Raw genomic sequence first — 144,179 nt, 5'->3', positions numbered from 1 at the left:
AATCCCTGTTGAATTGACTGCCATGAGCGGAAAAGCTGCATATGGAGAACATAAAGTCGTAAGCCTAGTAGGACCTTTTATTGATCTGCTGTTGAACTTTGTGATGCGCGTTGCGGCCCCGCCCGCTACCACTTACCAATACTTGCCAAAGCTGGCTTCATTCGCTCGCTATCGACAGGAGTCCGCTGTTCACCCCCGTCGGTACCCGTCACCTCTCACTAGAGAGTTGTAGCAGAGCGGTGAACCCGTCCCGTTAAGGCACGTGCACTCTAGCGTCGAACTTGCAGTGCCGCCCAGCCGACGGCCGCCAGCGGTGTCTCCCGCGCTGCGGGTGAAGGCTGCCGTGTGACGCCGCTGGAGGCCGTCGGCAGGGCGGCACGGCTAGTTTTACGCTATATTGCACGTAGCTTTACGGCGCCCAGTAGCCGACCGGCGCCCTGCGCGTGCGCAGAGGAGGCGAGACGTGTTCTGCGCATGCGCAAGGGCACGACCATGCACCCATCGTCGTACCGTGATCGGTTCTTCATTTTGCTACAGCTCTTTAATGCGGCTCGCATGGCACATACGGCAGCAGCCTACCCTCCTCCGAAACTGCTGGTTCCCTTTCCGGGAGGCGTATTTCCAAACGCTCTGCTGCACAGAGCACCCACGTAATGTCTGTTCACGCGATGCAGAACGGAAATTAAACGTCGTCATTAGCTGGACCCCAAACCTAAAGCCACCTAAAACCTACCAAATCCCTATTGTTAACAAAACAACGCGTAGATTTGAGTTTAGAAAAATGCAATTTAGATAAAAAAGTTAGGCAATGAAAACAAACTACGGGATAGACCTGCTGGGACTCGAAGCCTAACCATCAGCACCAGTCCACATTACTCTACATCAAAGCTACACAGATCGAACGGTGGCCACCTTTTAGCAGGCGCTCAAAAGAATAGCGCACGCACTGGGTGCTCTGTGCAGCGAAGCGTTTGGAAACACACTTTCCGGAGCGCGTTCCACGGCTGGTGCTCTGATTTTATGTGCGGCTCTGTGTACTTTACGCGTTCCTTTAAACATGGACAGCTAAGGCTTTTGCCTTAAAATGTCGCAATCGAGACAAGCGGCGCAAGAACGTTGCACAATAGACAATTCTCTAAATATCAGCAGGGTTTTACAACGCGTTTGTTCTTACTTTGTAAGTACCTTCCGAATAAAGCGCAAGTTTGATGCGTTAACAACAATGAATGCAGAACGACAAAGTGGCCGCACAGAGATGCTTTTTGCGCTACAGAAAAATGAAAGCTATCATTCTGCGGAAACGGTAACGGAACAACTAATGCGGACCCATCCGTCGCTTTCAAACTTCGGACGTGTGGGCACCGGCCACCCATTCCTTTTGCATCCACTACTCTCGTTTATAAGTTTGTCGGCTCTTTCCTGCGCGCAGCGACTGCTGGGATATCTGGCCGCTTTGCGGGGCAAGCAATACAATTTACCATCCCTACCGAAAAAAAAAAAAGTTGAGAGATCGCGAAAGCTAAAAGTGCGTCCAATCGATCGTCAAACCTTCAGAAACCGAAATGCGAACGAAGAAGAAACCCATAAGACAATTTTTCGCAAACTAAGTAAATGCATCTACGAACGATCTAGATGTATACCGACACGTGGTTTATGAGATAAAAGTATTCTATTGCATTCTTTCTATATGATCGATACGTGTATTATCTTATTTAGAACCATCGTTTTTCTCAATTTTAATTAACCGTTTTGACACAATGGAATTTCGGTTTGACGCCCGCGCCATGTGTCTAGAGATCTTATCACAGCTTTTCGGTCGACCAGCCGGTCTATGGAGCAAAGCATCAGTTTTTTTTTAAGAAATCCATCTGTTACACTAAAAATGCTTTCGCTTTAATAATACTACTTTAATGAGCGCTTTGTGCGCATGATAGAAAAGAATAAGTTCATTTTGCTAGTGACTACCAAGGAAGTCACCCCTTACCTTTAGGCGGTCGTCGTATACAAAGCGAAACGCTTCCACCGACAAGCCACCATGCTCACCTTCCCTAATTTTCAATTCACAAGAAAGTCATTTGCAACGCCCTCAGAACCATAGTCTGCTACTTGCGAGTACTGGTCAGAACTAATGCTTCTGTATTTCCGCCAGGACCATCGCGCAAAGGGGGCGAATAAGTCCACATAGGCATTAATTTTTCTTCTCCCAGAGCCTTTGTGACAAAAGGAAAAATCCCGGGCCATCTTTACTAACGTGAAACCTGGGGAGGGGCGAAGCATGCAGTGGGTAAGTGGCGATTTGGCGTTTTTGTCCACGGAGATCAAACCGTTGGGGGCTCGAGGTATACAGCTTTCGTTGAAGCACGAAGCAGTCTTGCTAGGCGTTCGAAAACGGGAGTCCCAGTGTTTTAGTACCGTGACGACGGCGACGGCGAACGACGACGACGACGGGAGACGCCGACAGCCGGAGCCCTTCAGGGGTTTCGCCCCTAAAAGGAAGGTAACCCTTTGGGAGTAAATTATCCCTGGCTACGCAATAACACAGCAAAGACGCCCAGGGTTCTTTGCAATGCTTGGTTTCGTACGTTGCAGATACATTGTTTACAGCGCGTTAGGTACGCGGTAAGCCCACTTGGAAGCGTGGGACGAAAACTTGGGCATGAAAATGTGACCGCACTTACCAACGTCCGCCTGCTTGTGAACGCACGTACAAAGGAACACGTATTTGCATGCCGCTGTGACGTGTACGGGTCGTGGAAAGGGTAAAACAACAAGCACCAGCGTCTACAATATATTTGCCGCATTTTTAAAAAGGCACATCATAGGCGACAACACTTCGTTCGCGAAAGACATTTTATTGTGAGTACTACCGTGAATTCTAAACGTCCCAACTACGATAGGTTGCGTAGAATCACCAGCGATGATGTGGAAACACGTAAAAGTGTCTACAAATGCCCATAACTGCAAGAATATGATCAGAGGCTATAAGCAGCTTTAAGCCATGAGCATTACCATCCGCGTTTCAAGAATTTTAGGGCAGGGGCTCGCGTACACTTTGTAACAAAATGATGAAGTCGTGCTGTGGAAGCAGATGCCCGCTTCATAGGAACAACAAAAAGATTGCGGGTTAAACAAGTTACTAATCGCTCAAACAAGACTCCCTATGGAGTTCGGAAGAAGTAGACACCAAATAGAGTCACCCGTTTAGTTCAGGGCAATGTCACTACGCAAAACTGCCAGCATTACGAAGACAACCTTAGGGGCGAACTCACTTCCATTGGCGTGCGGGACCATTGCGCTTCAGCCTGCTTATCAGCAATTTGGTATAGCTACCTGAGTAGACCGAACATAGAGCCACACTGTTTAGTCTAAATCCTCGCTAATGTGAAGAAGGCCATGAAGGGCGTCATCATAATTCCTCATAGAAAACGTGTTGTTGGGCAAGCACGAACTAACGTTGCAGAGGCAGAGAGTTAATGAAAATGGTGCAAGCACTCTCCCATTCCTGTCTAATTCTATTCTCGTGCTGGTATGTAATCAGCGCTTTTTATAAACTCCTCGTTATGGTAGAAAGCGCTGCTTTGTGATTTCTTTGGCGTGAACGGCAGCAATTGAAGAAAATTATTTTTCCCACTAAGGTCCCGACCGAAACAAGTAGTGAGGTAATATTGCCCCTCACCACGCCGAGTATATAGGCGCACGGGACACACATGCGGATAAAAAATTCTTCAACATTGCTACAGTAAATATGACCACCTTTAAAAAACGAGCAGCCAACAACCACACAATATTTCTCGTTGAAATTCGACCCATCATGAATCCACTGCGTTTCTGCACGTTATATTTTTATTTTAGAAAGGCTACATATCCTTCAAGGTTACTGCTAATTAACAATGGGGCTCTCTTGCAAATTGATGGCTGCTTTTAGGGTATTTAGGTAAGCAACTTGGCCTAAATCCATTCGCTTGGCTTGCTTTTTGCGGATGAAGAAAACCATCCTCACCAAACGCAAACCGTAGTGCACTCCCGTTAGGGCTCCATAGAGGCATGAAACTGAACTTGTAACGTACTTCCCGCCCCGATTCTCCCCTCACCCAATCGCCCTGCATCGACACCATCGCTCATCTCCTATAGAACTGCCCTAAAGACCCTTTCCTATAATACCCACTCGCGAGCGCTGGGAGGATGGCTGGACTGCTCAGCCCTACATATTCATTTGAACCTCACGGAACGAAGGCTAGAGCTTGCCGGTAAGCTGTCGCTCCAAAGACTCTCCAAAATACCTTTCTCTCTCTCTCTCTCTCTGGACGTTTGCACGTCATCACTACTTCACAAAACACACCAGTGGCGTATTCTACGTATTATACGTGGGAAGACAATGAAGGTTCCAGAGGCGAGAATTTCTAACAAAAGCACAACGCACGCGATAACGGTGCAATGCATATAAAGTGCGAACAGCTCTTGTGGGACCAACTGAATGCGTGCTGAAAAATGATTCGGTGGTGTATAACACATTTTTCTAAAGAGATACGGCGTACACGTATAATGCCTCCACCCAGTCTCAAACGTTCGGCTTGTCAGGTACTCGAACTCTGCCTTAAAGGGGCTTTCTTTTGACACTGGGAAAGTTACAACCCTCATGCCGAAGTTTTCGTCCGCAAGCGCGTACTTCTCGTCCATAGTTGGACTGCAAGCAATGTCCGATTGTGTCAAGAAGACATGTGTCCCCTTATCCACTTTTTCCAGGCACACGTCCATTTCATCATCCTTGCGAGAAGATGGTGCAAGATCGGTAACATCCAGGGCCGATCGCATTTCCCGTGCAAACTCGGATTCACCGTGCCCACCGGATACAAGTGTAGACGAGTAGGTCCCGGAGATAGCACAAACCCGTATTTCCTGCGACTTCAATTTGGGACTCAGTTTTTCCCGGGTGTCATCTAAATCAAGACTCATCCCAGCGCTGACGCTAGTTGTGAGGAGAGCCTGTATGTAGTGTGATAAAAACATCATTGAGAGCGCCCAAAACGCAAGGACAAGTCGTCCTGTTTGCCGAGATATGAATGAGATCGGGAATGACGCAGGAAAACTCACTATAGATGCGAAGAGAGCGAAGCCGACGCATGCGATGTCTCTGAGTGGATTTTTTGCTACGGACAAAATAAGTAAGCAGAAGAACACGAGTACCGTCCACGCTGATGCTGCAGTCACTAAAAGGGTGGTATTCCCTGCTTTCCATGATGCTACATTGACAGACCATTTGAATTTCTTCTTGACGTAGAGTACAGTGTGAGAAATATCGGCAGTTCCCGTGTAGTCCAAATGGCGGGACCGAGGCAAGTCATAGGCTACCAAAGCATCGAAGGCTTCCATTCTGTGCTTAATAAAAGTAGAGATCCAGTCCGGGTAGTTGATGGGAACATACTGGACGGAGGCATTAAGGACTGACAGAGATTGTGCAAACGGCGATGTGCACGTGGCGTCGTTGAAAACCTCATCTGCGAACCTGCCTATTTTATGGTGAGCACGGCGAAATCTCTTCGAAAGCAGCCTGTTTGCGGTCGAACCAACTATTGGCCGCATGCCCAGAGTTTGATTTGCTCTCTCGGGTGGCTGGCAGTGAAGCGTCGCACCTGGCGCGACTTTCCAGCCGTCGCTATCGTGTTCCCTCTCAATAGTACACAGCCGTGTTTCTCGCCTTACATTCTCCTTGTGGTCGGAAATCACTAGCCACAACACACCTGGAAAATTCCCGATGCTGCCTTCTATAAGACCCAAGAAATCCCTCTGGTGGAAGAGTGACGTTGGTAGCAGCACTACAGTTTGGGTTCCACGCAGAATGCTGTCTTCGAGGAGATGAAAGTAGCGCGGCCAATTTCCGCACCAAGAGAGTACCGGAGTGTTCTTCCAAATGCGGCTGTCATTTTTGGTCATCGGGACCAAGCACAGAAGATCCACGTGGAAGTTCTTTCCAGGTATCTCCCATACTGATTTAGAGGCGCTAGGGTAAGAAAGTGAAGTAATAAAGCAGAATAATGGTAGAACAACCTGGAACAGCATTTTGATGCATGGGCGTGCGTACATTGGTTCAATTCATCCAATCTTGCCAAACAGTTGTGGAGAGACGCTTCCAGTCCCATCCACGAGTCACAAAACGTTCTGACGTGGACATGCAAACACGGTTGCGAGAAGTTCAATGGTTATCCTTTCTGTTCGGTTCTCTAGATGCGTTTCTACACCATCGTAAACAAAGTAAGCCTGGTTGTCTCTGAAACAAATAATACGGTGACATCAACGAAGGTTTCAGGATACCTCCATCTCTTTCATTTATTCATCACAACTCCAGTGAGAAATCGATTGAGAACATGAGTGCACGCTCGTCTTTTTTTGTTATTGTTCTTATTTGCTTAGCCAATGTGAAACATTGATGATGTTGGGGCCCTTACAAAGATCTTGATTGTTTGCACTGACGGCTTTCGTTGTTTGCACAAAGAAAAGGTGATAATTAATTCTACTACCATGAGCCAGTTGCTCCTTCATGCCTGTAGGGAAGGAACACTGATGACGCCGTAAGACTGACGTCAACCCCATTGTTTGTTGGCAGTTCTAGTGACACTCGCTGCGAGTATATTGCTGTTGCTATTCGCACCGAGATCGTCCTGTAGGTGACGACAGCATCGCGCTGCTAGTATGGATGCTTGGCTAGCGGTTGCGGGCGAATGCACGCTGCGGACCCACGTCGTGTCTACTTTGCGGCGTATGTGCGCATGAAACGTGTATGCAAAAGTGGTACGCTGTAGTTTGGTTCCTCAGAGTCCAATTTATTTCATGGATGCGGCAATAAACTTGCATTACTACGTCAAAAAAACAGCTGAAATTATGACGCGGAATCTATATGTCGTGGTTTGTAGCAAGCTCTTTTCCGAGTATGACTTTGAACACTCAATATAAACAGAAATATGGAGGCAACAGGAAGCCCTAATCTCGAGAATTCAGTAGACGACAGCAGTTTTAGTCGCTTTCATGGGTAACATTACGTATAATTGAATGGGACGCCCTGAATGGCTAATAACACTTCACTGACCCCAATTTTTTAAATGCAGAGCTTTTCAGTAACTCACGATGTCACCCGCGTTGATGTCCGTAGTCGTAGTCCGCACCCCTCCCCCTACAGTATATAAAAAAAATACTATCCGGCGCCAGGTTTCGATCCCTCGACCCTGCAGGCGGAACGCAATGTACATGGTGCTCTACCCACTGCGCCACAAAGCCGACACAGATTGGAAGGCTACGAACGCGCCTTACATCTTTGACTCATTCAAACTACGTCAAGAAGCTGCTGATACAACGCATTCACTACCACCAACTCCCCAAACACTAAACGTTAACGCAATACACCCACCCCCTATGCGACGCATTTACTCGAGTCCCCCTCGCGGGGAGATGGGCCCAATTTTTTTAAGAGCGAATCTCTTTATAAGCGACCCCAAACCATCCACCGCCGGCGGCGTCGGCGTCCGCAGTGCTCCTCTAAAGAAAGAAACAGCATCCGGCGCCAGGTTTCGATCCGAGGACTTTGCGGGCCGCAGCCCGACGCTCTACCGAATAAGCCACGGACGCGACGCTGATATCGGTGTCAGAACGCGCCTTATATCTTTAACGCATTCAAACTACGTCGTCAGCGGCGTGCGTTGGCGACTCAGCGGCGTTATAGCGGCTTGATAACTGCGTGGTGTACACGTGATACTACAAACCCGATGGAAGAGATGGAAGAGAAGGCGGCGAGGCGGTGGGCTGCGGGGGCCGAGCGCAAGCGCCGCAAGCGGGCCGACAACCGTGCATTCGCACTTTCACATTCTCCCCCTCGGGGAAATGCGGGGGAATTCTTTTTATAAGTGCTTGCGATATGTTTTTTTTTTTTTTTGCAATCGGAAGGCAATACAGGGTTTCTGAATTTCAACCAGCACGGAGATATAAATACAAGCGTTCAAATGGGTATTTTACGTGCAGCTTTATTTTAGAGACGTTAAACACAGGTTTGTGTTCTCTGTCCCTAGGGGAACATCTTGTTTGCTTTCTCTATTATAACTGAAACGTTTTGCGGTGATAGAAGTTCATGTTCCCAGCGGGAAACAAAACAAGTGCGAAAGTGTCCGAGCAGTTTGTCCTAAAGCAAAGAAGAAAAGAGGTGCAGGGAAGTTGTGCGTTATCAAAGCTTTTAATTTCCCAAGCACATTCATGGTCGCAGCCACAGCCCACCACCAACTGCGGTAGTAGCTTCTCAATTCCACTTGGATATCTGTTGACTTACAGGTGAAGCTTCCGGCTTATCGCAATTCATTCAGCAGTAATTATTCTAGAGTTCTTTGCGTGATTTAAAGAAGTTTGGAACTGCTAATATTGATGGGAAAAGCTTGCATTGCGCGGAGTTTCAAGTTTTTCACCTAACTTTACAACCTGCCAGAGCCAAAGGATTTATCTCACTGAAAATTATGGGCAGTAACTTTTTGTTGGTGAATAACGCCAAAACTACTTATAGATCTGTAAAATTTCTTTACAGCGTTCATGGCCAAGTCGACTTCCTGGTTCATGCGAAATATTTCTTTCCAACAGTGGTTCCACTCGGTTCCTTAGAATTCGAACATTTTAGTAAGGAAGCTGGGATTGGTATCATAAAAAGTTGATGCTTCATGAGTTGCGCTTGAAACGGGCCGACAGGAGAGAAGACACACACGACGGCGCTCACGATAGCGCCGTCGTGTGTGTCTTCTCTTCTGTCGTCCCGTTTCAAGCACTGCTTACTATGCATCAACACCAACTAGCCCAACTGTCAATTTTACTGAAATTTCATAAAAAGTTACCGCGAGCTTTGAGGTTGTTGCTTACTCCCTTCATCCAAGATTGTCATTAGGTAACGGTAGAGCTGTCTGCTACCAGTTCATTTTGAGTTTCTGTAGACCTTTAGAAAGACGTCTACATATTCCCACAGGAATCTATTCAGACCTCATTCCTAGTATCTCCAGCCGTTGTTCCGCCCTCTCGGTTGGCCTTTACACTGGTTTCACACATTCCGCTTCCCTCTTTTTTCAAAATCTATTGCCGTTCTTTGTGAATACCTAGTGTTTTTTTTTTCAGGATTTCTTTCTATGCAAAACCCATGCTTTTTACTGTGCATCGGAATGACTGTGTTGGAAAATATAAAAGAAGGCAGCCATCACTTTTCAGAAGATCAATAAAAATATATTTAAAATGCTCTGGTGAATAGCTGTACCGATGAGCGGGGTTTATGGAAATGTGCAAGTTCATTACGAAATCTTCGAACGAGCTATTACATAACGCCGATACGGGTATTGGCATAAAATGAATCTGTCCGTTTAACGGGCAGGGATCATAGGATTATACTGCCAGTTACATATCCATTTTACCCGAGTTCATGATCAATTTGGCATTATAAAAGCATAGGTGCTGTCGTTTAGCTTGGTGGGTATGTGTTTAGCTTACGCACTGCACGATGTTCACACGTCCAGTTTAATTGCTCTTCCTTATTGCATCCCGAGATTGTGGTGTAAAATCAGGCTCAGAGGCAAAATTTAAAAAATACGCGCAAACCTTGATATTTGGACCCCTACTACACCAAGTGATTTCATTAAAGGTCCAAAAGTCCTTTAGGACGCCTCCTGTATTTGCTGGACTAAATCTCAGAGGCACATCAAACTGTTTTGTATTTAAAGGGACACTAACACACTTTTTTGAATTTTGTTCGAAATCCTAAATGCTTGCAGAACATTGTACAACAACACATCCAATACTTAGATTAAGGTTTCGCAAAGTACCTCAGCCAAGAAATTAACGATCTATGCCCATCAGATGACTAAAAACTTTCTCAAAAAGTTTTTGTCTCTTTACCGGTCTTGGCGTTCTATGACTGCTGGAATTACGTCGTTACAGCGGTGCAACGGCTATTGGCCGGCTTTCCTTCAGTTGCAGCAATGAACGCTTTCGATAACCACTTAAAAATCATCCCCTCCGGCTCACGACGATAGGCTGAATGAGAAGGTTCCTCGTGATCGATCCTTTGGTTGGCCAATCCAACACTGCGAGTATATGCTACTCTGGAGGTACGCACTAATTTTCTAGAATACAAACAGCAAATCCTGGTTGTGCACTCCGTAGGCCTAACGATTGGGTTTTCGGTGTACGGCGCGAATCGGTACCTGCTGCTTGGCGTTCGTTTCGACCATGTTGAACAGGAGCAATCGGATAGACGCCGGCTTCATAATAATGCCAGGGACCCAGGTTCGATTCCGTCCACTGGAAGCGTTTCTTTCTTCCACTTCACCCACGATCATTCATCGTCAACGTCAGAGAAAGTTGGCTTTCCTGCAGGGTGTATTGGTGTGCGACGTATCATCAGTGGGGACACGAAAGCTTAGCTTTAAAAGAAAACTGCAATAGCAAACAATAAACGGGAGGCGTATGTCCTGCGACGAGTCAATCACGCAGTGCCGCTCCGTGCTGTCAATAACTATAGCTTTTGCAGAGCTTCCAGACACGAAAGAAAGAGTGAAAGCGTTTGTCAAAAGTGTTGCAAAGTCCCTTTAAGGCAATGCGATCCTCTACACTCTAAAAAGTGCTCTTCGGGACTCTTCACCCCAACGCTTCAGAAGGACCAATCGAAGGGGCCTAGTGTGCAAATTAGGCAAATGATGGGGCCGCGGTTTCAACCTGAGTGAGAAAGGGCTTTCACACTGGGACATTGCCCAAAGTAAAACGCCCTTCACGCCTTGCGTGTTGTGCCTGTGCACATGCACTTGTTTTATTCAAATTATATGTTGGACTCCGTCATTCGCCGAATTCGCACACTAGGCCACTTCGATTGGTCGTTCTGAAGCGTAGTGGTGAAGAAGCCCTACGGAGACTTTTTAAAGGGTATGTAAAGGGTATGTCAAAAAAAGGTCAAAAAAAGGTCTGTCTTCATTGTGTCATCTTCTCTTATGACAAAGTCTTCGATATCCAAGAAATAAATCTATGGCGTGTAATCTCTGAGTCGTACCGGTTGCGCTGGTGCAGCTTGGTGGTGGTTTTAGCTGCGGCGAGTTGCTCTTTGTTCGCAGTGCTGCAAATCTGTGTTCCCTTGCATCTTCTTTTGCGGATTACTTTCATGGGTGACCATGTTTTGCAGCTGCGATTAAGGCAGACGCCTCACAGTGCATCACAGTAGAGAGAGCACCAACAACAGAAGCATGCCCTTTGGTGCAATTGTGTCTTCCCATTACCATCATCATTATCCTTTTGCCATTGCGTTGTTTCCTTTTTCTGTTACTCAGACTCATAAGCCTGGCCAACCGTTGTTATTTTCCTACACATCCGATATTAGTGCTACTTTGTACTTGTTCTCTTCAATTACTCCTGTAGACATGCAGTCGCGCGACTGTGTTCCCTTGTCACCAAGGTCATCATCATGTTCCGTTTGCATCGAATTTCTGCCGTTTTTTTTGTCGACCTTTTTAGCCCTGCATACGCCCTACTGGCGTAAACGTTCTTTGCTATTTTGTAATAAGCATGCTCAGATTACTCATCTGTATGTCCGTAACACACTTTTAAAAGTCGAAAGTCACAATGCCCTCACCAGTCTTATCTTCAAATAAGCTAGAACCAATGGTAGGCCTTCTCTTACTTGTATACACGCTTTTAACCAAGGTAATAGTTAACCGCATAAAAGACAGCCTCTATTTCGATATCGATATCGATAGATGCTGACAGGTGGTATCGATAGATGCTGACAGGAGTGTTCGTTTCAGCTACCATAGCATTAGCAAAGGTCGTAATAGTACTCCTTGGAATGCTTAGCTGGTTCATGGAACGTAGCCCTCTAAGAGACATCATGAAGGCGAGTTCTGTACTGTTCGCCTCCGTGGTCGGCTGCCCCGCGTTATCTCATTTATTATTCCTACAATCAGGACTCCTCACTTTTGCGTTCTCGGCTATATGAATAGTTCGCCTGCCCATCAACATAGAGGCTCTTTGACGACTATCACCAACACGGTTATAAAACTATATTCGAATGACACGCGAGGGAAACTGAGCCCCAAATTCATAGCGTACTATCTCGGGAGTCTTGAAGACTTTGCACGCTACGCGCCCACTTCTTGCCCGTGATCAACGAAAGTCGGCAATTTTGCGGGACATGCGATGAGCCCTCGATGTGACATCTGCTGGACTGCCTTCTACGCACGGCGATAAGATGAACATGCGCCCGCAGGACGCGCACCTTATCCAAGGGACTCTCACTGCAGTCCAGCTGTAACTGATAGGTACGTGATTGCGAAACAAACAGTGAACATGCGAATCAAGACCATAGTGGGGTAAAAAGAATGCACTTCTAAAGAAGAGTTTGAGTCCCTGGTGGGCCGAACTTTCGTAATTCGGCGGCAGCTTTCTTCACCTACCAACATTCATAGATATGTGGCCCAGCGCAGGAAAGGGTCCTGCTGAAACTTCAGCTGGTCTCGCGACAACTATTCTCACAACCACCCGTGTTGTGCTGATGGTAGAAATTATCGCCCCCTATATACGCCACGCCTGTATGTGTGCAAATCCACATTTTCGCACTTGAGCGGTGTGGTGATGTATCTTCTTATGCACGCAGAGCTACTCCTTCATCCACCTCCCATAAGTTCAGTTGTGCACATTGGACTTCCTGGGCACATTGTAATCATTGAAGCGCCATACAAAGGCCAATTCACACCAAGCTAAACTCACGTTACCCATCTTAATCCACTTCAGTCTACCTTAATCAACCTTATTTCGGTCTACTAACCCTTACTGTCAGTAAATAATCATTAGTTCATCCTAATTCACATTATTCATGGTCATCTTATTTTCGTGTGAATCCCGCCGTACTGCTTATTGCTATAAATAACTGATTAATCGTAATCTCTGGTAATAAATATTCACCTCTTATACACTGCTGGTATGCTTTGGTTCGCTTGCGGGCCTCCTTGAGTCACGTGGGTCATTCTACCATTCATGTCGACGTCGGGGTCACTCAAGGTCACCTTCAAGTAAGACATAAATAAGGCTTCGGGCTTAATTTTTCTTAAACTGTCCCGCTCTAAACCCGGCTCCCACCTTAACCCTGTAAGACGGGCCCGAACGCTCAACTACATCCAGGGATTCTCAAGGGTGCACACTGGTCCACCTCCCGACACGGAGTCGGATTCCATGGGCTGCAATGAAAACTTATACAAGTCAAATCACTCAAGGCTACTTCTTGGGCATCATTGTAGTGGACGGGCTCGCCGGGAACGGCAGTAGCCCAGGTAAAACGTGGGCACGTGAAACACGTGGACAAACGACAAGGTACAAAGCCTTTACACAATTGAGTCCGTGTCAAGGGGCGTAAAACGACGCAGGCAATGCACTTGCTGGTCACTATGTGAGTCTATTGTAGTATCTTCACGGTGAAGTTAAGAGAAATGTGTCAAACTATTTTACATACAATTTACGACTATCTGTACCTGAGCAGGAGGAGGAATAAACATTATTTTTCTCTTAATTCTGGAGTCATGGCAATGGAGGGTCTTCGCAGTCCAGCAGTTGGCATTTGCATATGAAATACATTTTGGGTGCTCCAAGATAAACGGGGAAATTTCTTGCTCGGACCTGAATACGTTAAAAGAAAAATACTCCTCAGGGCACTTAGGTCTGCTTACGTGCTTTGAAAGGGAAGCCTGCCGATACTTATTAAGAACTCGATTAGTTCTACTTCGTACTTCCGTCTCTTTTTTTTTTTTTTGCTTTCCTTATTTTCTCTTTTAGCGCAAATTACTTCGATCGACTCTTTTTCTTCTACTCCCGTGGCGTCACGTTCTGGTGTAACGCGGCACGCACTGTTCCACAACTTTGACGTTTCCAATCGATAGGTTCCTGAATTTTGGTAAGCTAGAACATTAGCCTCTCGAAGCTCCGGATTACCGACCAGTCCCTAGTGCGGGCGAAGAAGAAAGAAACAATAACAAAGACAACATTTGTTTTTCAACACCTCGCAGCGCACAGGTAACCCGTGTATCACTACGCACCGTCAGCCATACTTGAACGTTAGGTATGACACTGTTTGACCGCGTGTCAAACATACCCTCATTCAGCCGGCTGTGAAGACACTGTGAAGACACTCAATGACATACGTCAAACCTTCCTGTTGGAAGGAGGCTACATTCAAAAGAATTTTAAAGACGACAGTCTTTCTTGGGCTACTTAAACCCAGAAATTTTTGTCTATCTGTATGTCTGTCTGTCTGCCTGTCTCTCTGTCTGTAACGCGATTCAGCCACCCGGCCAAAGTAAAATGCTTACGGCGCAATAGTCTTATATACTCACAGCCAAATGTAAACGTCAAAGCCCGGTTCATATATTCATACTTGTCAACTTTGTTGAACAAGAACAAGACATATTACGCAAATATAAGACGGGAAATTAGTACATAAGGGATATTTACAGTGTTCCTTTATTAAAAAATTCATGGATGCTTGGTTTTTTGATAGCAAATGATATTCTACATCCACTGCAGAAAACCGCCGCCTCCTGGCGGCATATGAAAAATCACGCGGCAACAGCAACGAAAGGTTCCACTAGCTAGGTTCTACGTTTTGCTTGGAACGCACGCGGAGCACGGCCACGTGGTTCAATAAACCTTGTAGTCGGCCGCCTCTATTCACGCCGCGTCTCCGCCGTACTGCAGCGCTGGCATAGAGAAACCCGGCCTGTAGCAGTGGAACGCGGTAAATTCAAATCGCCTTGCACAAACCTTTAGTGTGTTTACCTTGGGATGAGCCCGACGGAACAGGAACAGCATTAGAGGTGAGCGGGAAAACGAAGGGAGTCATTTCCTTGGCAAATGTCTACAAAGACTATCGTCTTTTCACCACATTTGCAACGAAAGGAGCAGATGCGCGGCCAATTTTTTTGTACCATGTTCAGTGAACCGCAGATTGTGTGATCAACCCAAAAATGTGGACCATTGTTTTGTGCTGTTTAAAGACGCAGTGTTGTCCTGGGACATTATACAACAGACACAAAAAAGACGTAAACATCACCCCGTATGTTATTCGATTTCTTCCGGTGGACAGAGATAGTGCAGTTTAATATGGTCTGTTCCCGCTTATGATGCTCCTTAGTTTCTGGAAATAACGCATGGTCTATCGTCATGCGGAACCTCTGAATTCAACGAAATCGTTCTTTCGCGAGCAATGTGCGTGAATACGGAGCGTGTAAGCTTCCCAATGAGAGCCCCCACAATAGTTCTACCTTCGCCATGCGTGGGTGTACCTTAGCGTACTTTATCCCGAATTTTTTTTTAATTGTGAATGTTTTTAGATTGCTTAAGAGTGCGCCATGTAAGCGAACAAAATTTTTTTTGTGATTACCACGCAGTAAAAACAGTGCAGAAATAGCGCAGCGGTAGCGCATTGGAGTGGTTATATTGCCGCGAACCATGTATGGGTTTGCTTATTTATTGTTTGTTTTTACTGCTTGGCCACGCCCGGCTATGTTATATGCGGCCCAAGCGAAGCTCGTCTTCCATTCTTTATTTTTATGCCGCACGGTCTATCTCATTCAGATAAGCAGACTGTTTCGTTTTAACGTCACTAGACGAGAATAATCTTCTGTGATCTACAATGTTCTGGATGTAAATCTACGGTTCCAGAAACACTCGCGCCGAAAGGTAAAAGCCTGCAGAGCAGACGCCGCGGCATTTGAATCGCCGACGCTCGCCTTCGCAAGTCACTTTGTTGACTGCTGCTCCGCCGCCTGTATTCTTTGAGTTGTTAGGGGAGCACAAGTTCGCTCCAATAAACTTGTTTTCCTTGAAGACAACTGCGTTGTCTTTGGCCACGTGACAATATCGAGACCGGAGTTAAAATCCCGTCGGATCACGCATGTGTTTTAATGTGTTCACTCTTTACTGCGGCCGCCTTTTTCTTGACCGGACAACTACAACAAGATAGACGACGACAGCTTTTCGCAGCATGGGGCACTTAAATCTTTCGCCTTTGAAACCCTCCTTGATGCTGCATGAGCTTTTAGGCGACACAAATGCACCAGGAGGAAGGGTTTCTGTCTTATGAACAAATATTTAGCGCAGGAGATTTGGAGTTACGGCTTCAAGTATACGTTCAGTTGCAACGTTGTACACGGGATACTTCTGTAGCGTGTACGACACTTCGATAAGAGCCTGTTCAAGAACAGAGGATCCTGTTCAAGAAACAGGATCGAATAAAACGGATAATATATGTTCCCAGGCTTCGTACAGAATATGGAAATGATCTACTCCATTTTCTAAGGGATGCAGTTAACAAAGACGCACAAATGAGAATAGCTGTACAAAAATTACGCTGTAACTATGGCCCGCTGGGTATTGTCACGAGGTGAAGTGAAAACGATAATGAAGAAGCGCTCTACGGGATATGCTCCAAACGCCCCGAACATCATCATCGGCGTCTCCAACATCATCATTGTCGTCTTGCCAAGCATCCAATGAGAAGATGTCAGCAACTACGGAGGGGATGCGGTGACGGGGAAGAAGAAGAAGATGGGTGTGGGATGCTGCGGAGCCTGCTGTCGATGTCATTGAGACAACGCCTTTATTAGCCGCCGTAAGATTCCGCAGATTGTTGAAGCTGCAAGGGCAGCACGAATCAGTCTTATTGTCATTGCAAGATTTCTCTCATCTAAAATTCTCCTGGAATCCGAATTGGTGCCCCTCACGCGACCTGGAGGCGATTGTAACGAGCCTTCGATGTCGTGTGCCCCAGTTGAAAAGATACCTCCACAGGTCTCGTCTGGCGCAGTCTGCCATGTGCAGTTACTGCAATGAAGAAGAGTCTGTCGACCATTTCCTTTTGTCATGTCGACGTTTTTCAAGCCTCAGACGTCAGTTCCATGAAGTGCCGCTTCATCGCCTGGGGTTGGCATTATCCGTGCCGGCTCTCTTATCATTTGGGGCTTCACAAACGGGATATTGCCGCCGGGATGTTTGTTCTGCTCTTCTGCGCTTCATTGAAAATTCCAAAAGATTTACAACCTAATTCGCATCTTATTCTGGCTCCTCACCTGAGCCCTCCAAAAGCACCCATTTCTGATTTTTTTTTATTTATTTATTTATTTATATTTTTCTCCTCCTCTCCCTTTCTTCTTCTTCTTCTTCTCCTTGTTCTACTTATTTCTCTTTATTTATTTATTTATTTATTTATTTATTTATTTATTTATTTATTTATTTCCTTTTTTTGTTTCAATATTGACCAAATTCCAAACTCAATTACTCCATCACAAGTAAAAAAAGCTTCCAAATTTTTCTCATTTTCTTTTAATCATCCACCTAGGCAGTAATCTCATTCGAATTAACGACTGATGTTTGGCCGATCCCCTGATTGGGTATGCGCCAATATCAAGGAACAACAACAACAACAACAACAATGCTGCGGAGATACATGGCTGTCGGGCGTTCGGACCCGAGCGTGTAGCGGCGAGCATCGACGAGTGACATCCGCACCTACCATCCGCCTGTCATCAACTCCAGCATCAGGAGGGGTCAACCGTGCGTCCACGAGGGCCGCGTTCTCTTCAACCGCGATAGCCTGGAACACGGTGCACCACAGGGGACGTCCATACGTGATCGGGCCCCCACCTACAACCCATGCCGCGACTGGCCCACACCGACGCCGCCACGCCTTACCCGGACTGACCATGCGATGGGACTCATGAAACTGTAAGCCGTGCGCTGTGTTCGAACTTTCGTATAGTCTCTTCCGGATGGTTAAGCTGTCCTCTTTTTGGTGATACGTGTCTTTGTTCCGTGTGTCTGTCGTCGGTTGACCGGTACATAAACGCAGTTATTCCTGGTCCTTTTCTCTATTACTTCGCTTCGACTAAGAACCTGACAGTATTATTGCGCGATTACGTTTCTGTTGTTTTACTTGCACGCCTAGTTGCATTGCTTGGTTGATGTCAAGACCTTTCACCTAAATTACCAGCAAAACAATCACGAACCAAAAAAAACTACAATATACACATACAAATTTCAGCAAAGCACGTGACGTTCTTTTTTTTTACTTTTTAGTTCCGCCTTTTGGCCGTCGCTCGATTCCTGCAGAAGGAAGATCTGCCAACTATATTCAATCTGTCCGTCAAAGTCAAAGCGTTGCTCGAGTTAATGGCAGACCAAGTTCTGAGAAATTATAATCTGGCAAAAAAGTTCACGGAAAAAAAATCATATTTCTTTCTACGAAGGTGAATGACCAGCGAAGCTTTTCGGCGCATGACGTAGAGTAGCACAGAATTTGGGTATAAGGTATGAGCAGATTTTATTTCTCTTCAGTATTGACGGCGGTCACCTCGGTATCTGTAGCACGAGCTGGGGCGGTATTCTCTTAACTGTCCCTTTTGAAAACGTCCCTTTTGCGTCCCTTTCATCGTGACGTACTTCCGGTTAAGAAGTGGACGTAGGAAGCATGAAGTAAGGTTGGCAGTAGGTTTGCCGCGCTTGGGTTACGTCACTTCCGGTTGTTTGCTTTTAGCCAATCAGGGCTCGCCAAAAGGGACACTTTTGAAAGGGACGCAAAAGGAACACAACTCGAGAATACCGCCCCTGTTCTGTTCTGCCACCTTCAGGCACGAACCCACATGAACTGGCGCGCCGAAGGGCACGCGAGAGATCACGCCATGAACGCTGGGCAGAGACTTCTCGAAGGTGGAGCTGGACGTCGCCAGGCGCTTCTCACGAGGCGCATCCTCGCGTGCACTCAGTATTTTTTCTTTGTATTTTTTGCGAGCTCCTCACATAACGCAAGCCCACCCGCAAGCCAAGATGACGTCGGGTGCTCCTCACGAGGCGCACGCTCACGTGCACTCGGATTTTTTTTTGTTTTGCGAATGCCACTGAACTACGCTCACGCTTAAGCAGATCTCCTGTAAAAAACGCGCGGAAGCCTTGCTTTTGTCTGTCCTGCAGTCCGAACCCTTCAGTTAAGCGACATCGATTTAGTGTTGGTTACTTCTTCAGAAGGAAATGAGAAGGGAAGGGTGCACTGGAGATATAATTGTACTCCGTCACGGGGTGCACCTGCATACAACGCAGTGGACGGGAGTGGATTATAAGGTAAGGGGGAGAGAATAGAATATAAGAGGAAAGAGGATACAGGGGACCGTTAAAGAAATCCTCTCTCGACACGTTCGGTGCGTGTGCCGGTCTTGTGTCCAAATCTCGATCTCATTACGCGAGGAAGACGAATATTCCGGTTTGTTCACTGCGTTCGTAGTCACTGTGCGGTCTCCATCGAAATCATACGTCGTTTGAAACATGAGGGGCCACTCACCCAGACGTTAGTTTTTAGATGCGACGCATCTCTTGCTCTGAGGCATGTCCCTCCTGCGTCGTCGTCGCGCCGTCCGTTCGCATCCCTCTTACGTTCTTCTCTCCCACAGCTGTGTGCAACACTCTCACTCCGGCTCATTAGCATACCACAGCTGGCACGCTTGTTTGGGCGTGCTTCGCTGCGTAACGCTGAATTAACAACTGCTCCGGCGCGCGCAAGTGCGACTCCATTGTCTCCTCTCCTTCAAGCGGTGTGAATATAAAGCGGGTATCGCGCTGCGGCGGTTCAGTCAAGCGCTCGCTCTCGCACTTGACGTGACCTTGCTTGACTACTTCGTGCTTGACTTGATTCTTCCGATGAAGACGTGATGGTAGCGACGGTTCCTTCAGTGAGTGATATGACACAACAATTACGCCCATCGTCCCGCGTATAGGAATACCCGCATGTGATGGAAATGCATCATACGCGTTCACAACACGTTTCATGCGATTTAGAGAATCAACTTAACGGAAACACCAATTGAACCGCCCGATGCGTCGCACCACACCAGGGTACCCTCGCGGGAAGATAGGCGTAATTTTTCAACGCCTTGCGCTCTAGAAAGCTTTGCACGTTAAAACTGCTCGCGCTTCGACGTAACGTGCAGCCTTGGCAGTTTTTGTTCACAGGCTCGAAAAATACACGGGCCCCTGGCTATATGAGCCACGCCTTAAAAAAGCATAAATTCAATCCTCCCCAACATTATTGAAGTCAAGCCTTCTATGCCTCGCTGATGGCGTTGACGTCCGAGTAAAACACACTGCAAAACAGCCAACTTCTAACACACTGCACAAAAGCCAACTTACGCAATCGATTTCACCAAGGGTACATTACCCGTACGCCTGATAACACAACAATGGTGCGTATTTGAAGACTTTTAACGGACCTCTCGTAATGCTCAATGTGTCAACAGTGCGTTTAACGCTGTCCTTTCATTCTGCATAAGTGTTTCTCTCCACCGAAATCTGAGCGCGTTATTGCGCCACCCAGGAAACACAAACGCACGCGCACATACGGCAGAAAATTATGTACTTCCTTCAATAACATATTTAGCTTGACTTAAATAACGCCGAAACAGACGGCTGATCAAATCTGATCCCGCTTATTCGTTGCGCAAAATCAATGGCGCTACGATGTGCCTTGGTCCATGCCGCTTCTCCATGATTCTAGAGGCACGGCTAGAGGGGAGCGGTAGTAGAGGTGATGTTGAATCAGTGGGGCGGGCTGTCCCAGAAGTGGCAGGCGGGCTGGGGTCTCATCGAATCACCGCGACGGCAGTGGAAGGCCCGCTGGAAGCCTCGGTCGTTTGAGAGCGGACCGTTGACGAGCGCCCTCTGTGGAATCTGCAGCTCCTTCATACCTGGACGGTGCCGGCTGTCGCACATGGAGCGAGCGTACGCTACGTAGAACAGCTGCGACGCGCGAGAAAATTGCATCAGCGTCTGTATTCCCCAGTGTTGAAGAGTTACCACTCCGAATTCGGAAATGGCTCCGGAATCATTCCCCCGTATCGCGATCACAGAAAGGAACGGAAATAAAATGGCGGCAATACTTTGAGGCATGGAATGGGAATAAAATTTGGCGCCTTCGCCCGCAATAGAATGGGAACGGAATGGTCTGGACTTTTAAGTGATGCACTTTATAAGCGACCCCAAACCATCCACCGCCGGCGGCGGCGGCGTCGGCGGCGTCCGCAGTGCTCTTCAAAGAAGAAACAGCATCCGGCGCCAGGTTTCGATCCGAGAACTTTGCGGCCGCAGCGCGACGCTCTACCGACCAAGCTACGGACGCGACGGTGATATCAGTGTTAGACGCGCCTTATATCTTTAACGCATTCAAACTACGTCGTCAGCGGCGTGCGTTGGCGACTCAGCGGCGTTATAGCGGCTTGATAACTGCGTGGTGTACACGTGATACTACAAACCCGATGGAAGAGATGGAAGAGAAGGCTGCGAGGCGGTGGGCTGCGGGGGCCGAGCGCAAGCGCCGCAAGCGGGCCGACAACCGTGCATTCGCACTTTCACATTCTCCCCCTCGGGGAAATGCGGGGGAATTTTTTACTAGCTGTGTCAGCGTTCAGCTGGGACCTACAGCCAAGCTTGCTTTTAAACCGCAGCAGAGTTTACATAGATCTTATTTACTGTGACTTCTTTTCTAGTGAGGGATTTTCTGGCTGTGGGGAAACCTGGGCGGTGGGAGTTCCTGAAGGAGTTGACGACTGAGGATCTTCGCTTGGTTTTGTGTCTTGGGGAGTGGGCCCTACGAGGTTTTGAGAGACACTCCCGAGCTTTTATGTGCGCTAACTAGTTAACTGGATCTCCCTCATGTACTATCGCGGTCACACTTAGTGGGAACACGGGAGCGCGTGGCGCGAGCTACTACTAGAGCATCCTAACGGCGCCGCGCGGAAACCGCACGCATGCGTGCTGTGAGAGTCCGGAGAAAACAGAGCTCATCGCGCGCATCGCGTCACCGGGCGGCAGAGCGTCGTCTGCTACATGGCGCTAAACGAGCAGCCGTTGCCAGCAGCCGTGAGCAGCATTCGCAGGTATACGCAGCAATTTGTTGCTGGAAATCAATATCAGATCGCCGTTCGTTCCTCAGATACGAACCGCTATTCTGCCGTCTTGGCGTTCACAAGCAAGAATTGTCACCGTGAGCTGATGAATCTTTGATGCGTGACCACACTGGCTATGCGCTGCCACTGCCCGCTTCGTCTGTGGGGATGTCACCTTTAAGGGAAATTTTTTTTCTTTGTGGAAGTAAATATGCCCGAAACGCCGGTCATGGTGAAATACGTTTTACGCCACTGATGTCGGGATCCACGCATATATATCGTTTGTGCGTGTTTTTACTTCATCAACAAACTTCGTTCGTCCTTGTTCCTTTCGCGCTTACTTACGCGAAGCTGGCATGCATGCCAGCTTCGTGTAAGTAAGCCGACCTCAACGTGAAGAGAGCCGACCTCAACGTCATCGAGAATGTTTGGGGTCGCATGAAAGTAGAGGTGAACCGGACCCCCATATATTCAGCCACTGAGGACGAGCTGTGGGCCGCAGTGCTCGCCGATTGGCAGCGGCTGGCAAGCGACACCTCACTTGTGACAGCGCTCTACGAATCGCTTCCGTCAAGAATGTCTGCTGTCGTCGAAGTCAACGGCGACATGACGCACTACTAAGGGCGTCTCAACTGGTTCCTTATTATTTTTAATGGCCCAGACCACCGTATTTCATTAGAAAAGCTTGAAATGCAGTGTTTCCTCGGCCATTTACTTTACAGCACCTTTGTTACTGGCATTACCATGCGAAATAATTTGCGCGCTCGCGTCAGCGATAAGCCCGTCGCTGATACCTTTTCGCCTTGAAAAGCATGCAAAATGTATTAACCTTCAAACATAGTTCGTAAAGTTATGGTTCTGCCTATTGCGGAGCTCGCGGGGACAATTCTTATCTGCAAAAAAAAAAAAAAATCCTAGACGTCTGCAGTTGTTTATTGCTGCGGTTCAGGGCCACTGGCAACGTCTGCTGCTCGTTTAACGCCGGCAGCTCGCTTGTAGCAGACGACGCGCTGCCGCCCGGTGACGCGATGCGCGCGATGAGCTCTGTACCCTCCGGACCCTCACAACGCGCATGCGTGCTGTTTCTGCGCGGCGCCGTTAGGAAGCTCTAGTAGTAGCTCGGGCCACGCGCTCCCGTGTTCCCACTAAGTTTGACCGCGATAGTACGCTGTGGTCTGAACCAATAAAGTGTATGAAAAACCGAGAGCTACGGTTTGATCCGAAACCGTCAGCTTGCGGCATGCATCACGGCATTTATCGTGGCATGCACTGCTTGCACAGTTGCATGAGCCCTAGCAACACACGTCAAGGTGTGGCCGGCTAACGAGAGCGGTCTTAAATAATGTCCTGTATTGAACAGGTAGTGCTAATGCCAAGACAGTCAACACGCGGAATGAGGTTAGTGTGAAAGATGCGGCCACTTCGCATGGTGAATGCCAAACTACGCTGTTTTGTAGCGCTACCGTATACTGTTCCTCGCGTTGGCACGATTGCAATTCTGCTCATTAGTCTTCGAGGCCAAGAATTACGAGTGAATGTGGGTGTGAGCATGGTACCGACGACGTGTTTGGGAGTTAGCTACAACAGTGTAACGGCGCTGGTGTGATGATACGTGAAGCGCATGGTCAGGTAACGCGTTACAGGCTGTGTAAGACAAAGCAAGTAGACAGCAGCCTATTTTTACGCTAGCACCACGCAAGAGCCAGTGCGTCACGGCGATAAGTGGGCATTACTGAAAAAGACATTAAAAGACGTCCGGTATACACATGAGACGTTGCCGGCACGGCGTACCACAAAAAAACCTTCAAATAACTCTCAGCTTGCCACTAACAAACACCTGATCTTCTGGGATAGACCAGCCAGCGCTCGCTCGCGGCTTTCTGAATTACGAAACCACCCACTTTTACTTTATTTTTATCGGCCTAAATTAATGTATTTACGACCACAAGCAAATAAAAACTGGTACATGACAGTGTGTTTTGTTTTAGGAGACCAAATTCAACTTGATGCATTTAACTAAGAACTAATTAGTCAATACCATTATAGCACCAATTCTTCAAATTTTAGAAGTCTAGCAGAGTAAGTAAACTTTCCAGCAAGCACACATTCAGCAGTAACGTCTTGGTAAACCGGCCACAAATGTCTCTGTTCTGCTTGATATTCCTTTCCCCTCATAAAAAAATGATAAACGATACAAAACTTTCTCTGGAGAGTGGAACGCATGCATTACTCGATGTCCAGTCATCACAGGGTGTCATGCTTGCCAATTGAACCAAAACCGACCCATGTTTTGTTGTTGCTGAAGTTATGACTTTACGAGAAATATGGTAGGTTAGCAACTATAAAAGTCACATGACATAGCACACTAAATTCAAACCTACAAAGCGGCCAACTTAAACTACACCACTGGCCATGACTCTACAGGAAATCGCAAGCTTCCGACGAGAGCAACAGTGAATGGATGAAGCCATTCTTTTTCTGTTGTCTTCGTCAGAATCTTGCAGTTCCAATCCGTCATGCTTTACCAACTTGTCCAAGACACCACCCCAGCAAGGTGAAACCCGCGATCCTAAATTAAAACCTGGAATAAGTGCGAAAGGTGTTCGTTTAGCGGCCGCAGAAATCTAGGTAGATGTGCATTCGCTTGGCTAAAAATAGTTCGTCAATCGGAAATATATTTGCGTTTCATGCAATGCCTTATCGATGGGGCTTTAGTTGTAGTTCATATTCATATTTGTTCAAGCGAGGTTCTGTAATAAATCTTTATCTAATCCAGCGAATATTTCTAATAAAAAAGCTAGACTCGAAATGCGGAGAGCAAAATACATGCACAGACACTCTAAGTACACGCGAACTGTCTGACATCTTGGCTCAAAAAAACACTGGGCCGCCTCCATTTACCAGTCCTGGACAGTCCGCGGGCAGTACAAAAACTGCATTCGGACCGGAGGTCCCAAAGGGAGACACAGAAAATGGAGTGCCGGATCGTGTTTCTGGCAGTCCCCGGGCAGTAGTGGTCCCAGAGATTGATTTTGTGGGGGAGGGGGCGATTTTTTTTTTTTTGGGGGGGGGGGGGGGGCGAGGCAAATAAAGAATCGCGCCCCTCCTTGTGCGAATTCTGCGGAGGTGGTGATAACCATGGAGGCGTGTGCGCGTATGCGGTGCAACCCGCTGGGATTTAACTTCGCGCAAGTGGAATGCTTAAAAAAACTAAAAATAAGAAACTGAGAACCCCTTTGGGGGGGGCGACCGCCCCCTTCGCCCCCCCCTTGGGACCGCCACTGTCCCCGGGCGATAGTGAACTGCTAATCGAGGAGGCCCACTATACCTCATTAGTCTGCAAGACCCTGAGGCCTTGGCTACACCGATGTCACCCTATTCTAGTGAAGAAATATAAATGTGCCGTCTACACTCGGTTACAACTTAAGAATGGCAACGACTACGATGATGATGGTTATGATTGCCATTGGTCTCCCTTTTGTATCGTGGTGATGACATGTCATCTTACCAAAAAGTCTAATATACCCATGTTTTACACTCTTAGTTTAATACTAGCGCTGCTTAGGGCAGGCACAAAAGCTTATTAGGCACAAAATACTTTTTTTTCCTGTTGTAGGTGGTAACTGTCCTAGGCAATATTCCCCTCTCTGCTTTTCGTCCACCAACAACGGAAGTTGCCGCTGTGCCTCATCACCGCAGCCAGATGTTACTCCGCACGGCGCAAGTAGTGCGGTAATGGGAATATTTTGAACATGGCACGAGCCGTTTCTCGAATTTTGTGGACTTAATATGCTTATAAACTACTGCAATCTCTACAAATAAACTACGTGAGAAAAGGCAGGTGACATCACGCATTCATAGCAACCTCCTTTCGAAACGCGCGCGCCATTAAAATACGGGTGCGTCGCTTAGGCGGACTGATACCATGCGTGAGCTATTGCCGTTCTTAACTTGTTCCCGAGTATAGTTTCGTCTCTGTTATGTACTTGCCAGTCACACCCCTCAATTCGCTATGCCAAATTTGACGAGGGCCTCAATTGTTTCTGTGCAACGAGCTTTTAGCGCTGTGACCATGCAGCTTGCAGTCTAAACATGGGTTGAGTGCGTCTGACGCTCACCTGCTTCCAGCCAAAAGTAGTCCGGGTGTCGCTCCTCCCTATCAGCTGTTCCAGCGGGCTCTTTCGCGCCAGGCGCACCATGTACACGTCGTACGCGTTCCTGGCCATCTCCATGGAGACGCTCTGGATTGCCCCGAGAGTGCCTTGCCAGCGACGAGTTGGCGCCGACCTCCCGCTGGCGCGCTGAGTGCGCAGGCATGCGAGTAGCCTGTTGAACCGGGCGTTGGCCGCAGACGACAAGCGGTAGCTCAGTGGCAGGGGCTCCCACAACGGTGGCGATGCTGGCAGCAGAAGCACGCGCAGCATGCACCGCGACAGTATGGGTGCCAGCCGCGCCGCCTGTAGCACGGGCCACAGTAGGCTCCGTGTGTCGCGCATCTCCACTGCCGATGAGAGTCGCAGATACAGCACCTGCGCGAGCGATGGCAAAAGTTTGTAGTCTGCTGGTGGCTGCATGAGGAACGAAGGTGGGGGGCTATGACTTCAGATAGAAGGCGAACGGTGGGTTTTAGGGATCCGAAGAAGATGCACCTTGGCTATTATGTTCACCGGAGTGGAAGGCTATACTGAGGCGTTTGACCTTCCGAGGAAAGAAGCAGAAATTGCAGCACGAGCGCATTCAATAACAAAGTGGCAGTCTCGTTGTTATTAGAGCAGGCATTACAGGGACGGTCAACCGCTTTTCATTGAGTGCATTTTTCTAGCCGATATGAAAGCAAGCGTTTTATATAGTGAGGCACCAAAAACGAATTTTTAAATAAATTGGCAGAAATAATTTATTTTGGTACTACACTTTCCGACATCTCAAAGGTGGTTTCATGTCGTGTCTAAGCGTGACAGTATACCGTACGTATACAAACAACTCTATCAGTTTCAATGTGTGGTTCAGATACCACACAAAAGAATAGGAAAGACTGCGTTTCGTTACTGTTTTGACTGGGGAAAAGTCTTTAAATACTCCTTTTCATCTAACATACATGTAAAGTATGTTGCCGCGCAGCTAACTGCCCTGGTTGCCAGCACTCATTTTGGCAGCGTACTTGGGGCTAGCAGATCTAAAAATCTCGCTTTCAAGGGTTCTAGGAAAACCGTTTCGAATCAAAGATCAGACGATGCACTTTCATTTTGGACAGAGAGTTTGCACTTGAAAAAATGGGCTGAAGGGACAGACAACTGATTTTTGTGGAGTACATGCCCTCTAACTCACACGAAAGCCAGGGTTTTATATAGTGGGGTAACCATAATTAATTTATAAACAAATTGGAGGAAACGATTTTAATTTGGCACTAAAATTTCTCACGCCGGAAAGGTGGCGTAATGTAGTGTTGAAACGTGACACTACACTACGTGTTCCGGTGACGTGACATATGCAAACATTGCAGCTACTGAAACGTTTATTCACTAATTGAAAACATTTGAGCCCAAGTATAAATAAGTTTAAATTGTTATCTTCTGTTTGCCATTTCGAAGAGCGCCGCCAACCCTTATTCGCGTGCAACGAACAGCACCGTTTCGGTTTCGGAAACCTGAATTGTTTGTTGGGGCCGTATAACACGAAAAAAGTACTCGCAATGCGTGATCAAAAATGCATACAAGAATAATAAATTCTGCAATTCATTATTTTTTAGCTGGAGAGGAGCTTTCAAATGCCGCTTTTCATCTCGCATACATATAAAAGTGCGCTGCTCTATGTCATGGTTGCCCGCATTAGTTTCGGTACGGCTCGTAGATCTAAAAATTCCAATCTAAAACGTTCTAGGGCACTATCAGCAAAACCGTTGCGGTTTAAGGTGTTGTAAGTAATGCCTTTTCATCTTGGATAGAGAACATATACCCGGTAAACTGGCGTATACATGGGAGGTACTCATCGGCAAAGCATGACGGTCTCCGCCCCAGCTGACAGAATAGAACTAGCGGAGCTTTCCAATTTAATAAGCGTAAGACAGCTGAAATGCGGACGTATAATACGGAGAGGACCGAGCCTGCTGTGAAGAACGGAGACAGCCTGAAATCAGTGAAGAGGCGTCTAGGCATGGGGAAAAATCAGACGTATGCTCTTAAAGACAAGCGGGGCAATGTCGTCACAAATACGGATAAAAAAGTTATAGTAGCCGAGGAGTTCTACAGAGATCTGTACAGTAGCCGGGACATCAAGGATAATGCCGAACGAGAAAGTAGTTCAGAGGAGATAGACATCCCACCAGTAACGACCGAAGAAGTAAAGGGGGGGTTAAAAAAATGCAAGGGGGCAAACCACCTAGTGAGGGATAACAGCCCACCTCTTGAAAGATGGCGGGCAAATTGTACCAGAAAAACTGGAAATCCTGTATGCACAATGCATAATGACCCCGAGTGTACCGGAATCTTTGAAGAACGCGAACATTATCCCAATTCATAAGAAATGTGACATGAAGGACTTGAAAACTTACAGGCCGATCAGCATACTGTCAGCCGTCTACAAGGTAGTTACCAAGGTAATCGCTAACACAATTTCTGCCACCTTAGATTTGAGTCAACCTAATATTGAACAAGCAGGGTTTCTTAAAAACTATTCCCGTTCATCAGGTGATAGAGAAATGCGCGGAGTATACTAAAAACCTGTAGCCTTCATAGAGTATGAGAAAGCACATGACGCGGTTGAAACCTCAGCAGTCATTGAGGCATTGCGGAGTCAGGGTGTAGACGAGCATTACTAAGAATACTAGAGGATTTTTACAATGGATCCACAACTACCATCGTCCTCCATAAGGAGGGCAGTAAACTACCCATAAGGTAGGGCGTCAGACAAGGAGACATAATCAAGGCCCATGCCTTAGCCCGAGCTGCTCTCTTTGATCCGGGCACCCCAATACCCTGGCCTCGCTTCTATGACCCAAAAGAGCACCGCCGAGAAATGCATCAGACTCGTAGAAAGTACTTACGGGACGTCAGAGATCAGAGAACCACCCTTCCCTACCCCCGAAAATTCGCCCGCCCTGACGCTGTTCTCATTCGACGTGCACAAACGGGCACGCTACCAACACAACACATACAACACTACATAGACGGGCTTCCAGGCACACCAAAATGCTCACACTGCGACCAATACCCCAACAATGAACACACCCTCTGGACATGTCCAAACATACAAAGCACCCTGAGATCTTCCCTGCAACCAATTCCTGCCACAAAGCGCCCTACTTGCTGGGAGGCATGGGTCACACCCCCTAAGGAGCTTGAAGAGCTCTATTGGACCACGCTGGTGCACCACGTTAAAAACACGCCAGGACTATAGATAGCCAGGACTATAGTCCCTGCAACCTAACCAAGAAGCCGAGCAGTCCTTTGGACACAGGCTTCAAAATAAAGTTTATCTCTCTCTCTCTCTCTCCAATGTTATTCACAGCATGTTTACAAGAAGTATTCAGAACGTTGGATTGGGAACAGGTAGGAGTAAGGGTTAATGGAGAATACCTGAGTAACCTCAGATTTGCTGATGACGTTGCCTTGCTAAGTAATTCGGGAGACGAATTGCAAAGGATGATTAACGCACTGGACAAGCAGAGTGGAATTGTGGGCCTCAAAATTAATATGCAGAAAACAAAAGTAATGTAAATAGCATCGGGTGAGGCCAGCGGTTTGAGATAGGTGGCGAGACAGTGGGAGTTTTAAACGAATATATCTACTTAGGCCTAGTTGTGACCCCGGATGCCAATCGCAAGGAAGAGATAATTACAAGTATAACAATGGGGAGGAGTGCATTCGGCAGGCATTCTGGGATAATGAATGGCAGCCTGCCATTGTCTCTGAAGAAGAAAGGGTATGACAGCTGCATCTTACTAGTACTCACTTACCGGTGTAACATTAAGGGACAAGAAGAGAGCGGAGTGGGTCACGGACATATTAGTAGAAATTAAGAAGGAATGGGTGTGGGCAGGGCATGCAGTGCGAAGCCAAGATAACGTTGGTCATTAAGGGTAACAGAGTGTATCCCTAGAGAAGGCAAGCGTGTTAGCAAGCGGAAAGTTAGAATGCCAGATGAGATCAAGAAGTTAGCGGGGATGAACTGGTCGCAGTTAGCACAGGACCGGGATAATTGGAGGTCTATGGGAGAGGCCTCTGCCCTGAGTGGGCGTACACAGGCTGACGATGTTGATGACTCGACAAAAATCGGTTGTTGGTCCCTGTAAAGCTTGTTGTACGCTGCTTGTAGTACACTAGGCGTATTCTATACAGTCGGCTTACTCGCTGTAGTTAGACGGAGACAGCTGCAGTTGTTGCAGACTGCAGCAAGGCAAATAGACTAGGTGACTGCATATGCAGTCACCTAGTCGCAATATGCACCCACATATTCACCAGGACCGCAGAGACCAGAGTGCCAAAGCTTTAGGAGAACGCTACCCGTGCGGCCTGCCACGGTGTACGTATACATGCTGCCGGCTTCAGTCACCAGCACGCCTTCGCATTGGCGATCATTATTGCCCCCGACACCCCCCAATCAACTCCCTCCCGCTCCGTAAATGGTGGATGAGGGGATTAGGGTACCCAGCGCTCGTGTGTGTCTAGTTCTCCTTCCTTCTGTCCGTGTGCAAGCTGCGCTGTAATACCCTAATCATGTACCACTTAGCCTTGTGGTCCCCTAATCATGTTCCAATAGCCACTTGAAGTGGAAGAGCTGGCAACGGCACTTGCCCTGCCTTACCGGCCAACACCTACATTCATATCACCCGATTCCAAAACGGGCATTCCAAATTTGCTGCGGGTGCACCATCTGGCACCAGGCCCTAAAACTCCTTTCGTAAAATCCACCTTCCACCCAAATAGAACTGATCTGGACTCCTGCACGCTCTGGGCTTGGAGGCAATGAGGCAGTTCATGCCACAGCCCGAGCACTCGCCTCATTGCCGCCTCCCATAGAGACAGGTCAGCTCGCGACAGCCGCTTGGGCTGCCACGAGATCCCGACGTATTACCGCCTCTCTCGCCTCCGATACCCCGATACCAACCCCCACCCCCGCCCACCTTTCCGTCACCTACACGAAAGGACAGCTTTGGATACCCTTTCAAACAGAATCTCTACCCAATAATGCAGCTCTCCTTCATCGCATTCACTGCTCCCTATTCTTCTCTCCACCCTGGACATCATGCGGCACGATTGCCACCCTACAGCGCCACATGGGGGCCTGTTATGACGACCCTCCAACCTTCAATCACCACCCGGAACTATGCGAGGTGGCGCTGGATGCTCTGACCCGATGACGCAACAAACCGTGAAGTACAGAGAAACAAAGGTCGCTAAGCAGCTGCGGCTGCTAGCCGCCCGCCCTGCCAACATAAAGTCTCTCTCTATGTCTCTCTCTTCAAGGTGGGATATAAAACCACAGCTCTCGGATTGTCCCTTCAGCACAACCATTAGGCGCTGTGCTGCCTGCACTGCGTAAATACAGTCTCTCTCTCTCTCTCTCTCTGATATATATATATCTCTCTCTCTGAGTTGGGATATAAAACCACAGCTTTCGGATTGCCCCTTCAGCACAACGATACGCCCCGTGCTGGGGAGGGGGCGGGGTAGGGTTAGTTGGCCGAAGCAGTTTGTGAGGACACAAAATGCTTGGAGAGCTACTTCCTCTATCTACGGCTATGTACCGGGTGGCTTCATACTTCAAGAATGCGTTTTTTTGAAAATGTAATGGTCACAGGAACATTTAATGATCAGACGCTTTGACGCGTTCCCAGGCTGATCCCTAAAACGAAGTCCTATTAAAGATTGATTGATTGATTGATTTATTTATTTATTTATTTATTTATTTATTTATTTATTTATTTATTTATTTATTTATTTATTTATTTATTTATTTATTTATTTATTGGTTGATTGATTGGTTCATTGGTTGATTGATTGCTTTATTGATTGATTGATTGATTGATTGATTGATTGATTGATTGATTGATTGATTGATTGATTGATTGATTGATTGATTGATTGATTGATTGATTGATTGATTGATTAACGCGCCGACGCAGCGCTGGCGATGAGGCTAGCTGTAGTTGAGGGCTCCGGATTAATTTTGACCACCTGGGGATCTTTACCGTGCGCCGAAATCTCGTAAACACGAGCATTTTTGCTTTGCACCTCCACCAGAAAAGCGGCCGCCGCGATCGGGAATCGAACCCGCATCCTCGTGCTCAGAGGCCGTGAAGGCGAAGTACACCTTTGTTCAATTTAAAAGAACTGGACTCCGGTAACTCACTCAGCTGTATTGCAGCCACGGGGGGCGTCTGTTCACCAAGAAAACTCGAAAAATATTGAAAATCGTTCGAGTTTCGCGTTCAAGTGACGTAATATGGACATGAACGACTCAATATGCGCCAGCATTAAATGTGCAGTTATCAGCATGGTAACTTCACGCTAGCATTCACGTGACACGATCAAATAGAACTCCGCGTCCCTGGTCAGACATGTTTCTTAACGGCGGCCTATAGGTAGGCGGCCGCCAATCGCAGCAACAGGATTCTGTGACGTCACAGCGAAATCGACCGAAAATGGCTGAGGAATCGTCACTGCTTTATTTGTTTGAAGTTCCCAATACAATTGCTGTTAGTGTTATCTGGGCAAAGCAGTATATTTAATGAACTGAACTTGCCTTTTGTCTTCGTGGCGCCTTTAAAGCGTACATGCTCTGGCATACTTTAGTTCAGTGATTCTCAGACTTGACTTCCCCGGGGAACCCTTTTGGGCTTGCGAACGTGATGGGGGACCCCACGATGGAGCACATGTTGGTCGGTGTCATGATGTCAAACAATTCGCACTTCCAGCTTACGTCGGCCCCACACTTATCCAATCCCTGCCTTTTCTGCTAGTCGTTAATGACGATGCGTGCCATAATGTCAAACAATTTGCTCTTACCCGCCGCGGTTTGCTCATTGGCTAAGGCGTTGTGCTGCTGAGCACGAGGGCGCGGGTTCGATTCCCGGCCGCGGCGGCCGCTGTTTTGACGGAAGCTAAATAGCAAAAACGTCCGCGTGTGCGAGAGTTCGGCGCACGTTGAAAGATCCCCAGGTGGTCAAAATTAATTCGGAGCCGCCTGCGTTGCGCTGGCGCGTTAAACCCTACAATCAATCAACAATTTGCTCTTGAATATAAAAGTGTTCTAAACACCTACATGCTGCGTTTTCTGTTTCTGTTCTTTTTTTTTAATCTCATAGCTGGCGTGTTGCGCAAAAAGCAGATGTTAAAGTATGTGCTAGGCGGAGAAACTAAACGCACATGTAATGCTTTGAAGCCAACTTTTTTCTCGCACTGCAAGCAAGTGCTGGCAAAAATCGAGAACAGAATGGCAAGGGGGAAAGTTTTGAAGGAGGCTTCGCGGACCCCTCAGATGCTCTCGAGGACCCCCGTGGGATCCGCGGACTTCCATTTGAGAACCACTGCTTCAGTTGAACAAGAAGGCTTACGTTGTGGCTGGCGTCATGGGTGCAGTCCGGGTCGGTCGCGTTATCCTCGACGGCGTCGAAGCGGAGGATGCGGCTTCGGAAGCGGGCACTGCGGAACCGCTGGTAAGTGGCGAGTGCCTGCGACGGCAGCGCCTTTGGTACGAGCACGGGCGCACCACCGTCGCCGTTTTCGTAGCGGTGGCCGAAGAAGCGCACCTGAGAGAAACAAGCGCTCACTCATCGAACCGTTTAGGTATGTTGCAACAGCTACGAAGGTAACGGCGGCTTCAGTAAAACGTTGTTGGGAAAGTTGATACATAGCAGTAAAAACTTGAGCGCGAAAAAGACACGACAAAGACGGAGGATCCCACGCATAGTACAAAACGACGTAACACGAAACTTTCATCGCGGCACATCTGTCCTTAAAGGAGCCATGAAGAGAAAATTCAACATCGTTTAATTTGAAAGAACTAGGATTCAGTATCTCACTCAGCTCCATTACAACCACAAAAGATGTTTTTTAACGAAAAAAAAGCAAGAATTATTTAAACACTTTCAAATTTTGCGCCACAGTGACGTGATATGAGCAAGAATGACGTCATACGGGCCAACAATAAAACATTTTTTTTAGTGCGTTAACTGCCCGTTAGCATTCAAGTGATGCGGTCAAATGAAACTAGAGGCCCCATTACAGACGTCCAGTCATGTGTCGTCGGGACAGGTGAGTTAGGCGGCCGCCAATCGCACAAACAAGGTTCCGTGCCGTCATAGAAAAGTTGCGGGAAATTAGCTAGGGGGTCGCGACTGCTTCACACGTTTTCTTTAATATCTCTGTTATTTGTTCGAAGATTGCGATGATACTGGTATCATTTTTATCAGGACTAAGCAGTCTTTCTAATAAACCCAACTTGTATTTTGTCTTCATGGCTCCTCAAATTGACTTGCATGTGGCCTTTCTTTTATACTATCATTGTGCTTGGCGTAACTAATTTTTCGGGACGGCGAGCAGTGGCGAGTGCGTCGAGTAATGCGAGCCGACACGAGAAACTTTCAACGCCGCAATCTCTCTGGCGAAGGTGCCAACAGCTGCAAACGCAGGGAACGTGATACGAGCATAAATCGAAGCTGCCCCAGACGCTACTTTTGCCTCACCCCCTTCGCAGGACTCGTCACCCGCCAACCCCACGGGCGCAGAAATTTTGCAGCTCCTCCCCACTCCCCCCCCCCACACACACACACACACACCACCACCACTTCCTGTCCGGGGCAGCGTATTTCCAAACGCTTCGCTGCACGGAGCACCCACGTGATATGTCTGTTCGCGCGATGGAGAACGGCAGTTCAACGTGGTCATTGGCTGCGCCCCAAGCCTAAAGCGAACTGAAATATATCAAATCACCATTATTAACAAAAAACAACGCGTGGATTTGAGTATAGAAAAAATGTAAATTCGGAAAAAAAAATTATAAATAGACCTGCTGGGGCTCGAACCTAAGCCGTCAGCAGTAGTACTCGGTGCTCTACGTCGCCAGAACGGTGGGTTCGTCTTTGCATACGCTCAAAAGAATAGCGCCCGCAGTGATATCACACATGTCACGTGTGTGCTCTGTGCAGCGAAGCATTTGGAAACACGCTTCCGGAAGGGCACCGCCGGCGCGATCGCGGAGGCCAGCGTTCTGGTGGAAGATAAAACCCAGCGGCGCACTCGGCAAGAAAGCAACAGTAGCCACCCGAAAAACCTAGAAAAGAGGCAAAGAAGGCTTCTCTTTAATGGGACCCTCCAACGCTTTTTTCATACTTTTTAAAACTAAAATGCTTGCAGAACGTAGTCACCCAACAGACCCGGTACTTGATTAATATAGGGGGTCGCAAAGTACCTCAGCCAAAAATTACTGCTCTGTGCCCATCAGATACTTGGAAACTCGCTCAAAAGATTTTTTTCCTATCGGTCTTGACGTTCTTCGACCGCTCTAATGTAGCGGCTGTTGGCCGGTTTTCCTTCTGTTGCAGCAATGAACGCTTTCGATAGCAATTCAAGAAATAAAGCCACAAAAGCAAAGCAGAAACGGAAGGCGTATCTCGTGCGACGGGCAAATCACGCAGTGCCGCTCCGTGCTGCTGATAAGTATAGCTTTCGCAGTGCTTCCAAACGCGAAGGAAAGAGCAAAAGCGTGGGAGAAAAAAATGTTGCAGGAGGACGACAGGACAAGGGCTCCTTCTCGTTTCCCGTGGTCCTTTTCCGTTGTCATTGAGTGACTTCAAATTTTTCTCGAAGCGGTTTCGCAATGCTAATGTAAAACAAGTATTCAGAAAGATTCCGATTATACCTTTAGGGGCCGGAGTCGCTGCTGGGCGGCCTCCCGCGTCTTGTTGTCCATCCAGGCCAGACCGGCCAGCTTCGTGTGAAGTACGCGCTTCACGTGCGCCTCCGCGGACAGTATCGCGTTGAAGTCCAGCTGGCTCCGGAGCGCTGCATAGCGCACGTAATCCGCCGCCTCCGCCGTCAGGGCGTCCTCCAGCACGGCTCGAGTGCAGCGGGAACTCCTGAAACGCACAGGAGTGGAGGAGGAGAGCGAACGTCCAACCCACATACGGCCCACAAACAAGCGCGACAAGGAGCGGAAACTGCGGTGTGCTGAGTAGGGCGGCAGCAGAAGCTCAAAGTGAGCTCAGCTGGTTTGAAATTAATTGCAATAAAGAGGCAGGAAACCACTTGAACGGTAAATTGATTGATTGATTGTAGGGTTTAACGCGCCGACGCAACGCAGGCGATGAGGCGCGCCGTAGTGGAGGGCTCCGGATTAATTTTGACCACCTGGGGATCTTTATCGTGCGCCGAAATCTCGTACACGCGGGCGTTTTTGCTTTTCGCCTCCATCAGAAAAGCGGCCGCCGCGGCCGGGAATCGAACCCGCGACCTCGTGCTCAGCAGCGCAACGCCTTAGCCACTGAGCCACCGCGGCGGGTACTTGAACGGTAAAGTTAAGTCAACAAGCATGGCAGACAAGCGCGCTGCCTACCGTGTTTTCTCCGCCGTTTCCGTCGTCTTTGGGAGTTGTAGTTGGAATGCTGCTTTGTGTTGGAATGTGTTGCGCCCCCCAGCACCCTCTGTCTGTCTGTCTGTCTGTCTGTCTGTCTGTCTGTCTGTCTGTCTGTCTGTCTGTCCCTCCGTCCATCCGTCCGTATGTGCGTGCGTGCCTGCTGATGCGTTTTTCCCTGCTCTTAGGCTCCAAACTATTGAACCCGTGAAGCTCCTGTAGTTAGGAGCTAAACGGGAGCTAAGCCCCCATAGACGTAGCACACAATTACATTAAGACAAATAGGGCCCGAGAAATTACAGAAAAGAGTCGTCCAGATAGCCAACCTAATGCTCCGGACTCGCAATCCACATGCATTGGGTTCAGTACCTATGGGTGCATGTATTTTAAACTTTCTTTGGTACTTTTATTTCAGTAAATTTGTACGTGCACATGAATTAATAACGGGCAGCTTACTATGATCTCCATGGCTTTCCTTTTTTTCATTTGCATTCATTCAAGAAGCACCTTATTGCTAACTATGCGCAGGTGGAGCCTTTCTTCGGCATTTCGAACGCGCCATTGTTTTCTTGCGCGGCTGTAGCCTTTCTGCGTCATTTCGAACGTGCCATTTTTTTTCTTGCGCGGCCGCTTTTTTTTTCGCTCACTATCGTAAAAACTAACCTAACAGAGTTCCTACATAAATGAACGCGGAGTCTGTCGGTTATTCACAGTTTTTGCCTGAAATGCACCTGCAGTTTTCTTTGCGCTAAACAGCGGTGAGATGTATGACAAGCGCCAGCGGTTCACGAGGTTCGAACGGTTATGACTATTTAAACCGCATAGGTTTAGAAGCCACAGCGTGGCTCCCTGACGACAGTACAGAAGGCTCTACTTGGGTCCGTTATCTCGCTGCGCCGCCTGATTCCGGCAGTCGCATCGACCGTTAGCGAGCTAAGACGACAAGGCGAGCCCATAAAGTGCCCTGCAGCTAAAACGGAAACCACAGGAATAAAGATCAGAAAGCGTTAAACATAAGAAGCTCTGAGCAGTGGGGTACCGTGCTGGTCAGCTCGGACCTGGGAGAGCAGGTCTGTCTGGTCCAGATGGCCGAAGCCGCGCCAGGGAACGACTCCTGGCTGTCGACTACGGGGGAGGGGGCTTTCTTTAAGACATTCCTTCACGGACTCCATTCCAAGGACAAATAAATGTTGTCACTCACTCACGTTCAGGGTAGAGCTCAATCAAAGATAATCATAGGTAGGTGCCATTTCACGTAATAAAACCATTGCGATGGCACATTGCCCGAGTGGCTGCGCTGCCAAGCACGAGGCATTATTTGTTTAGTGGGCATGTGATCGCATGAGGCCATCTTGCAATAAACAACCCTATAAACTAGGAATCATTCTTCGCCTCTGTTGTTGCCGGTCTATAACATTCTCCTGTTTGTCTTCAAGAAATCTTCCAAAAGGTTCCGGTGCCTCGAGCACAACTAAAAGGCAGCACAGTAGCGACATATTGAAATCCTAAGGTTACCGAGCACCCAAGTCCATAAACTTAGTGCAGCTTTCATCATTAAGAGACGCGTGTTTTCATAAGCCGTAAGGATGTGGGATTCAGTAAGGCGGTACAAGATTACCTCTTAGACAGCTCAGCATGTTCCGGATCCGCGTTGACCGCTGGCGGTGTGAAAAGGCCCACGTGTCGAACAAGCCGGTAGCCGAGAAGGTTTAGCACCGTCTCAGGTCTTGTCTCGCGCACGAGTTCCACGAGAGGATCGATGAAGTTGTCCAGCTCAGTGCGCACGGTGCCGGCGTCTGGTCTGAGACCCTCCAGGGCCACCTGAAGGAAGGGCCGAAGTACCCCATCGTCATCGCTGAGGTGGTGGTCTGATATCGGCGGCTCGTGGCTGTGGATGAGAGCATCCATCTTGTAGCCGAATTCGGTCACATCCTGCGCTAGCTGCCGAAGCCCCGAACTATCGCTTCGCATTGCGAGCATAGCGTCGAGTACTTTGGCAGCGCCCACCGTTCCGTTGCAGTGGCCGCGGGACAGCCGCAAGCTGTTGTCGGGGCGCACGTTCACCTCGACGAGAGGTGCAAGTTCCATAAGGCGTAGCAACTTTCCCGCGGCCTCCCACACGTCGGGAAGCTCATCGGTCCGGTTGTAAGGCCAACTGCCCAAGCCGGTCCTGTTGAGGAGAGCGTGCAATGGAACACTGCCGAGCCGCTTGAGCGTGGCCAGGTCGGCGCAATCCTTCCAGAGACGTCTGGAGGCGGCCACCAGTCGCCCTTCTCTGCCAGGCCTGCTGGTTCCACGCAAGAAAGCCACCATGCGTTGCTCCGTCGGCTGCCCCAGTTGGTTGCCAGACCTGGCATTTCTTACACGTGACCGCGTGCACACGTAGCCGTAGAAGTTTTGGCACGGGCGCACGCCAGCGTCCAGAGAGTGAATGAGTGCCGCCATCTGCTTGCTGCACCACGGGTTCCTGCATTTCTCCTTCAAAGTTACCGAGGTGCCTGTCTTGAACCGTGGGCTGAACGCCCACGGCCCCGCGTGGCTGCCGGCGACGTCACCTTCGCTGTCCGTGATCTCGTACAGAAGCGCCGATGCAGCGTATCGTCCTAAATAGGCGATGAAACCTGCCGAGATCCCGGCCAGAACTGCCACTACGAAGACGATGTATACGATAGTGCTGGCGGGCTGGTGAAACTTGTGCCCAAATACGCCGGGCAACCGGTGTTCACCCGTCGAAATGATCGCGTTCGTCGACTCGCAAGTAGTTTGGTTCGCGCTCTCCCCCTGACGGGTTTCGTCGTCCTGAAGCGCAGGCTTCCGACTCGCGTTAGAGCTCAGAGAATGAAAACCGTCGAAGCTGTGTACCCTAGAGCGCCGCTTGATCTTACCCGCAGCGTGGGGTGCCGCAGGCTCGGAAGCAGTGCCATGTATGGGAATGGGTTCCGGTGGCAGCACGTCCAGAGAGGCGACGACCACGTCACCTTCAGAAGAGCGAAAACGCTGGTTGTAAAACCCCAGAGGCTGACGGAATACCGAGGGAGGCTGCATCCGGTGGTTGGCAAAGTAGTTTTCCGTCCGATCAGCGTCTGTGGTTGCCACGTGGTACTGCGCCGGAGATAGCCTGCGTGCATAGGATTGCGGAACCCTCGAAGGAGGCCCCTGCGGCATGGTGCGGCTCGCCCGCCTCGAGCGGCTCGGATTCTTAGTAGTCAACTGCGATCTCGACTTTCCATAGGGCCAGTATAACGGTCTAGGGGAAGGCTGAGACATTCTTCCCCTAAACGTCTCTCGTCCTTCTGGATCATGGCCTTGGAAAGACCAGCTCTGTGGAAACCGCCATTCGACGGAGACCGATCGGCTTAGTAGCTTCTGCCCGTAAGTCGATGACGGCGACGCGAAAACTACGCTCTTTCCGGAACCTTTGGTGTGCGTAAAACTACCGACCTGCGCCAGGGAGATGGAAGTACGGGACTGGATGCCGCGGCGTGAGAGGCGAGCTGTTAACACGCGCTGGCCCCCGTCTTCGTCATATGACGTGTCCGGCGGTACGCCACGCCGGATACGAGCACGAAGCAACGGTCCGTCAAGCTCTCCGTACTCACCGTCGTCGTTGATAGGGAACGATGATTTGCGATATGCCGTATTTTCAACGTTCGTTTGATTGGCATGGAACTTCGGTGGTCCCAAAACAAATTGTTTATCCTCGGACAGATAGGAGTCACTGGGAAAGCTTTCGTAGTGCGATATTTCCGAAGGGGTCCGACGGTCGGCTCCACCGTCTGTCTGGGCCCGCAATGTCTTTTGCTTCAGCTCTTCCCGTTCTGATTCCAGCGCCGCCGGCCGAACTTTCCCGCCGAAGCGTAGGTCGCTTTTTCGTGAAGTTGATCGCTTGATTTTCGTCCGTTCCTCGTCACCGGACGTTGTTTGGGTGATTGACTGATCGCCTGCATCAGCCGAACCTTTATCGCTAACTTCTGAAGCGTCCGCTTGCGTCTCTTGTACGTCGTCATCAGCGGTATCCTCACCTTTCGCTTTCCTCGACTTTTTCTTACCCGTAGATTTCTTCGGCGATACAGAGGACCCTTTTGCCTTTTTCTTTTTCTTTTTTCGGGCCCCAGACTTTTTGGGTGAGGAATCCTTACTTTTTTTCGGCGATGAAGCATCATCGCTGTTAGTAGCCCCTTCAAAGCCGGGTTCGGGGGAGGAAGTTTTCTCTGCACTTACACTCCCTTTCTTGCCTTTTTTCGGAGATTTCGATTTGCCAGTTTTCTTTTTGGGTGAGGAGTCCTTACTTTTTTTCGACGGTGAAGCATCGCCGCTCTCAGTAGCATCTTCAAAGCCGGGTTCGGGAGAGGAAGTTTTCTCTGCACCTGCACGCTTTTTCGCTTGTTTTTTCGGCGATTTCGATTTGCCAGACTTTTTGGGTGAGGAATCCTTACTTCTTTTCGACGGTGAAGCTTCATCGCTCTTAGTATCATCTTCAAAGCTGGGTTCGGGTGAGGAAATTTTATCTACACCTGCCCGCTTTTTCTTTTGGTTTTTCGGCGATTTCGATTTGCCAGACTTTTTGGGCGAGGAATCCTTACTGCTTTTCGACGGTGCAGCTTCATCGCTCTTAGTGGCATCTTCAAAGCCGGCTTCAGGAGAGGAAGTTTTCTCTACACTTACATTCCCTTTCTTGCCTGTTTTCGGCGATTCCGATTTACCAGACTTTTTGGGCGTAGAGTCCTTACTTTTTTTCGACGTTGCAGCATCATCGCTCTCAGTAGAATATTGCAAGCTGGGCTCGGGAGAGGAGGTTTTCTCTGCACTTACACTCCTTTTCTCGTCCTTTTTGGGGGATTTCAATTTGCCAGAAATCGCTTTCTTGGGCGCTTTAGCCGCAACAGCTTGTGTTGGTGACTTGGGTGACTTGGGTGACTTAGCTCCTCCCTTTTTATTTGTTCCAACAGGGCTCTTTGTTCCGGGCGCTTTAGCCGCAGGAGCTTGTGTTGGTGACTTGGGTGACTTGGGTGACTTAGCTCCTCCCTTTTTATTTGTTCCAACAGGGCTCTTTGTTCCGGGCGCTTTAGCCGCAACAGCTTGTGTTGGTGACTTGGGTGACTTGGGTGACTTAGCTCCTCCCTTTTTATTTGTTCCAACAGGGCTCTTTGTTCCGGGCGCTTTAGCCGCAGGAGCTTGTGTTTGTGACTTGGGTGACTTGGGTGACTTAGCTCCTCCCTTTTTATTTGTTCCAACAGGGCTCTTTGTTCCGGGCGCTTTAGCTGCAGGAGCTTCTGTTGGTGCCTTGGGTGACTTGGGTGACTTAGCTCCTCCCTTTTTATTTCGTCCAACAGGACTCTTTGTTCCGGGCGCTTTAGCTGCAGGAGCTTCTGTTGGTGCCTTGGGTGACTTGGGTGACTTAGCTCCTCCCTTTTTATTTCTTCCAACAGGGCTCTTTGTTCCGGGGCTGCGTTTACTTGCTTTGGTCGGTTTGGCAGCGTCACTGTCAAGTGAGGATTTGGAGGTAACATCTCCAAAAGGTGCTTTTTCCGTGTCATCGTGTTGACCCCCGGGGGCCTCTGTTACCGCTTTGCTTTCTCCGAGATTCGCAATCTTGGATGCTTTTGCAGAAGCATCTCCTTTGCTGGGTTTGGGTGACCGGACACTTGGCGACTTTTTGCTGCGCGTTACAGCTTTTCTACGAGAGCCAGGTCTGCCTGGTGGTGACGCCAAGTCGGCGTTGGCGTCTCCTGTGGAAAGGGCCTCCGCATCCTGAAGAGGTGTCCTTGCCGCATCGGCATTTCGGCCTCCATTTTTTTCTTCCTTCACCGATTTGCTCTCACTAGACAGACTTTCTTTCGATTCATTCTCGGCAGCCGCTTCTTTCTTGGGAGAACTCGTCGACTGGTCCAATGGCGTCCCCCAGCTGCCAAATAGGGAGTTTATACCGAAAAAGCCTTTGCCTTCCTTCACCGAGGGAGTATCGGAGAGGTCAAGCGTGGCTGGTATACGGCCTTCCGAGTATGTAGATTCCGCCTTGCGATCGCCGTGATCGTCCAGTCCACCTGGCTTCAGCTCTTTTTGCGAGTGTAGCGGCTGTCCCTTACCCTTGGGCATTTTCGCGGCTTTTTCGGGTAGTTTTGCCTTTCCGGCCTTTGTAGTCAATGTCTTCTGAGGCTCTGGCTTTGCGATGGCAGTCGTTTTAATTTCTTTACCTTGTTTCAGCTTTTCCTTCGAGGAACTGAAAAATGAGAGTAGTCCCTTACCCTTAGTCATTTTCGCAGGCTTTCCAGCCGGTTTTGCCGTTTTGGCCTTCGGCTTCGATGGCTGCTCAGGCTTGGGTTTTGCGATGGCCGTCGTGCCGATTTTTTCACCTTTTTTCAGCTCTTCCTGCGAGGAACTGCGCGCTGGTAGTAGAGGCAGTCCCTCACCCTTAGGCACTTTCGCAGGATTTCCGGTCAATTTTGCTTTTTTGCCCTTCGGGCTCAATGTCTCCTGAATCCCGGGCTTTGCGATGCCAGTCATGCCTACTTCCTCACCTTGTTTCAGTTCTGTCTGCGGCTGTCCCTCACCCTCAGAAATTTTCGCCGGCTTTTCTGCTACTTCTGCTCTTCTGGCCTCCGGGCTCAATGTCCGCTCAGGCTCGGGCTTTGCGGTGCCAGTCGTACCGACTTCGGCTGGTGTACCCCGCTCACCCGAAGGTTTGCCCTTGGACCCATCTTCGTTTCCCCTCTGCGAGGGCACCGTAGCGCTACGCATCTGGCCTTTACTCTTCGATGTGGGTAACTGGGACTGAGATTCGTACAGCCGACGGGCTTCCGTTGCCACTTCTCCTGTGATGCCCTCCAGCACCGAGCATGCAGTCCACACGCGCTCTATAACCTCACTCCCTTCAGAAGCTTCGTCAGTTTGGAATGACTCACGGCGGGCGCTGTGAGCTGCGTTAGGCGAAATCGAAGCTCTATCGATCCCCAGAGATGATGGCGGGCGAGCACCCCTGCCGCGACCAAGGAACGGAGTGGACAAAGTCATGCCAGGAGAACGTCCACGCAGCGACTGGAACGGCGATCGCGGCCGACGCAAACTTGCCGCTTGTTGCGAAGGCCCCGGAAAAATGGGGCGTGATTGAAATTCCTCGATCAAGTTATCGACGACTACATGAACCAAGCGCATGTTGGCGGGGTCTTTCGCGTCCCTTTCGCTCTCGGCAGCTCTGGAAAGTGACCGTCGAAGTCCAGCCTGCCTGGCGTCGGCGCCCCTACGGCTGGCCCGTCCACTGTCATCCGTTCCAACCTTAGGAAACCGATTCCCGCTGAATGGGCTCTGACGCCCCGGGAAGACCGAGGTGGCACTGACTCCCAACACTTGACGCACAGGGAAGACCATGGTGGCACCGAGGCCCAACACTTCGCCCTGGCCTCCGAAATGACCGGCAACACCGTGTTTGAATACCTCAGTTCGGGGGGCTGTTGCTGCCAGCATATTGTCGTCCCCTCCTTCGTTGGGCAACGCTCCTTTCGGCCTCAAGTAGGTATTCTCGGTGAAACCTGGAGGATAGCCGTCTACGCCGACGACCGCGGAATCATGAGGCTCTCTCAATTGCGACCGGATGCCGTGCACCGCAGCAGGGAAAGAAGCTGTCACCCGGTGTCCTGAACTGTCTGGGTAAATGTCCTGCTCCTGGCGAGCGGCTGTGCCAGGACACGTAGAGCCAAGTGGCAGGTTGCCTTCATTTGATGACGGCGGTGTGCACGAACTAGAAGACCCACTGATATGCGCGGTAAGAACGCCGGTCGGACCAGCATCGTTCCGTGGCCGGCGACATGAGAGCCTCGGAGGGGCGAGGGTAGGGTAGCACTCACCGTTGAGGTCGCCATTGGGTTCACAAGAAATGAGCGCGGCGTCACACGTGCTCTGCGCCTCTTCTGTGGCCTGTTCTGGAGGAGGTGACTGGGTGGCAGCGGTTAAGTCGTCCATAGTAGAGCGTTTCGAGTGCAGACGGCGAAAGCGACGCACGATCTGAACCAAGTGAAGGCGGTGGAATACCTTCCTCGAATGATGGTGATCATAGTTTTGGGGCGTGCCGTTCTACCTTCGCGTGCCATTTTGATTATGTTCCACAGGGATAGACACATACCCAATAAGGAGATAGCTCTTACGAATTACGGAGTTTTAAAGCAAAGCTTCCTATACCTCTACCAGCCAACGGTTCTTTCGGGGCGTGCGGGACAATAAACTCCCAATGCGGCGGAGGCAGCGGCAGGGGAGGGGGGGCGGAGAGTTTCACTCAGATTCAAGCAACCACGGACGTCCGTGGGACGTACGTAATACAGCCGAACATCCAAGGCCTGCAGTTTGGATGGCCACTGTACGTCCATGTTTGGACGTACATTTTCGGACGTACAGTGGACATCCAGAAACGGATGTACAAGTCCGAATGACATCCGACAACGGACGCAAGAAGTTACCATGAAGCATCAAATAAAGGCGTAAATTGAATGTAAAAGCAAAAACGAAAAAAAAAGCTACTGTGCTTTTCAACATCAACACCCTGGCTTGTAAGTTGCAAGTTTCAGCTGCATATTTCTATTATTAAGCCTATTTTTTTATTTTTTGAAGCTCTTCACCAATTCCAACAATGATCTCTTTGGGGAAGGATATATAAGAATTGAGAACCGCTAACGAAACATGGGAAGCAAGTTCACTGTGCTTATGTATGCCGCCTGCCCGGTAGTGCGTTAGCCTTGCGCGGTGTATACAGGAACATTAGCTTCTCGTTGTGTGATTCTGGAAATTTTTACTGAACATCCAAAATACAGCCAATTTCGGACGTCCGATTGGACGTACGGAAGTGTTAAAACCGGACGTCCCACGGACTTACATGGTACGTCCATCGGTCCTGAAACGGACGTCATATGGACGTCAGCTAGAGCTGGAATGGACGTACAGTGGACGGCCGACAAGACTTGCCGTGGTTGCTTGGGGAGCACACTGTAGATGGCGCGGCGAATTCACCCAACGTTCCCCGCGCGGAGGTTGCGGCTCACCGGCGGGCGCGTTGGCGGTACGGCTTTGTCGTCTGCTTTAGCGGCGGTTGTTTTGGGCCAGTTTTGGCGCAGCTTCGCGTCCATTGCGCGCTTCCTTCGCACGGCTTGATTAACTTCTTCGACAGCACATCCTGGGTAACCCGGACCCAACGGAATTAACTGGTCGTACGGCAAAGATACGTTAAGGATTGGTTTGCAGGGCGGGAAATCAAAATCTAGAGCTCACTTACAGACACCTGGCCGCTAGAGAAACGCCACCTTTTACGCACTTCTTGTCACAGATGGGACCGCGTTTTCTAAATTGCTATATACTAGTTGGGTTCTGTTTTAACAGGTATTATAACTGACGAAAGGAGCAACCGGTTCTGATAAACAGCGATTATAAGAGTTCTGTCAGCTTTCTCGCAATTCTCGAACTTACGACACTATTTAGTTTGAATCTGTATAGATGGGAATCACTAAGCTAACATGCCGGATTGTTTCGATGTCTGCGTTTGTGTAGCGCAGTGGTGTAGCCCCGAGCTAGCACATCAGGATGGCTAGGTTCCGCTGTCTCACCCTTCGAAGGACGCTCTTCTCTGTTTTCTTTTTGCTGACGCACGGCCGTGCTACACCGGCGGCATCCGCCGCTCTAGCGCGGCCGTGGCCGACGCTGCAGCATTCGGGACACACCCCCGCGAATTCCAGGTAACGACTGGCCGAATCTCTGGTTTCACTCTTTGTAGAGCCACGTGTGTGAATTCAAGTGACGTCGCATGGGCAATTGTTGTGGGTGTCGTTTAAAACTTTAAAGCTTTGCTTTCCAATCACCTTCACAGCGTGGATTGGAGCCCTTTTTTTCTCGCACATATGTTACCGCACAGCAAGCTAAAGAGTGAGTACATCTATACTTATAACCAATCCCTCGGAGTGGTGGGCTCTCGATATTTTACAAAGAGCAGTTGTAGTAGCACTTGTCCAGGAAAATGGAGACTTGCGTCCTAACCGTCATTTTTAAAAATAATCGTCGCCGAGTGGCACCGGGCGCCATGCCGTGAAACACCGGAGCGCTATGCCGTGAAATTGTGGGCGACGTGCTCAGTTCTCGCGGATTTATAGCCCCTCCACTGTGTCCGTCACACCGGCCATTACTCTAGGCACGAGGCTTTACCCACCCCCTCCCCGCAGTGCGAGGTACGACCGGCGTTCCCGCTAGCTTTGGGCCCACCCGACTCGCTGCAGGGGATGCAGCCATCCAGCTCAGGTAGCTGTCGTCTCCTCACGAATCAAGCAGCTCTGTCCACGAACAATGGTGCCGGTGGTGGTAAAAGATCTTTATTGAGAAAACGAGGGAGACGGAAGGGCATGCGGTCAGCCTCGCGTGTTCAGGAGGTAGCAGGCCTGCGCCGCGTCTAGGACTGGTTGCACCAACTGGCGAGATGATGCGCAGACGCCTAGCTGCTCGGCACAGACTCCCACTGACCAAAGGAGGGGCAATAGGTGCAATGGGGGTGACATGAACAAGGTGTGAGAGAGAGAGCGATCAAACTTTATTTACAGCGGCACGTACGGACTGCCCGAACTGGGGTTCTGGTGGACCTGGAATGCGTTCAGGCACGCATTCCGCACGTGTCAGGGCCCCGCGCGTGGGCAATGTGCTGGGCGAGTCGAGGCCAAAGGATGGGGCGAAGATCAGGCGGAGGAGCGGCCCAGCTTTCCCATGAATATAGAATGTGGGATGGTAAAAGGTGTGGCTGAAGAAAGTGGGGTGATGGTCTGGCACGGGGACAAGTCCAGTAAGTGTTTTTAATGTCGGGATAGGCACCACACACCTGACAGTGGGGCGTGCCATCTCGGGTCATTGTATAGTGAAGAACGAGGTCACAAAGAGTCTGAGCCTGGCGGATGTAAGTGCCTTCGCGGCGTGTGAGATCAGAAGTGGGAGGAGGAGGAAGATTGTGGCGGGAATTGCGAAGGTCCTCCAGCTGTTGCCGAGCCTTGCGATGAGCGGGGCCTTCTTCTTTAGGGCGGTAGTCCTGGGGCCAGCGTTGAGGGTCGCTCTAATTTCGATTCGCACGAGCCCTTGTTCGTATGAGCCCTTCTTTCATTCCCTGCAGTTCCCCGTTGTCCGGGGACCCATTCTGGAAAGACGTGAAGGTGACTGTGGGCTGCCATGTAGCATGTCAGCACGTGGTGAATGTGCGAAGGTAAGGAGTGAGGGGCGCCACACGGTAGTGAGCGTTTTGCAGCCATGCCTCCCTTAAAAGCAGATTCCCTCCCTAATTCATGATTTAATATTGAAGGCTTTTGCAATTCCATATTATTTGCGTCCCTATCCGCTACGGGTATGTATCTTGTTGCAGTTGTAGCGTGATCTTGTTCTTCCAACTGCACTATAGCTGATTAGCCACTCCGCCAAGCTTTGCTGAATACCTCAGGTCGACGGCTGATCTTGACTAGGAAGGCTGAAGGGGCACTTGAAGCCCTCAAGAGCGTTAAAGTCACGGCAGAAAGTGTATTTTCGATGCACCCTCTTAGCCATATATACTACAAGGTATCCGCCCTGCTTTCTCACCCCACCCCCTCCAAAGGTGTCCTGCCCTGTAGCGGCTGCAAGTGGACAACCAGCCTACCAACAGCTGCGGCTACACAGAGCGCTTCCTTGCGGCCAAGCAGCGCACGGTGGCCTCTCGACGCTGCGAACTGCGGCTCAACTGGTTGCTGGTCCACTGCGGCATCTGGGGCAAGGGGGACGCCGACGCTCTGTTGTTGATGGTGGAAAACTCCACTTGGGAGGTCCACCAGGAGGGCACCCCAGTCCCCCCAGACGTCTTATCTAGAACCAGTCCTTTTTCATGAGTTTCAAGTGAGCGTTTTGCCACGATGAAAGCCCAGTTTCATGCACACGCCGTGTGTCCAGGGATCTCGGAGCTTTTCGATTGACCAACCGGTCTACGGAAATGCCCGTTTCTTCACAGGGCACCATCGGTCCCACGTACAAAGCTTTCCCTCTAATAAAGTTATTCTGTCTGTCCGACGGTAGTGGGTGCGCAGACTTTCGCAAAAGCATACGTATGTTTATTTGAAGAGTATTTACACTTGCATTGCTCGATATGGCCACAGACAAATATGTGGTGTAGTGCACAACGGATGTATAATTTTAGAGATATGCTTCCCGTAACATTGGGAGTGCCGATGAAAGAAAAAAAAAGACCATTTGGAACGATGGAGATCGCTTGAAAGCTGAGAGAGTTGTACGTGATGCTTGTGTAATTACGCGCCACAGCTAATAGTTGTGTTCGTGCGGTTGTTTGTCAGCAGAAATATTGTTTGCAACAAGGTCCCCTACTGCTGGTTTCCATGCATAAACCTAAAAGAACCGCAAACTACAGGTTGTGCAGGACCATATATTTGAGGGCCATTTCACCAAAATTCTACATTCAAATGTGCGATGGAGGCTGCCGTGTTAATTTCTGTAGCGTCGTGCCGCTGTGTTACATGAACATTTAACATTGCTTGTGCTGTCATTGTAAGGCATAGTTTGCCTTTCCCCTCAGTACATACAATGGCATACGTGCAATTGGAGATCTATGGGAGAGGCCTTTGCCCTGCAGTGGGCGTAGATAGGCTGCTGATGGAAACACACATAGCCGTGAAATGCAGCAGCCGAGATTCTGCCAATGTTTGTCTGCTATTTGCACCATCGCCAAGACTAGCATGCTCCGAACTGTGCAGTAGTCACGGTAAAAGAAATGGTTTGAGAGGTATAGATAAGTTATTGCTGCTGGAATACACACGTCTGTTTGTTTCGGTTACCGCCGATACAGCCACGCGATGTCCCAATACAGTTCGACCACTGCTCCCATTTTTTAATTACTTCTTGCAGCCCCCATATAAAGAGTACTTTACCGATAAGTGGCAGTTGGTGACATAAACCTTGAAGTGTAACATTAGGCCTAAAGCCCTACGTTTAGGCTTCTGGTACTGTGTATGCAGACTTTCCAGTGTGCCACGCTTCTTCATAGTTGCTGTTTTAGGCTTGCGATACGTATTGTGCCCATTCAACTTTCCGGTGTGCTAAGCTACTTCATAGCCGCCGCTGTTCAACTACGGGTACCACTTGAGAAGGTTGGACATCACAGCAAGATGCTAGGCCTAACGTCGGGTCGTTGCACACTTGCATACCTACGCATTAACCCTTTGTGGCCTGGAACTTTTACACACTTTCTGGCCATTCCAGTCCACTTGCCAGCTTCTGGTGCCGCCAAAAAAAAAAAAAATAAAACTATGCAAGAAAAACTAGTGGGATTTTTATTTTTTCTCTTGCATTCTGCTTGCAACTCTTTACCGATTAATTTATCAGTGCAAAAAAATCACTCGCAGCATTTTCCTGGATGCAGGTCAGGGTTGTTACTGGAGGTTTTGCAGAAAAACAGTTTCCCTCCAGCTTCATTTTGTTTTTATATCCCTACGAACAGCACAGTCCTTACTGCTTCGGCCTGGGAACTTGTGGATAAAATGGCTCCTCTCATCTAGCCCGGCTTTTTGGCTCGAGCCCTCAGGTTGCGGCAGCACTGCAGGTGTCGCTGCTCTTCCTCACCATGATTCTGCAGCTGTGTTTGCGTCAAAATGGACTATCGACAATGTAAACCTCTAGATGCCAGGAAAAAAGCTTTTGTCAACAATTGATCGTCTTTCGACAAAATGCGTAGCTCACAGAGTAATCATCCGCACGGTGCTGTCTCCACCACCGTTGTGGTCGTTCGTCACTCGCTTCTGTCGAATCACTGTCATCACTAACTTATGGAGGCAAGCAATTCTCTTCCTCACTGAAGTCATCATCGCTTTCACCAAGTGCACCACCGTAGAACACACACGATGAGAAAGCGGCCGTGCGTTCTCAGCGAACATTGCGCTGCACTCTAGTGCAAAAATAAGAAAACTTCATGAAATTAAACTTTCAACACAGTTACCTTATCCCTCAAGAGATGGCGCATCATGTATACATAGAATGCGGGCGCGCATCTCAGCGAGAAAAACTGCGAAATTTAACTTTGAACACCCAAGTCAGGTGTGGCCCGACAGCAGACCAATAAGGCAGTGCTGCATTTTTGGCCAGGGCCCACAATGAGCCTCAAGGGGTTAACCTTTGCAAAAGCAACCCATATCTCAACAATATGACGTCTTCGGAAGCTTCCCCAAATTTGACAGCCACCAAATCAGCTAATGTAAGCTAATAGTGCTGTCGCACTGAAACTGAACTACACTGAAAGACACGGTCCTTGCATTCCAGAACTACTCACCTGCTAGCGATTTATCAGCGAAATTTTTCGTAGATTCATTTCGCAATGTTGCTACATCAAAGGGCGACATGCACGAGATTAGTTTATAAAAAAAAAAAACAGGAGAACTCCCAGTACACTTGCCAAAATGCATTTTAATGACTTTTTCCACTAGCAACATTCTACACAGGGGCCTTTGTAGCCTCGTTTTTTCCGCTGCAACATCACTTGCTCGACAAAATCTCTCTGCTCGCGCTACTCTGCCTTGTGGGAGCTGAATAGAGCTCAAGTGCCTCCCACATACCCCCACAGTTTTGTACTGCAATGCAAAGCTCCCAACAGCGAGGGCCCCAGCGCACATTCCAGGAGAAAATATTTCAACAAAGGTAAAAAAAGAATTAGTTTACATTAGCATAGTAAGAACCACTTAGTCGTCGAAAAGCAGGCAAAACCCCCAAAAATCATGCTTCATTTAGCAAATGCAGATAAAGAAGCTCCATTGCTATAGTACGAGCGAACCAAAACTGGTGTGCAATCATGGGATTAATGTCCTCGCAACACAAAATGCACACAAGGCATTTTCAACATCCATTGGTACGTAATAAAACTACGTAAAATCTTCGCAACACAGATTAAGGACAATGAAATAGCAAATACAAACAATTCACAGAAAAATTTCCGGCAGAAACAACTAAAAAGCATCGAGGATTTCATACGAATGATTCTACTGGCATCCAGCCCAAAAGAGAAATCAGCGGCAGAAGCTAAAAAAACACAAGCTCCTCCGACGGATATATAAGACAAAACAGAACCCAAGCTGCTCTTGAAGGATAAAACCAGAACTATTTTTTTACTTACTCTGAACACAGTTCTCATCCTTGGTACCTTCGATCCCCCTATCAAAGAGCTCACTTCAAAACAGTTTTTGCTGGGCTAAAAAACAAACACTATGAACAGAGATGGGGGGAAAAAACAACAAAGCACTACCCCTGACATTCAGAACAGGAAGGGGAACAAACGGAGTCCTGAAGAAAATGCGAGAACAACCACTAGAAAAAAAGGGGGAAAAAAAAAAAAAGGCAACAAACAAACAGCCCGCGCACAGGGAGCAAGGCATTGCACTGAGCTTCGCGTGACGGCAACGGTGGAGGGCTGAAAACGCACTGGAGCCCACACCGTTGGCAACGTGCTGCCACTGCTGTGTTGTCGTCGTCGTTACAGACTACTCCCACTCTGTTGTTCCGGGGGGCTTGGGCGTGAGGTCGTACATGACACGAGAGATGCCGCTCACGGCCTGGATTTCGGCCACCATCTTTTTGATCACCTGCGGGACGAGAGGGACGAAAAGGCCGGGGAGTTAAATGCTGGCTCGCGAAGAGAGCTTGTAGCTGCGTAACATCATCATAATGATCATTTATTTATTTATTCATGATCTTTCACAAGATCATAGCAGGGGTGGTACAAAACATGAACATCAGTGGTAAGTGGCAAACAACAATCAAAAGGAAACGAAGTACAAACATATATAACAGGGATAGCTGCAGTGATTCTTCAAAACCAGAGAATCAGCAAAAAACAAAGTACAAACATAGATAACAATCATTAATAACTGCAGTGAATCTTCAAAAGCAGACAATGTACTTAGTGTAACAACGTCGTTATATAAATGATTCCAATCCACAATTGTCGTAGGGAAAAAGGGATATTTGAAACAATTGGTTCGTTGCATTAGACGTGCTATAGTCAGATAGTGTCTCTGTCTTATAATGAAACCAGATGAAAAGTAACGATATGTGATGTGTCAACCGCATAGTGACCTTTTATCAACTGGAAGAGAAATTTTAGGCGCATTATTCGATTTCGGTCCAGAATTGTTGGCAATTTGCTTTCCAAGAGAAGGTTTGTAAACGAAGTTGGACCGTACGAGTTATAAATGAACCTAATAACCTTTTTTTGCACCCTCGCAAGTTTTTGGATATCAGTCTTAGTGAACGGATCCCGTATGACCACAGCATACTCCAGTATAGGATGGATAACGGCACTGTAATTGAGGAGACAAACAGTTGGTGTAGTCGATCTTAAAGAACGTCCCAGGAAGAAAAGTTCGCGGAGGGATTCAGCTACTACAAAATCTGTGTGTTTTGACCAGGATATATTTTTTGTAATCTAGAGACCGAGGTACTTGGATTGCATTACTTCTGACAGCACCGTATTGTTGGTAGAGTACTGGAGCAAAAGAGGGTCTTTTTTGAGGGTAATTCTCATAAAGTCGGTTTCAGCAAAATTAACACGCATCTGCAATTTGTCACACCAAGAAATTACTTTTAGGAAGGCCTCATTTAATCTAATTTGATCGTCAACTCGGGTGATTTTTTCATATAAGACACAGCCATCAGCATACAACCTAATCTGAACAGTAAGGTCAGTGACAATATCATTTACATATAACAGATTTAAAAAATTATTATCATCATCAGCCCGTCCACGCCCACTGCAAAGCAAAGGCCTCTCCAATAGATCTCCAATCATCCTGGTCCTGTGTTAACTGTGACCAATTTATTCCCGCAAACTTCTTGATCTCATCTGCCCACCTAACTTTCTGCCGCCCCCTGCCACGCTTGCCTTCTCTAGGGATCCACTCACTCTGTTACCCTTAATGACCAACGGTTATCTTGCCTTTGCATTACATGCCCTGCCCACGTCCATTTCTTCTTCTTAATTTCTACTAATATGTCCTTAACACGCGTTTGTTCCCTAACCCATTTCTGCTTTCTTCTTGTCCCTTAATGTTACACCTATCATCTTCCGTTCCATTGCTCACTGAGTAACTTGGTGTTTGACAGAAACAGATGGTCTCTCATTTGTCTGTCCAGCGCAGCTTTGTGCAGTTACTGGACAGTGCGAAACTGTCCTTGCAAAAGAAATCCCATTGGTGAATAAAATATTCAGCCACCATGGAGTATTTCTGGGAAGTCCAAAATGACAAATGAAAGGTGCCCAGAGATTCTTCGTAGCGGGATCTACTAAGGGGTGACTAGGGTACGGAAAGTGTACTTCCGAACGCTTTGCTGCACACCACCCCACGTGACATGCGTTCACGCAAAAGAGAATGGTAATCAAATGTTAAATAAACGTAATCTAAATGTTATTTATACGTTCATTAAACGTTCACATAGGCTGCACCCCAGACCAAAAGCGACCGAACACGTACCAAATTGCCATTTATAACAAAAACAACACGAAGAATTTAGTTTTTCTGCAATAAAAAAAAAAGAATTTAGTTAAGACAAAAAATATTTGCAATAAATAACTAAAGTAAACCCACTGAGGCTTAAACCCAAACCATCAGTACAAGTACCAAGAACTCTACACCAACACCAGAGAGCCCGAACGGCGGGACCACCTTAGCCGCAGCTCAATAGAATAACACGCGCAGCGACATTACAGATGTCGTGTGGGGTGTTGTGCAGCAAAGCCATTTGAAACGCGTATGGGAGGCAGATTTCTCCGTGAAAATCTCTACCTTGTGTCCTTCCGTTCCACCAGATCTTAGTGTTAGTTAAGAAAGCAAGCTTTACAAAGTTGACACACAAACACTGGTTTGACTGATGATTGGAACGACTGATCGATGGATTCATCGATAACTTGAATGATCAAATGACTGACTGACTCATTTTTGTATCCCCTTTGGAACGGGATGACGATGCGTCATCTCACCATAGAAGCGAACACATCTGTGTTCTACCATACAAGTCGGAATATAGGTCAAGGCTTTTCCACCAAAATGTTTGCCGAAAAGTCACCCCTCGAGCTACATCCCGGTCAATGAAGCAATTCTTTCCCAATTTCGCGGCTGCAAGGTAAGAGGGTTGACTTATATTCCGGCTCGACATATATTCCGACTTATATGGTACTTCTATAATTTAGCACTGCTATTGGCGCCTGGTTCAGGTTAAATTGTTTTTAGCAGGTGGCAACATCCCAGTTCAACGAGCTGAAAACAGCACTGCCTATGCCAACCCAATTAAATTGCTGTCGCCTGTCATCACCTTTACGGCTCAAGGAAGGAAGGGAGAGAGAGAGATGGTGCAGCCCAGAAGAAAACTCACGTCGAGCGGCAGGTGCCGGTTGGGGGTGGCGGGCACGCCGGTCATGAAGTCCTGGGTGATGAAGGTGCGCACCACCACCGAGTGCTGGCACGAGGGCTGCCGGCTGACCACGTCGCGGTCAAAGTGCAGCGGCAGCAGGATGACCGGCATCTGCGACAGCGAGCCCTGGTGGCCCGAGGCGCGCAGCACGTGCTGTGCCACGTAGTCGCACTGGCGCAGCGTGCTCAGCACCAGCGGTGTGAGGAACGTTGGTGTCACGTCCTGCACCGGGAACGCCACGGGCCCGCCAAACACGTACACCACCCTGCAAGAGGAAAAGGTCGAGAGGATGACGAAACAACCTGCAACACAGTACAACTGAAGCACACTCGTACCGTATTATGTCTACCTTCTTCGTCTCTCTTACCTCAGCGTCAGCAACGGTCTGAGCTAAAAACCACCTCGCCCCCTTCCGACAAGCGCCGGTTACCTCGCTTCAGACCCCTTAAATTTCCCCGCGGCCCATAGCAGGCAGGCTAGGCAGCGGGCAGTACCTGTTGATGTTGTGGCAGATCTTGGGAATGAGCTTGGCCAGGCGCATCATGTCCTCCCAGTCCTGGGGCTCCTCCACCGACGACAGGCCCACCACGTAGCTGTACGTCCGCCGGTCGCCCTACACATACACCGACACAACTCACTCTCTGCATCATCTCAGATGCAGCCACAACATGGCCTGCAAGTTGCGTTGTTCTTCAACTCTTTGCATGTTAACACCCCATTCACAAATCTCTAGGCTGGACAAACTGTTCGACGGCAAAGCCCTACCCTCGTGTCCTCAGGGGGAAAAAAGTAAAGTTAACAGGGTTTGATTGATTAATTGATTGTTTTTTATTTTATTGTGAGGTTTAACACTCCAAAGCTGCGCATGGGTTATGAGGCGCGCCATAGTGGAGGACTCCGAATTAATTTTGACCACCTGGGGATCTTTAACGTGCGCCGAAATCTCGAACGCACGAGCATTTCCGTTTCTCGCCTCCATAAGAAAAGCGGCCGCCACGGCCAGGAATTGAACCCGCGTCCTTGTGCTTAGCAGCACAACGCCTTAGCCACTGAGCAACTACAGCGGGTAAGTTAAAGTTAACAGTGTTTCATGCTTGTCCAGCAAGGCATGCGACAGCCATCAACAACAGTCCTCAGCCACAAAGTCAGTGGAAAAAAGGAACGTCACATTTGCAATGTAAGGCTCGTGTCTTTTACGAGCACATCAGAGAGAGAACCAAAGCTGCTGCCATTGCCAAGCAGTCCCAAACGAGTGCTTATTGAGCACACCCAAAATTTAAAACAAGAAACTGCCGCAAACAGCCTGTGCTTGGCCAAGGCCATTATTTGGTAACACCACTTGGTCCAAATAAGGGAGAAAGAGCAGTTAGTGTGTACACTGCACCATGCCTCTGTTCTACAGATAAAAGGATCGCTGCTCTGTGCAGCCTCACACTTTTATTTTGAATTTTCTTTGTCTGCACTTGGAAGTAGAGGCTGGCCCTTATTACGAATCTTGCATACAGATATGTCGCGATTCAAGGGTGACAAAGAGTCGTTTAAGTAAAATAACGAACGAATCCCCGGCATCTATGAACAGTTTGCTCTGAGAAGGAAATTTTCTTTTTCTTCCGGTAGCAAAAATCAGGTGCATGATAGAGGTGAAGGAGTGTTAGATTCGAGTACATACAGTAGTTGGGGGAACCTTCTGCTGCTAGTCACAACAGCTGTGCGAGTGTGTGTTCCTCATAAATACTAGAGACAGCAAGCCCCACGCGTTTCCCTCTCAATCTGCAAGTTGCAGCGGCACCAAACCTGTTACAGTGTTGCTCTGGGGTCACACGCATGGGGTAACCCCCAGTGCACCGCTGTTGACATTGACAAGGTAGAGAAGTTGCCTAGATATCAGACACCATGCATTATTGATGAACGCCATGGATGTGTAAGAAACAGCTCACTTTTACAACCACAAATACGCAAGCTTTCCCAGTCAGCATTAAGGCTGTGGTCGACCCCAGAGCAAGCATACACAGTGCAATTCTATTCAGAGACTAGCTGGAAGTGTTTAAAATCTCCCACACAGGTACCTTTTGTTTACCACTGCTATCAAAAGAACAGTCAAGCCAGTCACGAATTGAACCCATGGCCTTTAGCATTGAGTCAGTGTGACGAGTGATCAGTTGAAAAAACTTCCATGAAAAATAAATCGTATTCTCAAATTTTTAATTTGTGCTGTTCTAAGTTTGCACTGCATGCTGTAGAAAACATGAAAGTGTCATACTGTTTTTCATCTTGCGTGAGGGCGGGGGCAAGTCAGACCATTTATACAGCTTTTTCTTTTTCCTTGCCTCCCTCATTTCGAAAGATGGAAAATCAAATAATAATAATTGTTATTCTTAAATTGCAAATCAGGCAAATTAACACCCTGTAAGGCTTGCCCCACTGTAACCCCCACCCTTCGTTACAGCTCATATTGTGGACGCCTGGACTTGCCTGGACGCCGACGCTCTTGATGGGGAGCAGGCTGGAGGTGAGCTTGTACTGTTGGGAGACCCGACTGAGGAACTCGCACTCTTCCTCGGTCGTCCCGTTCTGGACTCGATTGATGAGCGAGTGCTTCTGTGGGGGCAAGGGGTGAAGGAAACGGCAATCCATCAGACCACCCTGCTGACGAAACACTTCTTTCAGCACGCATCAGAATAAGTCTCTTTTGCACCATGTCTTAAGGGGGCACACTGGTCTTAAACCAAAAAAATTTATTTTTGCAATTATGATTATGAAAATTTGGAGGCGTATGTAGTTTTTCATTGTGATTGTAGATATAAAATTTGGTTTTGAGTAAAATGATTCGATTCAAATTTATGTGGATTTTTATATTCGATTGTTTGACAGCCTTTGTAAAAAAAAAACTGCTGGAGGGATGCAGCTGAACAGGGAACCAGTGAACTGTGCACAAATCAAGGAGTGCAATAAGACTAACAGAATCATTCTATCTGGTCTGTAGCAGAAGTTACGACCATTTGAAGTTTGGGCCTGGAAGGCAAAACCGGTTTTTCTGGTTCCCACCTTCCAGGCCCCAACTTCAAATGGTCGTAACTTCTGCTATAGACCAGATAGAATGATTCTGTTAGTCTTATTGCACTCCTTGATTTGTGCACAGTTCACTGGTTCCCTGTTCAGCTGCATCCCTCCAGCAGTTTTTTTTTACAAAGGCTGTCAAACAATCGAATATAAAAATCCACATAAATTTGAATCGAATCATTTTACTCAAAACCAAATTTTATATCTACAATCAGAATGAAAAACTACATACACCCCCCAATTTTCATCATCATAATTGCAAAAATAAAGTTTTTTGGTTTAAGACCAGTGTGCCCCCTTAAACAGCTGACCGAATGCCGAGAGGGTGTTCTCGCTATCTTCAGAGGTGTGCCCAGAGCAAAGGCAGTTGTGGTTATCATGGCGTGCCTGTATTTTTTACTTTCTGCGTCTAAGTTAGAGGCAATAAGGGAGCCCACTGCGCGGGATGGTTGAATACAATTTTTTGCGACCCTAAAATGACATCCCACTTGCATCAGTCGATCAGTGCACCCATCAAAAAACCGCACTACAGTTGAACCCCTTTATAAGAGACACGTACCGGGGAGCAGTTTCTGTCTCTTATATGAGATGTCTCTTATAAGCAGGGAACCATGTTTTCACTTACTAATCAGACCCTAGTTCAATGTGGGCACCGTATGACTAAAATAAGCTCAAAAGAATGCTATAGCATGTTGCAAAAGGCTCGTTCTAATTTATGTTTAGCCCCCAGAATTTATGAAACAGTTCAGAATCTTTGTTTGCTTCATGACTGTATTTACACTGTTTTTTACAACCGATTCTGCAAGCTTTTTTCCCTTTCACTGTTCGTGGAAGATGAATCGTAGATGTTGAGTTCACAAGCCTGATGAATAGCCAGGGCGCACAGCTTCTTCCGCTGTGTGCTCAGGCTATTCATTACGCTTGCAGGACTCAACATCTGCAATGCTTCTTGATTGGGAGCTACGCAAGTGGGAGAGCCCGCACATGCGGTCGCGCTCCAATGGATGGCAGTAAGCTTCAACCACTTCTGTAAGTTGCATTTTCATTGGCAGGAATTCTCATCGTCATTTCATAGCTGCCTGAACCCCTGTGTGTTTGCTGAAGTTATCATAAATAGCGAGTGCAGGCGTCTGTTGTCCACCTGTGTTTCCACAATGGTAGCAACTGCAATTAGGGAGTGGTGGCACTGCATGTGAAGTTAAAATGTTTGTTACAAGCGAGATTATTGATTAAAGTTCAAGGATGACTTGTCCCTTACTCCATCCGGCTGCCACTACAAGCAGCTACATTAAAAACAGTGTGCACTGTACTACCAATTAAAAAATTTGCAGCAGTACCACAACTTTCCACTTACCGAGAGCTGCGGAAAAAAGAAGAAAAAACGTCTCGCAACTAGGTTTTCCAGGAAAATATACCGTCAAGCTACTCAGCTACCCTAGTGCTTTCAAATTTGTCTAGCAAGAGAAGCACCAAGATATGCACCAGGTCACACCACTGAAACACCCCCGCACTGAATCGGCAGAGGCCCTATCCAGCCCCCCTGCTTTCCTTTTTCAATTTAAAACACAACCCGTTTCAATAAACTGCAAAATATATTCATTAGAAAATAAATAGTCCAAAAGTGCGCGACACTTTTAGGGATGCACAACCAAGTGAGCACAGCATTTATACAAGTTTATACCTGAATACTATATTTTAAAACGAATCAAAACTTTGCATCTTAGGTGACCTCAGACGTGAAGTGACATACACAAAGAAATGTGCAAAAGTCCATTTTTTTCCCCTCTTAATAACCGCCCTGAATTTCAAGTAAAAAACTTTACGGTTCGATATTCGGTAAGACTTAAGGATTTTTTTTGCTAGTTTTCAAAGCTATTGAATTCAAACTTGATTCGAGCAGAAATTTTCCTTTTTGCACACCTATATTTACTTTCCCTGAACACGAACACCAACACCAACACCAACACACACACACACACACACACACACACACACACACACACACAAAAGAAACCCTGCTGACCTTCTTCAGTGAACTGGAGTAGTCGATGATGATCTTGACCAAGACACTAGTTTCCGAAAAGTCCTTCTCCATGAAGGGCTCGTCACCGCATAGAACTCGGACAGCAAGGCCGGGGCCTGGAATCGCCGAAAACGGGAGTAGGGTTTTAGAATAAAAAATTTAAACCCCATTATGAAGGAAGGGAGAGGGGCGTGTACTTACACAGCACAACTGTAAGGGGGTGAAAATGAATTCGTTTCTTTCAGTGGTTTGCAAACACACACTCTGATATCTCGAACAATGCTTGGCACACTTGGCGGGCAAGTGTGTGACAGGCTATGGTTTCGCACTTTATATTCATCAAAAATTTGAATGCTCAGACTTCACTTTCTTACGTTCAGGGTGTTACCGCTAATATCAGATGGTTCTGGGTTCAAACCCACCCCACCTCCCCAGCCAGCCAAATCATTCTTTTAATCATAGAAGTTACTGTGAAAGCTCGATAGCTTCCTCCGCAATACTTGCAGTCTCATCCAAAAGCACCCACACACTTTGGATCACAAAGCAATACACCCAGGCCTGTGCCGGCAGATTTATGGCTTGCACGAATGCACTGCAAAATGCCTAGATTATGATTTTCAGGGGGAGAGGAGGGGTTGTTTTCTTTTCATGAGTTCACAATGGCATGAGGGCCGTTAAATCCGTCTAATAGACAATTAGCCACCAAACAACCTGTGCGCATTCTAATATGTGGCATAACTACATGCTTAGCAACAGTGATAGCCATGCAACTTCACATTGTTGGTACCCCACCGCCAACCAATTACTTATTAAGGCCGGGTGTGTCAGAACAAAAATGCCCATGCATGCAGTTTTTGCAACAAGGCTGAGCTTGAGACGTCGGATATTGTCCGCTTTGTTAGCGAGTCTCGTTTTCGTTGCTGTACTTATTTATAGGCGCAGTAGGCCGCATAAAGTGGAATAAAATGCTTTGTAGCAGCCTATTTATTCTTTGGTTTAATTTACCATGACCATCTGTCATGTATAATTACTACCCCACAATTCGAACGAGTGGGTTCGATTTGAGCAGCTCAAATTATTTTGGACACTGTTGAGCATAGGTGTATAAACAGAACACAGCAGAAACCTTCTTGAACGGTCTTCTTGAATGCCGAAAAGAATCGTTGACCAGACTAGATGAGATAACGGCGGATGCATCACGTGTGCGACACAAACTGCCCACCAATTTGCAACACATCAGTTTCACCTGAACACTACATCCCACACGTCAACTTCTTCCTGATCCCCAAGAACAACACGACAACCACCTCAGGCGCATGCACGCACACAGCCAACAAAGAAGCTAAAGAACTTGAGGAGGAGGTGCGGAAGAGCCACCCACCAGGGAAGGGGTGCCTCTGGACAAGCTCGGCGGCCAGGCCGAGGTCCCTGCCCAGGGCGCGCACCTCGTCCTTGTGGAAGTCCTTGAGGGGCTCCACCACCCTCCCACGGGCTCGGAGCTGCCTCACGAGGTCGGTGTCGTTGTGGTGCGTCTTGATGGCGTCGGCCTGGCCACTGGCCAGGTGCGAGGCGCTCTCGATCAGGTCCGGCCGAAGCGTGCCCTGGCCCAGGAACACCTCCTCCGGGTTCAGCTGGAGCTCGCCAATCACCTCGTTGGCCACCTGGGTTTGGAGGAGGAAGTAGCGGAGAGTTATTTAACGAGTGGTCACATACTTGTCCCCGATCCAAAGAACCAATCACATAAATTGGTTTCAAAGTTCCAATTCCAGAAATTTGAAACTTCAGGACTCGCGCGCATGGGCCCAATCTCCCAGGCCCAAGTCAAAGTGACTTTCACTGGTAACTTCCTCTGGAATTTAGACAGGCAGCATAAAAACCAATGCCTACTTTCGTATCCAACTTGCAGCACGAAATACTGGGGCTTTACCGAGCATGCTGAACAAATACGTAGGTCAACCAATTGGGCTGTAGACAAGAAACTTTACCATCCATTCCTAAAGAAAGTTGTGAGATGCGCAAAAGCTTTCTCACTTCAAAACTGCATCAAAAGTGCATCTAAACCTTTGCTAAAAGTGCATCCAACATATGATGAAAGTGCACCCAATCGATAGCCAAACCTCCCCAGACCCAAATCGCAAACGAACAACCCCACGCGACGATTTTTCGCGCAGTGAGTAAACGCGTCTACGAACGATCTAAGTGTACACCAATACGAAGATTTATGGGATAAAAATGTACTATTGTACTCTTTTTTTGCATGAGATCGATGCGTGTATTGCCTTACCTCAAACCACTCCTTTCTCTCGATTTTCAAGTAACCATTTTCACCAAATGGAAGCCGAGTTTCACACATGCAAAGTGTGTCCAGAGATCTCGGAGCTTTTCGGTCAGCCAACCAGTCTATGCGGACATGCATTAGCTTTTTGACAGGACGCCATCAAACCCATAAAGGAAGCTTTCACTTTAAAAGGATTATGGGAGTGACACCCTCGGTGTAGGGAAATGAACGTCAGCAGTTAGAAAACAAACACATAGAAGCTTAAATTCAGAAGAAATCAATTTAGGCCCCACATGTGATGCAGATGACTCGCAAAGGGTGGTCTACGTGGGTAACATGAGATGAGAAAATTCCAGGGCAAAGGATGGGAGTGTGCAATAATGTACAGGAGTGAGCGGATGTCTGCAGAGCACGTTCCAACCAGTGTTATACAGTTGAACCTCGATATAACGAACCTCGGTTTAACGAAATTCGCGATATAACGAATTTTTTCCAGTTTTCTACCTAAATTTTGCTAAATCCATGTATTTTTATCTCGATTTTACGAAGTAATTTTGTGCGGCGCTTTCGATTTAACGAAGTCACGGCGAGAAAGGAAGAACGAAATTCCGGTCGAGGCACATTTTATTTTGCCTCTCAGAGCCTACATTGAAAACATTAAGTACTCACATTTACTCTTAAAAGGCTAAAATGAAAGAAAAGCGGTAAATTATACGGTTGACAACAATTAAAAGCGATAAAAGCTGCTCAAAAACCGCTAGCGATGATGGACGGTTTAATAGTGCCGCCACCATTTTGACGTCTCCATCGTTGCCTACGCCAGCGCCCTCTATGCTTAGGCTGCCGAAGCGCCGAAGCCTACCAAGCCTACTTCAAATGTTTTTTTTCTACGAGTCTTTGCTCACGGTGCGGCTGCTCTAGGTTGTGCTCGCTGATAACCACATTAATATTTTGTTCGTCCATCATTAGATGAGTCTTATAAGCAGCATGAGCACTCCAAGGGAAAGAAAAGTGTTCCGAACAAGAGCCTGTAGAAGTGTCAGTGAAACCGACGGTAGACCGACGGTCTACCGTCGGTCTACCGTCGGTCGACCGACGACCGATAGACCGACGAAAAAGAGCATCAACAGACAGGGTACCATGTTTTCAAACAACCACCTTAAGAACGCCACGTGTTTTATTTTTCTTGTCCTAAAAGTATGATCTGCTTTTTGCCCAGGTACGTATCGTAACTTTTCCATGCTGCAAAGCCACCAATGATACCCTTTTTCTTTTTTTTTTTAAATTTTGCCAAATAAAACTTTATTTCTTTTGCCCATCTCGTCAAGAATTTGGCCGCGCAAGAAGTGGAAGGGTAGGGGGTAATTTAGGTTTTTCGAATCTAAGCACCTCCCTCACTATGGGCATCGCAATCGTGAAAAAAGGGGGTGCTTAGAATCGAGTAAACACGGTATTAGTATGAAACTCTATGCCCTAGGGGGAGGGAACCAACCCATGCCCTGTCAAGACCTCTTATTTTCAATAGACATTCCCCCCCCTCTCTCTCTCACCCAATACAGAAAGCAAGAAAGAAAGAAAGGAAGAAGAAGAAGCGAGGAAGGAGGAGGCGACGTCAGGGTGCGCACCCGCATGAAGGTGTCGCCGATGATCTTGCGCTTCTCCTCCGGGTGGGCCGTCTGGCAGAGCATCTTGGTGGTGCGCTTGCGCTGGGGGTCCTTGGGGTCGATGGGCACCGTGGTGGTGCCGTTGTAGAACTGGTGCGACGCGTCCACCACCCGCAGCCGCAGGCCCAGGTGCCGCAGGGACTGCTCCACCTGGCGATAAGGGGGGAGGAGACGAGAAGAAGACATTGATGGTTGCAGCACGGTCGGACCCCGCAATTCCCACACTTCTGCGGAAATTTCGTTGCTGCGAGAATGAAACAAAAACGACAGGAAAATCTCCGGAAAACCGAAAATTTGTTTCCCAAAGTCAGGTATCACACTTCGCGAGCCTTACCTTGCAGCCATTTCACCGCTCAGCTCTCGCGCTATGAGAAGTACTTCATTGCTAGTCGTGCACGCCTAAGAACGACTGAATCGTGTCAAACGCATCCAAAACATCCTGCAGGTTCGCCTTCTCAGCACGTTTTTCTCCCTGGTCCCCGGCACCGACTATGTCCGAGCATGCAAGCGAAGTCCAGCTTCTTCCGCTGACGCAATTTGTCTGACAGTGGCACGTTATTGTTCCAATGCTGCCGAAAAAACTAAGTGAGCGCCACTTTGTAGACGTCCAGAAAGTCCACAGCCATCGCTGTTTTGTTTTACGCACATGCACTATTAAAGAGTGGCGTCCTTGCTTTTCGAAATGGTAGAGTGAGCTGCAGGCGGTTCCAAACTTGTTGGCGCTATCCTCCCTTCTTCCACTTGGGCCACTGACTTGGGCAGTGATGGCTGCCTTATCTCGTACAGATAAAAACTTCCGCTTTTGATTGAAAGCAAACGTGCTGATCGCCACACACACAACGAACAGACGCGTGCTGTTCAGCGGTAGCCAGCTATAAAAACCGTAGCCCAAGCTGAAGCAAAAACGTGCCGTAAGTCACCATGTGTCGCCCCCTGGTGGTGTCGCTGCGAGGCTGCCTCCACAGCCACCTGTTGCATGGTCTTTTATATAAACAAATATGGCGGCAGCCATGCAAGCGTGCTGTGGCAGAAGGTTACGCACTTTGAGTGTCGAAAAAAATGCATTTGAGCCCTTTTTGGACACTGTTAGCCTCATATGGGTAGATAAAATGCCAGCTGGACTTGCAGCGAATTTCGTTAATGCGGGATCGCTTTCAAAAACATTTCATTGTCGTGAGGTATGAAATACATTGGCTGCAATGAACGTTCACCGGGGATCCGAAAATATATTTCGCTGCCGCGGGAAGTTTGTACTTGTGGGATTTCGTTATCGCGGGGTTTGACTGTACTTGTTCCTCAATTTTCAAGCTGGCATGACAGCACAAATCCCAGTTACCACCTCACTATCTGGGTGATGATGCATCTAAAAGGCACAGTGTCAGACACAAACAGTTAAAGGGGTAATGAAGGCAAAATACAAGTTTGCTTCATTACAGAGACTGCTCTGTCTGGATAACGAGTTATACCAAACTTCAAACAAATGATGAAGATACTGCAAAAAAAAATATATTCAAGCCGTTCCACTCAATGTGAAAGCTGTTGGAAGTGCAGAGCAGTGATTCTCCATAATGGGCTGTGGCGCCATTATCCGCTCACTCTCACCACCCATCACACTCTTTACTGCCCTGTCTCATTCCTCTCCCGATGAATTCAACAGAGGTTTGCCCAACGCATTTCAAATTTCCCGCCTTCGCAGTGCTCGCACGCCCCCTGCCTGAAACTGCGCCAGCGGGAGTTCTGTTCTTTTTGTGCTCACTTACCCTCCGCACGTGCCGGTGTTGCACTGCCAGTTTCTTTTTTTTTTTTTTGCTTACTATTGTAGACACCAACCCAACGAGCATTCCTCATTAAATGAACCGGGGCGCTGCTAGTTAATTACATATCTCGTGCCTCAAATGTACCTGCAGTTTTCTTTGCGCAAAACAACGGGGGGGGGAGATGTATGACGAGCGCCAGCGTTTCACGAGTTTCAAATGCTTATGACTACATAAACCGCTTGGCTTTCGAAGCCTCTGCGGGATGCCGCGATGACGGAATGCCGTGTGGCTCTACCTGGGCCCAGCGAGCGAGTGACGACGACAAGGCGAGCCCCTAAAGTGCTCTGCCCTTAAAATACGAAGCACTGATGACTTCCCAGCCACTTTCCAGCAGTTTCTCTTTGACATCGCAGAATCTTGTGCAATTCGCTGCCGCCGAACTGCACCACCGTCAAGAAACATGACTGGGCGAGTATAGTGCGGACCCTAGTTCCATGGCATCATATCGCTTAAAATGCTAAGGTGCAGTTGGTAGTGACAACCACAGTTTTACTACTGGCCCTAATTGCGTCACTCCTGCTCATATTATATAGTACCTGCTGCATGAAATTTGAAAGGCCTTCATATTTTACTCTCTTCTGTTAAAAAAATGTCATTTGTGGCTAAAATAAAGCTCAGTGCATTACCAAAGCTTCGTTCTTTCAAAATGAACAGTTATATTTAGTCTTCATGGCTCCTTTAAACTACTCCTGTTCCGAGTACACTTCACCAGCAAAAACAACAGGATGAAGAAAGATGCACAAATGATGCTCGCTGTGACAATGCCTTGGCTTACGCACAAGTCTCGACTCCTGCATGTCTTGTCCAGTCTTGTTCTCACTGGTGAAGTGTATTCAACCGACTAGCGCAACTTTCATCTTGTGCCGAGCTTACATGAGGCTGAATAAACGTCAACAGCGTCATTTCCATGCACCAAGCCTTGGAAAGTGCCGACGATTCCTCTTGTAACCCTATGTTGCCTGCCTCGCAGGGAAGTGTTCAATTGCCATCAACGAAAAAAATACCGTATTCGTTGGAATATAAACCGGGGTGGTTTTTTTTTTTTTTTTTTTCAAAATCCGTGGTCTCAAAGCCATACCCCACCTAATCGAATAATTAAAGGGATCCTGCAACACTTACAACCGACTATTTGGAATGCATGTTTGGATAAAGTCTATTGTCTCAGGAATCTCCTCCTGCAAGAATTATTAAAATCCGTTCAGTATCACCGTAGATACGTGCGATGAAAAATCGCGCATAATCATTCCCTCTCAACTCAGCGTGGACTACGCGGCCAAGGCTGCGCGCTCTCTCCCGGAGAGGGGGGAGCCTCGTGACGTTCTCTTTTGGAGCCTTTGATATGTCATGGGCCGGCAGGTTTTCTCTTTAACTCGGCAACGCGGAGTCGCTCGTTTTCGGTGCGGAAGGAGCCGTGCGGCAATTCAGGCATAGTTGCCTTCATGTGGGTTATCCGACTGTAGTGTTTTCGGATACCTGCTTTCGCTACCGTGCGTTTCGTCATGCAATGGACCCAACTCTGCCAGCGCGGCTCGAAGCGGCGAGCGCAGACATGGGTTTCGACCCGTATGCGGACACTCCTCGCCGCAAAGTCAGGAAAAGAGCCGGCGGCGGTCCCCCGGAGCCACCCCACCAGGCCGACGACGGCATGCGGTGGTGCGTATCGTAGAGCAATTCGGGAAATGTAATCGATCGTAAGAGCCAGGATTTTGTTTAATGCTTCCCAATATGTATCGGCCTAGATGAGTTTAGTGCACAGCGCCACCGACGGCAGCGGATTGCACCAGAAACACGAAACGAAAAGATCTTTTTTGCCATTTTGATCATTTTAACTGTGACGTCAACAGCGCGGCCCGAGTGACGTCCCTCGGGCCGCGATTGAGCTGCATAATGAGGAAAATAGAAAGGAGCGCAGTTGATTTTTCCGCATCTTTCACAGCGATTTGCGCGGTTACTGCTTCACGTACACGTGTAATATTTGGTTCAGCTATTCCTGGGGGTGTAATCTAAATGTCGCGCAGGTTTACTTGCACTGCTCAAGGAGTGTTGCAGGGTCCCTTTAAGGTACAAGAGTACAGTCACTTCAACAGGTACAATTCCCAATGCAAGCGGTAGACATATCCACAACTGTCCTGCCGCTTGGGCATCTCCGAGACCAGCAGCTTTTCTGTGTGCTGTTGTCTTCCCACCCCACTGCCGCTTCTTCTGGCGTGCTGACAAGTGTAGCGCTCACACATCTGACACAATATTACAGGCGCAAGCATTGTCTCTTTCCCTCCCCATCTCCACTTAATTGAACCTGACAAGTCTCCTCCTCTCGTTGCACAACAATCCGGTGTTGACAAAGCCCATTCCCCTCAAGACGGGGAATTGGCAATGCAACGCAACACAAACGGAATGAACTTCCTCCTAACAGCTGGCACTGCAAAACGAGACAAGCAACACAAGTTTTTCCGCACAGTTGGTTGGGAGCTCCATTTCATCTGAGAAATATTTTAGCTTTCCCTTGGCGTTCCCTTAGCACCTGTCCCGTCTACTTCGTGTTCGTTGTCGGTGCTTTTTGTTGCGCATAATACCACGGGAATGAACTACTCACCAGCTAGCCGAGGACTAAGTACAGTCTTAGTCAAAATTTTCTAGGCCACACCTAAGCCGTCCGGGCCACAAAGAATTCAAAGAATAAGCTTAATCTGTAACTTCGACAAAATAACTTTATGACAGCGAGAACGAAAGGTGTTTTCTCTATTTTTCCGGTGTAAAACATTTGAGCCTGCTCGAGTTGTAAGCATTTACACGTTCTATTTCTTGCGATGTGTGCATTTCAGTCATGGACCAGAAAATTTTGACAAAGACTGTACTAGTATACAGTAGAATCTCGATGATACGATTCTGGGTGATACGAATTTCGGGATGATACGAATTTCTGAAAAGTCCCGGCAAAATTGTATTGTTTGCAATGGGAAAAATTTCGGCTGTTACGAACAGACCTGCGCGGCCCGGCGGATGATACGAACGAGCCAGCGAGGCGCCCGACTGCCGAACAAGCAAGTGACGGCTCTCTCTCCCCATTTGTCACTCTTCTTTCTCCAGAAACGGCCGGGCTGTTGTTTTCTGCTCGCGAAAACGCGCCCCGCATGCCCCATGCGCGCCGCAAAACCTCTCGCACGCTGCGCGCGCCTCGGCCGACGGCGGCTTTGGCCGCGAAGTGGCACGGCCGCTCGAGCGACCGCTTCTAGCCGCTCTTTAAAATGCCGCTCAAGGCAGACACGAAGTTGCTTGTGCAGTAAAGGAGCTGATAACGTTGGCGAAAACGGTACTATAAAACATCATCCACGCCGCTAGTGAAAGCGCCCATAAAATATCTGCCGGAGTGCTAAGCCTAAACATCTCGGGCGGAGCCAGCCGGCTGTCTCTAGCGTTTCGCAAGTCGTCAGCGTCATTTTCTGACCGAAGTAGGAGATACCGCGGGCACGAAATCGTCAATGCGGCTGTGAAAATACAGCGCGCGCAAAGCCGAGGCGTGCGAATCGCGTGCAAAAACGCACCATGCTGTTCACGCATGACTTGCGGCGTGTAGCGAGCTTGGACACCGTGAGTGAGGAGACAAGCGCGAAGCTAGGCGAAGCGTTACGCGCTTCAGGAAGGACTGCTTTGTGACATGGGGGTTTAAAAGAAACAGAAAAAATCACGGATTTGTTCACGCGAAAATAAGAAAAGAAATAAACGAAAACTTTTTTCAGCGCTCAATTTTTTGGTCTGTGTTGGTTCATACGAATTTCGGATGATACGAATATTTTTCGCGGTCCCGCGAGATTCGTATCATCGAGATTCTACGGTATTAGCTATAGTAAGTCAAAATAAACGAAAACTTTTTTCAGCGCTCAATTTTTTGGTCTGTGTTGGTTCATACGAATTTCGGATGATACGAATATTTTTCGCGGTCCCGCAAGATTCGTATCATCGAGATTCTACGGTATTAGCTATAGTAAGTCCTTCACATGCACTTATCAGAAATCTCACTAAATGTTCTCATATATTCTTACAAGCATTCACGTATCTTCATTCAAATTAAATTTGAACCGCACTTCATACGAATGAAATAGAAACAAGAACAAAAAAACTTGTACCTGACACCCGCATTTTAAATTTTTTACCCAACTCACTTCCAGAGGGCTACACTTTAGGACTGAAATTTTACTGAAAATTTGGTTCTCAAAGGCGTTTAAGTAAGCACATTGGATGTTAAAGGAGCCATGAAGACAAAATACTACAAGTTTGGTTTATTAGAAACGCTGCTTTGTCCAGATAACAATGATACCGATTTCATCGCAAGTTCGAAAAAATAACGGAGACATTAAAGAAAACGTGCGGAGCTGTGGCGACTCGCTAGCCACTTTCCGGCAACTTTTCTACGACGCCACAGAATCTTGTTTGGGCGATTGACGGCAGCCGAACTAATCAATCGCCAGGACACATGACTGGGCGATTGTAGTGGGGCTGTTAGTTCCGTTTGATTGAATCCCTTGAATGCTAACGTGCACCTAACCCACTGAAAATTATGCTTTTAGTGATGGCCCATATGACGTCACCCGTGCCGATAACACGTCACTGTGGCACGAAATTTGAAAGTTCTCCAGTATTTCTTGCGTTTTTATCGGTTAAAAAACGTCTTTCGTGGCCAGAATGGAGCTGAGTGAAGTACTAAAGTCGAACTCTTTAAAGTTAAACAAAGTTGTATTTTCTCTTCATGGACCCTTTAAATGATTCCCAGCTAAGCCTAGTGAGTCACTACTACCACCAATGGACTCACCTGCACGCTCTCGTCCTTGCGCATGAAGCCGTTGTCGATGTGCAGCGCAATCACCTGCTCTTCCCTCAGCGCCTTGTGCAGGAGGGCCGCACACACCGTTGAGTCCACACCTCCACTCACCAGCATCTGCGACGACCAAAATGGAGAAAAAAAATTTATCACCCCTTCCTAAAAGAAACCGAGGGAAGCACAACAGCTGTAAGTGCGTCCAAGCTTTACTGAAGGTGCGACCAATCGATCATCAAATCTTCAAAGACCCAAATCACAAAGAACGAACCCACGTGCGCACTAAGTAAACACGTGTAAGAGCGATGCAAATGTATACCAATACGTGGTTTATGAAATACAGTTATACTAGTGCACTCCTTTTTCATGATCGATGCGTGTATTGCCTTCTTATCTAGAACCATTCCTTTCTTGCAATTTCCAGGTAACCGTTTTCACACAATGGAAGCCCGACTGCACGCACGCGCAGTGTGTCTGGAGATCTAATCAGAGCTTTTCGGTAGACCAACCGGTCGATGGGAAAATGCATTACAGTAAAACCACATTACACAAGAGACACTCAAATGTGTCTCTTGTAACCAAGGTCTTTAGTATGCAATGTTGCTAACACAGTGAACATAGCAAAACCGACCAAACCGCTTTCATTCAAATGTCTCTTCTAACCAAGTGCCTCTTGTAACAGTGTCTCTTATAACAAGGTTTTAACTGTAGTGGTTTTCTGACAACACCATCAGTCCCACTACAGAAGCTTTCGCTTTAATCTTGGCTGCCCATGCAACACTGCAAGCAGTGTAAAAGCCGACTCATATCTGGCCACACCCAAACACAATTCACACTGTTTCAATGTCAGTATTAGAAAATAAGATTCTTTATGCAGTTTGAATGAACCCTCTCCTTTGCCACCCATTATACGATACAAATGTGCAGAACACATCTGTGCTGCCGAGGTTTTTTGCCCCAAAGGAGCTGCACTGCTATCGTGCGAGCCAGAAGCACCTTTGTAATGCATGGCCTGCTCATGATGTGCCCACTGCCCTTTCTGGTGCATCGCTCTTGGCTTTCTCACAGCTGCTTGAGATAAGAGCGGTAGATAGGTTCCCAGCTTTTTACTGTGCACACAATTCTCCCAACACGGCAGCTACCGTAATTAATGTCACTGCCAGCTATGTGTTGGGGGCTGTGAAAAAAAAAAAAAAAAATACAGCAGTGAAGAGGCAAAAATAAAGGAGGAAGAACGAGACGACCTAAATTTAGCTCCCAAGGGAGCTTAAAGAAAATGATGATGATTTTGGGTTTAATGGCGCAAGGCCGACAAAGGCAAAGAGCGCCATGACAATGATGAAAGAGATGATAAAGATTTGTAAAGGAGGCACTAGTTTAAAAAACTTTGCTAAAAAAAAAAAAAGACGTGACAAAGGCAGTTTTTCAAGCACACACAACAAAGGCAGCTTGGTCACAGCATTGTCATACTTGTTGTCTTATTTTCTCTTATCTGTACTGACAAAACTTTATGTAACAGAGCTGAAGCCCACAATGGTCACCAGGTAAGTCATCGAAGCTCAGTGCATGCGTCGAGACAGCCTAGCAAGGGGGGACACTGCTCTTAAAACAGCTTCCTTTGATTGCAAAGTAAACTCCGTGAAACTTGTCGGTCTTGCTGCTTTTCCCCCACTGATTTCAAATATGGCATTATTTTTTGAGTCAGTCAATGAGTTCCAGAGATAATTAGAGGTAATTAGGCACTTTTGGAGGAACAATAGACAGAACAGTGTTACTCCTGAAGCTGTAATCTTTACATTTCCTAATACTATGAACCCCGGTGAGTGCAATAAGAGAATCTGTTTCTTGATGGACCGCTTCGAACTAATTGTACAGCCGATTGTACAGCCTAGAACTAAATGAGCCATGCGAGTGCTCAAGATGAAGACAAGGCGGCGACTACCATCGGCTGCTATTTTGTGCAACACTGGTCGACTGGCTACTTGTTGCCAATGCTTCTGAGGACAGTTCGTTCTCCAGCACAAGGGATAGAAATAGCATCAAGCCACAACAGAAACGTGAACCCTCCTCAGCTTTTTGGCCATTCACAATGCTGGCGAATTTCGAAGAGATTAGACGGGTAAGGGGCTCTGCACAGTGCGTAAAACCTGCTTCGTGATATTTGGCCCGTGTTCGAAGGCTTAGACGAGCTTTGAGGGGTTGAAATTTTGATTACTGTTGTTATTTATAAAATTTCGGGCATTTAACCTGCCAAAACTACACCTCGGCTGCAAGGCGCGCCGTAGTGGAGGGCTCCCGATTAATTTGGACAACCTGGGGATCTTTAACGTGCTCAAAATCTCAGGCGTTTTTCACTTTTTGCCTCCATCAGAAAAGCGGCCACTGATTCCAGGATTAAACCCGCTTCCATAGGCTGAGCAGCACAACGCCTTGGCCACTGCACCACTGCGGTGGGTAGTGCTGTTGAATGTTCTACGTGCCGCTTTGTGTTCTTGGGGACTGTCTTTCGCCCCCAAGAGCTATTTTATGTTCTCAAGCGCTGTTATGCGATCTTGAATGTGGTTTCTGCTATCCTTCTCTTTATGTCAAACTGCCACGTACGCGGCAGTTGAGAATTCAGTCAAGCTGCCCAAACGACCTTTACAGCAGCCCCTCCTTTTCAAAAGGACACTGCCAAACGACCTTTACAGCAGCCCCTCCTTTTCAAAAGGACAATAAAACTGAACTGAACTGAGTAGTAAGCTCTGTGGAAATAGATAGAGAGGATGAAACACTGACCAGCACTTTGCTGTTGCCGACGGTGCGTCGAATGTACTCGATGCACTCGAGCTCTCGGCTTTGCAGGGTGAAGTTGCCCGAGAGGCCCGCGATGTCGTACAGGAAGTTGGAGAACATGGCCTTGCCCTTGGGCGTCAGGTCCACCTCCGGGTGGAACTGCACCCCGTACACCTTCATCTTCTCGTTCGCCAGCGCTGCGGAGCGACGACAAGAAATTAGCACCGAGAGATCGAGCAACTGGCACCACTTTTAGCACTTCTACTTTTCACTTCAGAGAATTTACAAGTCACTACATGTTATCGGAACAACCAGAACTTGCAAAACAGTGAGCCATCCTATTTAGTCGCTGCGACAATAAATGCACCGGTTTCCCTATACCGTGTTTACTCGCGTAATGAACCCTCCCCCCACTTTTCTTCTTGAGAATTTACTTTTTTGTTACTTTGAATAAAAAATACAGCAGGCATATCTTTTTATCTCAGCATGGTTGCTGATGCCGTAGACGATCACAGCAGTGCGATGATATCATGCTGCCGCATGTGCAGAAATACTGAAAATGCATTCCAACAAAAAGAAATCTCAACAGTAGCTGGAGACGTGAGCGCGAATGCCGTGGCTCACAATTTAAAAATTGCGCACTTGCGGAGCGCCACCTGCTGAACGCAAGACGAACCTTCTTGCGCCACAAAAACGTTGCGGCGTGCGGCCAAAGCACAAAACGTACTCCGCACTCCTTTCCTGCTTTTAACTGTTTCGGTTGGTTTTGGTGGTGTGCGAACAAAGCACTAACCATAGCACACACTCCCGTGCTCTTCCTGTTCCGCGATTTCGCCATTACGCTCCGTGGTTTTGTTGCTCAGCTGTGTTCCGACCATATTTTGAGCTCCTGGTGCATGCTCTACAATGGGTCAGCACATGAGCTATACAGCCGGTCTTAAACTGAAGGTGGTGGAGCATGCGTTGACGCACATGGAAACCGCGCGGCTGGGCAGTGTTGACGCAGTGCGTGTATGCTACGGGCAGAAGCGAGAGGTTTCTGGGAGGTGAACAGGGATCGCAGTGTGTTTAATTGGCCCAAAAAAGGGAAGTTTCCCGGTGCCGGAAAAGAAATTTTGGAGTGCCTTGATGGCACGGAGGACAGTGCACTGTGGGCCGACAACAAGTGTGAAGCTGCAAGCGACTTCAGTGAAGAGGACAGCTCAATGGCAAGTAGGGGACCACCAGCATGTCGTGAAAAAAAAAAATTGATTACATAATTACCTACGTGTTCTTAAAAACAAGAATGGTCAGGCTCAGACAGCGCTTGTATGAAATTTCAACTTTTAAAAATCTGTTGCAATTTTTTCCCACATAATGAACCCTCCCCCCAAATTCATGCTGAATTTTCTGGAAAAAAAGTGGGTTCATTACGCGAGTAAATACGGTAAATGTTGATGCCCATCTGAGGCTGTGTTCTTTATGCGTAATGCAGCGTCTATGGCATCTTAGTATTGACACTGGAAAACCACAGTATATACTGCAATTGTACAGCGCACAAGATCGATACATTCACACTTTAAATAAACATGCCTCACCTTGGCACACACGGCCGTATTCATTGCACCAGCCAATCCGCCAATTTTTTTTTATTTGCCGCCAACAACTTCAGCCATCATTTCCATGTTTTCCCAGAGATTTCAAAGTGCCTGTCTCGGTGCCACAATACTAATTATATTAGCACTTTTGCACGAAATATTCAATCATGTGCTCACCTGCTACTGTGCTCCCTGACGTGGCAACGACCTTGAAGTTCTCGGCAGGCTTGTCGACACTATCGCCGTGCGTGAGCAGTGCTTCCTCCTCCTTGTCCATGCCCCTGTGAAACAAAAGAAAAAAAAGGCAGAACAACACATCATCTCTGGCCTTTAGTATACATAAAAGCAACAATAGAGCCAAAAACGTGTCAGGTATATCAAGTTATTCAGATTCTGCTTGTTTTTTAACTTCTTAACAGCAACTAAAATACTTGATCATCGTATTTCATTATGGGCCGAACTCTGTATTTTACAAGGATACCTTTTTACAGCTAGTAGTTAAGCCTTCAATACGGTTTTAAAAAAAGAAAAGCAGTACAGCCAAAGGTAGTGCTTGAGGAACGCCATTTAAAATAAGATTACATGCACAGCGAAACAAAGCACAAGGACAACACTACGCACTTGAATAACGGACACTTCTGGTCCACCTGTATCTTGAACTGTCCGTCTTCCCGGGAATCCTTTTGTGTCACTGTTCCACCAAACTCACGGTTGATCATCTGAGGAAAGCAAAGAACAACGATGTGTTAGACAGCAAACGAAGTCGTCACTGACGAAATATTGTAAAACTTAACAAATGGTACATCGTATACTGATGATCCTCAACTTTTTACGATTTTCTAACCGGTCGCAACTGCTCCCTTCGGAAGACTACAAACCTCAGGCAGAGCCTTGGGTTGAACACTTTTACTGAACGCAAGGCTGTTCAATCCCCCTATTTAAAACTGTAGCTGCAGTGTTGTCTTCTGCACAATAAAAATAAAAACCCACTGTTATAGTCTACATCTGTAAATACATAAATATAGTGGGAGCAGCTCTTAGATGTTTCGAAATTCAACACCCCGAAGGTCTACGGACACCACTAATTGCGCAGACCACGCACAAATATTCGGAGAAGGAAAGGTGCATAAACCAGCTGACACAATGCTAAGTTAAAATAGCCACCCAGCATCTCCCCCTGCAACCAGCACTTCCCAACTGCAACTAATGCCTATTTTTGACTGCAAGGATGGGTACTTGACTCTTCATGCAAATTCTGTGACCTGTTATAAGGTCCAGGACATACCAAGAATTTTGGACATTACATTTACACTCGCAGGGCATTGGACACAAATGCGAATCCCTTGTTAACAGATATGCACCGCCATCAGCCACAGGACCACACAAGCGCAGATCGTTGAATGACCTCAGAAAAGAATGGACACAGTTTACGCGCCATGTTCTACGACTACCGATTATTTGTTTAAGTAATGCCCTCGATGACTATCTCAGAGATCAACTACCCTCGCATTAACAAGACAAGACGTGGCTATCTTATGTTTGAGGCCCCTTACGATCGAAACAAAGCCTATGCACTTAGGCTCATCAGTTATTTGTTTAACATATAATACCCTCGATGACTTTCTTAGAGGTCAGCTACCATTCCATTAACAAGACGAGGTGTGGCTATCTTATGTTTGAAGACCTAATTACCGGAACAAAGCCTATCCACTTGGGCTCTCAGTTATTTGTTTAACATACTATGCCCTCGGTGACTTTCTCAGAGGTCATCTACCATTGCATCAACAAGACAAGACGTGGCTATATTGCGTTTGATGCACCTAATTGTCGGAAGAAAGCCTATCCACTTGTGCTCATCACTTATTTGTTTAACATATGCCCTCGGTAACTTTCTCAGAGGTCATCTACCATTGCATCAACAAGACAAGACGTGGCTATATTACGTTTGATGCACCTAATTGTCGGAAGAAAGCCTATCCACTTGTGCTCATCACTTATTTGTTTAACATATGCCCTCGGTGACTTTCTCAGAGGTCATCTACCATTGCATCAACAAGACAAGACGTGGCTATATTACGTTTGATGCACCTAATTGTCGGAAGAAAGCCTATCCACTTGTGCTCATCACTTATTTGTTTAACATATGCCCTCGGTGACTTTCTCAGAGGTCATCTACCATTGCATCAACAAGACAAGACGTGGCTATATTGCGTTTGATGCACCTAATTGTCGGAAGAAAGCCTATCCACTTGTGCTCATCACTTATTTGTTTAACATATGCCCTCGGTAACTTTCTCAGAGGTCATCTACCATTGCATCAACAAGACAAGACGTGGCTATATTACGTTTGATGCACCTAATTGTCGGAAGAAAGCCTATCCACTTGTGCTCATCACTTATTTGTTTAACATATGCCCTCGGTGACTTTCTCAGAGGTCATCTACCATTGCATCAACAAGACAAGACGTGGCTATATTACGTTTGATGCACCTAATTGTCGGAAGAAAGCCTATCCACTTGTGCTCATCACTTATTTGTTTAACATATGCCCTCGGTAACTTTCTCAGAGGTCATCTACCATTGCATCAACAAGACAAGACGTGGCTATATTACGTTTGATGCACCTAATTGTCGGAAGAAAGCCTATCCACTTGTGCTCATCACTTATTTGTTTAACATATGCCCTCGGTGACTTTCTCAGAGGTCATCTACCATTGCATCAACAAGACAAGACGTGGCTATATTGCGTTTGATGCACCTAATTGTCGGAAGAAAGCCTATCCACTTGTGCTCATCACTTATTTGTTTAACATATGCCCTCGGTAACTTTCTCAGAGGTCATCTACCATTGCATCAACAAGACAAGACGTGGCTATATTACGTTTGATGCACCTAATTGTCGGAAGAAAGCCTATCCACTTGTGCTCATCACTTATTTGTTTAACATATGCCCTCGGTGACTTTCTCAGAGGTCATCTACCATTGCATCAACAAGACAAGACGTGGCTATATTACGTTTGATGCACCTAATTGTCGGAAGAAAGCCTATCCACTTGTGCTCATCACTTATTTGTTTAACATATGCCCTCGGTGACTTTCTCAGAGGTCATCTACCATTGCATCAACAAGACAAGACGTGGCTATATTGCGTTTGATGCACCTAATTGTCGGAAGAAAGCCTATCCACTTGTGCTCATCACTTATTTGTTTAACATATGCCCTCGGTGACTTTCTCAGAGGTCATCTACCATTGCATCAACAAGACAAGACGTGGCTATATTACGTTTGATGCACCTAATTGTCGGAAGAAAGCCTATCCACTTGTGCTCATCACTTATTTGTTTAACATATGCCCTCGGTAACTTTCTCAGAGGTCATCTACCATTGCATCAACAAGACAAGATGTGGCTATATTACGTTTGATGCACCTAATTGTCGGAAGAAAGCCTATCCACTTGTGCTCATCACTTATTTGTTTAACATATGCCCTCGGTGACTTTCTCAGAGGTCATCTACCATTGCATCAACAAGACAAGACGTGGCTATATTACGTTTGATGCACCTAATTGTCGGAAGAAAGCCTATCCACTTGTGCTCATCACTTATTTGTTTAACATATGCCCTCGGTAACTTTCTCAGAGGTCATCTACCATTGCATCAACAAGACAAGACGTGGCTATATTACGTTTGATGCACCTAATTGTCGGAAGAAAGCCTATCCACTTGTGCTCATCACTTATTTGTTTAACATATGCCCTCGGTGACTTTCTCAGAGGTCATCTACCATTGCATCAACAAGACAAGACGTGGCTATATTGCGTTTGATGCACCTAATTGTCGGAAGAAAGCCTATCCACTTGTGCTCATCACTTATTTGTTTAACATATGCCCTCGGTAACTTTCTCAGAGGTCATCTACCATTGCATCAACAAGACAAGACGTGGCTATATTACGTTTGATGCACCTAATTGTCGGAAGAAAGCCTATCCACTTGTGCTCATCACTTATTTGTTTAACATATGCCCTCGGTGACTTTCTCAGAGGTCATCTACCATTGCATCAACAAGACAAGACGTGGCTATATTACGTTTGATGCACCTAATTGTCGGAAGAAAGCCTATCCACTTGTGCTCATCACTTATTTGTTTAACATATGCCCTCGGTGACTTTCTCAGAGGTCATCTACCATTGCATCAACAAGACAAGACGTGGCTATATTGCGTTTGATGCACCTAATTGTCGGAAGAAAGCCTATCCACTTGTGCTCATCACTTATTTGTTTAACATATGCCCTCGGTGACTTTCTCAGAGGTCATCTACCATTGCATCAACAAGACAAGACGTGGCTATATTACGTTTGATGCACCTAATTGTCGGAAGAAAGCCTATCCACTTGTGCTCATCACTTATTTGTTTAACATATGCCCTCGGTAACTTTCTCAGAGGTCATCTACCATTGCATCAACAAGACAAGATGTGGCTATATTACGTTTGATGCACCTAATTGTCGGAAGAAAGCCTATCCACTTGTGCTCATCACTTATTTGTTTAACATATGCCCTCGGTGACTTTCTCAGAGGTCATCTACCATTGCATCAACAAGACAAGACGTGGCTATATTACGTTTGATGCACCTAATTGTCGGAAGAAAGCCTATCCACTTGTGCTCATCACTTATTTGTTTAACATATGCCCTCGGTAACTTTCTCAGAGGACAGCTACTATTCCATCAACAAGACAAGACATGGCTATCTTATGTTTGAGCAACCTAATCGTCATAACAAAGACTATCCACTTGGGCTCACCAGTTATTTAACATATTGTTACGTCCGGGAGGGATTTATTAAGGCAAGAGCGCAGGCTCCGAAGGCAGGAAAAGTCGAGCACCGTTGAGCACGACGCGAGCAGCGGTCCAGCTTCTTCTTCCTCTAGCCCAGAGAGCCCAGCTCCCGCATCCTCTTTCTCCTCTTCAGCTAATCCAATCTACTTGGCCAAGCCAATGTTGTAGAATTGGTTGACCGTTACACTTCCCCCGTCGCAGACGAAGCCCTCCGGGCGAGTCACAGTGTGGAACGGGAGTTGTAGCGTTTAAGACGCGCCACATGTACAACTTGGGTCGTCTTCGACGGTCGACCAGTGGTGGTCAGGCGTGACAGCACGTAATTAACTTCGCCAATACGTTTCACAACAAGAAAGGGACCAGTGTAAGGGGCGAGAAGTTTTTCGCAGAGGCCGCGTCGGCGCTGTGGGGTCCAGAGCCAGACTAGATCACCTGGGGCGTAAGAGAGGTCCCTGTGACGACAATATTATGCCCTCGATGACTTTCTCAGAGGACAGCTACTATTCCATCAACAAGACAAGACATCTTATGTTTGAGCAACCTAATTGTCATAACAAAGACTATCCACTTGGGCTCATCAGTTATTTAACATATTATGCCCTCGATGACCTCCTCAGAGGTCAGCTACCATTCCATTAAAGGGGCCCTAAATAGGCTTCCGAAGGTCGCCATTTCAATCGCGCAATCGCTAGAGTACCCCTTCACGACAACGTATACCAAATATTACACCTCTGCGTAAAGCAGGGGCCGCACAAACACGAAAAAAAAGATTTCACTTTCTCTCCTGGCTCACCAACCATACCTTGCCGCTACACTGCCGCGCTCTGACGCAGTTCTTTCCGGCTCTGACGCACCTCTATGACGCACGAGACATTGCCCAGTACGGCGGCGCAAACGCGAACCACAGCGACAGCGCTCACCGTGCAACCTGAATCTGTTGGGCGGAGCATGCGCGTCGAGTGCTAAAAAAAAAAGCTCGCGCAGGGCTTAGCGCAGCCAATGACTGCACGTACATCAAGGAGGGTGAGGGATTGCCCTGTTTCTCTCGGTGGTCTTGCGCCGGGTCGATGACGTCGTGGCTTCCACAGTGCTTCGGAGGAGCTACTAGAGGAGGAGAGCCCCAGGCCTTATGGGTGGCCCCTTTTAATGACCGATAACTCGGCTAATACTTAACGCATTTATACAATTTTTGCGGGATGACGTTCCTTGGATAGTACTCCAGTGACTGCGCATGCAAAATCGCAACATTCGGCAGCCTATTTAGGGCCCCTTTAACCCAACAAGATGCGGCTAGCCTATGCTTGAAGCACCTAGTTATCGAAACTAAGCCTATCCACGAGGCTTATCAATAATTTTGGGCTACGTGTTCCATGAAACGCAATGGCTGTGAGAGTACCTGCATGCCATAGCAGATCCCCAGCACTGGGAGGCCACACTGAAAGATCTCCGGGTCATACTTGGGGGCGTCAGGTGCGTACACGGAGCCCGGCCCACCAGAGATCACAATGGCCCTGCACAGGGGCAAAGGCGCAACCAGTGTAAGAGCAGGCGACACTGGCGGAAAAATGGAGCACCACAGCCACACACTCACGAAGGCTAACTTGACCCATTTCGTTTCACACCATCTCGTGTCCTTGAAGGTGTAGTAAAACGAACTTTTGTGGAAAACTAATCCTTAGGAAATCATAACAGCTAGTTACTGATCAGGCATAATTATGAGGTCAGTGCCCGCATAAACTGGAGTGGTTAGTCATGAGAATGCGAAGGAATGACTACAAACCATTGCCATAAAGGAAAAAAAAAAAATTTATCTTCACACAGACAAGGGTTAGAAAACGAAAAACATTTACCCAATTCTTTTTTTTTTTTTTTTTTTGCATCGTGTTTCGTTGCTTTAGGATTGCCCCATCGATTTAGGCGAGTTAGCCATTGTGTTTGAGCTGACTCATATAAAACTCGGCAGCACGTATCGGAAAACACGGCCATTTTCAAGGAGCAAAGAAATAATTACGCGAGATGACTCACTCCAAATTGGTGTAAATATCAGAGTTTGTATCTCAGAAATGTAGCAAACTGGGGATACGAATTACCTACCCTCTTCAAGCCTGGAGAGCTGCTTAGGAACATATGCATAATATGACATAGGGCAACAGAGGACAGCACTAAAAAAGTTTAGAGACAAAAGTTCGAGGCATTTGGTGCCTAATGTTTTATTCAAAGCCAGTTTGCAAGAGGCTGGATTGCACTTGCTAAAAGTGTGCATTCATTCCTTGTGAGAAAAGAGAAAAACAAGTAAAGTTTGTGAATGCATTGGGGAGAGATTACAGCCTGCTATATTTCAAACTTGTATCTAATTCGTTTCTTTGCTTTCGCACCCTTTATACTTCCAACGTCAGCAAATGAGCCCCTGCCTGTTCTGTCTCTATAAACACGGACTTACAACACACAGTAAAGCTTCTCTACACTGAACCGCTGCAGCTCGTCAATAGTTTCAAAATAAGAGGGGCCCTTTAAAGTCTAGGATTTATGGTCTCCGCTATGCTTAAATAAAAATACCAGCTGCAGGAAAGCAATTCACATTGAAGCGTAACTCATATAAACTAAGCTGTGACTGGCATTGTTCTGCAACCGTAACAGGAAGCTCACTTTAGGCAGGGTCTTTTGAGTTCCAATAACAACAACCACTCCCAAGAATCTGCATTCTCCCCACCTGGGAATGAATACCAAAGCACAATGGCTGTCCCCAAGATCAGAAACCCTAATGCGGAGCAATGGGAGGCACTGCTGGCCAGCAACTGCTGTGCAGACCAGATCGATCTGATTCAGTGGGCACGCAAAGCAGCAGAGGCTGTTCAAGGCCTGGGCCAAGGGTACCACCTCTGCTGACCTCGTCGGGAGCTGTAGCGCATGGTACAATACCCCAGTAGAGCGCCGCCCAACCACTAAAAAAAAGACAGACATTTCTCCCATTCAAATCCCCACCTGTATCCCTGAGCGACGAGTGTCTTGGCGCTGGTGGACAGGGGCAGCATGACTGACTCGACGCACAGCTCGCGGATGCGCCGGTCAATGACCTTCCCATACTGGGCGCCCGCATCCAGGATGGCCACCCGCTCGCTGTGCAGCACACCATTGAGGTGGCCCTCGCTCTGGCCCGTGTCGTGCATCCCGCGCTTCGTCCCACAGCAGCACTGCATTCAGCGGGAAGAGCAGAGGGGCCACAGCGCCACCCCAAGGCACACCGAGATCAGGTCACGGCAAGGTCAAAAACGTTTATTGCACACGAATGGCATTGGCAAGACAATGCCAAGCGGCACTCGGACAATCACTGGACTGTTTATTTAAATTTAAAAAAAACTCAAGTTTTTTTAGGCTTTTACAAAAGCAAGAACAGTGGTGCTACAATGCCACCCTGCAACACACGGCGCTCACGTCAGGGTAAGGTCGGAGGCTATTATTACGAAGGAATAGCATTGCCATGAAAAACCCAAGTGGCATTCCAACAATCGCTAGAGTGGTAGTTTAGATTACAAACAAGAAAAGATTTTCCAGGCTTTTACAATTCCTTCTCTCTGTCCTCCCTTCCCTGTATAACTGTTTTCCCCCATCCCCACAGCCTCCCCACCAGCAGGCGATCTGGTGTCCCCCCTTAGGTGAGACAAACTACACCTGCTGGTGGTCTTTCCTTTCCTTGTTTACAATAAATTCATTCATTCATTCATTTTACAAAAGCAAAAGCATCAGGGCAAAAGCACCACCCAAAAGCAAAGATCTAAATGGGCAGTTTAGATGAAGAAATATTCATGTTTATCCAGACTTTTACGCAAACAAAAGTGGTGGACACAACCGCAACCTGTGGCACACCGCGATGATGTCACAGCGAGGTCGAAGACAGTTACTGTGCACGAAAATTACAAGCATAATCCAAGCGAGTGCTAAACTGGTAGTTCGCGTTCAGAAAAAGAAAAAAAAACAGGAATTTTCCAGGCTTTTACAAAAACAAAAGCCGCGGGGTCACAAAACCATCCCACGGAACCCTACAATCATGTTGTCAGGGCAAGGTCAAAAACCGCTATTGTGCACAAAAATGATGAGCAGAATCCAAGCGGCATTCCAATGAGCACTGAAGAGTATTTCGGGTTAAAAAAAAAAAAAAACTCCATTCTTTCATGCTTTTACAAAATGCTAGTCAATTAGAATTTTCCATCAGTAGACAAAATACAAAAATAAAATTGGTCAAGATGACCTCCCAGATAACGTAACACCTGCCAAGTCTGGCTAATCAGGCTAACGATCCCCACAAAAAACGTGTTTTTGAGAGCACATAAAAGTCCGACAGTGCGGTACGAAACAGAACATATATAATTTAATGATTAAATTTGGGAGCTGTACTAACGTTACAGTAAAGGAGTGAACAGTCTTATACAATTGCTAGTAATTACGAGCATTAAAAGAAAACATCCCAGCATTGACAAGTTACGGGAGACTTACTGACAGCAGCAATACTACTTTGCAAGCACACGGCCCAACGAATACATTTGACTTTCAAGCAAATTCCCTTCAGCGCAACTGTTTGCAGTACGAGTGATGAAAAAAGCCACAAAATATTTCCTTGCTTTCCCTTTTTTAAAAAGCTCTACTGAAACTGCATCCAATCCAATGTATCCAATCCAGTGATGAGGTTTTCCAACAACTTGAACAGTAGCCGCTATTTCCCTAACACACATTTTGCTCAAACACGCACAAGGGAATTGCTATATGCCCAACAAGGCTGGAATGATAGTTCACCCTTGCAAAAATATTTACTATGTCCAGACCACCTCAGACACTGATTGTTATTTTTATTTTAGTATTAAATATTTAGGAAGACAAGCATTTTATTGAGATGTGGCTACTAAAACATGGAATTACACCAAAGTTCCATAACTTACTTGGCCAGTTAACGCAAGTCCATTTCCATTTCTGTGTTTTGAGAATGCACCACTGATTTTGAGGTTACTCAATTGATTCCTTATGAAATCATTCATTACTCAAAGCTGCTTTTCCCCCATTTTATTTCCAAATGTGCCTACTGGCTCTTTGACTTGTGCCAGAAATGGTTAAGTTTTCTCTGCTTCTTTCTTTAATTCACTCACCAAGCACCCAACGAAAACTTTTTTTTTCTGTTGGACAATGTCCTACTGGCCATTCCCTCTACTGAATGCCTCCGTACTATCAAAACAAGGGTTCGTTTTTTAGTGCATGAATACATTACACAGCCTACATTATACAGCCTTTTATAATTCCACTGACTCCCTCAGGACTACATAACTACTTACAACAGTGACCCTGTTGTACCAGTTACGGGGCTTCTAAAAGAAAGTAATAGCTGCACTATGCTAATTTTGCATCATGCATTATTAGCGAGAGTACACGTTGGCAACACTATAAAGATGAAGACAGTGCTTACAAACAGGCATAGTAACAAAAAAAAAATATTGATGCTTCAATTCCCTCAACACACCCCAGTTATAAACGGCAAAAATGGAACAACGGAGCTGTTTTATAGAAGTGTAAATTCTGTTGGTTTACACTTCTGGGCAAAGCTGAGCTTTGCAATGGAAAAACGGATTTCGAAATATTTCTTCCAAATTTCCAATAAAATACGTCTGCATGCCCTTCCATTAGAGCTGAAAGCTGACACTGCAAATGAACAGGTCAGACAAGCAATAACTGCAACAACACAAAGAAAAATGCATAGGGCGTCGCTGCTGGTGACTACCAAAATATTGTTCTCAGTGCTTCTATGCAATAAAAAAAACATCGGTGAACAAAAAATTCAAGATTATGCAATAGCGTCCTGTAATAAATTTACTTCCTCTTTCATCAAACGACGCTAAGGTGAGAAAAGTTGGTTTATACCAGTGCGGCAACAGTCAGGTTTGCAAATGCATCATACCCAGTAGCAACAGCTCTTTGAAGCTTAAAAGTGGTAGACAGTTGCAATGCTCTCATGCTCATTTTCCAGTTCATTGTTTTGCAGTGTTACAGATCTCAGCAATGGGTTAGCAGAGCTTGTCTAAAGAACTTCAAAATAAAAAAAACTTAATGCATGCTTGCAAACACATGAAAATGCAACTGGTTACTTTTCACGTTTGCAGTATGGAAGTAACGGTCATTTTCTCACGATTTGGGACGCCGTATTCTCTACATTCCCCACAAAAAAAATATGACAGACATGAAGATGAAATTGCTGTTTTAACTACTCATAAGCAAAGAAAGTGACTTTTCCTCCCCACACTTGCTGCAAAATCTTTAAAAGAATAAATTTTATGTTGCAAGAACTTCGCTCCCCTTCCCTTAATTATGTTAGGTGTGTTTGTGTATCCCGAATCGGTCATAACGAAATTCTTTGCCAAGGCTGCACCATTTTAAAAACGAGACGTGTTCAACGAAGGCAAATGATGCTGGTATACGTTGTACCAAATGACAGGGCCAACCCATCTAACCACAACACAGCTCAAGTTTATAGCCATCCTTACATGACTTTCACTGCCACCATTTCGAGTATGAATCACCGCAACGTTTACTTGCCGTGCATAAATCTTTCAGTTTCACGGCAGGGCAAGAATTTGTCCAACCCTGCTTCTTCTGCATTGCGGCCTAATTTTCAGAACGAGTACTGCAAAGTTTCGAGCGAACGCCCACCACTGAAACATTGCCCCCCCCCCTCCTCTTTCTTGAAATATCCAGTTTACCAAGACACCACAGATCACCCATCCCCTAAAATGGATGGCTTTAGCACCAATGAGTAAACAAAATAAACGCGGGTCATCTATTCATGTGTTGACGTGGTCACTTATTTGTCCTTTCCTCACTTGAGCCGAATGTTCGCCCATCTGGTATTTTTTCTCGATATCTCCGTGGTTTTGGTAGCAGTGCAGCCACTTTTTTTTTTTCGTTTTTCGCGCCTGACCCGAAAGATCGCCCCTACCATATTTCTCACTTGATATCTCGTGCACTTTGGGTGGGCGTTCTTTCAAAACTTTACGGCATGCACCAACTTGGCAAACAATGATTTACTGAAGTGCCTTTTACTTGCAAAAGAAACAATGGCAACACAGTTGCTACCTTGTGCTATCTTTGACTGAGGCAACAACCGTCTAATTACAGACAAGCACTACTACCTATTGCTGTCGCTTCCTTTGAACAATGGGCACTGCCTCCTGTCGAACAACTTTGTAAACAAGTTGGTTTGTCAGCCCCTCTCCTCCATTACTACAAACCGCATGCTGTAAGCCACAAGCCATGTAGGGCAGTGTATGCACCGAAGCAACATTATGAAGCTTGTCAGTACCAAGTTTTCTGACCTATAACCTGCATGCTTGTTGTGCGTTTACATGTGCAAAAACTAGAGTGCGCAAATTTACACGAGCTCACTACTACCTACGCATTCATTTTTAATTAGATTAATAATTACGACTGCCAAACACTGCTAAAGATAACTAGGGAGAATTTATGACGATGACTTTACTATGGCAAACAGTGGCAACGCCTTCAAAATTAAAATTTACATTACGAGCTTCACTTTACATCGCGTTTAGAGAAGCATACAGGTTGACTAAGATTTTTTTTTTTTTTTTTTTCACCGATGATGTGTAAACAGTCGGCCAACGAACTGCTGACTTTAATGAAACGACGATGCCGACAGCACAACTGCATCACTCGTGATCATAACTCGCAAGGTTCAAGCAGAAAGTACTTTTCTTTCTTTACTATCTATTGCGGAGAACGCATGCGCAGCGGCCAGCGCAATCACGCCGCTTGGACGGGATATGCGGCTCTTGTAGCGATAACGACGGACCACACACCATCACCCGTCGCGACTACACTTTCAAGCATCCGATCTTCGGCACCAGCAAGCAGTCAATATACCAGCTGCGTATAGCGCCGTTCATTCACATTACACCATAACCGCCTCCCCCTTTTCCCCGAAAAAAAAAACAAAAACAACGAGAAATAAAAATTCAACTCGGTGCGCGACGTCACGCACTCAGGCGGCTTTCAAACTTGCCCAGTCCAATTCAAACTAAGCCTAAGGACTCAGAAACTTAGCTAATGGTACCAGCGCGGCACAAACAACATCTGATCTTGCTGCGTAATTACGGATGTGCGGGAGAGGAAGCGGAGCACATAACGCGGTGAACAACACGAAAGGTGCAGTACCCGCGAAGGCAACCCGAACGAAAATAAACCGGCTCTATCATTCACACATCGGTGTCTCCCCAGCGCAGCTCACGATTAGTGCACCACAAGCTCACCTCTGGACGCTTAACGGAGAATCGATGAGTCGCGGCTACGATCCGTAGTGTAACGACACTGAACCTTAGCGACGTACGCGGCAGAGATGTGAAAATCTTCGACGCGAGCTGTGCAAAAACTTCCTGAAGCGCGCACCTGACCGGTCAGAGGGCAAACCGATAGCGTCCGTCACGGGCCGGGTTTAAGCAAGTTTCTTTCGGATCGTCGGTGACGAGAGCTAAATGCACGGTCGTAGCGTTCACACCGAAGAAGACACCGGACAGGGAGGAGAGAGCTGAACGCATCCACTCACCGTTAGCAGAGAGATTTTGTCAAGTAGTGGGAACGGGACAGTAATCACTACTGTTCCGGACAGATAAAAAGCGCGTGCGCTGAGGGAAGCGCTCCAAGCGGCCTCGACTTGTACCTCCAACTTGCGAAATTCACTCTCCTCGTTTATTGCGGCTCGCTGGACCTGTGCGTCGCCGCCGTTGGGCAAAAAAGCGTTATCGGAGCACCTGCATGGCTGCATAATAACGCGTTATCTTTACCCGAGCACCTCACGTTCGTGAAAGACGTTCCGAAAGCTCGATGTTCAACTGGTAGGCGGGTCACGCGTCAGAGGCCGAATCCGAAAACGAAACTAGTCGGTCCGTACCGTACCGCGAGTTTTGAACTAGTAAGTTATCGATTGTCGTTAGCTAGAGCTTACAACAGTTTTTCTTTGAGCATATTTTGGGCTGTTGACGTCTAGTTAATTACCTGTTAACTTTCATGCAGCAATAACTCAATAATTCACCAGGGTTGACTTGTGCAACTTTCAATCCGTTCTCATTAGCTTGCTCCATTGGACCTTCTCCGTGTTTTATCTCGCTGTAATCACTCGCTACCAATCACGCACATAATGTTTGCTGTGGTTAGTTAAAATGACCCAATTTTTACGTTGGTTTGCATTGTGAACTCGGCGCAGTCGTTTCAAACCGGTCAAAGACGATCGGCGCTCGACAAAAACGGGCACGTGGTTGTTGCAAAACATCCTTTAATCTGTTGACATGCATCGCCTCTTCCCCTCCGAGTCTTCCGCGAAATCCTTCACGCCCGCATTCCGGTTTTTGACTCTCCACCTTCACGCGCGAATGTGACTTGAATTGAGCCGACTCCCCGACAGACGATATAGCCAACGAGGAAAATCTCCCACGTCGCTCGCGAGCGTCTTTCGTCGGTTTGGTTGTTCCGAGGGGTGAACCGAGACGGGTCGGACGCCTGCTTATCTAATCGTCCGCCTCAGGCCACACGGGGAGGTCGCCTGATGCCTCGGTGCGGTCGGAGCAGCTACGTAGGCCGCCGCGATAACATCGTCAGCGGCCACCTTCCAGAGGGAGCAAACAGGCTATTTGTCCAGTATCGCCTCCGAACAGGCAAGCGAACTCGATTCGCAGACATTTTGAAAGGAGCGTGGACGAAAGAAAACCCGCGCGCTTTGCGACGTTCGACAAGCTTTGCTGTAAGAGAGTGAACCAGTTGATTGTAACGAGACGCAGCTTTCTCTTAGCCTTATGCACGGGAATCGGGATATGACGCATGCCCCCCTCCAAGCAAAAATTGAAGCATGCGCACGCACGCGGGCCACCGAGAGCAATGAGGAACGCGATACACATCGCCGCCAAGAAGCGTAAACCGCTAGTCCCGTTAATGAGAAGCAGTTTGACGACTGCGTGTGCATGTGCCTGTATTTGCGTCAGTAGTTCATCCAACAGCCGTCGTAATATCCGGTGCTCGTAACTTGGAGTGTCAGGTCGTCCTATAAGGCCATGCTAAATATGCATGGATCTACATTTGCAAAGTTCTTCTAAAAGATCGCGCGTCTCCTATGCGTGTGACCGATGTTACTGCACGGTGTGATTTCTCGTGGTCATAATGTGAATATGCAGGGAATCAGCAGCCAAAGCAATGTACTCTACGCCCGCAAGTGACACAGAGGCTGCAGTCGAAGCTTTATTGCTTTGTCCGGGTCACCGACTACGTAAACTCAGCTAAAAGTGACACAGACGCACTGGCACGCGGTTCCTGTCTCGATTCTTGGCCACAGCGTCGGTTTTTCATATCGAGACGAGGAGCGAAAACCCGTGTGCGTCGGGATTTCGCTGCACTTAAAAATACCTGCAAGTGGTCAAAATTAATCCGAAGCCTCCCGCCATGGTGCTCCTCTAAACCCAGGCTAGCAGCTCCGGAGCTTAAAACCCAAATCTACACTTTAGAGACGGCATTGTGGTCACGTGTCCCACCGGAAAGTTGGGAATAGGGCAAAGGGGTTGTTGTTGTTGTTATTTAGTTGACGGGCAGGCCTAGCCATTCATGGTGTGCAGCACCTTTGTAATACTATTCGCGGGAAATCACCAAGCTTCAAATAAGCTCGTGTCCTTCAAAGACTGGAGGACTAGGCGCATAGTGTCTCTCCTTGTAACCCAGCGTCCGCTGAGGAATATGTCGTCCTCCACAGGGTCATGCAGGGCGGCTCTCATTCGAACTTTTTTGAAAAAAAAAAAATCGTGAAACCTGTCGTGAAACCTGGGGAGTGGCGAAGCATGCAGTGCGTAAGTGTATTCTTGGCGCCTTGACGTTTTTGTCAACGGAGATGAAACCTTTGTGGGGTAGAGGTATACAGCTTTGCTGTAGAAGTCCCGTCTCTTTTGAAGCACGAAGCATTCTAGCGCGAGGCGTAAACGAGTGTCCCTGTGTTTTTTTAGTACGCGTCACGAAGCGTACCAGCGCAAAGCGTAAACGAGTGTCCCGGTGTTTTTTAGTGCGCGTTACGCTTAGCACTGGGTGTGAAGAAGTTTCCCGGTGTTTTAGTACCGTGACTACATGAGACGACGATTACTACGACGACAGGAGACACGAACAGCGCCAGCCCCTAAGGGGCTTTGCCCCTAAAACTGACCCCTCTGTCGCATGCCCTCGGCAATCCATGAAAAAATGTTCGATGTCACCTGGCACACTACTTTTTTTTTTTTTTTTTGCGAAGGATTTCCCTACGGCATAAAAAAAAAAAAGCTTTCATAGGTACAACACTGCATGAGATGAGGTTTAGTTTGTGAAGCCGAGCCGGTGTTGGCGCTGAATTCATCCGTATGCGGAACAGCAGTGGTGCCTCTGTCCTCGTATATAGTGTTCCCTTCCAGTGGTTCCATTCACGCGTCCAAAGGAGTACAAGGAAACGGGGCAGCTGACAAGCGGGACCGAGAAGCGGCACCGTGTACTTGTTTTCTGAGGAGAGTGGCTCCAGACGAACGGCGCATTTCGAAGACGATCATTGCCGAACATTTCAGATACCTTCTGCGTCCAGGATGCCAACCTTGCGTTGCCAAAAAGATGATCACATCCCTACAGCAAGGGAGAGCGACAAGCCCAACAAAACATTCAAATATTCATCATAATCATGATCATTATCACCATCACCACCACCTGTCAATTCATAGCCACTACATGACAAAGGACTATCCCACACGCTTCAAATCGCTCCTACTGCGAGCTGTCCGTCTCCATTATACGGTGCCGAATTTTATCAACTCTTTAGAATAGCTTGGGATCTGGGCCAGTTGGTGTTCATATGAGTGAATTTTTGAGCGGGGAGGCAGTTTTGCTATCGCAAAAATCGAGCATCCACGAATTTGTTATAAAGGAACACTGCCAATATCACTTATGTACTGATTTTTTGCTCGTATTTACGTAACGTCTTGGTCTTGTTGAACAATGCTGACAAGTATGAATATTGCCACCGGACGTTTAGATTTGGCAGTGGGTATATAAACCTACTGTGCCGCTTCTGCTTCACTTTGGCCGGGTGGTTGAATTGAGTTACAGACAGCCAATAAGACGCACAGACAGGCCAAAAATTTCGCGTTCAAGTAGCCCAAGAAAGACTATCGTTGTTGAAAAAGTAGAACCAGGGCTGTGGTTAGCCCACTTCCCTCCTGCTCTTGCGACCCTGGTTCAAATCCGGCGCCAATCCTAACGCGTTTTTATTTATTTGCTAGCAGTAATACCCGGCGATGCCCGGAGTATGGTGCGTGTTGAGTTATTTCTTTCTTGTCATAATTAGTTCACCGTGGAGTTGCATACAATAATGAACTCCCGCCTGTTTCAAAACATGAGCTCAACTGGAGGCGCGTGGTCATGGTCAACGGCTGGAACTCATGTTTACAAATGGTGCCAAGATAGTGTAAAGATAGTGCTACAAACGGTGCCAAGACAATGCCAAGACGACTGCTTACCCATGGGAAGTTTTATCCCTTTGGGTGTGATGTATAAAAATCAGTCACAGTTGTATAATAAATAACACGTGTTCTTACCGGAGGCGTGTGGTCACAGAAAGTCCGAAAAGATGGCGTGGGCTATTCGAACACAAGAAAATGCACACCTGAATTTCTCTTCCTGGTGGGGTGTGACTTAAAAAATTCCGCTCGCCTCTTTATATGTTTGTTAGGAAAAAATCCTTAAATTGACGCATGGACATTTGTATTGGCAACATTTGTAAGCAAAACAGAATTGGAAATATCTACGGGCTGAATACTTCGTGAAAAGACCGTCCAGATTCTCCCTATTACGTGGCTGTCACAAAGAAATGTTGCAAAACAGTTCTTAGACTTGTGTATGCTACCTGTATCAGCAAAAACGTGTCCGATATATCAACGGTCCTGTGATAGAAAGAGGAGTTCGTAAAGAAAATATTTTAGCGCTTTTTTCTATCTCAGGGGCGTAGTTTCTAAAAAAAAATATTCAGGTCCTATAATAGGAATGCACGCCTGGAATTCAATCCTCTAGAACAAGCAGTTTGACAGCGCATTTACATCACCTGTTAGGCCTTTTCGTCCCATCAGAGGCGTAATTTCAAAATAGCCCTTTCCGCCAATTCAGAGTCGTCGCGCAGGACAAAATTGTCTATTGTTTTGAGCGTTTTCATAAGCAACAGTTATCACAAAAACGAATTGGATATATCAATCAGTGAAACATATGCTAAAGATTCTTCAAAAACAACCAATTGGACAGCAACGAAGATTAGGACCTTAACTGTTAGTTGGGAGAAACTTTAAAACTGCTTTTTAGATATTCTTGCAGGCATATATCAGGAAAATGGACTTTGATACCTGAACGGGTGAGCGACCTAATCACGAATTAGCGAAAGCGGAATATGCCGCTATCCGTCACTAATCACCGATATTAAATTTAATTCACTACGCGTTTTTAAATCTAAACTAAAACCTTTCGAGTTAGGCACTTCTGTTTGATTGAATTGTAACTGTAGTATTATGTGTTTTCGTTATTGTGGCATTCATTTCCCAATTTGTGACCACATTGGAGTTGTATTCATTGTTGTTTTTAGAGTTCCTGCTTCTTATTGTAATATTTTTTTCTCCGGTTTTTGTGTTAATCGTTCTCTGCTTTATGTTGTGTGTTTATTTTCTGTCATTGTATTCTAGTGTTGCTTGGTATTTACTCATTTCTTTATTTTACAATGATCATGAGAGGTCCCGCCTGCGGTTCTTATACCTTGGGACCTCCCAGTGCCTCTGTACACATACACATTTCTGTTCACGCTTTGTAAATAAAATTAAATTTATTTCAATTCAATTCACTTCAACATGACTATTATTTGTGAAAATCCCGCCTTAGTGAGCCTTTACGTCAAATAGAAATGCACTCCCGAAGTTTCAAGTCTGTAAGTGTAACAGTTTTGGATCGGCCATTTTAGTACCATTCGTGTTGACGCCGACAACTTTGGTAACTTTTCGAATTTGGTGAGACATCTAAGGCCTTCGCTTTTAAAACTAAAGACAGTCTTAGCATATCGTTACCGTGTTTGCGTTACCTTTTACCGTGTTTTTAGAAGCCGGAGTTACCGTTTACCACTGAAAATGGTAGGGCACGTTTTAGCAGACCGTTTGCGGTTCACGTATTCTGGCTTACCGACCACCGGTGTGCATGCAGTGACGTCTGATGCATTAGTGTCCAAATTAATCACGCATAACTTTGTTGCTACAGCTATTTGAGGAGTTTCTTTTTAATGAGCCAGATACAGAAACGGAAACTGAGTCGGATAAAACTGCACTGACAAGAAAAACTCGGCAACTTTCTCCTAAGAAAGGGGTGGCAAGAAAATAGTTGAGATAACGCACTGAAAACGTGTACGTATCGTAGTTATAGTAACGAAAATGAGCCAAATCCATTTGCCCAATGGGAGTTTGCTTTTGGCTTGACTGTTCAGACGGTTTCGTGGGTCTTTCCGGAAATTCTCATTTCTTTTGCTTTTCAGGGGTGGCTTATTATGAATTCAGACGGCCATTAGGAGATCGGTGAAATATCTAACCGCAGATATCAATGAAGAAGTGAACGGCAGAAAAAGTGAACGAAATGAAAGTGACAGACGTCAAACAATGTTTTCATTTCGTCTCACCCTAACTTACGAAATAACTGTGGTTATATTTATTATTCAAATCCCATAATTTACCTTCTTGGCAATTAACTAAAGAGCCGCCGCTTACAAGCACTGGCAAATCTCCCCACCCCCTCCCCCTGATAGTACCAACGTTGGATAGTACGAACCACTTCATTAAGGCGAAGAAGAAAACATGAGCAGCATTCGTGTGAAGCGTTTTGGAAATTCATGGCAAAGCAATGAAGAGCTTGCTTACTTCATGAGTGCCTTCAGGCGTACCCCCCAAAAAATTATCCTATGGAAGAACTCTAAAAAAGCTTCTAATGGTGCCAAGAGGACTCACCTGCTCTCCTGGTATAGTTCTAGGCTTCTTGAAGCCCTGTTGCATATTTTCAGTGGCTTTTTACACCAAAACTCGAATGCACCATGCTTGATAATCAATTTAAATAACTTTTTCACAAGAATGCAGCATCAACTTGAGTGTTTCAATTCAATACGAGCCAAATTCAAACTTATCACTCCAAGATTGCTCAAATTCGCGGCATAATTTTTATTTAGTTGTGGCCATAAACGTGCCCCAGCTGACATGTAAAATATATCCCATAATAGATCTGACGGCGTTGCATTTAGGCCCGGTAACAAACTTCCGCTTGTTTCGGAAATTCGCGTTAGGTGGATCTGGATCATTTAGTAAAAAAAAAAAAACGGCTCATTTGCTTTCGTTTAAAGTACCTTGAATGTTTCACTTTTCCGATCAGGCATTCATAATAACACTATTTGTTTTGATAATACCGTAGCCACCACCTGTAGAGCTTTAAAAAAGAAAATGTGATGTCTGTGGCGCCATATATATACAGAGAACAGTTGGAATCAAGGTAAATTAAAATTTACGCCTGCGCTAAATATTTCGGCATGAAATGGGTAAAATATGTTAAAATAATAACTCAATAACCTACACTACCTTGCACAGCACAATTTTGGAGACGTAAAAGCTCTGTTCGTGCTCAGAAACGTATCCGCACTATTTGAGGCGGGCGAGGCTTAGCATGAGTAGGGGCGGCCATTTTGCTCGCCCATCGGAAAAATATAGTTGTTTGTCGTGCTCCTGAGCATCATTTAACAAAAAAATGTAATAGACAGCATCAACAAATATTACCTTTATCGGCTGTACCAAGCACCAAGCGCCGCGCGCACTGCGTTTTCTGTAATCAAGAATAGAGGGTACACTTCGTCTGCTCGGGAAGCGCGGTGGCGACGGTAAAGGTTGTGCCGGTAAGTTACAGTTCACGGTTCATCCTCGCGCATGCGCATTCGACTGCCGCAAGCATGGTAAACGGTAACGTAAACACGGTAATGGTATGCTAAAACTCTTTAAAAAGATCTGCAACACTCTTCTCAACTTTCTTGAAATCTTAAAGGGACACTGAAGTGAATTTGTCAAGCTCCCGTTTTTGCTTGCACTGCGTAGACTGGCTCAAATTAGCACACTTTTCATCGTTTTTACGATTGACAAATCGGTAATTATTTTACAAAGCGCGAAAGAAGAAAAACTACCATGCGCGGTTTGCGGCGGCCGCACTGCCGCACCAACTAAAGCTGTGACGTTAGGAGGAGCGGGCACCGTGATTGGACGACGCCCAAGGTGAGCAACCAAACAAGTTTCGGTTTCGGTTTCGGTTCTGTAAAACACAACCGTTGGCGTTGTTGGATGGGCATTCTCAATAACTCAGTAATCATCGTACCGCGCTTCTGCCATGTTGTCAGCTGTAAAAATGCATAAAGATAAGCCTCCTAGGACGGCTTGGAATCGTAGCATTCACTAGCCGAAACCTACGCAGTGCATGAACGCCCTCCGCGTACCCGCAGACGCCCAAATGTCATGCGCTTTTCCCCCATATTTGGAGCTTGCCTCCCTCATGACTGTATCGTAAAAAGCGTGTTCGCACCAGGCCAAGGGTCTGTTCATTCTGGCCTGTGCCCACTGCCCGCAAGCAGTCGGTGCTTATGGCAACAACACGCCAACGAGAACTCGCTAGCGCGCCAGTGCCAGACTGCGCGCGTTTTGTGAACTAGTTCGTGGAGCCATGAACGTTGCAGCCCCAAAAAAGGTGAACTCAATATAGAAAACATTGGCGGAAAACGAAAAAGTTAACTTAGAAAAAAAAAAAAAGCACGTACGCGCGGGGATTCGAACTCCTGACGTGCAAAATACTTGCGGTGGCATATCTAGCGCACAAAACAACTCGGCCACGGAGCGGGCTCCGCTGGCCGTGGTAATATAGGGTATATATTGTACAACCAGTTTACACTTTTATTTAGTTTTGGCATTTCAAGCAGCTTAGGTGTCTATTTGTTGTATTGCGCTCGTGCAGTAAGCGTCGCCCGAGTTTCCACAATAGCTCACGTCTAGCAATTGCATTTCGTAGACAGTAAAGCGTTCGCAGATGCGTAGTCGTGCTGCTGACCGCTGTGCTTGTTCGCCCAGCGCAAAAAAGTGCTTCCCGCACCCTAGTTTTACGCTGTACGGTAAAAATATCAGTTGATTTTATTTCCTTAGTACCAATATTGACTTCGCTGACTCTTCTCCCGCCTTCAAGAGGCCTTATATTTTCCTACTGGCGTACGTACCAGTCAGCGAAGCGTCGCATGTGCGCTTGTGCAGCGCTTGTGTGAAGCGACCTTGACTTGGAGCTAGATACAGTGTACAAACTAACCAAGTAAAGAAAGGCAGATTCTACCATTCACAAACGTGTCCTGGCTTCGTTTCAACTGAGCGAATGAATTGCGACGACCCTTCGGCGGCCGGCGGACGAAACGCTGGGCCGACTGACTGTCTGAAGGCAGGGGAGCCGTGCAGTAGCGCAGCCAATTGCGAGCTCGGCTCCTCTCGACGTCACACGAAAACGCCGCAGAAAATGGGCGAGCGTAAAGAGAGGAGGACAGCATTTTCGAATTAATTTTTCTACTAAATAAAATCGCGTAAACGCGCCCAGGGTGGTCGAAACATGGTCTGGGGACTCCGGACTACAATTTGCGTAAGTAATCCCGCAATGTTTACATATCACTTCAGTGTCCCTTTAAATACTTGTAACCTAGTCAACCAACACACCCAGTACATATATTAGGGGGCCGCAAAGTACCTCAGCCAGAAACTGCTGCTCTATGCCCGTCAGATAATTTGGAAACTCGCTCAAAAGATTTTTTTCTCTTTCCCAGTCTTGACGTTCTTCGACGGCCCGAATTACGTCACTGTGGCCATGTAGCGGCTGTTGGTCGGTTTTTCTTCAGTTGCAGCAATGAATGCTTTTTGATAGCGGCTTTAAAAATAGAGCCACATAAACAAAGTCGAAAGGGAAGGCGTATCTGGTGCGACGAGCAAATAACGCAGTGCCGCTCCGTGCTGGCGATAACTGTATGCCTTTCGCAGTGCTTCCAGACGTGAAGGAAAGAGTTAAAGCGTTTATTGAAAGTGTTGCAGGGTCCCTTTAATAAGTGGAAAAAAATGCGCCCATGCACCCCTAGAGGTGGGTAACCAGCGGAGCTTTAACGTGCGGCCGTTGTTTACCCGCGCGTTACTCCTTATGGTTCATTAAAGTATTTCTCATTACATATACGTTTTGACTTTTTCCCGTTCCTACAGTCGGGGTCGCCTGCTCCTAGGAAGTACGTATGACGCGTGGCCTTCCGACGTCACAATAACGTGCGGCCGGTGTTTGCCATAGGCACGTTGACGTTGCTGGTCCCGCCACGCCGGGTCCCCCAGACCTCCGTTATCGCTTGACCTGGGGTTCACGCAGTAGATTGCTGTGCGTGCGCTCTGCCGCGAGAGAGCCAAACCCAACCTCACTCTCTCCCCTTACCTCGAAGTCCTTTCCAACGTGTTTAAGCTGGTGATTGGGCCGGTGAATGTGCGCAGCAAAACATAGCAATGACGTCACCGCGCGCACCGGCACCTCTTCACGGTAGCTTTGCCTCGCCACGCTCGGGCGGGACTCGTGTCGCCGCCTGTCGGAGGTGCGATACAACTTGTACAAGCACGGCTTTAGAAACGCGTTGCGTGGCGGCTCCCTCTATCGCTTGTTGCGAGGAGGGGTACAGTTTTGACGGTACAAAGAGAAGCATTAACGCAAAAATGAAACAAGCCAAAAGACCGAGAAGCGATAACGTTAGTCAACTTCCTGATTAGCGTGCCACACGCAAGGCCACACACAAGACGAATGGTGACCACCGAACGAGCTCAAAATTTTGAACAAACGCTCGTCCCGCTGCGCCCTCCGCTACTTTCGGAGCTTCAACGCAAAGCCTGTGGGCACGCGTACATTGCACATATTTTAATGACCGTGGGTTCATTGCTCTTTCGGGGCTAAAGACGACACCACGCAGAAACTTGACCGAGTCTCGAAGCTTGGCCGAGTCTCCAAACATAACCAGGCATAGACTTACACAAACTGAAGATAAGCAAAAAAGACTGGGCAAACAGCTTCGCTGTTTGCCCAGTCTTCGCGCCAATAGTGCGAAGCTGCCCCAAATTTTTTTTCGCGCATACTTATATGGTTTCGCCTCAGAGGTTTCCTGCGTACACAGGTACGCCAGTTTCAACTACCGAAAAGCTATATCAAGCTTCACTTTAAAAGGCTGCGGACCGTTCGTTTCCCTCACAACCTCATTACGTGTAGTTCTTTTTTTTTTGTTTTGTAGCTCCTCTTTCGGAGCACCTGTGCGCACCATGCATTGTAATTCACCCTAAAGGGCACTCACCGTTTCCTTCAGTTACTTCTAACGTGTCGTGCGTGCAGTATAACAAAAAAAAAACACCTTGTCTATATCATCTGTAGTAGCTATATACGACTTATTTTAACTGTTATTGTCTTCGGTAATGGTCCTTATATGATTCCTCCTCCCCTCTTTAGCACGCATCAAGCAAAAACGGGTCCTGCACACACTAACATAATCATTGGGCTATTATTTTCACACGTGTTCCCTCCTCCCATCCTTACCTACTGATGTGCTTTCTCTTTCTTTCTGTTTCCTTGCTTTTTTCCCTCTATCTTCCTTTCTTTAACTTTTTTCTTTCATTGTGTCTAGCTTTCAGTCGTTATCTTTTCAGTGTTTTTTGACGTATTTTTCCTTCCCCCTGTCCTCTTTCTCTCGCTCTTTCCCGTGTTTCTCTGCAACAGCTCGCACTCTGTCGCTAGTCAGTGCTACGACCGCATGACATTTCCGATAGTGCAGCCGGTGGCCGGATACAGTAAGTTTAAATTTTTTCATTGGTCTGAATAATTGTGCCCACGGAAAGGTTCGAAACGGTAACGTCGCCGTGGGAAGCAAAAAGTGGTTCTGAATCGTCCCCTTCTGACATTACCGGATACGGCCGCCCCTCTATATGCGGCGTACAACTAACTATATGAGACGACATTGCGTTCGGCGAGATAACAGTAAGCGCACAGATCTCGTTTCTATGGTGCACCTCCGCCAGTGTCGTGGGATACATTTCCGGGCATTCGGATGTCGCATCCGCAACGTGAGGTGCGGGGTGATCGGGTGTGCTAAAGCATGTTGCCCAATACGGAGAAGAACGTGAAAACTGATCGATGCCTTCCTGTAGTTGCTATAGCATCCGTCGGCCCGTTCGCAGTCGTGCCGGAGACACGAAAGACGTAGGAAGCTGAGTGTGCGTTACGTGACCGCTATGCAGGTGTATACCGAGCTAGCTATAGTGTCGAGCGCAAGCGATCTAGGACGGGTCGGTGGATGCTAGATTCCGATAGCGGATAATGCTGGATTCCTATAATACTGGATTCCGATAGCAGATAATGCTGGATTACGATAATACTAGATTCAGATAGCAGATAATGCTGGATTGCGACAATACTGGATTCTGATAGCAGATAGTTCTGTATTCCGATAATAATGGATTCCGATTATCCTGCATTCCGATAGCAGGTAATGATGGATTCCGATAATACTGGATTCCGATAGCAGATAATGCAGGATTCCGACAGTACTGTGCATCCGATAGCAGACAGAATACTTTCAGAGCAATATCACTACTCCGTTTAGGAACAAAATTAAAAAAAAAAACGTCCCAAAGCAACCGAAAAAAAGCAACCGAAGCTTCTGCTAATGACAGATGGAGAGCGCCACCCAAGCCAAGGTCGCTTCGAAAAGCAAGAAGAGCAAGAAAAGTTGCTCTAGAAAATTCGGTGTAGTTGGTGGAAGCTCCCGGGACATTTTTTCCACACGTGACGTAACCACCGATTGCTGCCGTCCTCTTCCGGCACACACACACACACAGACACACACACACATATATATATATATATATATATATATATATATATATATATATATATATATATATATATATATATATATATATATATATATATATATATATATATATAAGCAGTAGAAGAAACGTCTCGATGAGTCAGAAGAAATAGTTGAGAAAATGGCAGACGCGCGATTAAAAACAAAAACAGTTATGCACACACACACACATATATATATGTATATATAGCGAATCAGAATAGGAAATGAGGGACTCGTTGAATTAAGAACGAAATAAGGGTTGGCAGTCAAGAAAACCTCGGAAAGCAAAGGGGAGAATGCGGTAGGTCATAGAAACAGATGAAGAATTTTTTGAGACAGAAAGAAAGAGGTGAAAAAATGCCCGCCGGGTGGGATCCGAACCCACGACCTCCAGAATACCGGTCTGGTGCGATGACCACTACGCTACCGGCGGGGCCGGTACCACTACGCTACCGGCGGAGCCGGTAGCGTAGTGGGGAAAATTATTCATCTGTTTCTATAACCTACCGCATTCTGCCATTTGCTTTCCGAGGTTTTCTTGACTGCCAACCCTTATTTCTCTCCCTCTATCTCTCTCTCACATATATATATATATATATATATATATATATATATATATATATATATATATATATATATATATATATATATATATATATATATATATATATATATATATATATATATATACGTTCATTATGGACGCAATTGATGTAATTGTCACAGGCGTTCATGCAAGGACAATTCCCCGTTGGGGATATTCGGCTTGGTGCACGCCCGACGACGAGAAGGCAAGGCAGAAGCATCGCTTGGCGCACGGGCCGATCGAGTATCGCGTCGGACATAGCTTGCTTAGCACGAAGAACCTCGGCTTCTCCGCAGCTCTAACTGCTCGTTAGTGGTCCAATAAACCACGCTTCAATATATATGACAACATCAGGCGTCAGACGAGAACATTACCCGCGTTGAAGAAGCCGCTCTCAACCACTTCGGTCAATCTCCAAATAGAAGACGACGCAGCAAGATTTAACTCCAGGGACCACGTCGCGAATTCGTCGAGCAAAAAACACTGACCGGCGCGAGGGGTAGCTACGGTCTCTCACGGTGCCATGTGGGCCATGCGTTCTAATATAACGCCTAGAGCAAGGACCAACAACTCTCAAGATTATTTTAAAACCATGGGCTAGTCCTCCGTAGCACCGCCAAACACTAAAGGGTTCGTTCCCTTTGGCCCAACTTCGAAGTTGTAAATTACATGGCCCAACCTCAGAACAAAAACAAAATAAGTCCGTCATTGAGCCAAGTCCACTACAATTTTTTCCTGCCCAGCTCTTCTTTGGGTCTTTTCTTCCTCCATCCTCAACCCTCAGCAGAGAAGCCCGTAGGCGACTGTAAGCGCCGGCAGACCTCTCTGCTTCTTCAAAAAAGAGCCTTTTCTCTACCTTCTGAAGATATCTCTCCAGAAGTCTAGGCAATAAAACATTGTTACGGTGTGGTGTAGAATGACGCCGGCGCTACTTCTGGCTCATTTCCCCCCGTCTGACGCTGACAACGTATTCAGCGCAAGTTACTTTGTAGCCATCCCCTAACGCTGGCTCGATGCCATCTGAGCGAACCGTGGATTTATTTATTTATTTAGAAATACTGCAGGCAGCATCGCTGCCCAAGCAGGAGAGGGTTACAAAAGGTGATTATACAATGCATGTTCAAATGCACCAACACTTGTGCATTCCATAATCGAGAGGGGTAAACAGTTCCATTGTTCTATGGTGTTAGGAAAAAAATACTTCTGAAATATTTTAGTGCGGGCGAAGTACGGACGTATGGTCTTGCTGTGATTGATCCTCGATGTCCCCAACACTAGAAACGTACTTGTTTTTTTTTTTTTTTTGATCGCAGCACGATCACTTGCGTACAGTCGCAAAGTTCGCGGCTTTTCTTTTCTTTTCTTTTCTTTTTTTTTTCGAATAGTCATCACGTGTTATGTTGGTACTGGTTGTATTGGTATTGGTTGTATTAGGTATTGGTTGTATTGGTAGTTACTGTAATCTGACAGTATGTTTATGCACTGATTGATAACAATGAGACTGCTTATAACTATGTATTTCCGAATTTGGACCCACAACTAGCCTTTGGCTAAGGGTCCAAGCACTGTTTGCAAATATTATGTACCTATGCTTGAAATAAACCAATGATTGATTGATGACCTTTGTGGTGCGGGAAGCAGATAATCTTCGCGTAACAGGCCGGTTTTATTGTCGTACAGTAGATAAAGAAATTTGAGGCGCGCGACCTGGCGGCGGAGTTGAAGTAACGGCAAGGCGAGTTTCTTTATCATATTTGTTACTGATGACGATGTTCTGTAGTCTGACAAAATGAACCGTGCAGCAAGACGTTGTATACGTTCAATCTTGGTAATATTCTTGGCATGAAACGGATCCCAAACTTTTGATGAGTACTCGAGGACTGGGTGAACCATGGCTTCTTTTTACGGCCACCTGTCTGACTCCACCACAGGTGCAGCGTCTCGTCGCACTATTTCAGCGGCAGGCATCGTACTCCGTCATGCATTGCCAGCTGTTGTACTCGCGCTTGATACAACATTCATTATCATCCTCACCGCAGGCACGCATACGTGCAAACATATGAACATACATGCATACTAACCCTCAAGAGAAAAAGTTTACGGAACACAAAAGCAGAAATTTTGGGTTATCTTTCTGCCGCACGGCAGCACATGATGTTAAAGGGACCCAGAAAAGCCTTTTGTAAAAGTTACAAAAGGTCTGTATTGTCGCGTAGCACGAATATAGCGATGCAATGCCGCTGGAATTATTGATCTACATTCAGTATTAGCTGCGCCAGAAGCAATTAAGCGCACTTCTCCCCCCTTCCCGATCGATTCCTCCTCCCTCTCTGCTTCTTTCAAAGCAGCTGGAAACACTGGAATTGCTGGGAATAGCATGTGACATCGCGACGCTCGACTTCCGTTCTCCGCTAGCTACATTCCTGCGCCTAGGCACGCGTCAATCGCTGCAGACCCGCCTTTGCCTCGGGATCGCGCAGGAAGGAGGAAGAGCAGCCGGAAGCCAATGGCAGTGACGTCGGCGGCGACCGACGATCGGACGAATCAGGGGGGCGCCTCGCCGTTGAGTCAGCCGCGGTCGGCTCGCTGTGGCGGCGTGCTCATCGGCTGAGAAAGGCGATCTTCAAAAATTGTTTACAAATTATCCGTACAACGTATGGGGCCCACACTTGGCTCACAAATCCCCGTTATGTGTTCTACCACCTGAATGCATTTGATTGCCACCTTCACAAAGCTTTTCTGGGTCCCTTTAATACGCGGTTGTCCGGTATTTACAGAAGGCACCGAAAGACTGACTAAGCGCCGTCCAAGCAAGGGGTCGAACTCCACGCGCGCCCCCTTCAGCGTATTCTTCCTCTTGTCTCCTTGGTGATGTCTCGTAACAGAACCCCCCTCTGTAAGAGCACCGTCTCGGTGCTGCTCAGGGCAAAACTGTAGGCTGTGAACGGTAGGGCTTTAGACGGACGACATAAACGATGTCAGTCTTCGGAGGGCGCGATGAGTCAGCCGGAACGACAGGGGTGATTTCATAGTAACGGTCGCGCAGCTTCTCAGAACGCCCTACCTGGCGCGCAGGACACCAGAGCAGCACGAGGGAATTCCTGGCTCAAAGTGGTGGGTGCTGTGGCGTCGATCGTAACGGGACTTTTGAGAACCCCGGGATGACGTAAGCCTGGTGCGCGCTATGCTGCGGGCAAAGTAAGCCAGGGCAATGGCATCTTGAGCATAACCAGAACGCAGCGCGTTGTGTTCGATTAAGGTATCCAGGGGCAAGACCGGCTCTCGACCGAAGAGGAGGTAAAAAGGCGAAAATCCGGCGGTATCATGACGGGACGAGTTGTATGCGAATGTAATGAAAGGTAAAGCAATGTCCCAGTGGTGATGGTCATCCGAAACGTACATGGAAAGCATATCTGTTAGGGTTCTGTAAAGTCGCTCCGTAAGACCGTTGGTCTGCGGGCGGTAGAAAGTAGTAAATTTGTGTGTTGTTGCGCGGGAGCGAAGGATGTCGTCGACTACTCGTGACAGGAAGTTTCGTCCTCGGTCAGTCAATAGCTGACGAGGAGCACCATGATGGAGGATCACCTCGTAAAGGAGGAAATCTGCGACATCAGCAGCGCAGCTGGTTGGAAGGGCCCGTGTTATTGCGTAACGGGTCGCGTAATCAGTGGCCACTGCAATCAACCGATTTCCGGCCGAAGACTGGGGACAGGGACCAAGCAAGTCTAAACCAACGCGGAAAAATGGTTCGACCGGTATGTCCAGTGGCTGAAGAGGGCCGGCGGGCGGCGTCGTTGGTGCTTTCCGACTTTGGCACTTGTCGCATGCACCGACGTAACGGCGAATAGAGCGGTAAAGCCCTGGTCAGAAGAAATGCCGTCGACATGGTCGTATGTTCTTGAAACTCCTAAATGACCAGCTGTTGGATGGTCGTGCAGTTGCTCCAGGACGTCCAAACGAAGGTGGTCAGGCACAACAGGGAGCAGCTCGGGACCTTCCAGGCGTGCATTCTTACGATAGAGTACACCGTCCTTGAGTTGGAAAAATCGTACTGATGGGTCCGAAGGGGCGTTGCTCAGGCGTCCAATGATCTGGCGCAAAGATTCATCCCGGCGCTGCTCTTTACCAAGTTGGAAGAAAGAGGTAATCGCCAGAAGGGATGGAAATGCGTCGGAACACGTAGGCTCAGGACAGTCGGCGGGGTATTGTGACAGACAGTCAGCGTCCTGGTGCAGGCGGTCTGATCTGTAGGCGACTGAATAAGAATACTTCTGGAGGCGGAGAGCCCAACGCCCGAGGCGGCCCGTCGGATCTTTCGGTGATGCTAACCAAAAGAGTGCGTGATGATCCGTCACAACGGAAAACGGTCGGCCGTAAAGGATGGACGAAATTTGCCCACAGCATACTCAAGAGCGAGGCACTCCCATTCTGTGATGGAATAATTTCTTTCTGCTGGAGATAGGAGGCGACTGGCGTAGGCGATAATGCAATCCTTGCCGGATTGGCGCTGAGCCAGGACGGCTTCAATGCCATGGCTGCTAGCGTCAGTCCGGATTTCGATGGGTGCAGACACATCAAAGTGGGCTAAAATGGGCGATGTGGTGAGGATATGCACCAATGTGGTAAAGGCTTTGGGCTGTTCAGGGCCCCACGCAAAGATGGTGTCCTTTTTCAAAAGATCGGTTAGAGGACGCGCGATATCAGCAAAGCCTCTATAAAACGGCGGAAATATGAGCAGAGGCCCACAAAACTGCGGACGTCTTTCGATGAGCGGGGCACAGGGAAGTGCTTAACTGCTTTGATCTTATCGGGATCGGGCTGTACTCCTTGAGCGTCGACGAAGTGGCCCACGCCTCGCGAAGCGGCACTTCGCTGAATTGAGCTGCAGGTTGGCCTGACGGAAAAGAGCAAGGATTTCACGCAGGTGCTGGAGGTGAGTCTCGAAGGAGGGAGAAAACACGATGACGTCATCTAGATAGGAGATGCAAGTGGACCATTTAAATACCCGCAGGAGAGAGTCCATCATGCGCTCAAAGGTGGCTGGCGCGTTGCACAAACCGAACGGCATAACCTTCAACTGATATAGGCCGCCGGGAGTGACGAAAGCGTCCAGCTCATCAACTGCAATCTGCCAATAACCTGAGTGAAGGTCTATGGAGGAGAAGTATTTCGCCCCATGAAGGCAATCTAGGGCATCGTCGATCCTGGGTAAAGGGTAGACAGCTTTCTTGGTAACCCGTTTCAAGTGGCGGTAGTCCACATAAAAGCGCCAGGTGCCGTCTTTCTGTTTTACCAACACGACGGGTGAAGCCCATGGGCTACCGGATGGTTCAATGATGTCCTTTGCGAGAGGGATAGAGAGATAAACTTTATTTTGAGGAAGTGTCTAGATGAGAATCGAAGTCCGAATGGTGGTGGCAGGTAACGGGCTGAAGGCCCGCACCATCCTGGAAGTCTTCTACTTGGCTTAGGTTGGTGGTCCCCTGATGGCTGTAGGCTGGCGCCTTCTGCCGACCTCTTCCGCCCTTTTGACCAGGCGGACCTGTAGGTCCGGGTCGGGGCGGCGAAGCGAGTCCTCCCACCTCTCCTGAAAGGGGATTTCGGGGAAAGGAGCCTGGGGGCATGCCCACATAATGCAGGCCAGGTTGGCATGGGCGCCACGCCGAGGTCGGATAGAGGCTGGGGTGGACATGGGTCATGGTGGCCGGATTGGGAAAGACTCCCGTCTAGAGTTGGCGCCAGACGTGGCTTTGCTCTAATGTCAGGGATTTGTCCGCCCGAGAATAGATCCGACGGGAGAGGAGGTAGTAGGTGGTAATATCATGAAAACCGATCAGACGGTGCCGCGCGGACCGGGATCCGTGTTAAGGATACGGGTTCGGCCCAGCCCGGATAGTAAATCCCCGGGCTGGGTCATGGGCCACCTCGTTTCCCTCGAGCCCAGAATGCGCGGGGGTCCAGATCAGTTGTACTGGTGCTTGCGGGAGGTTTCTGAGCATTTTTTCAACCTCCTGCTGGATGACTCCTCGTTCGGAAAGAGAAACAGGGTACGGCCGGCGATGGATAGGCCTGGCATCACCTGTATCGATACGGTGCATCACAGTTGTGCTTTTCCCCAAAGCACGGAGCAAAAATATATAGGAGGCGAAACGGCCCATCGCGATAAGCGCGGGCGAGCGACCCGATAATGTCACAACGAAAACCAAGGCGGACTGCTAAGCTTCGTCGTTGCGACGATGAAGGAGAGGGTAGCGGCACCTGATGGACAAAATGATAGCGGCCGCACTTCTTTCCGTAGCTGTGCAGTGCAATGCCAAAAGAGGAAGCCCCGCAGTTTCTTCACCCGCGGGAGATGCCGCTAGCTTAACGTATGGCGAGCGCTTGTGACATTATCTGGCCGAGTTAGGAAGCCTCGTTTCCCCTCCTATATTGTTCTTGCTCCGTGCCCCAAAGGTCTGTCACCCGAGTCGAAAACGTCTTCAAATGATGACAAAAGGCCGCGCAGTTTTCTTGATTGAGCTTGATCCAGGTTGTTGCATTGGGTCACGGTCTAAATCATATGCCGAAATTTCAGCTGCCGCTAAATGGGTGAGAGCGGTGACGGTTATACCTACTGGAAGTACTTGAGTATGGAGCGAAAAGTTGAGGAGAGGCAAGCAAACGTGGTTCTGTTTAATGGTGACCACAGTGTGGGGCAGTGCAACATTTCGCGTCAATAGAACGTCCACGATGGGAGTAGCAAGGTAGTCGCCGTTAGGAATGGCGGTAGACATAGTGAGGGGGGCATAAGTGGCGGTAAGCGAATGTGTTTGGATGAGCACAGGCGCGGCGGGGAGGAATCGACAGTACGCGGCAACTGAAGACGAAGAAGGCCCTTAGAGCAATCGATGAGTGCTGCATGCTACGCACATACATACATACATACATACATACATACATACATACATACATACATACATACATACATACATACATGCATGCATACATACATACATACGTACATACATACATACATACATACATACATACATACATACATACATACATACATACATACATACATACATACATACATACATACATACATACGTACGTACATACATACATACATACATACATACATACATGCATACATACACACATACACACACACATACATATACACACATAAATAGATACGTACATACATACATACAGTCACAGAAAAGCCAGTAGTGAAGGAGTGTGTGGTTATTAAAGAGGAAGAATGAAAGTAAAAAATCCAGCCTAGTAACTGTCTATGGAAGGATGACAGCTCAACGTGGCTAGATGAAAATTGGAGAAGATAGGAAAGAAGTTGTAGCGCCACCATCATCATCTTCTTAAGCGCCAACATCATCATCACCAGATTGGCCAGCTGGCACGGAAGACACTCGGCACCCGGCACACCTCGGGAACGGCACCCGCGTTCTACGCGCCTCGTCGTGTTCATGGCACAGCCAACGCAACCACAATAAACGTGGGCTCGGCCGCACCGCCTCATCGGCCGCGTACAATTTGGTGACCCGACAACGGCTTCGCCATGGCGTCACAACGCTGCTTCCCCTGCCACAACGCGGACGACGGCACGCGAAGAACGTTCCCCGCCCTCCCAGACCTTCCCTTGCTGATCCCGTTTGATTCCATCTCAAACCACGCTGCATGGTTCGTCATCTTGGAGGGCCATTTTTATGTAAATGACATCTGCTCCCCGGAAATCAGGTACCTCTTGACACTACAGGAGCTACCTGCTGACCTCATTGAGCAGATCCAGCTGCCGACCCCAGGACCCGGTGCGTATGACAACTTTTTGCCAGCCCCCTTCGACAGCAACGCGTTCGAGTTCCCAGAGCATTCACCACCCTTCTGGGTGCCTCAGGGGCCTTCGCACATAATCAACGTCGCTTTGAGCTATCACGATGGTAAATTGTCCATGGTTCGCTCATCCGTAGACGAACGCGGCGGCGACTGCGTCACTCCCTCCGCACATGCTGCCGTGGTCTGTGGAACAACAGAGCTGGCAGCAGAACGGAGCCGCCCTATACCCGCAAGCCATCTGCACCCGTTTGTTTGGACCACCTTGTAGCCCGGAGAGTGAACTCGAGCTTTGTGGGACATCACTCTCTCTTCTGGGCACTGCTAGTAGTTTCCTCCCCGCAACTCCCAGGCAAGGCCCCCCGAGGGAAATCCACACACCGGACGCTACCTCGCCGACGACCAGGACCGTGCCGTTAGTCGACCCCAACCACTTGACCACGGACTGGCCACGGACTCTCCCTGACAACGGGCGTACATACCTGTACATAGTGCATAGTGCATTTTCGTGCATTGTCATTTAAATTTGTCACTTTATCGCGCTTCACGCTAGTGGGGGAGCCCTGTAGCGCCATCATCATCTTCTTAAGCGCCACCATCATCATCACCAGATTGGCCAGCTGGCACGGAAGACACTCGGCACCCGGCACACCTCGGGAACGGCACCCGCGTTCTACGCGCCTCGTCGTGTTCATGGCACAGCCAACGCAACCACAATAAACGTGGGCTCGGTCGCACCGCCTCATCGGCCGCCTACAAAGTAAAGAATAAGTAAAGTTTGGAGAGAATAGTAGAAGTTATAAAAGGATAGAAGAGATGGGTAGAAGAGGAGAGGAGTGAGTTCGTTACCCCCATAACTGGGACCCCCAGTGAACGCCACGGAGGGCATACGGCTATTTATATGTTTGGATATTTATAGCGAGGTCGCTCCACTTTACATTTTTCGTTTTCGTTTTTTCGTTTGGCTTTAAGGCTACTTTTGGCTTCAAGGCTACTTTGGCTTCAATTTTTCGTTTGGCTTCAAGGCTACTATTGGGCGACTTGCAGTTTCTGCATGCACTTTCTTGCACCCATCGCTTGCAGCTGTTTCGTAATGCGTAGCAGTCTTTGCCGAGTACCCCCCCAGCCAGGACCGTGTAACGCCCTGCCTTTCCACAAAAATGCAGATATCGAACAAGGTCCTCCTGAAATAATTTGATAGCGAAATGGCGATAACTCGTCGCACGAAATTTTGAAGCACTAAAAAATAGGAAAAATGTCAGAATATTACGCAAAAAGGGAGAAACATTGGTGCAGCGCTCTGCATTTCTACGATATTTCAGATTTCGCGAAAGTTCCACCTGAAATCGTAATAATAGCATACATGGAGGCAATTGGTCGAACGGAATTTTCAAACACTAAGAAATTGAGAAAAAAATAAGTGAAGGAAGCTCCCACTAACGCCTAATACTTGAAGGTAGCGAAGCGGTACGCTACCTTCACGACCATCAGACGGTTTAAGTCCCCGATTGCAGCCGATTTGCTTCTTCTCTGCCCCAACGACCTTTACTCCGTGATTGTTGCTATAAGTGTGAACTTCCTTCATTTTTTTGGAAGTGATGATCATTTGACATTACCCTGGAGGGGCGTACGCTATTACGTGTCTTTCTCGTTCCGAGCAAGTGCTACCACGATCACGGCGAACGCCGGATTTTTTTTTTTGCCAATCTTCGCCAATCTCTAAGGGGGCATGCCTGGCTTGACAAACGTGCGCCGGGGACTCTTTGCGGTCGCGCGACGCACGCACACAGGAGCGGGTTGCATTTTCTTGGTATTTTTAACTGCCGCGCGGTCGCCGCGAGGCCCGCGCTCACGTGCGCGCATTCGACAGCCAGCACTCTTTTTCAGCTCTTGGTGGCCTCGGTACATTCGATCACAGTGTGTTTATGCCCAGACGTTACTTTCACCATTGAGTATAAATATTCCCACAGTACTGACAATGCCCTGCGACGTTCCTCCTGCGCCTTTAACTTTCCATAATATTTTCCCCAGCAACGCTAAAATGCTTACTTCGCGATTTTTAACAGGAATACTCCACGGCCATTTGGCAAGCTTTAAGGATTATGCAATAGTTGCAACAGATGCATCCCAGCGTGAGGAGCGAGCAGGTGTGGGAATTTTTAGTCCACACCTTAACTGGTCAGTCTCGCTGCGTTTGCCTGACTACACACCAATATTTCAAGCCGAATTCCTTGCGATAGTTCTGGCCTTAAAAGACGTACCTCGGCAGTACTTTAACGTAGCAATAATTACTGACTCTTTATCGGTTTGTTCAGGTCTTTCTTCATCCGAAAATTCCGCTCTTATTCGTACATTCAACTCCCTTGTGCCTTCCCATTTGCGGGACATCTGCCTCATTTGGGTTCCAGGTCACAAAGGGTTACATCTTAATGAACAGGCGGATTCCTTGGCGCGATCGTCGTTAGATGGCCCTCCAGTTGACCTATGCCCTATTCCCTTCATTGTAGCAGGAGCAAGGTTTCGTACCTACCAACGCCTAGCAGGAGCGCAGGAAGGAATCATCACTAATTTTGAAGATTATGTCCATTTAAGACATAATTGGAATACCCGGTTTTGTGAATCTCGACAATGCGAAGTCACAATGACTACCTTCAGATGCCGAGTCCCCCAACTCAACTTTTATATGCACCGGGCTGGTCTATCCTCCTCCTCCCGATATGCTGTCTGCGGTGATCAGGAGACTTTAGAGCACTTTCTATTGCATTGCCGCGGTTTTGCTATGATGAGGCAACGTCATCTTTCCACGCCATTACGACGAATTGGCCTGCCTATTTCCATGCCCGTTCTACTATCTTTTGGGGCCACATCACTGGGATATTGTCACCGAGGGGTGGCTGCAGCCATTCATGCATACGTTTCCGAGTCCAGGCGCCTGCCCTGTTAGCGTTGATTCTGGCATGTATTTTTTCCGCTCCAAGAAGCTCAGTTCTAATAAAAAATCCACCTATAACTTTCAACCAATTCCATTTTTTCTCTTTCTGCGTATAAATAGAGAGGTGTATTAGTTTCCGGTGTTTTAAGCGGGCGCATTAGCCCTTCTCACGCCCGATTCCTGGCCAATCCCCCCCGTGGGTACGAGCCATATCGCCAGGAACAACAACAACAACAACAACGACAATTTCTTGGTATTATTAAAGGGGCCCTGAAAGGCGTTTTGAGCACACTAAATTGACTAGCGCAATCGTTAGATTGGGTCGTCAACATCATCTGTGCCAAGTATTACTCTTTTACGCGCAGCGGAAAGCTCACACTTTTGTTGCAAAGTTTGTCGCTTTTTTCTCACCCTTTCCTTCGTGTTTTTGGACGTCGCAATCTTCACATGTCTACATCATCGATTCCCCGATGTTCGTCATGAGCTAGACATCCTGCTATTGGGCGGCTTTTTCACGCACTTCCGGCAAAGAGATGAGTCGTCTGCTCAGCGTCGGCTCGCCGGCTGATCTGCCAGCGGAGTGCTGGAGTGCTTGGGCATTTTACGACAAACGAAACAAGTGTAAAACAAACGCTTAACCGTTTGTATTGAATGCAACAGGGCCATAACACGACATGAATATTCCCTTACTTGAGTACGTTCCATAAAGAAAGCGTTGAAGCCCCGTGGCACTCCTTTCTTGCAATCGCAGAGAACGCCCTGAGCCGAATGCCCGGGTTTGACGCATACATTTTATTCAACTTCCAAACCATCCAGAGATGCGTTTCGAACGAATACAGCGTCACAACATGCGTTGCAAGTCGGAACCGCGATTGACAGAGGATGGGTTGCCTCCTCCCGCCCCTCGTAAATTCGGCACTCACCTCGCGCGCGGTTTGCGGGGACGAACAGCAAGTCGCTTAACTCTGGCGCACAAGCCGATATGGCTTTTAGCCACGCACACTGCACATACGCCATGCGAGGTGGAGTCGTACGCCGCTTGAGAAAGATAATCCAGACCATGGGAAGCACTATCCACCCGCAGAAGCACAACGTCGCATTTCATCGCGAAACAAAGGCGTCCACAACACACACACCATCGCCTCCTGTAATGCCAAACGCATCTCGCACTTCCAAATGGAAGTGAGTAGTATGCCTGCAGTGCCCATATGCCGCGAGGTGGGGCCCCAAGCTGAACCGGGATCACGCAACCGTAACTGACTTCTAGAGTGGTTTGTGCCTTGTTGCCAGGGCAACCGATGTTTGATATTGTCAAAGAAATGGTGCTCGCTGCAGCGCTAGAAAGCTCAGAGCCGCGGCGGAGCATGTTTTGCCAACGTTGCCGCTCTCCACCACGCGTCGCCCCAAACTGAACTGGCGTTTTGTACACGGGTTCTGTATCGGTTTAAAATGTCTTTTTCCCATGCCGCCGCCAGGAATTACCACCTCCACAAAATAAGACCCGGCACCAGCGGGGCCACATCTGATACGGCGCTTTTTGGATAAACAGTGCGCTGTGCATCCAAGGGAGCGAGAGCAGGATCCTCCCCGTGCGGCTGCGAGTTCGCCGCCGATAAAGAGTCGCGTGCCGCCGGTAGCAAAGTTCTGCAGCAACGTACACCGCGAAAGGGCAAGGCCAGGCCGCCGCACACATGGGGCCAGATTTTTCGTTCGCTTTTCCAGCCTTGAGCGGAGTGCGGAATTCATGGTGTCAACAAAGCTTGCCCGTAGCAGACGGCTGTGTGAGCAGCGCAATAGTGGAAGTACGTCACCGCCGAGGAGCGCAGCATCATGGGAGGGAAGGCTCGCTCGCCGTCAACAGCGGAGAGTAAGTTGAAAGGAGGAGGAAACGCGGCGCGACGATAATGCGCGGTTTTTGATTTACGATTTCTCAGCTAATACTCATCGCTTCAACAAAATTCCTGCGGGAGGAGATTGCTAATACATTGCTTTATTTGGTTACATGTACATCCACGCACCGGCGGAAGGTATTTCAGGACCCCTTTAACTGTGGACACGAAAAATTCCGATTTGCAAATGAGCTTCGCTGTTAAAATATAAGAAAATTATGAAAAATTGTGAACCGTGCAAGGCACTGCATTTCGACAATAATGCAGATTTAGCGAAGTTTCCACCTGTAATCGTTATGAGAGCGTAAATGGAGATAATTGATGGGCCACGAATGAGAAAAAAAAATTGCTGTAAACAACTTACACTCAATGCAAGCGGCATAAGAATGCCACGCATGAGTAGACGAGTCTCTGAATTTCTGCAGACTTTTTTGCGTTGTCTTTCACCGTGTCCACAACTTATGCACCTAAGGGGTCTAATGCGTTTGCAACTCTTCTTATCGGCCTATACTTCTTGCACGCCTTGCGAACGATGACACTGTTTAGGAAGCATTTAGGTGCTACTTATGCAGACTATGCGTGGAATCGTGCAAATTACTACGAACTGCGATTAATAAAAGTTATAAAGAAAAGTACAAAATTCATTGTTTCAATCTAGTATGTTGTACGTAGCAGTGTTTTCCTTTCCAGCTACATTTCAGCAAAGGCTGAAGGGGTGACAAATTTGGGCCTCAATGTCGTACCTGTATTAAAGAAATCATGAGCCATTCCAGTCTGTGAAAGTGAATGACCAGCGAATCTTTTTAACACGTACGTAGAGGCGGTACGGAATTGAGGCGAAATGTATATGAGCACATTTTATTTCTCTCGAGCATTGACAGCCATCGCCCAGGGAAAGTGTTTCGTCTACGGCGCGATACATGCATCGAGCCGTGGCCATAAATTTTTCCGCGGTTGAAAGCGGTTAAATTTGGTTTGTCGAGCGATATCTCAGTTCTGGCGTAGTGGCTGCCGGACATCCTTTTCTAGATGCAAACTGTGCCACAGGCCACACGCAGACTCTGCTCAGCTTCGTCGGCGCGAACGCGCAGAATGCAGACTGAAGCCGAAGTTTGTCGAACCTTAGCTCGTTCCCGCCAAGAGAGCACACTGAAGGCGCACATTTTCTGATGGCACGCGTTCTTACTCTTTTCCAGAATCCCCAACTCCGCCCCCTCCTCACCCCCCTCCACCTGGAACGAGGGAGCGTTTAGACGCTTCCACTTTTTGTAGCGAGAGCTACCATGGCCGTATTCTCGCCGTTTCGCTGTGGCCGGTGGCCGCACCGCGAGCTGAGAGGTTGCCTTAGCAACCGCCCCAGCTGGCAGCGCCGCTCGCCGCGCCATCCGGCATAACGTCAGAGGTGGAGCCGGTGAAACCGCGTTGCAACAACAAAGAAGTAGCAGGCTTTGCATCGTATATATAGAAGGGTCACTTCGGTGGGATTCGTCGTTAGATAGGAAAAATGAGTCGGAGAGACTGAAAGAAGCCAGGCTTCGTCGCCGGAACGAAACCAAGGGGCGGCAACGAGCCGAGGAGACGGAGGAAGAACGAGCCGCACGCCTCGAGAAGCGTCGTAATTGGGCAGAGAACCAAGCTAAACAGTAACATTAACCACACATCTCGCTACGCACATCCAGGCATAACTTAGTTAAGCCACAGCCAATTTTTCTTTGTGGACGCGACGGTGTACACGCACGGCCACAGAAAATTGGCCAGGGTGGCCATATAGAGCTTCGCTGCGCTGTAATAACTGCTCCTAACCGATCTGCGTTCGTTTTTAGATAACAGGTACTCATTTTACCACCTTGTCTCTCATAGCAAAGACAGTGAAAGCGGCAGCGAATCTCCAGGCCGGGTGGGCGAAAGATGGCAGTTTCCTCTCCCTTAACGACTTGTAAAGTCCAATAAACGCCCATGTTTTAAAGGGGCCATGAGAGAAAAATAAAAGTTTGCTTCGTTCAAGAGGCCTCTTTGTCTCGATAAAGATGGAACCATGTTTTACGCACACTTAAAACAACTAATCTGGATATTAGCTATTTCGGCCCCGGCGGTGTCAATTGACGCCATCGCATAAAAGTTCCTCCAGCGCATAGAGAATGAAACCAAAACTGCTAGTTTCCTGGTGGATCGTTCTTCAACGATGCCCATTGTGATACCAATCACAGTTGTTGCGTTTTAGGGGAGTTGCAGGCTACAAAGAAGACGAAGCTCTTGTGGAGACAAAATTAATTACGACATTGAAGCCGAAAAAAAATGAGGTCCTGCATTTATTCCCAAAGCTTGCAAATATTTAAAAACGCGTAATATAAATCTCATTTTTTGTTTGTAGTTTCATGTAGGCATAAAGTTTTGGGAAATGTGTAAAAAAGATGTCTCTGCTCAACATAAAATTTTTAATTGACAGATGTCCTAATTGCTTAATTAATGAATCTGTAATACTTGCACTATCTGCTTTATTTTTTGTTTGTATGCTTATGGGGTCCGAAAATTCAATAAAACGCACAAAAACGCTGTTTTACTTAAAATAAAAAAAATCAGGGTTGAGAGAATTAGGGACACAGGCGAAGCAGTGGCGACTGATCAGCCATGTTCGCTCCGCGTCCGTATGGCGTCACAGTGATTTGTTTTTGGTATAGGCGGCCGCCGAGCAAGGCCACTGCCAAGAACGTCGACTGCGCTGTTGCAATGGTGTTTCTCGTTCTTTTTGTTGTTGTAATATGTATTTATTAATCCTAATTAGGTACACTCCGTGTGTTCATTTTTGACCATATGACTTGAATGATAATGTGTAGTTATCACTTTGATAACTGTTGTTAGTGTTCCTCCTATCACGTGACTACTGAGACGTTGCGTAGAATTAATTATATTGCTTGAATTATAACGTGCAGTTATCACACTGACAGCTGTTTTTAGTGTTCTCCCTATTACGTCACTGCTGATACGTTGCGTAGGGTTACATTTAGAGTTTTTCCATATTTCTTTTACAGACGATAGTCTTTCTTGGGCTAGTTAAACGCAGAAATTTTGGTCTGTCCGTCTGTCTGTCTGCGACTCGATTCAGCCAGTCGACCAAAGTGGAACAGATATACCCACAGCCAAATCTAAACGTCCAAGTCCGGTGTGAATGTTCATACTTGTCAACATTGTTGAACAAGAACAAGACATTACGCAAATGTAAGGCAGAAAATCAAAACATAAGTGATATTATCACTGTTCCTTTACTAAAAAAAATTACGGATGCTTAATTTTTACGATAGAAAATGAAATACTACATCAACTGCAGAAAACCGTCGCCTGCTGTTGCCCGCGCTTCTGGCGGCATTTAAGAAATCAAATGGCAACTAGATAGGTTCACTAGATGTGTTTCACGTTCCGCTTGAAACGCTCGTGGAGTAGGGCAACGTGGTTCTATAAACGTTGTGGTAGGGTGCCTCGATTCACGCGCGTCTCCGCTGTACGGCCGCGCTGGTATCGAGGCATCCGACTTGAAGGAGTGGGACGCGGTAAATTTGAATTGACTTGAGTAAACCTCTAGCGTGTTATCTTGGAAGGAACGAGACGGGAGAGGAACAACATGCGAGGTGAGCGGGGAAGAAAAGGGAGTCATGTGCTTGGCAGGGGTGCCAGTCGACTATCGTCCTTCGTCGATATTTGCAACGGAATGATCAGATACGTGGACATTTTTTAATCGCTGGAAGACGAACGCATTTTGGCACTGAAATTGGATTGAGTGAGTTGCCAAATGCTTGTTCTTTCAAATGAAACAAACTTGTGTTTTGTGTTTGTGGTCCACTTTGTCTTGTCTTCGTGCAGCTAATTTTCTGTTTGTCCTTCCTGCGAAAACAGTGTTGCATATTATGCAGTTTTTGCTACAGATTGATTCTGATAGGCGTCGAAAATTGGGAAAAATACCACCGAAAATCGGGATGTATTGAGTTATCCCGCTCAATTCAAATTCTGCGTCGGATTTCAAATTTCAAATTCTTAAATTTCAAATTCTGCGTCGGATATAGGTTCAGCCAAGTAATATCAGTGAGCAATGCTCGTACATTACTGATCAGTAATTTCACCGCAAAATAACATGAGCTACTGAATGTTATCCTTCGTGTGAAGTAAGGCGTGGCGCAAAAATGACCGCGCTTAGAGGATATTTCAGCCCGCATGAACATACCTGTTCCTCGCTGTAATTCGAAACGGTATTTAGGCGTTAGCTGCAGTACCGAGATTGTTTGCCTGTTTCCTCCCATGATTTCTGTACTTAATAATGATATCTGTACTTAATAATGTAGTATGTGAAATACCTAAAAAAAATTGCGAAGTTGCCATATATTTTAGACATTGGTACGTTATATTTTGAGGTCAGAACTCCTCAATTCCCCATCACCGCCTAACGTTTTATGGAATTAAACATTTTTGTGTTACGCAGCCAACACGTTTCATGCTTTGAAATGCGAAAGAGAAAATTGCACGCTGTTTGCCGTACCACACGTTTTGCTTGCCCAACTCGACGTGCTCGCTGTAATTATGTATCTAGAACTAGGCACTAAAATAATACATTTATACGCTTAAAATGTGTTGCACTGAATGTTCAGTAACTTCAGTTGGTCAAAACTGGTGTAGCCGAATAAAAAGTTACTGCAAATATTTATTGTTTTATCTTCTTGCATACCTCACCTCGAACCAGGGTGCATGATCTTGTGCATGATCTCATCATGCTGGTACCTCGCGTACGGCTCGCTCATGCCACAATAAAATTTCGATAGTGAAAGTGTTCACGAACTGTCCGGATTGAAGTGATAGGGGAAAAGGGGAATAGTGCAAACTTAATACTACACCCCCCAAGTACTATAGTACGCCAATGCGAAAATGCACCCACGGCAAACTGCTCCATTTCGTAGCCGAAAATAGGTTCAATGCATGGGTAGAGTAAAGCACCTCCTTGAGAGCTGTAGTCTGTGGTGTTCAATCTAAACATTTAATATTAGGTTTCCGGAAGTGTAGCTACACATAATCTTGATAGTGAGGTAGTGAGGGAGCGGTGAACAGACAGACATATTATTCATTTGAAGGCAGGAGGATGTCGTTAGGGCCTCCACCCTCAGGCATCCTCAGTCAAACAAGCGTTGGTGCTAGACAGTCGTCGTAGCCCGCTCCACCAGTCGTCCCTGGTCCGAGGGTTCGGATCACAGAGGACTGGTCAACTCCTAGGTCAGGTCAGCTCCTCCTCCCGTGCACCCCTCATAGCTATAGAGTGGGGATTAGGGGTAAAGTATGGGTTCATTGGCACCCCTAGACCAGGTGGTATAGGGAGGCAGTGATAAAGAAAATCCGCCAAAAGGGACTCCCAAAATGTCCGCTTCTCTGAGGGCACCAAAATGTTTGCGAGGCTATTTTTGAGTGACGGTGGCCCATGATTTGGCGGTCCTTCATTTTACTGATCTGGCTGCCGTGTACTGTCATTACAGCATTTCCTTAAGGTTACACTTATCGACTGAGAAAGGTGAAGTGGCGGTGAACATACAGGGATTTTGAATTTTTTTAAATGCAGAGCATTTCAGTAACTCACGATGTCACCCGTGTTGGCGTCCGTAGTCCGCACCGTCGTTGTCCCTACTATATAAAAAAGAAAATACTACCCGGCGCCAGGTTTCAATCCCTCGACCCTGCGGGCAGAACGCAATGCGCATGGTGCTTTACCCACTGCGCCACAAAGCCGACACAGAATGGGACGCTACTAACGCGCCTTATATCGTTGACTCATTCAAATTACTGCTGACGAGCGATCTCTCGTCAGCAGTTGCCACAAGTGCAACAACATAAACGTAACGCAAACTACTTAACGTCGTGCGCCCCCGGAAATGCTCTGCATTTGATCGTGCCCCTCGCGAGGGGGATGTTTATACAGGAACTCCTACTTCTAGCGGACTCCTGGCGCCCTCTTTCTGCCATTGTAGAGACTATGAGGCGGTCTTCCAAGGGCGGCAAATTTGAATTCTACAATTTTTTTTTTAATTTTTTCCCACAATGCTTGCTTTCAATACAATTTTGAAAAAGGCGAGCCACAATTCCTGGACAATACCGGACCAAAGGGGGGGTTAATCAGCTTTGAAAATGCGTACTGCTTTTTCACCGCTACAGAACACGACGCCTAGTGTAGTTTCGATTGTAAGTAATACTGATAACCATAGTTTGGCTTTTCGCGTTACATGCGTTCTCTTCTCGCTGATCTTGCAACGTTGGCAGAACCCCCCCTCCCCCACTTCCAGAAAAAAAAACTAAATGCACAGAATTTCATTTTTTAACCAATCCTCAAGAATTAAATGCCAAGACCAAGGCGATATTCAGTTTACAAAACAAAGTAGTTACCGGGAACCCGTTGCGCTGATTCGCAACGAGAAATAAAAAGGAAATGTTTGCATGCATGAACGCCTTTTTTCTTGTAGTACGCCGTACACCTTTCGACAATGCTTGCCTATAACAGACTTTACGTACAGTGAATCAAAAGCAAAACCTCGTCATCTCTTTGCCCAGCCTGTACATTTACCGCCTCTGTGCTACCCGCACCCCACTCCACAACCCCCCCCCCCCCCCCCCCCCCGCCACACACACACTTTTTTTGTTCCTCATATGTTTACAATCGCTTTGCATGCCCTTAGAGCTAAACTAAGCACTACCTTATTAACGCATCAATGATGAGCAGGGTAACATTACACGCAACAAGGACGATATAATTAGGTAGCGAACGATTCTACACCAACCAGCGACGTTACATTGGGGGAAACTATTGAAAGTACAGACCGTACCACTAGTTACTAAAGAGGAAGTAGAAAAGGTTCTCTAAGACATGAAAGCATACGCTGCAGGCGACGATTATATAACCGTGGATTTATTGAAGAAGGGAGGAGGTATAGTACTGGAAAAGTTTGATGCACTCTTTTTAGAATGCTTGAATACTGAAAAAGTGCTCCTAGCCTGGAAAAACGCCAACATTCTTCTGATTCATAAGAAGGGAGATCCCAAGAACCTCAAGAATTACAGACCCATCAGCATACTCTCAGTTGTTTACAAGCTGTTTGCTAAAGTTATAGTTAACCGCATTGGAGAGAGCCTGGATTCCAAACAACCTCGGGAGCAGGCTGGGTTTAGGAAAGGGTAGACAACAATGCATCCCATTCATGTCGTCAATCATGTGATAGAAAATTCCGCAGAGTACACCAAACCTTTTTACATGGCATTTATAGATAATTAGAAAGCTTTTGATTTTGTAATCACCGCAATGGCCGTAGAGCTGTATTATTTGGGTAGTTCTTTTGCCCCCACCCCTTTTAAATGCTAGATGCGCCTGTTGACTACGTTCATCAGGCACTTAAGATTTCGAAAAAAAAAGGTGAAAAAGTGTTGCGTGGTTCATTTAAGGTTTACGGGAGTTGAATGGTGGGCCAGTTGGCATTTTGACATTTTTCATGTACAGCGCACAGGAACAGGATACAAAAGAAGAGACTCTCCGTGTCCCTGCTTTTGGGTCCTTTTACTGTGCGCTGTGCATGAAGAACCCCTTTAAGGGTCCTGGTCAGACGTTCCTGGCTGAACGGGTCTGTCGCGGAACCGACCGTGTGGTCAGCAACGTCACTGTGCGGTGACGAGACTGTTAGAGAGATACCAGGGCAGCGCCGTTGCTATAGTAACGCGGAGAACCATGAAGTGCTGTACAGAGAAACGGAAGCCCTACACAAGCTTCGATAAGCAAAACGAAAGCACGAATTCGACGGTGATGTAAGCAGAACCTTTAAAAGCGATCCTCTGACAACCTGTTCGAATTCTGGTGCAAAATGCACTGTATGGTATCACGGCGATCACTGCCTTCGATATGCCGCTATACTGGTTCTGTAATGATGGTAATGCAGCGTCGATGAAAACAACCTAATATCATGACAATGAGATACACCAACTAGCACCGCAATCAAACATTATATTACAGCAGTAATAACGCAATATCACCAAAATATTGATGTAATACATCAAAACATCCTCTTGCCGTGCTTACGTAATGACAATTTTGTTGGACTCTAGCGACATGATACAACTGAATTTTCGCAATATTGTGTCATATAATCACCTGCAATCATTTCAAGTTTAAAGTTCTGTACGACCAGCCCAAATGCTCTGGTTCTTCAAGTTCGTCTCGCTACAAGAAACAGCCAAATGTGTTTATTTAACGCGAACAGCCACGACAACAAATATTCAGAGGCAATTTTATGCCCGCCACAGGTTCTCCTGAGGCCACCCAGCCCTCTTCTTTTCGTATTCTCAAAAGAAACACAATACTTCCGTTTCACCCATGCTTTCCTGACGTGGGAGCCAAAGAAAATACAAAACACAGCAGTGTCTTGAAAACACCAAATGCGGGTTCAACGCTATTGAGGGCTCAGTGACCCGCCCGCAGAATCAGCTCGAGCGCCTCGACACTGCTCAGAGGTCACGCAAGGTCGCAAGAAACGCAGGCCCGCGTCCAATCAAAAGCGGAAGCGCTCAATGACCCTTCGCGGAAATGAGGCCGGAAGCGACACTGCCAACGCCCCCTGTACACCAGCACCCTTTTCTGTTGACAACACAATCGCGGGCCGCAGCTCAGAAAACGCGATCGACAGCCGCGCTCTCGTTCTCAGCCGCAGAAACCCGTAAACGGTAGGTTACGACGGTCGTGGAAAGCAGCCGCGCAGCACTCGAGACGCCAAGCGCCGAACCCTGTTCGGAATCGGCGAGACGCTTCCTTCTCGGGCACTCTCTGACGAGCCGACCTCCAGCCTTATCGTATCAGGTAAGCTGTTTCGTGTATCTTCTCCGCTGGAGTGTCTGGAAGGCCAGACGAAGATGACTAGGCAACTCTGCACGCTGACCGTATAAGTGTTATCTATCCCGTCGGGCCTAGGTCGCGCAAACCCCGCGTATCTAATCGGCCAGCTCGCGTTCGCAGGCGAAAGATATTTTCGCCTCACTGTATGCGGCCGGGCAATCTGAGGAACGAGCTCGGGAGCTGATTGCGGCAGTTTGCTGCTCGAGGGCTCCGCGCGTGTCAGGAGTTCGGGGAATCCTCGCTGGGCGCTTGTCTGTTTTGGAGGAGCGTTTTTAAGTGCGAATGCACTTTATAAGCGACCCCAAACCATCCACCGCCGGCGGCGGCGGCGGCGGCGGCGGCGTCCGCAGTGCTCCTCTATATTTAAAAAAGAAACCGCATCCGGCGCCAGGTTTCAATCCGAGGACTTTGCGGCCGCAGCGCGACGCTCTACCGACCAAGCCACGGACGCGACGCTGATATCAGTGTTAGTGACGCGCCTTATATCTTTAACGCATTCAAACTACGTCGTCAGCGGCGTGCGTTGGCGACTCAGCGGCGTTATAGCGGCTTGATAACTGCGTGGTGTACACGTGATACTACAAACCCGATGGAAGAGATGGAAGAGAAGGCGGCGAGGCGGTGGGCTGCGGGGGCCGAGCGCAAGCGCCGCAAGCGGGCCGACAACCGTGCATTCGCACTTTCACATTCTCCCCCTCGGGGAAATGCGGGGGAATTTTTTCCCTCTAATTGATGAACTTAAAGACTGAGTGTATTTCGTGTTTTGCGCATAGATATTTCTGGAAAGAGTGTAAAGTTGGGAGAAATGTAAATTTAATCGTTTGCTTTTTCCATGCCAACGTTATCGTTGTACGACACTCGATTAGGCAACAAAACCATGACTCAATCGTTGGACCGTATTCCCACTAAGATCGACTAACAGGTAACCACGAAAGGGGCTGATCCATAACCAGCACCGGGACGCCCCCGTATTGCCTAGCAGTTTTTCGCGCCGCACAAATCGGGGAGAAAATTGCAGGCATTATCGTTCGATATCGTAGCAGAAGTTTGGCTAATGTAACTTGCTTTGTGCATGCTTGCTTTGGTTACTTTTTGTCGATTTGTTTATTTTCATACGCGAATACATGCAGACAGTAATACATTTGTTAATAATGCTCAAACGGCAAGCCGGCGATTGCACGGAAGACGTCTATAGTGGTAACACCTGGCTTTAGACCGGTACTATGTGAGCATGCGTGGCCCAGCCCGTCAAAGGAATGTCTGCATGTCAAGCAACGGTCGGTTCGTTAGCCGCTTTTTAATGAGTCATCAGGGGTCTTAGAGGTGATTTTTCACTTCGCAACTTCAGATCGACCATCTGAGGCTACGGATGGTGGAGTGGGCAGGGTCTAGTTTCGAGGTGTCCCAATCTCCAAGCGCACTCCAAGTTTGCGAGACAAAAGTAGCCAGCACACCAAGGCTACAAGCAGTTGACGTGAATATGCCAAGCTTGTGGACGAACTCATTGGTCAAACGTCCAGCTGCGACAGTTCAGTGTTTGGTGCAGGGGGCCAGGTGTCGCCGCCCAGGGACAGATCCTGGAGGGAGCACTCAAGAAGCTTGTAAGCAGACTTGTCCGGTACTTTGCATAAAAGACAAAGGACTGGAGAAGGCGCGGGAGATTGTGTCCTCAGTATGGGACACATGGAAGGTGGTAACCGTGTGTTTGCAGCCTCTGAGTGAGAGTGGCTGGTACTTTTGTGACATCAATCGGTCAAGGTAAATGCAGAGAAGCAGGCGGCTTGTTTCGTAATTGAGCCATATTCTTGCTTTGCTTCCAGTTATACCTCATGGTTAAACTCTGGTGTGCGGGCGTAATCATGAGTTGCGTCATATTTTCTCACTTTCCTTGGCATCAGCACCGGCTTTCGTCGTGTGAAGCGCCGTCCGCAGCAATGCCCGGGATGCAAAAGCGGAGATTAACCGGCTGGGCATGAGGAGTGGTAATTTTTCGTGTGCATCGAATTTGGTTCACAGCTGCTCGCTGGGTCATCGTCCCGCGATACGCACCTATTGATCGCGTGTACCGTGCTCTGATTTAAGGCAGTGCTTGGCAAGTGGCTGCCGACGAGCAGATAACACGTAACTCGCTGCACTATTCTAACGGTCATAAAATTGTTGTTGCTAGCGTTTTTCTGAGTAGAAACTTTGAAACACGCATAGAGGACGCGGTGAAGGGCAGAGGACCGTGCAGTCGTGATAATAGATTTCGTGCAGCACATAGCAGGTTGCAGCCGAAACCTGAAGGAGGTATGAATGAGCCGGGAAGGATCACCGAGGCGGCCAAGCGTGGTGCATCAGTAGATCTTTGATCGTGCTAGACAACTTTTGATAGAATAATGATGATGGATATAAGTGCGCCAGGGTAAAGGGTATGTGGGTCGATAGAGCGGATGAGATCGTGAGAGGATGGGTGAAAAAGCACGGTACCGGAAGGACCCGGGGCAGCACTAGACTAGATATTTGAGGTGGTCCATATATTTAAGTGAAGCTGTAAAGACATCTGGGGGTCCGGAGAAGTGCGCAGCTTTCTCGGAATGTTTTAGGGCCCGCACATAAGCCTCTGCCGGATAAATAAAAATATTGTATGATCTCTTCTTTTTAAAGGAATGACAAGAATCGACGAAAAACTCGTTGGCGAACACTAGTTCAAACCCTGGGAGAGGGAGGGACTTCAAGAAGCCAGAGGGTTGAGGCATTGGAGTCGAATCTGTTTGCTTTTTGATATCGAGCAAGTTGCACTACCGGAGGTGGAAAATGTGCCGAAGGAGGATGAGGTGGTGTCGAGATAGCAGCAGCGGAAGTACGTGACCAGGCGTCAAAGCTGTGTGAGCATGAAGGCCATTTAAAGCAAGGCTGACATCTGGTTCAGAATTTGTTGAACAAGGGGACGCGTTGGCCAGGATTGACACTGATCGAGTCATCGAGTCTGAATGGCTTCAGAAGAGACCATCAAGGTCCGTACCTTAGGTCTGATTTAAGGTGGAATTAAACAAAAGGAGATAAAGTAAGCTTATGACAATGTAGAGCTGGCCTTCAAGGGGAGTTGCATGAAAACCTTGGAGCCATACATCAGAGGAAGGTCCTAGGAATTCCACGGGGGACCGATGTTGGTCGGCGTGAGGCTAGCATTGGTGGAAATGTCTATTTTCTTGAAGTGTGTGGGCGCATATAGAATGGCTAGCGTTTAATACAGGTACGTCGTTAGGAGCAGGGTATGGGGTGAGGGTCCAAGACGAGTAGTCGTTGGTATGGAGGAAGCGTTGACGATGTTTAGGACGGCGTATATGCCGTCTGTGGCCGGAGCCTATTGCTACCTCAGCAGAATAGCTGACAGCGGCGACTGCAATGTCTGTGATGTAGATGGGACATATTGACCATCTCCACGTCGATTTTCTGACGTTAGCTGTGGCGACACACTGCCAAGTCCGCAGGGCTAGGCTTAACATATTGCTTGTATGTTTACCCCCAGAACATTTGATTGAACCAATGAATAAATATTATTAGTCACGTAATTGGTGTAATTGAATATTGCTTAGGCTGAGGTAGCATGAAACGACAGTTCAGACCAGTGGGACATCATTGCCACAGTTAGTGCGGAGGCCATTGTTTTTTGTTTTGTTTTTCCTCCGCAGCTCATAACACATAAACTAACCTCCAGGCTCCAGCAAGGGAAAAAAAAATCCCGGGCCGTCCCCACTAACGTGCAACTGGATGAGGGGCGAAGCATGCAGTGTATAAGTGTATTCTTGGCGACTTGGCATTTTTGCCAACGGATATGAAACCGCTTTGGGGTACAGGTATACAGCTTTGCTGCGAAAGTCCTTTGTCTTTGAAACACGAAGCTCTCTAGCGCGATGTGTAAACGAGTGTCCCTGTGTCTTTTTAGTACGCTATACGTTCTTGCGCGAGGCGTAAACGAGTTTCCCGGTGTTTTAGTACCACGACTTCATGAGACGAACGACAATTACGACGACGGCGATAGGAGACGCCAACAGTCCTAGCCGCTAAGGGGCTTCGCCCCTAATATTTGCGTGAGACAAACTGCACAATACCGCCACAAATAAGACATCGAAGAAATCCTCTTTAGCGTCTCTCTAAGAGTACCTATATTTTTGTTCTAGCTCCGTGGTATTATTCCGATATTATTTTGAAAAATAACAGAATTTCATGTCTGGCATTTGTGGCATTAGTGCGTATGGACTTGGCGAGTACGTTTACTGTGCTATTTATACGTGTTCGCTATGGAATGAAAACGTTTAGTTGTAACTGATTAAGCGCCTGTCTTGTAGGTTCCCCTGTCAATAGTTTTGACGCTGTTTTATTTTTTGAACTTGCCGGAGTTTCCACGTTACGGATCTGTTCCGTACCACTGCTACCTCTCTCCCTGTAGTTATTCTGTTTCTTTGGGCTGTGAATATCGATTAGACCGAAGGGAGCCCACAATTTTCAGATGAAGACAAGGGCATACGAGTTATAGGTTTCTCTTCCTTGCTCAGTGACAACTAGCGAGCCATGGCCAACCCAGCTTAATTAGTGCGGGCCACTATTGTTGTTGTTGTTGTTGTTCCCTTAGGCATGGTGCACACCCAATCAGCGCATCGGCCAATCAACAGAGGACAGCGAAAATAAAAAATAAATAAATTACGGGGTGCTTAGACAGGATAATTTATACCGGTTGCAAAGCGTTTTGGATCAATGAACGACAGAAAAAGAAAATTGAAAATTCATTGCAAGGGTAACCAATCCCTATCATAATGTGAATCTATAAGAATTTTCACAGAAGCGCAGGAGGGCAGAGCAAACATCCCGGCGGCATAAACCCATTTCGGAGGCCCCGAATGATAGAAGAGCTGACACTGTTAGGGCTATCCCCAGACTACGAAGCGGGACCTCAAGGAACTGATATCTCAGGTGTGAAAAACGTCGACACATCAAAAGGTAGTGGTCGACAGATTCGTTGTCATTATAATAGCTACACAGAGCTGTCTGCTCCAGACGAGACCTGTGTAAATACCTATTTAACTGTGGTACCCGACAGCGTTCGACTGTAATAATAACCTCTACGTTGCGTGAAAGGCCCCATTCAGATTTCCACGAGAATTTTGAATGATAAAAATCCCTTAAGGAGAATAAAACTGCCTCTTACTGTTCGCGAAGTTTCAACAACCTACGGCACCTAGCAGCGGTTATTAAAGGTGTTGATTCCACGACGTCTACCACAAGCCCGGAGAGTGCGATCCCTGCTAGAAAGTCTGTAGCCTTGTTGAAAGCGAGCCCAACTACTAAAGTGTTGGCCTTGCGCTCTCCGTGACCTGGAGGTACGCAGCTCCTGGAGATCGTGTACGCGAACGGGCTGGGTTGGAGCCTCGCGATTCTACACTTATTTTTGGTCATTACGTTTTTATAGGAATTTCGCCAGTATCAACTACGCACACATTTTCCCCTAAGTAGGAGTGGGGTGGTTTGGTACCTTTTAAGTCCCCGCTGAGGCGTGACATTGCCTATCCCCGCGTTTGACACTGTGCAACCACGCAGGAAATGCAACATTCCCTTTGATAAATGGTGCAAAACAGGCAAGTCAGTTGCTGACAACCGGCACCCCGATTGAAAGGGAGAACCACTCATCATCATCACCACCATCATCATTAACAGTTCTGTGCCACTTGGGAAACACAATGTTGCATACGTGTCATGTGCCCCGATTCCGTCGACCGACTTACCTTCCGGCGTTACTCACTTTTATATCCTTTATAAAGCAAACTTATTGACACGTGTCTTGGCATTACAACTCCTGCCCTCCCCCAGGGAAATATAGCACCTTGCTTGGCGCGGCGTTTATTTTTATGCAGAGGAACAAAGGCAACAGGGTCATCATCAGCAGTAGCGTATAGCTTCACAGTTGGACGTGGCAAGGCAGAGAAGAAGTGATGGCGGCATCCCTCCTCAACCCGGCCGTTCTTCAGGAGATGGCCCAACGCTGGCTCCGCGAAGACCAGCCCAGCTTGGACATTGGTTTGTACGTGGTCGGGGAGGCCGACTGCACCGCCTACCTGTGGTGCAAGAGCCCCGGCGTGCTGGCCGGTGTGCCCTTCGTCAACGCCGTGGTGGCGCAGTTGGACTGCGACATCAAATGGCTCCGGAATGAGGGCGAATGGCTCAACCCTGTAGCCAAGGTGGCCGAGGTACGAACTACGCACGATTACTATATAGCTTTTAGTGTAGCTCGGCTACCCGAGGCAGCGGTAGTTGCAGCTCAATCCTTAGCGTGAACCCAAAGAGGAAAGGATCACGTGGCCGTGTACAAAACAATACTTGGGAACTTGGGTCTGCATGCACGCTTTGCATGGGAAAGCGTAGTGGTTGGGAAACAGTGTTTTACTGCTCCATCTTGTTTGCGTCTCTTTCTTTGGCCTTGCGGAATCAGGGCTGGAAGAGGTACCGGGAACCCTCTGAGCATACACATTTTAAATATGTGTAAATCTCCCCATCATGGGCAGTTACATCACATCTTGCGTAACGACATTTAAAACTGGCGTATCATCGTGCACATCGCCATTTGTGTCCCGATATACATTTCAATGTTTTTCTCTGAATTCGCCCTATTACAATTTCTTCCCTGTTTTTTTGCTCTTTCATCTCAATCAATCAATCAATCAATCAATCAATCAATCAATCAATCAATCAATCAATCAATCAATCAATCAATCAATCAATCAATCAATCAATCAATCAACCAATCAATCAATCAATCAATCAATCAATCAATCAATCAATCAATCAATCTTTATTTTTCCAAAAGAGCCTGGACGGTTCTTCAGGGCTCAAAACCGCTCTAGGCAGCTTGACTGGTCCCTGAAGACCATTACATTTTGCAGCATATGATTCGTCTTTATCTGGAGTAGCGAGCCCTACCGTTAGCGGGGCTAACCTCTTAGTTTTCATTAAAGTTTTTAAAGACGATAGTCTTTCTTGGGCTACTTAAACCCAGAAATTTTGTTCTGTCTGTATGTGTCTATCTGTCTGTCTGTGACTCGATTCAGCCACCCGGCCAAAGTGAAACGAGGTAGCTGCGCAACAGTCTTATATACTCACAGCCAAATCTAAACGTCCCGGTCCGGTGTCAGTGTTCATACTTGTCAACATCGTTGAACAAGAACAAGTCATTACGCAAATATAAGGCATAAAATTGATACACAAGGGATATTTACAGTGTTCCTTTATAAAAGAATTCATGGATGCTTGATTTTTGCGAAATGAAATACTATAAATCGACTACAGAAAAAAATGAAAACTTTTGCCCGCTGTCGCCCGCGCCACTATAGGTCCTGGCGGTATTTTAAGAAATAAAGCGGCAACAGTTGAAACGAAAGGTTCCACTAGATAGGTTTTGGAACGCACGTGAACTAGGGCAACGCGGTTCTATAAACGTTGAAGATAGGGGGCCTCGACTCACGCGCGTCTCTGCCATACGGCAGCGCTAGCATCGAGGCACCAAGCCTGGAGCAGTGCAACGCGGTAAATTTAAACTGACTTGAGCAAACCTTTGGCGTGTTTACCTTGGGAGGAGCGTCACGCAAGAGGAACAACATGAGAGGTGAGCGGGAAAGTGAAGGTAGGCACTTACTTGGCACATGTCGACATTTGCAACGAAAGGAGCAGATACGCGGCCAATTTTTCTCTTTCTTTTTCTTCACTTACATTTCTTCGCCTTTTGACTCCAAGTACTCCGGCAAAGAGACTTGCCCTAATTCGCGCTGCAGAGGCCTCATAGCCAGAGGGGCCTGCGCGTGCACCTTTTATGCACACATGCCGTCACGTTCATTTGCCACTCTGCGCGCACCAGGCTAATTATTGTTACCACGCTGGCAGGGCTGTCGAGTTCACAACAGCTAGTCTGGTGCACGCCGCGTGAAAAGTGAACGCGACGGCACGTGAGTAGAACAGGCGGTGCAAGCGAGCCACGGAGAGCCCTTGATTCTGGACAAGCGGCCGCGTGAATTGCGGCCATTCTGCTCGTCAAAGTATTCGGCGCCGAAAGACTCTCTAAAGCGAAGAAAGTGACGCAAACACGGTGTAGGAGAATACAAGTGTCCGATAATCGCTAGGCTTTTTTGCCTTCAAGGCCCGTAGGCAGACTTAAAGGCCAACTGCACTCAAATTTTCGACAACGTAAAAATAATGTCACCTTACAGTTCATATAAAAAGGGTGCGAAATGCAAAAGACTGCGCTTCAAACATCAACGCGCGCGACGCAAACGGCTCGCGACATTCGCGTTTTCGGAACCGAAACTGAATGGAAAAGGCGGCCATAGCGGCGGCCGGACGTGACGTACGTGAGGGAACGGAAGCGACCGCGCCAGAGCCGGCGGCCGCTCAGAGCCGCCTTCAAATGCGCGTGGTAGCGCCGCATTTCGCTTTTTTATTTCCACAGAAGAACTTCCACTAACGTTTGCCCATGATAATGGAGTTGGGCGCTATTCCGGCATCCCGTTGCTATCAATCGAGATGAAGTAGACCGCCCGACAGTAATTTTTTCCATCATAATAACTGCTGGAATAGCATTTTTTGGCATTGCAAGTAAAAAACTGACCCTGATTTACAAAGCTATTTGCTCGTATACGATATCGAAAAGGAGCTTTTATTATAGCCGACCCCTCAGCTATCACGTCGCCCTCTCTGAAGGGAACAAATCGCACGTGGGCGGAGATAAATCACTATTTCTACTATACAATACATGCAAACAGCTTCGTGAATATCGGCCCAGTATTTTTTCCCCTGTGTGCACATCGAGAATCGAATTATGAAAGGGATCTGAAATTATAATCCCGCCTCCAGAGCTAAATGACGCACTGAAACACGAAAACACTTCCTATCTACCGCTGTTTTCTACTTTAACGAGAGACAGGTACTGTGGAAAACGTTTTACTTTCAAATAAACTAAATCTAACGCTCAAAGTAAATACTTCACTTGGGAATCGAACAAAAATATAATCTATTGTTTAGGAGAGGAGCAGTTTAGTTTTTGCACTTCCCAAATACGACGGCCAATATTTGTGCGGGTGTATTTGTTACTACGAGAAAGGCTGATTTTTGGTTCACTTAGCTAGGGAGACAAAAGTCGCACAAATGTTTATAGCCGCGTGTACAAGAACTCTATTTGGGTCGTAAAACTTTTGGAAATGTCTAAAGGATAGAGGTGGCGTTGGGCCAGCCCAAATGAGGCCAATATTGGACGCGGAACTGCAAGTAGTCAATAATTTATAATATATCTTTTTTTTCTGTGGTAAATGCAATAGGAATGACAAATGTAAGGCAAGTGCTTCTTTCGCGCTATTTTTTTCTTTGGGTAAAAATATTATTTTCAAGTAAAAAGAGTTTTTGCTAACTCCAACACTTTCGCAAGCGCCTGAATAGGTCTAGGCTTCTAATCATTTTTTTTTTGCATTGACATATTGACATTTGCATTGACATATTTTGCATTGACATATTGACATTGACATATAGGAATATCCCCCATTGACATGGGGGATATTCCTGCCTATGCGGTTAGTTTAAACATTTGATGGCGACGCCGGTACAGCGCGCTGGTGTAGCAGAGGAACCCGGGCGAACGCATCCCTGCGCCCGGCGGAGCGCCCTGCAATCGCCGGAGAAGCGCGAGCTTCACGGGACAGGTTCCCCAACCTCCGTCACAGGACGCTCGGAACTTGTTTCGGCGACTCTCCGCCAGGTGCAAACGTCGTCTGCTCGGAGGTACTTTGAACGGTGGTACCTAGCGCTCTCTGTGATTACGAAGCTAATGATTTCGCCATGGTGATTTTAAGAGCATAGACTACTTATTTGGACAAAAAAAAAATTTGAGTGCAGTTGGCCTTTAAGCTACCGATGAATTTTTTTGAGCACCGTATTTTCGCGCGTATAATCCGCACCGCAAATGCGAAAATTTCTGTGGCAAAGTAGGAGTGCGGATAAAACGCGGGGTTTTTCCTTTAGTGCAGCTTCACAACATTGCGTGCTGTGCCTTAAAGCTCCTACGCAGTAACACTGACTAAGCCTTCCATGGCAGCTATTGCGCAAAACATGCAAGGAGAATGACAAAAAAAAAAAAAAAAACAAGGACGAGCGAACTCTAGCAACTGAATTTTATTAGTAGATTGTGACTTTCGCCTTGCAGTCAGTGTATTATACCTGCTAATATGCGCTTTTTCTGTATACATACTATGCGATGTGTTGCTTGAGCAGTAGCTTTGGTGCAGCCTTTCCTGTATCGAATGTGCGGGCAACACGCGAGGATTTTTTTTTTCCGGCGGGCTGAAAGTGGAGGTGCGGATTATATGCAGGGGCGGGTTATACGCGCGAAAATTCGGTTTTTACATTCCATCTGTGAATTCACTCGTTCATCTGCCTTTTCCGTCCTCGTGATCGCAGGTTACCGGGCAGGCTCGACGAGTGCTGCTCGCAGAGCGCGTGCTACTGAACTGCCTGGCGCGTGCCAGCGGCGTGGCCTCGGCCGCGCGGCGCATGCGCGAAGCTCTGAACCACGTGCACTGGGGCGGCGTGCTGGCAGGCACGCGCAAGACGACCCCCGGCTTCCGACTGGTCGAGAAGTACGCGCTGCTGGTCGGGGGCGCCGACACGCACCGCTACGACGTGGCTTCCATGATCATGCTCAAGGACAACCACCTCACCTCCGTCGGCTCCATCGAGAAGGTCAGCGCTTGCCCACGTTCCCTTCATGTTGTGTCTACTCTACCGGAGAAAGGGTCTGCGTTGTGCGGACCAGGAGCATAGACATTCGTACTAAGAGAAAACTGGCGCAGCTGTCTAGGCGAGCCGCGCTTCAGCGAGCATTCCGTCATGTGCCGGGCAGTGACGTACCCCATGTCTTTGGCATTGCTCATGAACAAGCTGAAAGTTCCCTCTGGATGCAAAAGAGCAGCAATATTAGTGCACAGGATTAATAAAATTTGTTTTGTTATAAAATTGAAGCTCCAGATAGATTATTTGTCAGGTATTATTTAGAAGCTTCATGCAAGATGAACAGGAAAACGTTGTTTCCCTTCTTTGTTATTTTTGGCTGCGAGACAAAAAGAAGGCATGTGACTAGCCAAGCCAAGTAGGCAAGGAACATCGCTAGCTGCAATGTCGGCACCCACGGCGACCCGGGACTGCAGCGCCAGATTTCTCTCTAATATATATTAGTATGAAACTCTACGACCAAGAGAAGCATTTGATGAAAAAGAGGGGGCCCCCACCAGAGCCACTGGATAGCAAAACTTGTCACTTCTTCAGCACTGCAAAAAACAGGCCTCAACGACAGAGGCTCCGTAAAAAAAGGTTCTGTAAAAAGGGTTCCGTAGAAGGCGGTTTTGTAAACGGGGATTACGTAAAAAAAGGGGTTTCGTAAAAGTATTTCGTAAAAAGGGGTTCCGTAATAGGGGCTTTCGTAACGGAAAGGGTTCCGTAAGAGGTAACGTAAAAGGCGGTACTCCATAAAGGGGTTCCGTAAAGAGATGTTCATACCAGTAGCAGGCCTAGCTGTTTGCTTAACACGGGTGTAAAACAACTTTTTTATGTAATTAGAAATTAACTGAAGGCAGTCATCGTAGCTGCCGAGGATCTGCACCCCAGTACACATTTTTTTCAGCGGTAAGTAATCAGCGAACCCCTAACCTCCGTCATATGCGCGATCAATGCTCCGACTGCCGTAATCAGGACAGCCAACGGCAAGACCTCGCGTTGCTACATACGAGTATCTATAAATTGTATTTGCCATTAAATAAGTTTTCAAGGTTTCCAATCATTTTCAGCAAAAGATAACACCCTGCATTTGGAAGTTTACGGTGGGATCTCCAATTTTCCGCTTATTTTTAGGTAAAGCCACTAGCTTGGCTCCGCAGGTATCTTTTGCTAATCCAGGGTCGCTGTCCCTCGCTGCTGCCACCACATTTTTAGATGGGAACTGCCCGTTGATGCTGGTGGAGTGTTGGTCAATCATGCGGACTTGTCTGCTTATTCCTCGCGATCCTCAGGCTGTTCGCATCGCCAAGAAGATAGGCGGCTTCACCCGAAAAGTGGAAGTGGAGTGCCGGTCCGTCGAGGAGGCCCAGCAGGCCGCCAGGGCTGGTGGCGACATCATCATGCTGGACAATTTCGAGTCAAAGGTGCTGTATCGACGATAGCTATTTCTTTAGTTTTATTTTTGTTTCTGTCACTGCCCACAACAAGACAAAGGAATGAGAGGGGAGACCAGTGTCCGGTTGCAGCCCTGGTTCACGCAAGAACTGTTGCTAACGTAGCAAAGCGTCCTTGAGAAGGGGCTTTGGGTGACCTGTTACACCAAACTAAGTGAAACAAGGTTTGAAGGATCGTATTAGTTACGCCAAAGCATAGCACCAGTCCCCGTACTAATGAAAATAGCGTTAATAGCAACTGTTTTATCCATTGGCGCAGTTTCCCAAAACTTGCTCCCCAAATTGAGGCACAAAATAAATCGTGTGTGTTTAGGGACTCCCCCAGCGCAGCAGAGAACTCGCAGCAGTGGTAGTAAGTTCAGGGTTGTGAATTGTCCTTGAGTCCCAACTTGTGGTTCATGTAGCCATACCGGGTAGAATAGGCTTAAAATACACAAACAAGCCCACCTGGGCTTGTCTGCACTTTTGTTTCTTTTCATCATGTCTTTACCTTATGGAACATCTTTGCCTTTAACGCATTTCCTTCCCAATTCTTGTTCCTAACGTTGCAAGGCAAGATCTCTCCATGAAACACCTAGTGCAGGCGATAAGAGTTTAGCAGCAACTGCGGAAACAAGCGTTGTGGGAATCTGCGGGCTGGAAGTTATGAAGTTTTAGCGCATCCAAGACTTAATGCACTGCCACTGCTACCAAGGCAACGTACCCACTGCGTTTTCGTGCGGGTGTATGGGAACATTCCAGGAACGCCGCGGTGCGCTTGCTGCATGACGTGCGTGTCATAGCGAGAGTGCCGACAAACGGCGTTGAACTCCTTCAGAATTTTCCACAGGAGATTGAAGAGCTGAATGTCCACACTGCATGTCCACACAACGAACTCAAACAAAAAATACGCCGGAACCAGATAGTCCCTGCTACACTATCAAGAAGCCGAGAAGTCCTTTAGACGCAGGCTTCAAAACAGAGTTCTTCTGCTTCTACTCCCTGTGCCCGGAAGCGTACTTCCATACCCTTTGCTGCACACAGCACCCGCGTGACATGTCCGTTCGGGCGATGCAGAACGGTAATTAGTAATTAAATGTTGTCATTGGGTGCGCCCCACACCTAAAGCGACCTGAAACATACAAAATCACTATTATTAACAAAAACAACACGTAGATTTGTGTTTAGAAAAAAAATTCAATTTAGAAAAAACAGAAAGAAATAAAAAAAAAAAAACTAAGTGATAAACCTGCTGGGGCTCGAACCCACGCCGCAACTGCCCGTACTCAGTACTCTACATCGAGGCCACAGAGCCCGAACGTTCAGCTCGTCTTAGCAGGCGCTCAAAAGAATAGCGCGCGCAGTGATATCACACATGTCACGTGGGTGCTCTTTGCAGCGGAGTGTTTGGAACCATGCTGCCCTGAACGTTGGACAGTGAAATAAAAACTCTGATCTTTAATTTGTTGTTTTTTTCTTGACCCAACCCGTACCAGGGCCCACAGCCTCCTCCTCAATAAAGACATTCATCCATTGATTCTTCTTCTTTCCTTCCCTCTGTCTTCCGCAGGATCTAGCTCCTGCGGCGCAGAAGCTGAAGACGGAGTTCCCGAACGTGCTGATCGAGGCCTCGGGCGGCGTCACTCACGAGAACGTGACCACGTACGCGGTGCAGGGCATCGACATAATCTCGTCCAGCCTGCTAATCCAGGGCTACGCCACAGTGGACTTCTCGCTCAAAGTGCAGCCGCCCAAGAGGGCCGAAGACTGCGCCCTGGGAACTTCGACGCCCCCGGCCGCTCCGGCGCCCATGGCCCAGCATAAGGCGCAGGCCTCGGTTCCTTTCTGCGATGTTGGAAAATAAACGACATTGCCGGCGTAACCTTGCTCCGGGACATTGTGCACGGCGAAAAAAATGAAGGAATCTCACATTTGTAAGTCTACAATTGTGGCCGATTTGCTTCTTCTTCGCGGCCGTAACGACTTATACTCCATCATTGTTGCTATAAGTGTGAGAGAGAGAGATCAAACTTTATTTAAAGCGGCCCATGTCCGAGCTGCCGAGCTTGCTTCATTTTTTAAAGAAACGATAATCATTGGACATCACCTTGGAGGGGAGTACGCTCTGACGTGTCTTTCTCGTTCTGAGCAAGTGTTCCCACAAGTGCGGCCAACATTGGAGTATTTTTTTGGCCAATTTCCATAAGTGGGTATGCTTGGCTTGACAAACGTGCGCCGGGGACGCTGGGCGGTCGCCGTGAGACACGCACACACGAGCACTCAGCATTTGCTGGGTTTTTTAAACTTCCTGGTGCTCGCCGCGAGGCACACGCTCACGTGCGTTCGGCATTTTATTGACATTTTTAACTGCCGGCACCATACAATTGTATGGTGTCGGCAGTTAAAAATGCCAATAATTTGCTCAGCAGCTTCGCTATTAAAAACAAGTTGATACTGTGACAGCCTGGAGTAATTTCCCTACGTGCCAATGTTAGCCAAGTAGCAGTAGTGCCACATTGATTGACAAAGAAGGTCAAAGATCAGTTTGGGGAAGGGGTGTAAGGGAGTGGAAGCCAACACCTTCTAAGAGGACGTGGAAGCTCAGATGGTACCTCAGTCGCTTTGTTGGGCGACTATGGTGCCTTTTTTGGTTATCAAGAGCGATGTAGTGCCACACGCGGCCATTTTGTTACAAAATTCCTGTGGACGCCGATATAGTGGACTACTTATAATACCGTCGGACCATGGTCGGCCAGGGCTACACTACCAGTGTTAGCCCTCTTTTGATTGAAAACGATCCTATCGTATCTAAAAGAGTTTTTCCCATACAACTGCTCTCAGATCGCATTTAAAATTCACTCCTCACCCTAGAAACATGCGTCCCACCCAGGTCACAGGACGTGCAGTATTTTCCCACGATACCGGCGTTTGCGAATGAGCAAGGGGCTCTGCTCTCGCAACATCATCCGGCGGCAGCTTGCAGCGACTGCCGCCGAAAGGCGCTGGCTGGCAGACTAGCACCCTGCCTCATAGCCAAGAAGGAGGCGAGCCAGAGTCCGAGCTTTGTCCAAGAGACTTCGAGCGGAGCCCAATGTGTGGTACACGGATGCAGCCGAATATCGGGAGAAGAGTGCCATGGGTATAGCTGCAACCAACTATCCAGAAAATCAGCATGTGGTTGGCACAATTGTAACTGAGTAAGCGGAGGAAGCGGCTGTCGCCCTAGCGATCTCCAGCATCCAAACGTCGGGTGTGGTAGTCTCAGACTCGCAGGCAGCGATTCGAAATTTGTCTAGAGGACGTATATCGCCCAAGATACTTGCCATTCTTAGACATCTAACCAACATGGAGAACCTCCCCACAGTCACGCTACTGTGGGTCCCTGCACACGCTACCCTGGAAGGCAACGAGAAGGCACATGAGTTGGCTTGCGCTCTCACCAACTAAACGAATTTGCCAGTCGCTTCCACGGGCACTCGTCGGAACGGCGGCAGGCTTCTCACGTATCGGGAAATTCTCAACTACTATATGGAGGGCAGACGATCATATCATCCCCCCCCCCCAGTTCCTCGATAGAAAACAGGCTGTAGCACTACGACTGTTGCAGACCAATTTTCTTCCAAACTCAGTCCTGTATCACCATATGTCTCCCGACTTATATGACCCGAAATGTAAATTTTGTTCAGGGTGGGCTACCCTCTCACACATGGTGTTGAAGTGCCCGCACATCACTACGAACACAGGAACACAGCACATATTTGCTAAACATACACGATGATGTGCAGTGGGAGGCCGTGCTGCACAGATCTACCCTGGTCCGAATAGCAAGAGAGGCCGCTGACTCCCCTGGGGTCGGCCGAACCCTTGCAAGAGAGAAGACATGAGAGCAATCTTCTTATTTGGGCCGAGTAAAGTCTTCTCTCTCTCTCTCTCTCTCTCTCTCTCTCTCTCTCTCTCTCTCTCTCTCTCTCTCTCTCTCTCTCTCTCTCTCTCTCTCTCTCTCTCTCTCGCTCTCTCTCTCCCATGCAATTATAGCCCACTTCTTTTTGGTTCTGGGATAGATGGAGAGAGCAAAACCTCTATTGGGCATTTCTGTGCGGAGGGTGCCCTCTCTGTCCAGAAGTCCAAGCGCCGTCTTTTCACGTTTTGCCCTCTCCGTCGGCATGACCTGGTCGGCGAGCTGTGTGCGGAAACAGCGCAGTCCCCCACTGCTCGGGGTTTGGGTTACGAAAAGGTGGTGGCAAGTCCGGGTTTCGAGTACGTTCGCAGACAACATGCACAAGGAACCTCAATTCTTACAGAACTTGCAGTGAGTTGGATGATAATTGGGGAACTGCGTATGGAGTCGGATTGGGTGTTGCAACGTGTTTATTTGAAGTAAGGGAAGTGTTCAGCCTTGTTTTTTTTTACTTAATTCTGTGTGTGGTGGCAGAATGATTATACGTGCTAGCTGGTAATGTTGGGTGATGGTACGGTAAGACACAATAGGAATGGGGTCAAGTTCTCCTTCCGTGGCCTGGTTGGCGATTTCGCAGGCCGTCGCGTGGGCGAATTCGTTGCCTGCGAGGCAGGAGTGTGCGGGGTCCAGACTATCGTGACGTTCCTGTTTGGAGAGTTAGCGCTTAGGAGGCGGTACGTTGCGGGAGTTACCGATCCCGAAGTGAATGTTCTGTTAACCTTTTGCAAGTCGGAAACGATCGCCCGTTGCCTTGGCCATTTCCTGCCACGATCGCTCCCTTGGGTTTACAGCCTGCTGCGTCCGCGTAAACCATCCGTTCGTTTTACCCGTGCATTTTCTCGGGGGGTTGGGCCTTGGTCTGTCTTATGAAGCATGATGTTTCAAATGCATATTCGAGAGATGGGCTTGATGTGCGTTCGCTGCCTGGTCTCTGGCACAAAAACTCGTCTCTTGCGCAAATGTAATAAGGTGGGAGCGGTGACGTGAAAATGAAGGAATAATCCGAAATGACCTACGTCAGGTCGGCCTAAGCAGGAAGTTTATTTTATGGCCGGCTATGGGGTGCCGAAGCAGACATATGCGTCAGCGTAATCCAGCTTGAGCGGCTGTCATCTTGAGACAGTCTCACTCACTCACTCACTCACTCAACAAGAGGGAAAGTTGGGCGAGTTGGTACGTATTCATGATGGAAAGTAACAGCGCAATAAACGACGAGGGACACAGAAGAAATTCACAAGATGGGCGCCCGTCTTGTCCCGTCCCGTTTTGTGAATTTCTTCTGTGTCCCTCGTCGTTTATTGCGCTGTTACTATCCATCATGATCACTCACTCACTCACTCACTCACTCACTCACTCACTCACTCACTCACTCACTCACTCACTCACTCACTCACTCACTCACTCACTCACTCACTCACTCACTCACTCATACTCACTCACTCACTCACTCACTCACTCACTCACTCACTCACTCACTCACTCACTCACTCACTCACTCACTCACTCACTCCCTCACTCACTCACTCACTCACTCACTCACTCACTCACTCACTCACTCACTTACTTTGTACACTTACCCTTGAATTTTAATGTTTGCTTCAGCGACGGGGCTTGTGACTAAGACCAGATCGGTCTGATTCAGCGGGCACGCAAGAGCATCAGAGGCCGTGGGAGCTCTAGACCAACGTTACCGCCTCCGCTGAACCCCATCTGGAGCTGTAGCACGCGGCACAAGACCCTAGTGGAGTGTCACCCAACCACGGAAAAAAGACTTAAAAACGTTTTCACACTCCAGCACAGTCCAGATACACGTCATATGGTACAAATCCCGCAGGACGCTTAAATTAAACGTATACATTCTTGCTGCCCCATTTTTGAGAAGAAAACTCCAAAAGGTAAAAAATTCTCGCGTAGTTTCCAGACATGTCAATATATTGTGAATGACATCCGTTCCGTTCCAACGCAAGGTAAAAAAATGGTTCCTCCATACGACGTCGAGCCACAAGGCAAGCCAAAGAAAAAAATTGGTATTGTAGCCATAGACGCCCCCAAGGTGTAGCCTGGGTCGCAAAGCCACGTTTTGAACTTTTTCGTCATCATCATTGGTGTGGCATTTTATGGAGTACGAAGGTGTTGAAGAAAATTTCTGCAACTGCTGGAGCAATGTATGGAGATTACAAGGTCCACCGCACACGCCTCTGCACAATTAGAGCTTATAACACGGATGTCCTCTTCCACGCGTTCACGCTTTTTTAACATCGCAGCTGTTTTTATGGCCGTAAGTTCGCGGTTGGAGCAAAAAATATCAAGAAAATGCCTAGCGCTGGTGAGCGCGTGCCTCACGGCGACAGCCCAGTCCCCGGCTCGCGCAGTGGCTTTAGCAATAACAAATAAGTAAAAGAAAAACTACAGCGCTGTCGTCAAGCGCAACCGCGAATGTAAAAAAAAAAACACTCCAGCGCTAATGCTAAAGCTGAAAAGATAGCCTGCTTGGGAAAGGTTACCGCGGCCACCGCATTCTCTAGAAGCAATTATGGACAATTTGAGATATAGCTATGAGTGTGCCAATCCTTCCCGAGACGACTTTCAGATCCCGCCATCGCTGCCTCGAATCGACGACGAAGAGCTGGTGGAAGTCTACAACGCTCAGGATGACTTTGTATCTACCGCTCGCCGCGAAGAAGACGACGACCTCTTCGATGCACATGACGACGATAGCACCGCAACTATGCAAATTAACAATGATACTGAAAGCCAATTTGTGTCCGGCAATGATCATCTACAAGAGCTTCGACATTCAAGTCTTGCGCGTGAGTGCAAGCGCCCCTGAATTTTTTTTACGCTAGATGGAAGGAAAGACGAGTGAAAAGGATTAAAATTGTTTTTGTCTTACCTTGCGGAAGCTGGGAGAAGAGCGCATTCAGGACAGATGTAGGCAGGGGCGTTCCTGCTACTAGCGGATATTGCGGATGAATCACAGAATATAGCAGTGGTAAGAGGCAACACATCTCAGCAAAAATTTTAGAACACGCAGCCATCCAGGATGATGACATTTAAATGTGAAGATAATAAATCGCGATGATTCAACAGAAAGGCATACCGCCATTTGTAAAGAAGAATACTTGGAAATATGGCTATAGGAAAGAAAGGGATACCTAATTACCCATGAAGAACATGTAATGTGATAGGAAGGCAGTGACCGCCTTCCTATCACATTACATGTTCCTCATGCACTGTTACATGTTGAAACACAGCGCATTGAGGGTACAATAACTATAAGGGAGTGCGAGGAACTTAGAAATGATTAGCAGGGCTTCCGCCAACAGCTTATAATGCCTATCTATGCTTACAATCGGAGATTCTGTCTTGGCATGAAGTGAACCATAATTCAATCGGCATATTAACAATACGCGCTCATGGTACGATTGCGAATGAGGCGGTACAGGATCATATGGGCTGGGCCTTTTTTGAAGCATTAGAGACGTATAAAGTAAGGTAGATTTGGAGGGGAGCTATTAAAGAAACTTCAAAGAAGGAAAACGAAAATTAGGGCTTTTAGCGATTTAGTACTCTGCTGCGCGCCGATTCAATGAATCTGCAAAAAACCGACATATCAACTGCTTGGCTCACACCTTGCGAGTGGCGAAACGGTTTAACAGCCACACGCAGAAAAAAAAAAAAAAAACAGCGCCCAACGTGGGGCTCGAACCCACGACCCTGAGATTAAGAGTCTCATGCTCTACCGACTGAGCTAGCCGGGCTTTTTTTTTTTTGTATTTATTGCCTGTCTTTGACAATTCACAACAGATTACATCTCAACACTGCAAATATGTACACATACAAGAGGTGCAGTTGCCAGCCACTACAGGGCTGACTTTGTCCATTTAAAATGCCCTCATATTGATTAGTTGCTCTATTTGCGGCAGCCAATCAGGTAGTTCTTGGTGGAACTTAATAACTTCAACAAATCGCCCAATGCTCTCTTTGAAATACTCCCTTGCACATCGCGCATCAACATCACTGTACAACCTTGCTGTACGAGAGCGCCATATACTATGGAGACCCAGTGCCATGACTAAATAGCCGGGCGATGGTTCCACCCAAATGAACGTAACATCACAAGCTTGTCAAGAGGAACATCTAGGGAAATTTGGACATTAAGTGCCCTTCTACATCTGATCTTCATTCTACACAGGGGGGCATTTACGAGGCAGCCATTACACCGTTCTCGGCGCAAGTGTGTCCCGAGAGGCTGATATATAGCGCCCTTCAAAGGTCGGGGCACGCCTGGCGTTCTGCCAGGAATGAGAAGAGCCAAGGAAAAAGCGGGGAAGAAGCCCCGTTAAAGTGCCGTCGTGACAAAACCAACAAATGCGATAAAAATACATTGACAAGACACGGTCGGTAAGTGTGCTGGTGCAGCCCAGCAATCCCAAAACATTGGAAACGCCTTTCTGTAGTTCTACACATTGCCAATAAAAGAACCAGGATAGCAAATAACTCACTGAGAAAAAATAGAAAGGAAAATACGCTAGAAAGCAAACTTCGAAAATGGCTCCGTAATTACTTCCTTACTCGGTGAATTATGAGGAATTACGTCCCCGCAGCGATTCAATAGCCGACCCTCATTAGCATTGCGCATGGTACTGCCTCGCTTTGCGCCCGACGAGGATGAGACATCCAGCGGAGACGGGCTTCCGTGTAGACGACGCACGCGCTTACACCACATGAATACAGAGGCCCCATGCGCAATGCGGGCATTTTCATGTTCATCTAATCATTTCATGCTCAAATCAGTTCCTGTTATAATCATCTAATCATTTTAGGCCCATCTAATCTTCTCATCATCAACTCATACCCCCGCATCTATGCCCTGCGGCAAACTGGCGACTCTAAAAAGTACTTTGCACAGGAACCAAAATACAAAGTATATAACCAAGGCAATGAATGTGGACCGAGCAGAAATTCTGTATCGACTATACTTGCGGTTACGATTCATGAAACAATAATGAGCGTGAAGTTTAAGT

The 144,179-nt window shown here is 47.5% G+C and overlaps 4 protein-coding genes and 1 non-coding gene across 7 annotated transcripts; 1 reads left to right on the top strand and 4 right to left on the bottom strand.

The window, feature by feature from the left end:
* Positions 1-20,380: 20,380 nt before the first annotated feature.
* LOC144144692 (kell blood group glycoprotein homolog) lies at positions 20,381-33,716 on the bottom strand. Its single transcript, XM_077676223.1, has 3 exons — positions 33,517-33,716; positions 26,084-26,494; positions 20,381-20,820 (listed from the first exon to the last, which is right to left on the bottom strand). The coding sequence occupies exons 2-3, from the start codon at positions 26,459-26,461 to the stop codon at positions 20,620-20,622; spliced, it is 579 nt and encodes a 192-aa protein (XP_077532349.1). The 5' UTR covers positions 26,462-26,494; positions 33,517-33,716; the 3' UTR covers positions 20,381-20,619.
* Positions 33,717-35,816: 2,100 nt separating this feature from the next.
* On the bottom strand, positions 35,817-39,698 carry LOC144146441 (uncharacterized). Its single transcript, XM_077678396.1, has 2 exons — positions 38,152-39,698; positions 35,817-36,039 (listed from the first exon to the last, which is right to left on the bottom strand). The coding sequence occupies exons 1-2, from the start codon at positions 39,696-39,698 to the stop codon at positions 35,817-35,819; spliced, it is 1,770 nt and encodes a 589-aa protein (XP_077534522.1).
* Positions 39,699-50,955: 11,257 nt separating this feature from the next.
* On the bottom strand, positions 50,956-88,565 carry Bur (GMP synthase burgundy). 2 transcript variants are annotated; one of them, XM_077678145.1, is made up of 14 exons: positions 88,409-88,565; positions 82,798-83,006; positions 81,212-81,326; positions 75,597-75,694; positions 75,153-75,256; positions 73,402-73,595; positions 70,618-70,743; positions 63,955-64,143; positions 61,433-61,712; positions 60,052-60,167; positions 57,441-57,566; positions 55,463-55,581; positions 54,930-55,233; positions 50,956-52,144 (listed from the first exon to the last, which is right to left on the bottom strand). In XM_077678145.1, the coding sequence occupies exons 2-14, from the start codon at positions 82,980-82,982 to the stop codon at positions 52,043-52,045; spliced, it is 2,058 nt and encodes a 685-aa protein (XP_077534271.1). In that variant the 5' UTR covers positions 82,983-83,006; positions 88,409-88,565; the 3' UTR covers positions 50,956-52,042. The 2 variants fall into 2 exon arrangements, with proteins under 2 accessions (XP_077534271.1, XP_077534272.1); XM_077678146.1 differs by lacking the exon at positions 88,409-88,565 and adding an exon at positions 88,116-88,249.
* Positions 88,566-89,374: 809 nt separating this feature from the next.
* On the top strand, positions 89,375-137,076 carry LOC144146177 (nicotinate-nucleotide pyrophosphorylase [carboxylating]-like). 2 transcript variants are annotated; one of them, XM_077678148.1, is made up of 5 exons: positions 89,375-89,513; positions 128,871-129,203; positions 133,450-133,731; positions 135,054-135,185; positions 136,765-137,076. In XM_077678148.1, exons 2-5 carry the CDS (start codon positions 128,949-128,951, stop codon positions 137,056-137,058), a joined length of 963 nt encoding a protein of 320 aa, XP_077534274.1. In that variant the 5' UTR covers positions 89,375-89,513; positions 128,871-128,948; the 3' UTR covers positions 137,059-137,076. The 2 variants fall into 2 exon arrangements, with proteins under 2 accessions (XP_077534274.1, XP_077534273.1); XM_077678147.1 differs by lacking the exon at positions 89,375-89,513 and adding an exon at positions 122,728-122,943.
* A 5,764-nt stretch (positions 137,077-142,840) lies between these two features.
* On the bottom strand, positions 142,841-142,913 carry Trnak-cuu (transfer RNA lysine (anticodon CUU)). The gene has a single exon. It is a non-coding gene; the product is annotated as a tRNA-Lys (tRNA).
* Positions 142,914-144,179: the final 1,266 nt, after the last annotated feature.

Source organism: Haemaphysalis longicornis, unplaced genomic scaffold (assembly GCF_048455015.1).
Source record: "Haemaphysalis longicornis isolate Haplotype H1 unplaced genomic scaffold, Haemaphysalis longicornis Haplotype H1 scaffold_7, whole genome shotgun sequence".
Classification (NCBI taxonomy): Eukaryota; Metazoa; Arthropoda; class Arachnida; order Ixodida; family Ixodidae; genus Haemaphysalis; species Haemaphysalis longicornis.
This window is presented reverse-complemented; position numbering and strand designations above follow the sequence as displayed.

What these genes read in the sequence shown, in the direction of transcription:
- LOC144144692 (XM_077676223.1), bottom strand. Translation starts at nt 26,461, where the DNA reads ATGCGCGACACACGGAGCCTACTGTGGCCCGTGCTACAGGCGGCGCGG. An exon ending in CTACTTTTGGCTGGAAGCAG is followed by an intron (nt 20,821 to 26,083) that starts GTGAGCGTCAGA and finishes CGCGCGTCGCAG; the next exon opens with CTGTTCTACGTAGCGTACGC.
- LOC144146177 (XM_077678148.1), top strand. Translation starts at nt 128,949, where the DNA reads ATGGCGGCATCCCTCCTCAACCCGGCCGTTCTTCAGGAGATGGCCCAA. An exon ending in CTGTAGCCAAGGTGGCCGAG is followed by an intron (nt 129,204 to 133,449) that starts GTACGAACTACG and finishes TCGTGATCGCAG; the next exon opens with GTTACCGGGCAGGCTCGACG. An exon ending in CCGTCGGCTCCATCGAGAAG is followed by an intron (nt 133,732 to 135,053) that starts GTCAGCGCTTGC and finishes CGCGATCCTCAG; the next exon opens with GCTGTTCGCATCGCCAAGAA.
- Bur (XM_077678145.1), bottom strand. Translation starts at nt 82,982, where the DNA reads ATGCACGACACGGGCCAGAGCGAGGGCCACCTCAATGGTGTGCTGCAC. An exon ending in GGATCTGCTATGGCATGCAG is followed by an intron (nt 75,695 to 81,211) that starts GTACTCTCACAG and finishes TGCTTTCCTCAG; the next exon opens with ATGATCAACCGTGAGTTTGG. An exon ending in GCAAGGACGAGAGCGTGCAG is followed by an intron (nt 64,144 to 70,617) that starts GTGAGTCCATTG and finishes CCTTATCGCCAG; the next exon opens with GTGGAGCAGTCCCTGCGGCA.
- LOC144146441 (XM_077678396.1), bottom strand. Translation starts at nt 39,698, where the DNA reads ATGCCGCAGGGGCCTCCTTCGAGGGTTCCGCAATCCTATGCACGCAGG. An exon ending in CATGCTGAGCTGTCTAAGAG is followed by an intron (nt 36,040 to 38,151) that starts GTAATCTTGTAC and finishes TGTGCGTTTCAG; the next exon opens with GAGTTCCCGCTGCACTCGAG.